Here is a 139,885-nt window from a genome sequence, read left to right on the forward strand (position 1 = left end):
GGACTCGACTGTATTACAAAATCTTCCTTGCGGTGCGCATTCTCCTTCGGGTTTGCTTTTCTGCAGTGTGCAGAATGTTGCAGTGAAGCAATCCTTAGAGGGAGTTCTCGCGCGTGGTGGTCCCACGGAGGTAGGCGAAGCGTAACAGCTGTAGCCGCGAAAATAGGTCAACAAACAAACAAGCAGCAATTGCCTTAGATAGTATACACTTTACGGACAGCTTTTCTTATATTTTATGAAATCCTGGCCGATTGTCGCTCGTACCTAAACAAAACAAAACAAAAAGCGTATATCGAATCACTCACGTACGCAAACCGTACGTGCCTTGTAAAGATCCTACCATTTTTTTTCGGCTGGACGGCCAACGCCTCTTTGGCTTCTAAAAAAAAAACAATATTACTGTAGCTTTTTGTTTGTATATTTGAGTGGCTTTAGTTCACCATCATCATTGTGATGGCGCATGATTTGTTTTGCCTTGTGTTTTGAGCTGTGGTTGGTCGGTTGAAATTAGTTTCGGTCTCTGACGGCTCGACCAACCCACCAACCCCCTGTTGGAAGGGCTAATTTGTGACTATGGCCTGCATATTTGCGCACTGCAATAGCTGACAAGCTATCTGGCCTTTATGTTGCTGGACGGCACCCAGTCACCCAGTGTCGGCAAGAGCAGTGTCGACCACAGCTTGCATCTCAGGTGTCTCGGAGAACCGTCGAAAGCCGTCCCGTCTTTGCACGTGGTTCTCGTTGTCTCTGGACGGTGAAATCAGTCTGATCGTTGCATCTGGCCCGTTGCTTTGTGTTGGTGAGTGACTTCGTGGGACAGGCTCCGACCTACGCGTGAAAAGTTATCGACGCCGATCTCCCGTGAGCTTGTGGTCGTGCAACGAGTGGTCTGTGTGTGTTGAGAGTGAGCCAGACGTGCGTTCTGTGTTCCTTTGTGTGGCCACCGCTAAAACCCAGACATCTGCTCAAAGCTGCGCTGTTCGCCTGGAACCAGCACGCACGCTTGCATTTTGATACGCGCCCAAGGCGTGCGACCGTGCTCGTGCGCGCACGACGCACTGGTGACGCGCACACGATGAGAGGGTGTGAGAAGCTCCGTGTTGCCGCGCTTGTGGTAACAGGGTGACCTGCGATTCTAATCTGTGTTGTGCTGAGAGCAGGCTGCGGGCGCTTGGCAAGTTTTTCCGGGATGCAAGGTCCCTGGAGAGTTTAATTTGGTACTGCTACCAGCCCGTTGCGTGCTGTGCAAACCCAGTTATCTGCGTGCTCTTCTGACCCGTATTGGTGATCCTTCTTTCGAATTTGTGTAGTGAAATAAGCGTGTTCAGTAATCCTACTTGAACGCCCGTCCGTTTGCTTTTTCGTGTCTGCTGCTCATTTTCGCTCCATTTTTACTGTCTTGTTGAATCAAGCTGCCTAGTTGATTTATTGAAAACGGATTTATCAAGCGGGCATATTTTTGTGCTGCCTGTTCGTTTGCCCTTTTCTGAAAGGACAGGCCAGAGGAGGCTCTAAAGGGGTAACCGCATCAAGCGATTTTGGCAAGCTACGCAAGTCTAACTCTATGGGTGCAGTGACGTAGTTGTGTGTGCAACAGTGTCAGGCGACGAATATTCCCACAGGCTGTTTGGTTTATCTTGTAGACCAGAAAGCTTTTCATGTAGTCACTTTGAAAAGTGCGCGTGCTACGTGGTGAACTGTGTGGGGGGCGCCAACTCCATTATCACCCCCTGAACGTGGCAAAACGGCCACAGTGCAAAAGTACAGCTGTGTGTTGCAGCTGCAGACGTTAAAACCCGTTACGTTTTTTTAGATTGCAAGTTTCTTCAGCGGCGATTGTCTGTCACTCATCTGATGGAAGGTAAAATGTGGTGCCTGTGTAGATCCCCGACTGCCTCAACAAACCTGACGGTGTGCTATGTCGGCCTCTATTTTAGTCATATGCTTCTTGAGGATCTGTTTCGAAGAGTTTTGTCAATCGTAGGAGACGTACCGCAAATTTCTGTATGTTTGATATGTATGTGTAGAGTCGGCCAAATCATTAAGTGGTGTTTGTGAGCGGCGACTTTTCATGCGTTGGCGCTGTATGATGGAAGCCAAGTTGCTAACAGGCCGAGATTAAATGCATGCTCTGAACTGGGCCCGTCGTGTTTTAAGGTGTTCCTTCTTAAGATCGTCATAAGACAGAAAAACTGCAGCTCGCACATGCTAGTTAAAGATTTCGCCTACTGTACATTATGTTGTATGTTTCTGTTGTGTGTGTTGTAATTGTATGTTATATTTTGTCCTGTATGATATCCATGTTCTGTATGCATGATATGTATGTTTGATATGTATTACTAGGATATCCATCAATTTTCAGGGAAGTTTTAATTAACTGACTGGTTGCAAATTTGTTGAAAGGGGTAGAGGTGCAGATGGCCTGGTTTATGATGGCTATATGTGTGTGAAGTACACTATACAACTTGACCGTAGAGCTTCTTGCAACGTGTGCCATTGCTTCCTGTATTTTGAGTGTTTGTGCTTCATTGCTTTGTGTCTGTTACCATATACTGTTCCCTTTTTAATATCACAACGTTATGCAGTACAAGGACTTTAAAGGTGAGCCACAAGGCTCTTATAGCCTTTGACAGAGATTATTTAGCCAACGACAGGCACTTTCATTGCTTTAAAAACGTTTCCCACATTATTTTTTGTTATTTGTTATTTTTGTCATTATTGTTATTTTTGTTTTGCATACTGTGTTTATTGCATTCCGGATGCAATTTCCAAAGCTTCTTGTCAGATGTTCCCACATGCACTGTTCACTCGTAATCTGTACCCAAGCACACTCAGATTGCAAGGTGCTACAAATCAATGCCGAGGAAAATAACCTTACAGAATCTCAAATGTTTTTAGGTTTTGTTGTAATCTTCTAGTTCCTCAAAGGGCCACAGCTGTTTTTCACAGTTTATTTGTGCATTTGCATGTTAATCTACGCCATCCTAATAACAGCGTTGCGAACGCTTTTCTTTCTTTTTTTTTTTTTCAGGATTACCGTTCAACCCTGAATCCGTGGGATGCTCCCAAGACATGGCAGCTGAATGACCTTTCCTTTCACTTTAAGAAGACGAAACGGCTTCTGCCTTCCTTTTTTTTCCTTTTGGTGCACTTTAAAAACCCAATCAAATCCTTTAAAAGAGCCATGGAGACAAAATACAAGTTGGGTTTATTACAAAGACTGCTTAGTTCCGATAACAATGATACCAATATCATCGCAATCTTCGAAAAAATAACGGAGATATTAAAGAAAACATGTGAAGCAGTCGTGACCCCCTAGCCAATTTCCCGCAACTTTTCTATGACGTCACAGAACCTTGTTTGTGCGATTGGCAGCCGCCTAGCTGACCTGTCGCGACGACACATGACTGGACGTCTGTAATGGGGCCTCTAGTTCCATTTGACCGCATCACTTGAATGCTGACGTGCAGTTAACGCACTGAAAATTATGTTTTATTGTTGGCCCGTATGATGTCATTCTTGCTCATAACACATCACTGTGGTGCAAAATTTGAAAGTTTTAAATACTTGCTTTTTTTTTCGTTAAAAAACATCTTTTGTGGCTGTAATGGAGCTGAGTGAGATACTGAATCCTAGCTCTTTCAAATTAAACGAAGTTGTATTTTCTCTTCATGGCTCCTTTAAATCGCCCAATAAGGACAGAATACAAGTTTCATTCATTCAGAATGTTGCCTTTTAAGAATAGCAGTCGTACCAATTCCAGCATGGTACTCAAAAAACAGTTGATCCAGTTGCACGTTATTTACTGTCGTATTTGTGTGTTGTACCGTGCTGTTGTCTAATTCTTAGTGAAGCGAGGCATGAAATGAAACACTTGCACGAGTTGTTGCTCACAATTAGTAGCATTGCTAATTGCCCAAAGAGCTGCATTTCTGTATTGCACTGTATCATCATTAATTTGGTCATCCCTGCACTGTCAAAAACAAACATTTCTTTTTCTACTGAGTTAATGAACGCCCACAATACTAGCGCCTTTTGTTAATTACTCATCAACACTGGTGTCGTGCGATCGAATTAAGCTTTTATTGAAGTGTCGGGTGATGTTAGTGGCTTATTTGGCACATGCGAACATTGTTCGTTCATTTGTTCTTTATTTTGTCCTGTCTTTCGATGCTGTCAAGGGTGATAGAATCACCAATAGACAGTAAAGCTTTTCGAAATTGGGAGTCAGGATGTAATGCAATTTTGGGAAACAGGCCCTTAGAAAAAGGCTTGCCTCCTGCAAAAACACAATAATTTCAGTAAAAGACATTGTTGGGAAAGTTGGTACATGTCTACTTGTTTTAAAAATTAGAGTGTGGAAAAAATTTAGAGGGCTTGTCCAGCCGTGCCTCTTTTTTTTGTCGTGTTTTTCGCGCTTTAATTTTTAGAACAAGCACAATTATATGCCAGTGTAAATGCATTTATTTTTTTTTATTTTATATTCTACGCAGATGCCCCAGAAACGGAAACACAGTGGCAGCTTATTCAGGCACAGGCGAAGGTTGCAGCTGCAAATATCAGAGAGAAGCAGCTGGCACCCTGGGAGGCAGATGTTGCCACAGCCTCCACATCCCTGGTGAACTCGGACATGCTCAGGGTTTGTATTCAGCTTTCTAAAAGACATCCTTCCCAGCTTAAAAGTACCATTGGAAGTCCAATTGGATCCGTCGAAAACACAACCTAATTGAAACCGACTGCACCTCCAATTGGTTCAGTTGTGTTCTGTGAGGTTCCAATTGTTTTTCTTTTTTTTTTTCCGGCTGGGTTCCCTTGGCTTGGGGCCCTGACCAGAGTTATGTCACCAGTTGCAAAACTCCTTGTAGGCTCCGTGTATCAAAAAAACAGTCCGCAGTTGGTCCCCTGCACCGGGGGAAAATTGACTAGCCCGTTGTCTGTCGAGAGAACGTTGGAGCAGTACTCAAGTGCTTGCGGATGCTGTCGTAAGCTGTGAAGGAAAATCTGTGAAAACGTAAAGAAGCAATACCTTGTTTAATGTCTGCTAATTTAAAAAGCAAGCTTAATTTTGTTGCGTTATGGTATGAAGTAACCTTTTGGCACAGTTTAGTTCTTTGTCCTCTAGGTTCAGCGGTAATACCGTATTTTCGCGCATATAACGTGCATCAAAAGTGCAAAAATTTCAAGGGTGAAGTAGAGGTGCGGATTATATGCGAGGTATTTCCTTTGGTGCAGCTTCAGCGCAATGCGCGTTGGGCCATGATGCCCGTACAGCAGTAATAGCGACTAAGCCACTGTTATCCCATTGACAGTGCTTATTTCGCTCACACAGCTCAACAATATACTAAACTGAAAAAATGTATGCGGCAAGTCATCTAGTGACGTAGTCGGCTACGTAAGTTCTTTTGCATAAGCAAATGTGTAATGTTGCTTGAATAGTAGATTTGGTTCATCCTTTTTTGTATAAAATATGTGGGCAACACGCGGGGATATATTTTTTATTCGTCGACGGAAAGTGGGGGTGCGGGTTATATGCGCGAAACTACGGTACACCCTTAGCTTCAACGAAGCAGGATTGGTCGCACAGTTTGGATTCTGAAGCGGAGTTTTGCAACTGGTGTGCGCTGCCAAACTCTGGGTCCTGACAGCCTCTCCAAATCCTGTAAACATTCTATTGAAGTTGCTGTACTGAACAATCTGGGGTCTGCAAAAACGACCCGAGGCTGGAGCGATGTACATGGAAGGCATCTGTGGCATTGCACATGTTAGGAAAAAGCAAATTTCTTAGGTATCAGTACAACTGAGGATGTATGGCAGGCATGTGGGTCGAGCAACAGCAGAGTGCATTTTGCAAGTCGAAATGTTCCTGACCCGCCGCGGGGGCTCAGTGGCTAAGGCGTTGCGCTGCTGAGTACGAGGTCGCGGGTTCGATTCCCGGCCGCGGCGGCCACTTTTCTGATGGAGGCGAAAAGCAAGAACGCCCGTTGTACAAGATTTCGGCGCACGATAAAGATCCCCAGGTGGTCAACATTAATCCGGAGCCCTCCACTATGGTGCGCCTTATCGCCTGCGTTGCGTCGGCGCGTTTAACTCTTTCGCTACCGCCGGAAAATTGACTAATTTTAGGGGAAAATTTTTTTTCCTGCTAAAAAATTGGTTAGGCACTAATTGCAGGAGCACAAAATGCAGATTATTTAACGGCATTTCCAATAATACCAGTTTTATAAAGGTTTTTATATATCGTAGTTGTAAAAAAAATATCAAAACCAAAATTTTTGTCAAGTTGTCGAAAAAAAAAGGATAAAAAAGGAGTTGTGTATATCAAACCACCGGTAGTAGAAAAAAATTAGAATATACATTTTGTAGGAAAACATTTCAAAAACACGCCCTAGAAAAAATGTCGACTTGCGTGGAACAGTTTTTCAGATATAAAAAAAAATGTTAGCATGCATGGTGCTCGTGTCATGCGGTGAAGCCCAATCTCCAATTCAAAATGTGCAATTTCGGGTGTTTTTCTGGAATAAATCTGGCGGTTTGTCATTATCAGAGGTACCAATTTGCCCCCACACAACGTAAAAGCATCTTGTCAATGGCTGACTTTGCATTTACAGCGAGCACAATATTTGGGCAAGCACGCGATGCTGAAAAAAACATGCATGAAGTTGAAAACGGAACGCTGTGGCTGATGCTTGTTGTCGTTCATGGTCAGTTATCTCTCAAAACATAAATCTGAGCTTTATTATCATCTTTTTAATCGCAATTGTAGCCTTGTTCGCAAAAATGAGGTACGATGAGCTAGAATCGTGCCCTGCGATCTTTGGCCGAGTAGCAGTTGCGCGATGAAAAAGATCAGCGCAACGAGCCTCCTCTGTTACAGCGCCACCTAACATTTTTCAAATGAAACAGTACAAAAACTTATCGGAGACTCTGTCCGAATAGACAGTTCAACTAAGCAGCAACATTAGACACCCGGATATACCCTCGCATGGAAACGAAACTGGAAGGCGAACAGCTGGCAGTGTAATGCCGGTTTGAAGCGCTGTCCACGGCGGAGCAGATATCTGGCGACTGGGTGTGACCTTTTGACTTGCATCTGAAGTTGTTATCGCAGAAATCGGGTTAGGGTGGGGGAAATCACGAGCGCCGTGCTTTGTTCGAGGATCAGTCGCGGACGCTTCAGGCGCCATGGCAGGTAGCCTTGAAGTTCGGTAGCTGCGTAGTAGCGCTAAATATGAATTTCGCGATGCAGAAACGAAACCGAAACTGTTGTAAACTGTTTGCGAATGGTCCTGGGGTAAGTAGAACTACCACAGTACTTAGAACAACGTGCGCAAAGGTAATAAAACTGCCTAAAATCATAAAGTAGCTTTGCAAGCAGGCACTGCTTGACATTTTCAGCCGATTTCTTGGATTATTACTGTCAGAGCGCAAACCTTATGATTTAAAATCATTTGCTAGTTCCCCATTCACGCCCTGATAGCAAAAAACAAGCGCTGGTGCAGAGTAATTACGAGTTGCACGCATTCTTCGTTGGTAGCCATGACACGCGAAGACCATGCCCCTTTTCCACACCCAGGTGATTCAAAAGCGTGTCAAAAATCACGTTTCCGTTGCAAAAATGAAAACAAAACTGATTTTGAAAGGCCATTTTCTGATCTAACTCCGAACAGCTTTACTTGTTTGAGAAACGCCTGGAACGCTATGAAAAGGCGCTCCCAAAAGCATCGATCAAATTGATTGATTTTGATAGGCGCGGTAGCGAAAGAGTTAAACCATACACTCAATCAATCAATCAAAATGTTCTGCTTTCACAAAATTCTGCTGTGTCTACAGTGCTGTCCAATGTAACTCCGTTACAGCTTTATTTAGCTTTGTTTTCTCACGCTGATTTGTTGTCGATGGCCCAACACAGCTTAAAGGCCAACTGCACTCAAATTTTCGAGAACGTAAAAATAATGTCACCTAACAGTTCATATAAAAAGGGTGCGAAATGCAAAATACTGCACTTCAAACATCAACGCGCGCGACGCAAACGGCTCGCGACATTCGCGTTTTCGGAACCGAAACTGAATAGAAAAGGCGGCCATAGCGGCGGCCGGACGTGACGTACGTGAGGGAACGGAAGCGACCGCGCCAGAGCCGGCGGCCGCCCGCTTAGAGCCGCCTTCAAATGCGCGTGGTAGCGCCGCGTTTCACTTTTTTTATTTCCGCAGAAGAACTTCCACTAACGTTTGCCCATAATAATGGAGTTGGGCGCAATTCCGGCATCCCGTTGCTATCAATCGAGATGAAGTAGACCGCCCGACAGTAATTTTTTCCATCATAATAACTGCCGGAATAGGAATTTTCGGCATTGCAAGTAAAAAACGGACTCTGATTTACAAAGCTATTTGCTTGCATACGATATCGAAAAGCAGCTTTTATTATAGACGACCCCTCGGCTATCACGTCGCCCTCTCTGAAGGGAACAAATCGCACGCGGGCGGAGATAAATCACTATTTCTACTATACATTGCATGCAAACAGCTTCGTGAATATCGGCCCAGTATTTTTTCCCCTGTGTGCACATCGAGAATCGAATTATAAAAGGGATCTGAAACTATAAGCCCGCCTCCAGAGCTAAATGACGCACTAAAACACGAAAACACTTCCTATCTACCGCTGTTTTCTACTTTAACCAGAGACAGGTACTGTGGAAAACGTTTTACTTTCAAATAAACTAAATCTAACGCTCAAAGTAAATACTTCACTTGGGAATCGAACAAAAATATACTCTATTGTTTAGGAGAGGAGCAGTTTAGTTTTAGCACTTCCCAAATACGACGGCCAATATTTGTGCGGGTGTATTTGTTACTACGAGAAAGGCTGGTTTTGGTTCACTTAGCTAGGGAGACAAAAGTCGCCCAAATGTTTATAGCCGCGTGTACAAGAACTCTATTTGGGTCGTAAAACTTTTTGAAATGTCTAAAGGATAGAGGTGGTGTTGGGCCAGCCCAAATGAGGCCAATATTGGACGCGGAAGTGCAAGTGGTCAATAATTTATAATATGTCTTTTTTTTCTGTGGTAAATGCAATAGGAATGACAAATGTATGATAAGTGCTCCTTTCGCGCTATTTTTTTTTTTTTTGAGTAAAAATATTATTTTCAAGTAAAAAGAGTTTTGCTAACTCCAACGCGTTCGCAAGCGCCTGAATAGGTTTAGGCTTCTAATCATTTTTTTTTGCATTGAGAAAAATGGGGGATATTACTGCCTATGCGGTTAGTTTAAACATTTGATGGCGACGCCGGTACAGCGCGCTGGTGCACAGAGAAACCCCGGGCGAACGCGTCCCTGCGCCCGGCAAGTCGCCGGAGAAGCGCGAGCTTCACGGGACAGGTTCCCCAACCTCCGTCACAGGCCGCTCGGAACTTGTTACGGCGACTCTCCGCCAGGTGCAAACGTCGTCTGCTCGGAGGTACTTCGAACGGCGGTACCTAGCGCTCTCTGTGATTACGAAGCTAAGGATTTCGCCATGGTGATTTTAAGAGCATAGACTACTTATTTGGACAAAAAAAATTTTGAGTGCAGTTGGCCTTTAACTCAGCCCACTCAAGCTAGCCCACAGAACAAAACAATTGTTAGAATGTTGACAAAGCAAAGAGTAATTTAATGAACTAAAAGAATTATTTGAATGTAAATGGTGGTGTTAGAATTGAATCTGTGTACCTTTTGTCGTAACGCCAGTATGCCACACCTATACCATTGTGCCGCCACATATACTGAATAATGTCAGGCCAGCCTTAAAAATACGAGGGATGTTGGGCAGCTTTCTAGCCACGTACTGATAGAACGCTGAGCTGGAGTAAGCTCGAGTGTTGTCAGACGCCATTCTAGATGTCGCATTTCGCATTCCGTTCCCCAAAACAAAACATTCAGCTAGTTCATCCACACTTTTTCTGTGGTACAAAGAACACATGCATAAGGAAGAAATGAAACGATACCCCATTTGTCTAGTGCAGTGGTCCAACGCATTGTGTTGCTGAGCACGAGACCACGGGTTTGATTTCCTGCTGCGGCGGTCGCTTTTCTGTTGGAGGCGAAAAGCAAATCCGCCCGTGTGTACGAGATTTCAGCGCACATTAAAGATCCCCAGGGGGTCAAAATTATCCAGAGCCCTCCTATACGGCACGCCTCATTGCCTGTGTTGTGTTGGCGCGTTAAACCCTACAATCAATCACTCAATCAATCTCTATTCTTTGCTTTTCTTTTGCAAACCTTACTAGCAGTGCAGAAAGCTGGCTTCACTGCATGTCTTGTACATTTAGTTTCTCCGCATAGCACAATTTGTAACGTTGGCTTTTTGCACAGCACAGCAGCTATGCAAGAAAGCCAGACACACAAAAGGGAGTATATCAATGTTTGGGTAACGTTTAGCTGCAAGAGCAAATCATGTGGCAGTATTAAATGCTTCGGCGTACTAAAAGTCAGACACGAAAGGCACGTATTGAATAAATATGTAGCTGACTTTAACTGCAAGGGCAGATTGGTATTATGAGACCGATAAACATAATTCATAGTGGGATCTCTCATCGCTTGTGCAATCCCGGGGAGGGTCCCTGGTGCACTCATAGTTGAAAAGCACTGTTCTAGTTCGAAATTTATGAGCGTTAAGGTAACCAGAAAGATGCTCACACTAACGTGCGAGACTTGAAGGCAGCGAAGCTGTGCGCAACTTTCATGACCATCACGAAGAGGTATTTATTTATTTATTTATTTTAATACCTCAAGGGCATCCGCAGTGGAGGCATTACATGAGGGATGGTACAAAAAATACACTTGGTACGAACGTAGAAGAGTGACGCGAGCTCCATGATAACAACAACAACAACAACAAAAAATATGCACAACGGCGGTTCGAAAAAATGTACAAGAATGTAAAATTCAGCGGACACGGAAATAGTATCAATACGAAATGCATTAGTGGTAAGGCTGAAACACAAATACGATGAAAAACAACGAATAAAAAAGAATAAGCTGGAAACAGCAATCATAAAGCGAAGGGCATCAAACAAAGAAACGGCACGCTTCCATGACTGCAGCCGGTTTACTTCTTCTTTGCTGCTGCAACAACGCTTACTCCGTCATTGTTCCTATAGGTGTGTGCTTGCTTCATTTTTTTGGGGGGGGGGGGGGGGGGAGTGATAATCAGTGGACATCACCTTGAAGGGGCGTATGCTATGACGTGTCTTTCTCGTTCCGAGCTAGTGTTGTCACGATTACGGTGAAACGCTGGAGTCTTTGTCAAACCTAGAAAGTGGTGCCACGATTACGCAAACTGGATTTTTTTTTGCCCAGTCTTGGCCATTTTCCTTAATTAAGGGGAGTTGCTTGGCTTGACAAGCGTGCGCTGTGGATGCTGGGCGGTCGCTGTGAGGCACGCACACACGAGTGCTGGGCATTTTCTTGGGTTTGTTAACGGCTGGGCAGGCGCCATGAGGCCCGCGCTCACGTGTGCATGCTCAGAAATTTCTTGGGTATTTTTAACCGCGAACACGAAAAATTACGATTTGCTAAACTGCTTCAGTGTTAAAATGTGTGTGTGCAGCAACGGGCAACGTGTCGGGGCATGAAATTTCAGAGGTGAGAGTGGGGTACAAACATCTTACCTTTTAAATTGAGTTTGTTTCTCTACCTGCACATCAATGAAAAGGTGCTCGCTTCTTTGTTCTCGCGATATCACAGAAGTGTCTACCGTATTTTCGCACATATAACCCACACCAAGAATGCGAAAATTTCAGTGGCAAAGTAGGGATGCGGATAATACGTGGGCTTTTTCTTTAGTTGCAGCTTCACGGCAATGCGCTTTGAGCCGTGAATCTCCTGCGCAGTAGCACTAAGCCTTCCAAGGCAGCAAATGCGCAAAACATACAAGATGACCTTGTGTACAACAGTGAGTAATATGGCTCAAGCAATAGCTCTGGCGAGAGCAGTGACACTGAGTGAATTGTGACTTTCGCCTTGCAGTCAGTGTATGCTACTTGCTAAATGTACGGTCTTTCTGTCTAAATAGTATGTGAGGTGTTGTTTGAGCAGTAGCTTTGGTGCAGGCTTTTCTGTATCAAATGTGCGGGAAATACGCGAGTATTTTTTTTCTTTTCCGGCGGGCTAAAGTGGGGGGGTGCGGATTATATGCAGGGGTGGGTTATACGCGCGAAAATACAGTATCTGAGGATTGCGGGTGGGAGGCCAACTGGCAGTTTGGTCAATATGGTACTCAGCAGTGCGTGACGAGAAGAGCCAGACAATATGACGACAATATGACAAGAAAAGCCAGAATTGGTGGCGTTGCCCTAGAATTTTGATGCAAAGTGGTTGTGAGTAGGTTGTAAATACATTGTGAATACTTTACTAGTACTGAGAAACTGGCCATTGGTCTGAGCTGTTACATGTGTCACTGGCAAACTTTATAGACACCCTGTAGTTACCTCATAAATACAGTCATCATAACCAGCCTGTCTACGCCCACTGCAGGGCAAAGGCCTCTCCCATGGATCTCCAATTATCCCAGTCCTGTGCTACCTGCGACCAATTTATCCCCGCAAAATTGTTGCTCTCATCTGCCCATCTAGCTCTCTGTCGCCCCCCTGCCACACTAGCCTTCTCTAGGGATCCACTCTGTTACCCTTAATGACCAATGGTTGTCTTGCCTTCGCTTTACATGCCCTGCCCACGTCCATTTCTTCTTCTTAATTTCTACTATGTCCTTAACACGCTTTTGTTCTCTGACGCATTTATTCTCTGACCCACTATGCTCTCTGTGTCCCTTAATGTAATAATTCATGTCCTTAACTTAAACTTTGCAAAAAGACTATTGTTTGCGCACTCTTGGTGGCGAACTTCTGAAGCAGACGAACTTCACTAAAACAGCTGCAAAAGGCAAAACATCATGTTACTCGTTGTGTTGAATTTTGCGGACTTGGCTATCGCTGACAGGCGACGGCAACTGCTGAAGCCGCTGTTAGAAACTGCTCACACCGTTTTTTGAAGAACACTATTTCTCATAACGTTTTCTTTCACAAAAAAAAAAAACATTTTTTAACCCTTGTAAGACGTTTTTGCTACGTTAAAAACTTCTAAAATATGAGTGCGTTTCTCTTGAAGTTGAAGTTTATTCATAAAAAGTAAACGGTTACAAAGGAAGTTTACAGACAAGGGTCCTGAAGTCAGATACTGCACTGGGACCCTCGATGATAACCCTCTTTTTGGTCATTATCACCTAACACATTTAATTCCTTTGCGTTTTTGCGTGTTGCACGGGCCACCCAAATAATGTCATTCGGTATGTTAAAAAAGCCATGAAGAGAAAATACAACTTCGTTTAATTTGACAGAACTAGGATTCAGTATCTCACTCAGCTCCATTACAGTCACAAAAGATGTTTTTTTAACGAAAAAAAGCAAGAAGTATTTAAAAACTTTCAAATTTTGCGCCACAGTGACGTGTTATGAGCAAGAATGACGTCATACGGGCCAACAATAAAATATAATTTTCAGTGCGTTAACTGCACGTTAGCATTCAAGTGATGCAGTCAAATGGAACTAGAGGCCCCATTACCGACGTCCAGTCGTGTCGTCGCGACAGGTCAGTTAGGCGGCCGCGAATCGCACAAACACGGTTCCGAGACGTCATAGAAAAGTTGCGGGAAATTGGCTAGGGAGTCGCCACTGCTTCACACGTTTTGTTCAATATCTCCGTTATTTCTTCGAAGATTGCGATGATGTTGGTATCATTGTTATCGGGACTAAGCAGCCTTTTTAATAAACCCAACTTGTATTTTGTCTTCATGGCTTCTTTAAGGCCTTAAACAACAAATGATGTTTTTCGTGTACGTGTGGCATGGGTATAACTCTGGCTTACACGTGTGAAACCTGAGCTATTTTTTTTTTGTCCTCACGCTGTGACTAGGAGCAGCAGCTGGCCACCGCGGTGGGCGACCCGCACTCCATGGTGTGCCCGTACTGCCGCCGGGCCTTCGGCACCCTGAGCCGGCTGGGGCGCCACGTGCTCACCCACACGGGCGAGCGGCCCTTCAAGTGCAACCGCTGCCCCTCGGACTTCAACCGCAAGGAGGCCCTCACCATGCACCTCCGCACCCACACGGGCGAGCGGCCCTACCCGTGCCCCGTCTGCCCCCGGCGCTTCATCCGACGGTGCAAGCTGACCAACCACTGCCGCCTGCACCACCCGGGTGTCGGGTGGAACGGCTGACCACACCCGCGCCCATCCACCGATCTGCTTTAGTGGTGTCCTATTCGCAAAGAACGGTCGTGAAGTGCTGCTGGCCCCGTCTGCACGATTAATTATATCCCCTCTTCATTAACGAAGCTGTCCTCAAGTAGGAAGGACAAGTGATCAGCGAAGATCTGCAGTGATGCGTACAAATGGTTGTGCTGTGTGTGTAAATATTTCCTTGTGGGTTGGCTGCCTTGCCCTCACCCACAAGCATGTTGCCACCGAGAAGCTACCTGTGCCTAGGCAATAAAACTCGGAGTTGTGGGAGACTGTGTGTGTGTGTGGGCTGTGGGAGACTGATGCAGCAGTGAGGAAATAAATGGATTAGTTGGACTGCTCGTGTACTCACTTTGTGAGCATGTGCGCAAGTATAAGTGTCAGGAAACTGAATCGCAGACATAACACGTAGCACACCTTCACGTAGATTTCAACTGCGTAATTGTGACAATTACTGCTCATTAAATACAGTCGGGGTCGTTCATCCGTGATGAGAACGAAAAGGGATTGGATCAGAGTCCCACTCGGTATGATTGGTAGAGGTGGATGATGAGTGTAGAATAGATTGGAGGGGCACTGTGAATTTTTTGTTTTAATTTGCAAACTCAATACTTGACAGGTACAATCGCTCTAGAAAAAGAGGCTAAAATAAGGGTGCCATCAAATGTTTGTCGCCATCGGCCTAGGAAAGGTTGGAACAGAAAAAAAAAAAAAGCATTCATGTGACAGCGGTGAAAAAATTCCGCCACTGATCTTGGCAGGAAATTTAGATGTGGTTCCACAGAAGCTGCACAATCGCACTTCGATATGACAATACAAAAATTATAACACAACAGTGCAAACTTGTCAGGTGCCCTCCAATTTTAAAAGGCAACCTTTAAAGGTCATATTAAAAGAAAAATTACAATCTGAAAACTACACATGTGCAGCTTTGCAAATAGTTATTTGTAATGATGTCAACTGGCGCTTGCATTACGCTGTTCGTTACGCACACATATTTGTTCATGTCTTCGTTCCGTGTGATGCTCGCACATAAGTTCATATTATTAAAACAATAATATTGCTTCAGAGAGCCCTCTGGTATGTTGTCAGGTCAACACCTAAGCAGAATTGTGCAGCATCTTTTCTGGTATGTAGCGAACACCAGACAGTTTGTTGTAAGCCTTTGCTCAGTGTCTCAAATATCGTGTACATAAGAGGACATATCGGTAGGTAAAACTAGAGTGAACTAGAAGTTTTAGAGTGGCCCGACCGGCCGCCCGGAGAGGTGCTCGTTTCGCGCAGAAAATAGCGGCGGCGCTGTAGTCAACGACCATTGAAAGCGAAAGCGGCGGCTGGCCGCGCGCACGGGCGCGCACCCAGCCGGGCCAGGAAACGCTTTATGCGTGGAGCGCTGGAAATTTTTTCTGCGGGTCGTACAATTGCTGAAATCTACTGTAGGTACAGTGGACTGTGGGTAACGAAATGAAAAACAAACGTTGCAGCTCATTTTGCGTTAGTTTTGCCAACAAGGAAAATTACGGATTTTCCTTCAGGGCAGCATTCGTAACGGATTCTAAATAAAGTAATTGCAGCGACATTTTCGCTATTCCAATGTCCTATAAAAACGTATTTTACGTTGAATTGACTAATATGAACCAGTTTATGATTGCTTTATGATTGTGTCCTTATTGGGCTGCTTGATGGACATGACACGAACAAATATGAGGACTGGGATGATAGCTTCTCAGAAAAATTTCTTAGTTATTGTCTTGCAATTTACGCTCGGACTGCAGTTATGTGGGTTACTATCGTAAGTTGTTGCGTTTGTTTTTTATTGCGTGAGTTGTTATTATAGCAGTATTTAAGCAGTTGCCCGCTTGGGATAATTACGGGTCCTCGTGGTGGCCGAACAGAAAATGACACGCGCAAGCGAGAGATCTTTTTAGAGCGGTTAGCTCAGTTAGCTCATTTGTCCCAATGACCGTCTTTCATAAAACTATTCCCGCAACGTTCTATTAATGGCACCACCTTTCACCCGATTCGATCAAGAAAGGAGTTGAATCAGATTAACACAAATTTAATTCGCAAGTATGCTGAGAGTGCAATTACACGCACATAAAATAAATGCAAAACATAGATCAGAAGATATATTGATCGCGACAAAAATGAAATATAACACGTCTACTATAGAGGTAAAGGTTCAAGAAGGCTAACATGGAGATTCAAATAAACGGAACTGGAACAAATACACATTTTGTTTTCATTTTCAATAGCCCAGCAAATGAAATGTAACGCGGGAAATCATGCACAAAGTCTACACATGCAAAGGTTTAGGAATAACGGTAACATGGAAATTTAAATTGACATTTTTGGTCAACGCGTTTTCATAACTCGCCCTCGATCATTAGCGACGGCTAAGTTTAAGGTGTTGCTCCCACCTCCGCATGTAATCACGGAACTTGTTTAAAATAAACGGAACTGGAACAAATACACATTTTGTTTTCATTTTCAATAGGCCAGCAAATGAAATGTAACGCGGGAAATCATGCACAAAGTCTACACATGTAAAGGTTTAGGAATAACGGTAACATGGAAATTTAAATTGACATTTTTGGTCAACGCGTTTTCATAACTCGCCCTCGATCATTAGCGACGGCTAAGTTTAAGGTGTTGCTCCCACCTCCACATGTAATCACGGAACTTGTTTAAACATTTTATGTAGAAATGAATCCGTGTCGAAATGTATACAGAACCAAACCAAATTTGCGGTCAAGGTCTCACGTGCTGGTCGCAACCAACGCCGTTAAGGTGTTTGTTGTGAATAAGGGCTGCAGCACATCCATAACGATGTCATGGTGGAGCTCCTTGTCGCTGAAGCAACCGGTAAAAACGTCCTAGAGGTGGCTAATAAACTTAAAAAATGCGCGGAAGGATTCAGAAGTCCCCCCAAATTTCAAGAGGTAGTAAACACAGCGGCATCTTCCCCTGGCATGCAGGAAGCAGTAGTTGGTCCTGCAGACTTGGCACTTCGTTTTCAGTACACACTTTCTTACCAAGTGCCTGCGACAAAGTAGGTTAATAAAATAAGCCCACTAACGACAGTACACGCATCAACGGTAGGGGTATCCCAGAAGAAGGCTTTTAGTATTTTCGTTCCAAATAGGAACGTAAAAAACAGTAAACTTTTTGCAGCATAGAATGTGCGCCCCGCCGCTTTTGCTTCATGCGCAGTCAAGAAGGGGAAGGGAAGAACATTCCTGGTGCCTGTCCGTCAAATTAATTCCTCGTTAACTCGAACTCTGTTATATCTCAAAATATCTTCTCGAAACTTTTTCTCACCGTGTTTACCTCCCATAGGCGGTACGCATTTGCCCGCTTTATCTCAAAACGTTTTTTCGGAGGACCACGGATGTCTCGAAATACTGGCAGAGAGGACACAAGGCAAAGTCCGCTGCAGGCAGCTGATAAGGTCCCCGTTCGAATGATTACTCCCACTAATCGCCGAAAGCGGTTGTGAAGTGCAAGTTTACGCGGACTACGCGTCCCCGTTACCGGAATTAATGCTGTTTGGCGCATAAGATAGCTGTTGACGACGCAGCTGATCATGCGGACGAGGAGGAGCCTCCAGAAGTGCCTACAACGGCAGAAACAACATACATGCTGCGTCTGCTTTGTAGCAAGGTAGAATGTAGCGGTGGCAACCACCAATTCATGCGATGCGTTGAGAATTCTCGGGTACGCTTTTCTGGGATGCAGATGCGAACGCGAATCAGCCGAGCGCAACACAGCTGTTTCTTTCTTCTGCAAAATTAAAAAGTTTCTTTTTCTTGCGAATTATTTTGCCTTTATTACGCAATCTCCCCTGCGCAATTGTGCTTTTGTTAGCAGCACTATATATGTAGCTGTTATTTCAGGGACCTGGCTACAAATTTTCTGCATTTGATTTAACTCGAAACTCCGTGCTTATCTGAAAATTTTCAGCTAATTTTACGACTTTGAGTTAACGAGAGATTTATATCAACAATTAACGTTTTCAGAAAACGCATACAAAATGAGAAAGTATCGTTGGGGGGGGGGAGGGAGGAGGGGATGTCGATAATTTTGTGGCGGGTCGTACTAGTTTAAAGTTTGCTCAAGCGGAGTCATAACGTTTCTGCGTCTACTTTCTAAGCCAGCTGACCAAAGGCGCAGGATCGATTCCCGGCCACGGCAGCTGCTTTTGTGATGGAGGATAAAAGCGAAAAACGCCCGTGTCTTCGAGATTTCGGCGCACGTTAAAGATCCCCAGGTGGTCAAAATGAATTCGGAGCCCTCCAGTAGCGCTTGCCTCATCGCCTGTGTACCACCGGCGCGTTAAACCTCATAATCCAAAATAAATCAGCTTCGCAAGCGCAAAACACCGCAGCGAGCAACGCAAATATTGCCGCGCGCAGGCTGGGAGCTGGTGCCGGGGAGCGCCGGCTGTTCAGTTGTTGACAACAGCAGCGCCGCCGCTATACCGGTTTTATTTTCTGCGCGAAAGTCGACCCGGCGGAGCAATGGGAGAGGCCGCCGCTCGGGCCACTCTAAAACTTCTAGTACACTCTAGTAAAACCGCATACTTTGGCAAAGTGATGCGCCATCATCATTATCAGCACTTTCTTAGAAAAATCAGACTGGATTAGAGTGTACTAGAAGTTTTAGAGTGGCCCGAGCGGCGGCCTCTCCCATTGCTCCGCCGGGTCGACTTTCGCGCAGAAAATAAAACCGGTGTAGCGGCGGCGCTGCTGTCGTCGACAACTGAACAGCCGGCGCTCCCCGCCACCAGCTCCAAGCCTGCGCGCGGCAAAATTTGCGTTACTCGCGGCGGTGTTTCGCGCTTGCGAAGCTGATTTATTTTGGATTATGAAGTTTGACGTGCCGGCGCTACACAGGCGATGAGGCAAGCGGTACTGGGGGGGCTTCGGATTAATTTTAACCACCTGGAGATCTTTAACGTGCGCCGAAATCTCGAAGACACGCGCGTTTTTCGCTTTTATCCTCCATCACAAAAGCGGCCCCGCCGCCGCCGGGAATCGAACCTGCACCTTCGGTCAGCTGATTTAGTAGACGCGGAAACGTTATGACTCCGCTTGAACGATACTTCCTCATTTTTATGCGTTTTCTGAAAACGTTAATTGTTGATATACAGTAACCTCTCGTTAACTCAAAGTCGTAAAATTAGCTGAAAATTTTGAGATAAGCGCAGAGTTTCGAGTCAAGTCAAATGCAGAAAATTTGTAGCCAGGTCCCTGAAATAACAGTTAGTGGTGCTAACAAAAGCACTATTGCACAGGGGAGATTTCGTAACGAAGGCAAAATAATTCGCAGAAAACAGAAACTTTTATTATTGCAGAAGAAAGAACTGTGTCGCGCTCGGCTGTTTTGCGTTCGCATCTGCAACCCAGAAAAGCGTACCCGAGCTTCTCAATGCATCGCGTGAATTGGTGGTCGTCACCGATACATTCTACCTTAATATTGTTACAAAGCAGACGCAGCATGTATGTTATTTCTGGCGTTGTACGCACGCCCTTCTGGAGGCTCCTCCTCGTCCGCATGATGTACGCGCGGACCAAGGTAAATATAAATGGTAGCGAAGGTTCGGGCAAAAAGCGGTTCAGAACCTATTGCCAGCGACATCAGCATGGGGGCTTATGGGAGTGGCGATTGAAGCGCGACTAGGTGAGGAGGGAACAAACACTAGTAACAAAAAACCAAGTTTTGTTCAACAACAAAACAACATTTATATTTTACGAACAATATTTTTTTCTGAATCACATTTATTTAGGCACAATGTGTAAATAATTTATGAAAATGCTGTTCATTCTCAAAAACCTTTTTTTGTAGCGCCCTCTGAAGAATGGCACATGTCATTGCTCTGTGATGCAATCCTTGTAGTGTTCGGAAAGGCGCTCCTAAAGTTCGTCTGCTAGGAAACGCCCCTCGCGTGTTTTGGTGGTGCGCACTTGCATTCGTTTTTCCATGTTAATTTGGTGTGCACTTAATTTTTTCTGTGCGTGGAGTTGCGAGGTGCGTTGTATCGTCGGTGGACACGTTTAGTACCGTGCCCGGCGGGCACGGTGAACTACGGGACGATGCTGCCAACGGTTGGAGCGGAGCGCTTTCCTCGGTACCTACGGAAACGATGTGCTGTACAAGGTTGCAACAGCAACTCCCGTACGCCTGGCGTTTTACTGCACCGTTTTCCTCTCATTTTCACAGGTAACGCGAAACTATAGTACTGTTAATACATGCACGGGGGTTGTGTAAGGGTAAGTGGTGGGGCTTCGAAAAAAAAATGGGTCTAAAGCTTTGTTATGTAACAGTTATTTCTTGATTTCACCTCAGGCTGGCTCGGAGCAAGTGGTGTCAATTACTCTAGGACTTCTCAGCGTAGTACCAATCGAATTTAAACGAGTCGCTTTAATTGTCTATCTCAGTGTTTTCTCTATTGAATTACAACGCTTGTAGTGCTCGTTGCTTCCCGCACTTGTATGCGCAAGCATTATTTCCATCGCAGTACTGTATTGTGCTGCTCCGTGCTGCGCTGCTGCCAGATCTTTCCTGCTATCTGTTTTTACATACTGCCATCGCTTTCGTTTGCATTGATCCATTTTTCTTCTTTTTACTTATCTGTTGCGACACTTGCCTAATAAGGCAACCAGGAAATTGCAGGCGTGAATGCTGAGTGAACTTCTGTAGAAACACATGTCCACTTGATAAGACGCCGGGACAGCTGCGGTGTGCTCCCTGCACTTTCGTGAATCGGCATTCCTGCGGCCCGGTTTTCTGCTTCAAGATGCAGTGCATAGTTCTTTTCTGTTGTTTCGAAGTAGTTCTGCTGCTGACGCTTTCATTGCTCATAATGCTATGTGTTACGGGTAAAGTCAATTTTTCGGCGCGTAAGGAAAGTCATAATGCATATAGTGCCCACGAACATTTTGTACTTGTTGTATACGTGCTGATTTTGTGCAGTGTGGTAAATTTGTTTTATGTTTATCCTGGAATAAAATTCAAATGTCTTGATTATAGCATGACTATGCGTTATTTCTTTTCTTAGAACAGAAGTCGACAAACTGAGCGAGCATTATATAACCTTGATCTAAGGCACGCACGCAACCTGCGTATGTGCGACGCACTTAAACCCAGCAGTGGCGTTGGTAGAAACTGGTATCGGGGTAAGGAGTGGGCACGTTTTTTATATGAAAGGGGGGGCCGGGGAAAGTGGTAAAGTGTCATTTTGTGCTCTGTATCCCAGGCAGAAAATAAAATTGTCGGGGTGGAAGGCAGTGGAAGGCAGTGGAAGGCATGGATACAGAATAAAGGTTCAGAGAAGATGCAAGGTGTTTTTATAAACACTGAGGCGAATCATACGACAGTATGCTAAAGTACGTTTCTCTAGTCACGAGTATAAGCTGGCGTTGACTTGAAACACACACGCGAAGGGCTCGCCAACTTGCGTCAGATGGCAATGACTTGAGCCCTCAGCGATCAGAAGCCTGCTAAGGCTATTTTGAAGTCAAATTTTCCCGCTAATGCCACCAAAATGACGTCACTTTCTGACCGGATCTTGCGTCACATCCTGTTTATTTTTTGTTCCGCCGGAAGTGTTCCCTCCTCACACAGATGGCGCTAAGCCCCATGAGGAGCTTAAGAGCCGCCATTTTCTGAACGTATGGGCTTCTATGGAAGCTTCGCTACCAGTTATATTTACCTTGCGCGGACAGCAATGATGTACGCGCCAGACAGCATTCCGGTAACGGGGACGCGTAGTGCGCGTAAACTTGCACTTCACGACCGCGTTCGGCGGGAGTAATCATTCGAACGGGGACCTTATCAGCTGCCTGCAGCGGACTTTGCCTTGTGTCCTCTCTGCCAGTATTTCGAGACATCCGTGGTCCTCCGAACGTTTCGAGATAAAGCGGGCTAATGCTTAGCGCCTATGGGAGGTAAACACACTGTGAGAAAAAGTTTCGAGAAGATATTTTGAGATAGCAGAGTTCGAGTTAACGAGGGATTAATTTGACGGACAGGCACCAGGAATGCTTTTCCCTTCCCCTTCTTGACTCTGCGCATGAAGCAAAAGCGGCGGGCGCACATTCTATATAGGCTGTCTTTTTTTACGTTTTTTTTTTACGTTCTCATTTGGAACAAAAATACCAAGAGCCTTTTTCTGGGCTTCCCCTGCCGTTGATGCTTGTACTGTCGTTAGTGGGCTTTCTTAATTATTTTATTAACCTGCTATGTCGCATATTTCAGGCACTTGGTAAGGAAGTGTGTAAGTGCCAAGTCCGCATGACCAATCCTGCATGCCAGGGGAAGATGTCGCTGTGTTTATAATTACTACCCCTTGTATTTTTTTTTTGCGGGGGGGGGGGGGGGGGGGGCTTCTGAATCCTTCCGTGCATTTCTGAAAGTTTATTAGCGATCTCTAGGACGTTTTTACCGGTTGCTTCAGCAACAAGGAGCTCCACCATGACAGCGTTATGGATGTGCCGCAGCCCTTATTCACAGCAAACACCTTAACGGCGTTGGTTGCGACCAGCACGTGAGACCTTGACAGCAAATTTGGTTGGGTTCTGTATACATTGTGGCACGGATTCATTTCTATATAAAAGGTTTAATCAAGTTCCGTGATTACATGCGAAGGTGGGAGCAATACCTTAAACTTAGCCGTCGCTAATGATCGAGGGCGAGTTATGAAAATGCGTTAACCCAAAAATGTCAATTTAAACCTCCATGTTAGCGTTATTCCTAAACCTTTACCTGTGTAGACTTTGTGCATGATTTCCCACGTTACATTTCATTTTCTGGGCTATCGAAAATGAAAACGATGTGTATTTTGTTCCAGTTCCGTTTGTTAGCGTTCGTGAACCTATAGAGGTTCAAGAACGCTGTTGTCATTGTTGTTGTCAAGAACGTTGTTGTCACGCGCCATCTGGGAGTTCATTGTTGTCGCGGTCAATATATTTTCTGATCTATGTTTTGCATTTGTTTTATGTGCGTGTAATTGTACCATCAGCATACTTGTGAATTAAATTTGTGTTAATTTGATTCAACTCCTTTCTTTACCTAATCAGGTGAAAGGTGGTGCGATTAATAGAACTTCGCGGGAATAGTTCTATGAAAGACGGTCATTGGGACAACTGAGCTAACCGCTGGGCTAACCCCTTTTTAGTTAAAAGGATACCTCGCTTGCGCGTGTCATTTTCTGATCGGCCACCACGGTGACCCGTAATTATCCCAAGCGGGCCACTGCTTAAATACTGCTATAATAACCACTCACGCAATAAAAAACAAACGCAACTAATGATATTAACCCACATAACTGCAGTCCGAGCGTAAATTGCAAGACAATAAATAAAAAAATCATCTGAGAAGCTAGGATATCTCGCTTGCGCGTCATTTTCTGATCGGCCACCACGGTGACCCATAATTATCCCTGGGCCACTGCTTAAATACTGCTATAATAACTCACGCAATAAAAAAACAAACGCAACTTAATATATTAACCCACATAACTGCAGTCCGAGCGTAAATTGCAACACAATAAATAAAAAATTCATCTGAGAATTCTCAGATGAATTTTTTATTAAGCTTAAGCTATCATCCCAGTCCTCATATATTTTTTCATGTCCTTTGCGTCGACCAACTATGTCCATCAAGCAGCACAATAAGGACACAATCATAAAGCAATCATAAACTGGATCATACCAGGCAATTTCACGCAAAATGCCTTTTTATGGGAAATTGAAAAAGCGAAAATATTGCTGCAATTACTTTATTTACAATCCGCTACGAATGCGGCAAAGGAAAATCCGTAATTTTCCTTGTTGTTGTCGAGCGGGAAAGGCAAAACTAACGCGAAATGAGCTGCAGCGTTTATTTTTCATTTCGTTACCCACAGTCCACTGTACCTACAGTACATTTAAACAATTGGACTGCCCGCAGAACAAATTTCCAGCGCTCCGCGCGTAAAGCAGCAGCGGTTCCTGGCCCGCGCGCGGCCGTGCGCGCGGCCAGCCGCCGCTTTCGCTTTCAGTTGTCGTTGACTACAGCGCCGCCGCTATTTTCTGCGCGAAACGAGCACCTCTCCGGGCAGCCGGTCGGGCCACTCTAAAACTTCTAGTACACTCTAACTGGATCCTCCTCACTCCGGAGGCGACACACATAGAGTACACCTAGCATGCTCGTGCCATGCTGGCCAGTGAGTTCTCAGCGACCCCGCGTTGCAATCTCCTCGACGTTGAGATAGGCGAGCATTGACCCCGCAACGAATGGCTTCTGAAATGCATTTCCCGATGGAACACCTTGCGGTAAATGGCCCGGTATCTTCATCTTTCGCTTGCAATCAATAAGACATCTTCCCATGAACCCCCATTTGCGTTCATGCATAACCCACGCTGAGCGTGAACCGTGACCTTGAACCGTGCGCGAATTGAATTTTAATTTTAGCGCCTTATGCATGGGTCGCACAGTTTCGTTTCTAGAGTTTGATACAATAAATGGAACTCTATAATACAGTCTCCAAGTAGTTCTAGTAGAGTTTTTCACATTCCTAATTTTGAAAAACTTTACAGTAGCTTCGTTTTATACGAGAGCTTCGCCGCTGCGACATTCCACAATAAAACACAATAAAAACAACGTACTCTACTCTCGCTACCAGACCACTGCTCGGTGGTGATCTCTGCGCCCTCAAGCATACTTTTTTTTCTTTTTTTTTTTGTCTTTCCCGGCATGGCGGCTTCTTGTCGCGTATGTGCGGTCGTCGCTTTTCAGCAGCGGCCGGTTAACCAACGGATCGCCAGCGATGCGACATGGTGAGTGTGGTGAGTACATACGACCAGTTTGTTACGATTCGATGCTTTTAATACCTCTACGCTTCCTTCTTTGCTGTCCCGCCCCGAGACTGTTGTCGCGAGGTTTCACACTCGATCCGCGAGGACAAATTAAACGGACGAACATTGTAAATTTACCGCAGCATCTAGTGACTGTTAGAATCCGTTGACATTAGCTGTTAATAGTGCCAGTCTTTGGTGGTTCGCGGACAAGCTGGTTGCCCAACCTGAATGCAAACGAATGAAAACGCAGCACACATTAGGTAGGGAAAGAGCCAGCGACGCGGATGCGACAACTGGCTGCCTTGGCATTTAATTACAGCAATATGTTTGCACCAAGAAAATTGATGAGCTATAGCGATCGCCATTCATCACGTTAAAACCACATTCTCGCAATCTGTGTTCCTTAACTGAAAGGTACAAACGTTGCTTTGTACATTGTTCGCGACCCTGTTTCGTCTCACTTTCTCTCGCAGCTTTTTTCAGTCTCTCGCAGGGCATATTGTCGCGGCATTAGTTTAGTATGCACTCGTACGGCTAAAGTCAAGCCTAGGGATTGTCACGCGATGAAAGACTTCGCAACCCCTTTGGCTCTTACTCGGAAATAATGTTGGGGCGTTGCTATACCCAGCACACAACAAAACAGAGTACAGTGCATGTGCCACACACTTGTCTGTAACAGCGAGCCTCTGGAAACAGCGGAAACAAGCTTTTACAAAAACTGTGAGGCCAAAAGTGGTCGGTAAGATTTAAGAACGCCATGCCATAGTAGTTTTCTTTATATTCTTTTCGGGCGAGGAAGGATGAGGCTAGAAGTACGACAGTTGTGTTATAGATAAGTGTGTTGCTCTCTGTACATACTATATCACCGGTGGTTAAGGAGCTAGGGATAAAGGAGTGACAAAGAGGGAAAGGAAAACTGTTCAAGTTGGCTATCATTTTTGACAAGTGACTTTAAGGTACCCTCAACATTTTTGAAAGTACAAGGGCAGTCTCACCAAAACTGATTTAATGTGACGGGTTAGTTGATATTCCATTGCTCGAACAGTGGAGGGCAATAAAATGGACAGAGGCTGTGAAAGGACAACACAAGTGCGCTACTACAACTGCAGTTTATTATACAGACACTCTTTCTAAAAACAAGCTAAGGACAAATAAAACTGTGCAGAAAGGAAAAGAACAAATAAAGGGGTAATCACGTGTGATTAATTCTGCACGCTCAGACACCCGTCAACCCATGCGCCATCTACAAAATTGAATTTCAATTCAATTTCTCTGCCTGATGGTGCAAGTGATACACACCGATACACCTGTCTTATGCAGTCTTGAGTATTTGCTGCTTCTACTTTTTATTTTTTAATTGTTGAAGTTTGCTAATCGGCACAAAAACTACCTCCCTACTGTGCCGATCGCTTGATCGACTGCAGCAGGTGGAGCTGAGATTGGGTAAACCATTCAGGCATCATGGGACCCACTGCAGTGGCTATGGTGTTGTGCTGCTGAGCCCAAGGACGCGAGTTCGATTCCCGGCCATGGCGGCTGCATTTCGGATGGAGGCGGAAAGCAAAAACGCCCGTACGGTCGAGATTCGGTGCACGCTAAAGATCCCCAGGTGGTCAAATTAATCCTGAGCCCTCCACTACAGTGTGCCTTTAGCAAAGGTGTAGCTTTGGCACAAACCCCACAAACAATTATTCAAGCATTGTACCAGGTGAAGAAAAAATAACGTAAAAAGGTAAATAAGTTTGCATTGTTTTCCTTTCATGCAAATAAATTAAACGTGCTGCTGGTCATAGCAGAAATTTTAGGGTTCAGTTTTTTAGTATGAAGGCCTCTGGTATCCCTTTAGTACGTGTGATCAAATGCTGTGTGCTGGCCACCAGACCCACCCGCAGCTTGGAGAACATCTTCTACAGCCTTCTGCTCAGTTATTGTTGGCTTGGCCATTTTTCCGGGTGCAGCATGATTAGGCTTCCGTTTCGTAGAAACAAATCTGAGCTTTTTTTGTTGCTTGGAGTATTCGACACCGTATGCTGCACCTAAGAGCTGCTTGAGAAGTAGTGCGCGTGTGTGTGTGTGCGAGTGTTGAGTCATGCAAATCAGTTGTAATGTAAACTCAAGGGTAGGCATGCAGGTGAAAGTGTTATTTGGTGTGTTAAACCCGAAATTAGACTGCTTATCCTTCCGGTTTATCAACCATTCTTTGGTGCTGTCTTCATGTGGCACCCAACTTGTGATTCCCATTATAGCTACTCAGGACCATAGCCAGATTTTTTTTTGGGGAGGGGGGGGGGTATGGATTTTGGGAAGGAGGTAGTTTTCCCGAAACAACAGTAAGTATTGCTTACATGCTGCCTGGAAACGATTTCGGGAGGGGTTCAAACCCCCAAACTCCCCCTCTGGGTACGGCCCTGTAGCTACTGCATGTAATTCAGAGTTCAGCTGACCATCATCTGAAGTGAAACTTTGCTTCTTTTGCAGCTGACCATGGCCACGGTGACTGCGACACACTGGGCCATCTTTGGATGTGCAGAAAAATGGAGCAATAAATTTGTACGCTTTAATAACAAAATACTTCTGTTGAATGGTTACCTGTGTTACCAGAAAACTTTTCTTTGAGATTTATGGGCCGATCAAAATTCATCACATTGAGGTAATGGCAGGGCATTATTTTCTAGTACCAGGGTCCTTTCACCTGACTGTGGTTCCCAAGAAAGACACGGGGTCCCTGGAAAACCACACCTTTACTTGAAGTCCCGTTCCCCCAAGGTCCGATCATCAGCAGGTCACGCTGTGCACACCTAGTCCAGCACTGTTGGCCATGTTCTAATCCAGGCCATGTGATGCCACATCTTCATCTTCCCCTGGGACATATCCTGTGGGATTGACCACCGCCACCGTTGTCCGGTTACCACAATTTGAAACGACGCGCAAGGAGCAGTATAACGGATGAGCAGTTGTGCACAAGCAAATTACATAGGCAAAGTTACACATGCCGTGATCCACGGCTAGTCATCATTTGTCTGGCTGAAGTGCAGAATAAATGTCTTTCCATTTCTGACCATTTTGGTGTTGCCGTGTCACTTCCTCAGCAAGTGTGACAGGTCATGCGAGGCAACAAAATGAGCCATAATGGAGTAAGGGATACAACAGGAGTTGCAAGTTATTTGTTTTCATAACGTTACTATTAGTAGACTACCTATAACAAAGCTACCTTTCAGTTCTTATGAGGTTTCACTGTAAATGCCACGAAAAAGTAAATCCCTGTTAGTCCATGAAGAAAAAATGAATGTTTGGTTCATTGGAATGACTGCCTCATTAGTATGACACTGGCACGCATTATGGGACGCAGTGCAACTGGCTGAGGCCAGCAAGCGCAAGTTGTTAGGCAGGGCTTATGAGCTTGAAAAAAGGTTTTTTTTTTTTTTTTTCATTTTATCATACTAAGAATCGGGTGAACAATGGAACTTGAAAAAATTATGTAAAATAAACAAAAGTACCAGTGTGCACTGTTGTGCTGTGCACACTATGCTTGTTAGAGCTGCTCAGCAGTATGGCGCTTTGGAGTTTTCTCAACACTGGCCGATTGGCGTAAGCGACATCGTCTTGCATGACCCTATTTCTTGAGCATACCCTATATTTCACGAAACGATTACTACATGCTGTAACAAAGACAAGCCAGAAATACAAGCCAGGTGCACATACGCTCAAAAACAAAGAGTATGGACAGTGGGCCTAAGTTAAGGTCTGAGTGGTATTCATGCGCCATCTAGAGGACCAGCGGTAAACGAAGAAATGAAATTATAAGGCATTTATTTTGCCACAGGGCATAGATGAGGGAGTAGGAGTTGATGATGACAAAAGTTAATTGAACATGAACATGTTCACTTCGCAGATGAAGTCCAAGAGTGATGATGAGGCCCATGTATCCATGTAGTGTATGCAGTTGCGTCGCCTACGCGGAGGCCTGTCACCGCACGATGTTGCATCCTTGTCGGATGCAAGGCAAGGTTTCCCCATCTGCTGCAGCCCTAGGTAACGTGCTCAACATTCATTTCAAATGCCTGCCCTGGATACATCATCGCTGACATCACAAGAGACATATTTAGCGAGAGGATTGAAACTTTGGCTTAAATTGTGTAATCTCTTAATGAATAAAGCATTATTCGCTGCTTGGCAAGCAGTAGGGGCTCTATAAGACACCCAATGTTGTGAGTGAAACTGGTATTTTGTCCTAATAGCCCCTTTAACGTGAATAAAAGGTTTGCTCTACAACAGGATTTGTAGCAACTGCGAAACTTAGCAAAGAACTGTAATGTTGTGGCACAGCAGATAAGACGAACCATGGTTGAAGGTTATGAGCGATCTATTTACATCATTTACAAAATGGCCATGAGAGAGTCAGTGCTGGCTTCGCCCCCACGCAGCTTCTCCCTCGTAATTGTCATCAATGGTCAGCCTTGGGAATTGTCCACCATGCCCCGTGACAGAATGGCACCTGGAAAAATCAAGGAATGGTCAGGGTTACTCATTAAAGGCCAACGGTACTCACATTTCAGCTCGGCCAGATTTATCAATTTGTAGTAAGTACCACCCAACGCCGCCTGTATAAACATTGCTTGACACGTCGCGTGCTTTTCAATAGGAAGGGTAGGGACGCTTAGTTCAGCCACTCATCCGCTATGTGGTGCGCGCCGGCAGACATTTCTCCTTACGTCGCTGCTCTGGAGTCGCAAACGCTGCACCCACTTTTATGACGCATGTCTGTCGGCTTGCTTGTTGGGTTTCAAGAGCCGTTTCGGTCACATCTTAGGCGCGACGGGGTGATAGTTCTGGGGCGCGCTGGGGATCTCGTTCAACATGTTGCTCGCTTTATACTTGCTGCATTTTTCCAAAGATAACTGACGGAGAAGGAACTGAAATATATGTGTAAGAACATATTAATTGTCAGGTAGATAAATAGTGAACAGAAAAACTATATTTTAGGAAGGTGCAGCCATTATTTTACTGATGTTTTTTTCTCTCTGGAGGGTTTAGGGAGGAAAAAATTGCCTGCACATTTTTCATTCAGGCGCTCGCTTCCACCATTACTTTCGAAAAACATCACGTGCTTGTAAAGTTGAGAAGATTATAGAAAAAAAAGGATAAGCAGCTGAGGGTTCCGCCACGCTGTCCGGACGCCTCTACAGTACAGCCTCTACAGTACAGTCCTCAATTTTAAAAGTGCATACCGATGCGGAGTGTGAACAGCGGGGAGAAAACAAGACCGAAATGCGGAGGGGACAGAGGGGGGTATGCCCCACTCAGAAAATTTCGGGGCCCGTGATTCAAGTAGATAAGAGCGCAAAGCTGGCACCAGCCTGCGGCAGCACAAGTGATTTTGCTCCGAGGCAAAGGCGGTTTTATCAGGGACAGACCAAGACAGACAGGCATGGTGAAAAACAAGGCGTAGGAGCGCCACCTGGGGAACCCTAAACAAACTTTATTTGCATAGTTTCCGAGAAGCGGTGCTGGCGGGCGGACATGAAAGCACAAAGGAAGGCTACGGAGCGGGGAAGGGTAGGAGAGAGCAACAGGAGAGTGGCGGTTAGGCCATTTTTTCGCTCACGTGTTAGGCAGTAATCATACAGACGGCATTGGTACCACCAAATCAGCTGGGACACTAGTGGTGGCCCCGCGAAACGCTTTGTTAATCAGTCGGAAGAAAGCTCCGCGTCAGACCACGCTACACCTGCCAGCGCATCACAAACAGCCATGACGCGCCTGTTATGCTCCAGCCGACGGGGCTTCTTTCTCCAGCCAGCCACGCAACTGGAGAACCAGTCGAGCTCTGCTGTGAACACTTCACCTATTTGCTGCCCCATGCGCACGCAGAACTTGCGCGCTGGACAGCCGCAACATCACTCCAATGGCTGCGCTCTTCTCGATTTTGGTTTCAAAATCGACGATTTTTGCTGACCGCTTGCGGCTTCCACGCAAGCATTTCAGCTGTTGTATTTTCATCTCACTTTCTTTTTCAGAAGACCATACAGGAATATCGTTTTCAAGAGGTTGAAATTTTAGTGCAGTCGGTCTTTAAGAAAAAATTATTTTGGTGAGGGTAGTTTGCAAATTTTAACACTGCATAATTAGTGTTTACTCTATTGCTAAGTTCCAAGCACATTTGCAGCATTGTTGAAAACATTTATTAAAATAAGGGGAAGGGGAAACAGAAAAAGAAGCAGTGGGTGGTTATTCCAGTCCCATAGGTGGTAGGCTGCGTGCATTCACAGCTGTACTGCCCTGGGAGATCATCAACTCACTGTCTGAGCAAGTTGCTGTGCAGCAAGCCCTTCCACTGCTTTGAGGAGGGGGAGAGAGGGAGTTCGTGGGAGAGCCATGACAGGTGGGGTGTAGTGTGAGGGGGTATTGAGGTAGTAACAGGAATTGTTGTGTTAGATGAAATCCTGTGAAGTTTGCGCAAAGGTGGTGATAGTGAGCGTGGGTTTAACGATCGTTTTAGATGCACCCATCTGCCATGGAAAAAGAGTGGGCGGGTAGGGGGAGAGAGGTGGGAGGCCCGGCAGAGGTAAACATTCTTAGCTTGGAGAAAAGGTACAGGATGGGACAGTCTTGGAGCAGGGTGTAAATGCCTTGAATGCAAGGTCACAGAGCACGTGCCACATTATTCCAATGAAGAGATGCATGGGCAGGGACAATGACAGTCTAGGGCCACTGAAAGGAAATGGTCGCTGTGAAAGTCCCAAGGAAAAGCACCCGCATGCTGCCTGCAAGTTTGTGAGTACGCTAATACAGGAGGAAGAGCCAATGCAATGGCTGCTGCTTCAGCTGGGTCTCGAAGATGGTGAGGAATCGGGGAATAGGAAGAGTTACACCACTGGCATGGATGGCTTTTCCACATTACACCAGAGCTGTGCAGAACAGCCCTGAATATGTGGGTAAGTTTAAAAAAAAAAAGCAGTAATTGTGAATTGTTTTTTTGATCACGCACGCCAGGCACAGAAGTGCCGTCTTTCTTCCGTTACCCGTCCTGGCTACCTGGCTCTGGCTCCCCCGATGCCTCGCTCTGCGGAAGTATTCGTCAACAAAGCTAGGGCCAACGCAGCTCTCACACCCCACATCACTAGAAAATGGATTTACCCAACGGGATCTCCACCTGTCCCCATTGCCGGATGACCGTATTCGCCACCCTTGACCAACACCACAACGAATGTGATGCATTGTGCGGAAGAAGCAGGACATGGAATATTATTGGGGCTCTTCGATTGAGTATGAAACCTCGCGACAACAGTCTCGGGGCGGGACAGCAAAGAAGGAAGCGTAGAGGTATTAAAAGCATTGAATCGTAACAAACTGGTCGTATGTATTCACCACACTCACCATGTCGCATCGCTGGCGATCCGTTGGTTAACCGGCCGCTGCTGAAAAACGACGACCGCACCTACGCTACAACACAGCCGCCATCACGCAGACACGCAGATTCGAGAGACAAAAAAAAAAAGAAAAAGAAAAAAAAAGTACGCTTGAGGGCGCAGAGATCACGACCGAGTAGTGGTCTGGTAGCGAGAGTAGACTACGTTGTTTTTATTGTGTTTTATTGTGGAATGTCGCAGCGGCGAAGCTCTCGTTCATTTTATAACTGAGTCGCAGGAGTTTTGATTTTGGCAACGCTGTAGACAGCGCTGCAGTAACATTATCATCATCGTCAGTCACTGAGCAGTGACTTCATTGGAAAAACCTTGGAGAAAACCACGGAAGACGCAGCTTTTCTTTCCTCATTAACATAAACCACATAAACTTCCTTGATAAACTGTTTTTTAGCCAACAACTGTGAGAAGTGCAACTACAAACAACAGGCCCGCTGATCGCCTAACTGAAACGCTGCTGTCATCTCTCCATGCGCATTTCCGTATTTTCCGCGCGCCGCAACGCCGCAAGCAGCCGCAAGGCTGCAAGGGGGCACGGGCAAGTGTGTGTTCGTTGACTGTACGCACGTGAAGGCCGCGAGTGACCCTCACCGCCAATTCGCCCTCTTCGACCTAGCCAGACACCGTCGCCAAGCGATCATGCCCTCATACTCGGATTTCCACCACAGGTGATAACCGGCCGCATCTAGAACCACGTCCCCCCTTGGCAAGATTGGTGATTAACCTAGGTAAGGTGTTTCGGCGCGGCACGCGCCGAGCATGTTTTGGCCGCAGCGAACGCCCTTTCCGGCGCCGAGCTAACGAATCGCATGTCGCGGCACTCTGATTCTCCTTCTGAATCGGACACGGCATACTCCCGCCTGTATCCAGTGACAGGACACACGTACTCAGTGTCGGCTCGCACCTCATCGACTGCGGCCCCCGCGCTCTCCCAGCTAGGTGCCGTTTTTATTGCATGTCCGCCGAGTCTAGCTTTCTGCACATTTTTTTCTTCCTTTTGTCGTTAACCTTTCTCGACTGGCAGGTAGTTAGATGTGGCTGCTTCGGATGCGGTTGTTTAAGAGCCTACGTGCCGGAGCGGTCGAAGCTATTTCTCGCTTGTGGACGGCTGTTTCCGGTGCCGCGGCCTGATGTTTCATTTACCGCCTGTCTCCTCGTAAAGGCATCGTATATCAGCGCGCTGCGGGCAGTGAACGCGCGTCAAGTGTACTTTTTGCCGAAAACTTCCTCTTATTCTTGTTTTCCAAGACCCGGCATCGCGCGGTACGTCCCCCCTTGAATCCGTTGAAAGGTGTAATTATGCGTGAACATTGCATATCAGTGTTTTTTTCTGTCTTGCTTAAACTTTAGATCTTGTTACGAATTTCTTCTTTTTGTGTTTGTTTGTGATCGCGTGTCGGTACTTCTTTTAATTGGTCTAGTAAATTAGGAACACAAATTGCTTCACTATTCCGCACCGCAGTAATCCCTGCGATTTCGCGCCGTGATTGTTCAAACTCAGAGCAGCAGGGAAAGTTAAATTTGTAGGCTGTCTAGTGTTCTGTTCAGACGGAACGGCAACTGTCATTAAAGTTCCGTCCAGAGGAAACACAACTTGCTTTGAGAGCAGTCTTCCTTTATTTTTACCCAAACGGCTTCTGCTCACTGCCTAGCCAGAATCACTGTTAATTATTAATCATAAAAAAAAATTACGGATGAACTCCGGCTCAATCCAGACTGAACTCCACGCCGTCACCCCACGACCGCTTCACAATATTTTACCCAACCGGCCAAACCACTTCCACTCACTGACTAGCTAGAGTCACTGTTATTATTAATCACTGGTCATAATTGCAGAAGATTCGGTGTAACTAGCGGTGGCTACGCCAGCCTTGGCTTCAGTGAGCGTTAGCAGTTCGGCCAGTTGAGTTAAAATCAAGACCGACTGCTCACCGCGGGCGTGAATTATAGCTATTACAAAACCCTAGCCATGGCCACATACACACAACAACAACAAAAAAAAGAAAAGAAAAGGAACCTTGGGAGAAGTGAACCCGCTACTATGACGTCCGTGGGCAGCGAGTGGCGCAACCGCTACTACCAAATCCTGGGACGAGAAGTGGCATCTAATCTGCTGGTTTTAATTGGCTTTCCGTCTGGATGGAACTTTAACAATTGCTAGCGTTCCATGTGGACAGAACGCGAGACACTTGCAAGAAAAAAAAAGCTATAGCAATACATGGACCTTGTTTGTAACATGTTAACTGTCGTCGACAGCTTTCTCTGTGCCGTGAAAAAGAAAAAAAATGTTTCGAATGGATATGTCGGGTTACGTTCTGCACTCAAAAGGACAGCATACCGGCAGGTTTTGTCAAAGTGTTCTAGATCACTCGCTTCTCATAGTTGAAATGAGTTATTCGAGAAATGTCTTGCCTTACCACGTATTACTTTCAGTCTGTGTTAGTGGCGCTTATATATTTGGAGCTTAATTGCAAGCTGTTAATTGGTAATAGGATAGGTAGAGCTTTACAGCATTTCTAAGAGCCTGGCGTGAACTTACCATTGAAAGCTAATTGGTTCCGTTTCTTGTCAAGAAAATGAGAACCGACCAGTTACAAGAAGTGTCTGACGCACGCCTTGTAAAGAAAATAAAGAAAAACGTATTTTAAGGTATTTGTTCGACAAAAAAAGCTTGCTTTAATTTTCCACATTTAAAGAGGTTTAGATAAGGTGTGTGAAAGCCAAAACGTTCTTAACAATCTGACCAGAGGCTCAGTGATATTCCACATCACATGCTGTATGCACTGAATGTTTCGTTGTATTGAGTAAACTTAAAAAATTGGTGCGTATGAAAGCTGGTCTAGGTTCACGTGTGACGCGGCAAAGAAAATGCTTCACAAACAGTTCTGTTGGGCTACTTGGTGCATTGCAATTTGGATACAAGAGTGCTTAAAAACAGAAGTGCATCTTCCTAAGTGTGTCCTGTTTTCAGCTGTCCTTTATTCAAGCTTCGGAACACGCGCACATCTTACCAAGATTTAAGGAATGAAACAGCTTAAAAAGAAAGTGAGGCTCAGGGTTTGTTTGTACGCTTTTGTACGCTTTTACTGTCGACGTGACAGCTTTTATTCTTTTTTTTTTGTGCAGTGTACTGTACAAAATGCAGTGCCTTTGGCTGCGTTTTTGCTGTAGAACTTAAGCCATAAGATTCAAAAGATTCAAATTATAATCGGTTATTGCGCCAAGAGCCTGTTCTTTGATACCCAAGAAAAATAGCAGACTGGCCGTAAATTGTTAGAGAGGTGTGTGTCAGTTCTTTCCTTGCGGGAAAATGCAAGCACCAGAGCCAGTTTTCTTAATTAAGGATAAAAAAAGTGATTTAAAGAGGAACTTACAAATGGAGGAGCTATACATGTGAAGAGGTGAAACAGGAAAAGATGCATTAAGAGATGGGGCAGAATAACACGCAGATGTGACGCAATTCAATGTAGAGACTGGTCATATCTAGAGTTGTGTGGTAATGACCACAGGGCTGTAGTCACTCTGAATTTTTTTCTTGAAAATACAATACTGCATTGGCAATGCTGCAAAAACAAATGCAATTGTGGTAGTCGTAATTTTTGAAGATACCTGTTCTGAACATTGCTGTGCAAGGTGGCTGATATTGCTGTTTTAAAATAGTTGTGTCAGAGTTTTTTGAACATCAAACATAGATGACATTGCATTTATGAAATAAAATGACTAAAACGGGTGACAGCTGGAAGAGAAAAAATGGTGGAGAAATTTAGAGAATTTTCTAGTAATGCGTCAGCAGTTTTTCCAACTGCTTTTTCTGGGAAGAAATTTTACCTGGGGAGATGTAAGCTGTCTTATATCAAAGTGTAAAGGCCCCATATGTCCCTAAGAAGCGTTATACACTGTGTTCCATTAAAGCAAGGCACAAACGCATTGCTAACGCATCATGTCAATTTTTGTTTGTTTGTTAATTCATCCTTATCGATTTCAAAGGTACCAATCATCCATGTTTACACTAACATTTACATGTTTTTAACGTGACCAAATATGCATTTATTCTGCAGATACTCTATTTTCATGCGTGTAACCTGCCCCTGCATTTAACCCGCACCCCCCGTCAACAAATTTAAAAAAATATCTCCGCATGTTGCCCACATATTTTATACATAAAAGAATGGACCAAAGCTTCCACTCAAGCGACATTGCACATTTGTTTATGCAAAAGAACTTTCCTAGCTGACTACATAACTAGGTGACCTGCTGCATACATTTTTTCAGTTTGGTATATTGTTGAGCTGTGTGTTCAAAATAAGCACTGTCAGTGGGATAACAGTGGCTTAGTCGCTAGTACTGCTGTACGGGCATCACGGCCCAACGCGAATGGCAATGAAGTTGCACCAAAGGAAATACCTTGCATATAATCCGCACCTCTACTTCACCGCTGAAGTTTTCACATTTTTGGTGCGGGTTACACGCACAAAAATACGGTGTAAGGAATCGCCCCTTTTTAGTGGGGCGCTTGCCAAACGATGTTTACGCATTAAAATTGATAGTACAGTCATGGACGAATGAAATGTGAACATGAAGATATAAACCAGAACACACAAAATATAAGAACACATTTCCTGGAGCCCTTTAAAGGCACAATTGTGGTATATTTGGGAGGTCACTTTTCTAAACTGTTACTGTTACAGAACCATACAACAATTTGAATTGCATGGAAAGAAATTTTACTACTTGTGTGTTCCAGTCCATGTTTTTGTTCATTTGTCCATGACTACGTATGTCAAGTAACATACATGTGACTAACATGTGACTTTTTGTAATCTTCATCAAAACAAGGCACAAGAATAATTAACCAAAACATATGTTTGACCATAGACGAGGTAAACAAATATATAGGGAAGTGCGACAATCTGATGGAAAATTAAATGGTGTGTCATCAGTACTGGTCGTAGACGATTCCACTCCGTTCGCCTATGCTCCATTCATCACTGCTGATGCCTACATGGCATCGTGCTCCTACGTTTCGCTGTGCAATTTTTCTGGCAGTTTCTCGTATTACTGTGACATAAGAACTACCCTGGTAGCCTTATTCCTCAATACCGGCACCACGTCTCAGTCAAGCTCTCAGTGCCACCAGTAAATTTTGCTTTCAAACCAAACCAGAAAGCAATGTTTGAAGATTTCTTGTGGTGCCGTGCTGACATTTGGGCAACGGTCTAGTCCTAACTGTTCAATAAGGTTGCCCCCCCCCCCCCCCTTATTTTCTGTTAATTTCGTTCTAAAGCCATTGCCTACTGCTGTAGAGGAAAGGCATTTCATATAAATGTTTTCTGTGTCAGGAGATAAAACCAGGGGCAACACTTTCAACTGTGTTCTGCCTTCTGTTTTAGATTGCTGATCAGTGGCAGCATTGGTTCTTGCAAGTGTGTTCCTAGCGTGTGTTCACTGATAGCCGAAACTACAATCTATGGTCTCTGGGCCTAAAGTCTGGTAAAGCAGTGTCAATCATTAGCAGCTTGTTGCCATGCTTGTTCAATGACGCCAAAGTTAGGGCAGTGGAACCACAGGGCGGTTCATATACCGCAATGACTCGTATTTCGTGCACATGCAAAGGAACAACTGTTTCTTGTTTAGCATTTGCGAACTTTTAACTGCTATAGGCAAACTTGTGTGTGATGCGGCATCAGAGTCTCTGAAACCTCTCTTCTTGCAGCCATGGCGTTGGAAGACCAAGGGCAGTGGAGTGGCCAGCTGTCGCAGGACGTGTGCGACTATGTCTTCCGCATCCCCAGCCTGGCTCCCGACACGGTGCGGGCGGAGATCCTCGAGTTCGTCGGCTCGCACGCCACACTGCTCCGGCCGTGCACAAGCGACGAGCACACGTGTGACTGTGTGCTCGTTGACTCCTTCGCGTCTCTCAACCACGTCCTCGAACCCGTCGGGCTTGAGCTGGCGCGCAACATCTCCGGAGAGGTGGCCCTTCTCCGGTTCATGAAGTACAACGGCAACTTCCGCCAGGCCACCGAGAGCAGCGCCACGCGCGAGCGCTTCCTCCTCTTCTGGCTGTTGCGGCACCACCGCTGCATCAAGATTCTGCAGCTGGACGAGAGCCTCATGGTCCTGCTTCCTTCCATCGGCGCCGCACTGGGCCCAGAGTCCGGTCTCGAGAGTATCCGCATAACGGCCTGGGAGTCGAGCGAGAGCAACGGGGCGCAGCTCGTGGCGCACTTTGCGGCGCTCAGGTCGCTTAAAAAGCTGCACCTGAACAGCGTCTTCCTCAACAAGGCGGCGGCTGCGGCGGTTGCGGAGGCCCTGTCGCAAAACCCCGGCATGCAGAAGCTGGTCCTGGACAACCCGCACCTCAGCAACGCAGGCATGCGGCTCGTCTTGCGGGCGCTCCGCTCGTGCCACCAGGTGGAGTCGCTGTCCTTCTCAGAGTGCCTCTTCAGCTGGAAGAACCAGGCACGCCTGGAACAGTTGCTGCTTGGCATAGACTGTAACGTCCGCTCACTCTCGCTCGCCTACATCCAAGCCAACCTCTTGACCACTGTTGCGCACTGCCTGCAGGTGAATGGGAAGCTCCGTGAACTGCACCTGGACAACATCCTGTCGGACTCGTCCTGGTACATCCGAGACATCGCGGTCACGCTGCGTTTCAACGTGCACCTCGAGACGCTGAGCGTTCAGAACTGCCTCTTCGACGTCAAGGCCGCCGAGGAGGTCGCCCAGATGCTGTGCTCAAACACCGTTCTCAAGAACCTGGCGCTGAGCATCTGCCAGATGTGCGACGCCAGCGCCTTCCTCATCGCCCAGGCGCTGGAGGTGAACCGGACGCTGCAGACGCTCGACGTGCACTGCAACCGGCTGAGCGAGCAGTCGGTGGTGCACATGGCGCGGTCGCTGGCGCGCAACGACACCCTGCAGATGGTCGACATGGGCTACATCTACTTCGTCAAGTGGGACGACCCGCACCTGGCGTCGGTGCTGCGGGAGACGGGCGCCTGCAGCCGCATGCGCGTCTCCTGGAACGGCACGGGCTTCCGCGAGCTGGAGCGCGTGCTCGGGGACCCAAGCGTTCGCGTCTCCAAGGTGCACCTCATGTGGGAGGACGACACGCCGCACACGGACGCGCTGCCCGCCATCTGGGACGTCCTGGACGTGCTCTGCTCCAACACGACCGTGACGGAACTGGTGCTGGACGAGCAGAACATGTGCCTGAGCGACGCCGTGGGTGCGAGCCTCGCGCGGGCGCTGCAGTCGACGCGCACCATCAAGACGGTGGTGATCCGCAGTGAGATGAGCGAGGCCATGGTTGCCAGCGTGCTCACGGCCTTGGAAGGCAACGAGAGTGTCTGTAGCTTGACGCTGTGGAACGGCCTGCACTCGGCGCGGACTGTGACCGCGCTGGCGCGGATGCTCCGGGCCAACAGCACCGTGTGCTTCCTTTCCTTCGAGGAGTGCTGCTTCCGCGGGAAGGCCTTCCTGGAGTTCGAGAAGGCCATGGCAGCGAACCGCGTGCTTGTGAACTTTGAACTGCACGGCGGGCTGCATCCGAGCCGCAAGTTTGCGAGGATCGGCGCGTACCTGCAGAGGAACCGGGCAGTTCTGCGCAAGGCAGTGTGGTACGTGACGGGAACGGCTTCGGATTCGGCTGCGCGCGAGGCGTTTGGGACGCTCTTCCGGAAGGAGTCGCTCGTCCAGATGCTTATGGCCGAGACGAAGAAGACTGAGGACGCTGTCAGAAAGGACATCTTGGCTGTTGTCGAGAGGCTACGGCTACATTAAAGGAGCACTACATTAAAGGAGCACTCACCGCTTTGTGTGGACGTCACCGGCGCCCGCTTGAGAGGGTGTTGCGCCCGCTTGCCGCTCATGGGGCCGCACGCGTGAAGTGACGTCACGAGTTTTTGACGAGCGCTGTCGCGTCACTTTTTCCTCTCCTGGAGTGATGTCACGCTGATGTCCATTTGCTGAGTCCTGCTCCGCGCGCTTCTCCGTCGGCGCGATAAATGAGATCAAATTGAACTATGTTCTTCGTGTCGCAGGCCGCTCATATTTCAGCCAGGGTATTCTGTTGAGTGAAGGAAGCGAACTGTGCAATAATATTAACGCCAAAAATTGGTGTCAGTGCTCCTTTAAGGTACTCTCTCAAGACATTAGCAAAGTGTTGATGTGTATTATAGTTTTTGCTTGTTTGTTTAGCAATTGTTGCTGTTACAGAGTTGCTGGCATCACACGTGGTGCTGAACTTTCTTCTCGTGCCACATTTGTGGTTCCAAGACATCTAGGCCGAAGCTATTTATTGTTACAAAATGAGGAACTTGTTATCTCGCATTTGTTTTTCCCTTTACTAGGGCATTTTTTGTGAATTCGTCCTGTGATACAAGTACAAGTCTTTTTTCTTCTCGCATTTTCTCTGTACGGGGCTTCAAAGTGAGTGCCTATTAATTGCAGTCCGGAGGAAGGTGCAAACAATCGTATAGATAATAAACGTACGTGCCATGGCAGCAGTCTAGAATTTTATATATAGAGGAACGTGTACGACCTTATAAGGCAGTAGTTAAGGTATCGAGCTGCTGTATGGCTTGACATCCTAGCTTGTATATATATTTTTGTGCTTAGCCATGATGGGATGTATTTTTGCTCTTCTTGGAGATGCTCTGCAGTTGGCAGCGAAGATTCTTGGTGATTCAAAATGAGGCTATTTATTTACTGAGCATTGCCAATCCCTGCACATTTTTTTTCCCGTCTGTGATGGCCTGCAATGAAATGGCGACCGTGGACGTCGCAACAGTGATTCCAAAACGCTCATCCAAGGTGGTGAGACGGAAGTTTTGAAACCAGACACCACTCTTAGTGCATCCCTGTTCCGCACATATGCGAGTATTTGAGTAATTATGTTACTTGTACCTAGGTATCAAGGCAGCTGCCGTTTCCTGCTTCAAGCTAGAAAACTTGGACTCGAGCATTAATTGCAGGATAACGGCTTTCACGGTGCCATTTCAAAAGCATATTCAGCTTAAGCCTATCATACATTGCAATGTGAATAAATCGTTCTTCTTTCTTTAAGCTAATCACTTGCCAGTCAATAGCAGTCTCAGGTCCAGTTGTCATTGAGCAAATTTCATGTGGAATTCCAGACTCCGGTTTTGCTTTGTACGTCCTCCCACTAAGGACAGTGTTTAAAAAACGTTTACTGCTGCACTCCCACCTTTATTTTATTTTCTTCTTTGTAGTGCAGTGGTGCTCTTCCTAGTCACAACAGTAGCAGATTCTAGTAAAAAGCCATTTCTTTTGTTTAGCCACTATTGCTCAAGGCTTGGTGCAATCTCAAAACTGTGAACGACGTGTTTTTCGTCTTTGTGTGTTCTACAACTGCAAAGTAAGCGTTCTCGACAAAGCTTCAGCTCTTGTTTGGGAATTTTCGAAACATTTAAGATTGTCCTGATGCATTTTATTGGGGAATTTGGAGTTGGGTCTATATAAGACCCAACCCTATCTAAGCATCTAAGTATCTGACAATGAGAGCCTTCCTATGGAAGGCTCTCATTGTCAGATGCTTAGATAGCAAAGTTTGCTAAATATTTCCAGTGGAAGTCTGGAGGGTAAAAGCATGTTAATGCAACAATTTAAATTCATGTGCAAAAGTTTGCTAACTTGGTGCAATAAACTGATGTTTCTTTGTTAACATTTACTCATCTAAAACAGTTACCGTGATACCTCTGGCTTTGCGCATTGCAGAAACCGCATTATGCAAATGTCATGAGTGGCTGCTTTAGGATCATAAAATTTTGAGCATAACCAGCCTTGTGTACACCAAAGATGTTTGTTTCTCATTTCTATATGGTCTCTTCTGCGAGAAAAACAAAAGTGTAGAAAGGCAGACCATTTGGCTGCTCCAATTTATGCTGCTTGTAAAGCGTTGTGCAATATACATATCTGGGTGTTCAACTGTACACTACACATTAAAGAGAGTGCATGGGGACATCGATGTTCTGTTCATCGTAGGTACAAGCCCAGCACTTCCAGTACAATGCAAAGCGGGTCGACGCACCATGCCCCACCTCTAAACCAGCCTAAAAGATAACAAACCACCATTATCTACAAAAAATGCATAGAATTGAGGTAGGAGAACATTTTACACGTGCTAAAAAATCTCGAGTAAAATGCATCATAGCTGGGGCTCAAACCTGGAGTGTTTGTTCAACAGCGCCGATTCTACCCGTGGGCTACGTAGGCAGAATAGCGGAGCAGTTTTAGCAGTTGTTTTAAGAATAGAAGTGTGTCACGTGAAGGAATAGGTGGTGGTGGGTGTGCACAGGAAATGCTGGGCTTGTACCCATAAGAGAGCGGAATCTCGATTGGCGGTGTTCTGTTTCCAAGTCGGTGCAGGCTGGGTCCTTCCTGTTGCACCTAGCATGGTCCGGTGGTTAGCACTGAATGCTGCAGCAGTCTTCATGCTAAATGAGCTCGCTAAAATGAGCTTGCTGTTGACCCCTTTGGCCTAAAGGGTAGCTTTGCGGCTTCTAACACTTACGTACCCTACTAAGTTTGAGTCTCGGCACGTTTGCCTTTTTATTTTGATTTTGATATCCAGGATTTTTCTTATTGAAGAAATGCATCTTTAGAACAGTGCCAAGCATTATACTTGTCAGTAAGAATGGTTTAGTAACGTTTAGGTCAGCTTAGGTGTGAAGGGGAGCCTGTTGTCATGTTTATCAAGTTCTGCATCCCACTGTCCTGTCCTGCACTCACTTGGAAACGGAATGCTGCAAATGCGCGAGCGTCACTTCTATTCGAGTTGTGTCGCCGAGTCTTTCTGTCTTTTCATTGTCATCTTTTCCTTCCTTTCTCCATTACAACTAAGAGTGTTGGCCGCCAGAGGCCCCTGTTAGGCCTACATTCAAGCTTAACCCTAACATTGATCCTAAGAACACGCCAAGGAACACCAAAATCTTTGTCAAGCAGCAAGTACCGGTTGATAACCGACTTTAGGGAGTGATGTAAGCCCTAATGCCAGGCCGTCACATATCCACAACCCCCTCTCTCTCTGCTGCACCCGTAGGGTTTCGTGCTGGTCTATACTTGGGGCTGTTCGTTTTTGGTCAAAACCTGAGTTTATCCGATTCTTACACCCCAAACACGTTTCAGAAGTATCAGGTTAAACCTGATTTCTCCCCGAATGAACCCTGTCAAAGTAGTATCTGCACAATCGTGCACTGACGTTCCGCCGTTCTCAACCAGTACTTGCTGGAAGCGAGCTCCAGAAAGAAAGCTTTTGAACTCAATTAGTGTTGACATGACTCTACCACGCTCTACCTCAGGCTTGCAAAGGCTGCGTTGACATTATTGTGCCTGTAGTTGCCAAGAGAACTCTCACAGTTGAGGTACGTTCAACGACCAGACAGGTCTCGAACGAAGAACAACGCATTGATAACGTATGCAAACAAATATGAGTGAAATATCGATGACCAGCTTTGCGTGAATAAAATGTTTCATTTCTTAGAAGTTATCGTCACTGTCATCACTACTGATTCATTTCCAAAAGCAATGCTAAATTTCGGAGAGCATTTTCTAGGAAACCTTGATAATTACCAGCGTGAAACCAACACCAGTTTTAACGCGTTAGAGTTGAGAAGAAGCTCGTGATATATTCGCAAAATGCACGTTTGTCCCGAAAAAAAAACCCGAATATCGGAATGGTTTTACAAAAAACTCAATTTCTCCCCGATTATCAATTTGAAAAATAGCACCTGATTTTTCCTCCCTGATTTAGAAAAATATAAAATCTGAAAACGAACAACCGTATCTATACTAGAAGGAAATCTACTGCCAGCACGGAGGCTGCCAGTGTCTAGGCAACTGCGCTTCAACAGGTGTGGCATCATGGAAAAACGTTCCGTCTTTATTTGGCATGGCTTGCCAAGAGGCTGGAAAGTTGTCTGTGCCTGAAAAAAACAATTGTTCTTAAAGACTGCATAGAGGCGATTGATCAATCAAAGTATAGTGCTTAAATGCTTGCTTGCGAGGAATTTGTGAGATTTAAGCAAAAAAAAATTTGCCTTTGTTGTCTGTGGTGTTGGGCCCCGAGAAAGCGTGTTGCAAGCCGAGCCAATTATGAAAGGAGAGCTTCAGCTTCTACGGTGGCTCCCACTGCAGTAATGACTGCAGCAACAGGTTTCCTTCTAAAATGTATTAGTACGAAACTCTATGGCTGCACTAGCAGTTTGACTGGTTGCATTTCAACCTTTGTGCATATGACTTATAAACCGGAAGGTGCGGTAGGTATTGGACAGACAACCATGAAATTCATGCTGGCAGGCTAGTGGTTCTTTTGCACGGAAATGTCGTCTGACATGGCAACTACGAAAGCAGTTTATACTTGGTACCTGCTCATTTGTCTCGCATCTGCTGTGTTGTTCCGTTGTCATTTTACCGAGAATAAAGTGGCAAGAACAGTATTTTTTTCACAGTTGTTCATTTATGACTGTTGCCGCTCGTTCCTGTGGTAGTGTGCAGTGAAGTACGTCCGTGCAAGCACCACTTTTCCACAAGGACTATGGGCGATATCAACCACTCGTTAAACGAAGAGAAAAAAAAAAAGTGGCTCAGGCTTAACACTTCCAAACCTAGCTACCACGAGCGAAAGCAGACTGTGCACACAGTGTTTCGTGAAAGATTGCCTTTTCATGAGGTTTCGCAGCCTGCCGTCAAGCTCTGTATCTAATGGATGGTTGGATTCAGCCTTTCGCTCATGCTGTAGGGCTTGTGCCGACAACCCAGCCACTGCGCCATCGATGGTGAGACTGAGGGACCAAGCACCAGCAAAGCAGTGCTTTTGTGTGCATGCATGTGTTTCTTTAGTCCTCGTTCAGGTAAACTCATTCAACGCAGACCTGCCGCGGGGGCTCAGTGGCTAAGGTGTGGCTGGCGCTGCTAAGCACGAGGACGCAGGTTCGATTCCTGGCCGCGGTGGCCGCTTTTCTGATGGAGGCGAAAAGCAAAAACGCCCATGTGTTTGAGATTTTGGCGCACGTTAAGGAATCCCCAGGTGGTCAAAATTAATCCGGAGCCCTACACTGTGGTGCACCTCATAACCTGTGTAGTTCCAGCGGGTTACCCCATAACCAATCAATCATTCAGCGCAGCGTTTCCATGTATCAGTCATTAAACCCTCGCCTAGCCACATGGTTTGCTTGGCTGAACCACACACACAGACTGCCCAGTCATCGCTGGGGGATAAGGCGCAGGCGAAGGAGCAGTGTCACCCTCGCCAAGTCACGTGGCACTACAGCGACGAAGCGATAAGAAAGGCGCAGCTTGTGTGCCGGCACATGAAGCACATTGCGATGCAATGAATGACCTTGAAAGATGTAGCCTAGTAGAGCTTCCGCTCTAAAAAGCATTGGTGGCTGTCACTGAACCAGTGATTCGTTTATCACAAAACATGCGGTTCTAAAGAGCTGGTTTGTGTATTAGTGCATGTTTAGTTGAATAGCTTCCTAGCTGATATAGAGAAGAAGAGGAGTAGTGCGAGAGAAAAAAAGAACGCGCAAAGAGAAAGTAACGGGGTTCGATTGGCTGCCAATATCGGAGGCTACCCTCCAAAGGGCTACAAAGGGCTGCACTACAAGTAAACAGGCGGGATACTACAGCAGTGGCTAATAATCAGAGGTGTGCGAATACCGCAAATCTCAAATACTTCGCAAATGGTGTTACCTATTTGATTTGTTTCTCAACGCAGTTTCACAGTTCGAATATTGGAAATTTACGGGGGTGAACTGCACGAAGCAATGAAGGTTGGCTCCGCTGTGCGCAGACTGCAAAGCTGCACGGCACGCCCCTTTGCGTTGGCTGTGCCACATGACGTTGAAACTCTGCAAGAAAGCCTAACACGTGCAAACCTTGCACCCTGCAAGCGTACACTCTTAAAAATCTAAGCAGGTGGGCTTCCTCACAACACTCCAGAACGACCACTCATCGTGACCAAATGTGAAAATTTGGCAAATGACGAGGCGAGGTCCACCTTACAATTAGAGGAAAATATAGTATCTGCACTGGGATAACAGCGCTGCGCTGCGGTCACAGCTCAGCTTTTTTGTTTATGGAGGGCTGGGAGTTTGTACAGGGGAATGGTCATTCGCCTCAAGAATGCCCGTCAGAGTTTAGGAGGAGCTCATCCTGCAAGTGAGTCTAATAAGAGTTTGGCTTGCCGAACTGGGATTTTGCAGTTCGGTTCGACACTCGGCAGGCAGCGGCGTCTTTTGGTCTGGAAAAGGGATTAGCAAGCAACTCTCTCCTTGTGTCAGCGCGTGCGGTGACAAAAGTGAGGACCGAGCAGGATTTCACCCGCACGAAGACGGCTCTTGACTTTACTGCTTTGTGCAGGTGTCACCCGCTGAAGGTAATGGCTTGACCGCTCAGTGCAGCCAGCGACTTAGTGAGGCAGCTATTTTTGTTTTGGCTTGTTGGTTGCAATAACTTGTGAAGGGGAAAAAGTACTATGGGTTCAAGGAGAGAGAGTGTTGGGTCACCTGACCACATGTGTGGACGTGTTCAGGATTGTTTCTTATGGCCAATCTGCGGTCAAATGTGAATCACTTTGAAAAGGGTTTTCTCTCTTTCGTGAACGCCCCCTTTGGAGGCGTGGTTTTCGGGGTCTAAACCACAGTGATGAGTTTTGTCTGGGTTAACCTCGTCTGTCAGCACCAATCAAATTAAGTGCTTATTTGGATCTGGAACACTGCCTATATAACAAGGCATGCCATTTCTGACGGGTATATGTTTTTAAGTCAGAAGGAACATGTCAGGCTGCAAGTATCCAAGTGGCCGTCTAAGAGAAGACTAAAGATAGAGTGAGAAGAGAGTACTAAAAAGCTGCCACAGTTGTCTAAATACTTGAAAAGTTTCACTGAGAACATCACCCAAGGGAGGATGAGGTAGCGCGATTGGCAGAATGTGCGAAGAGTAACTTCCAAGCGCCCTCAACTTCAAGGACTGTCGATGATGTTGGAGAGACTGTCGTGAAAGCCAGTGCCTTTGAGATGCCTTGTGCGCTTCCTCCATTGTTTGAACGTCAGCCTCAGCCGCAAGCGTTGAGCTACTATCCCAGCATCCCCTGCAGCTGAGGGGCCTTGTGCTGAAGTGTTAGACAAGCTGCATAGATGGTCTGCAAGCAACGACCCAGATGCCAGATGCTGCCCATGGAAGCCAACTTTCCCTCAAAGCATTGGTACCTCTTCAGTTACCACAGACCAGTGCCCCGGACAATCTCCACGGAGACCCAAAGTAGGATTTACCTGGTGTTGTGTGTGTGTGTGTGTGAGAGAGAGAGAGAGAGAAAGAGAGAGAGACATTTGCTTCGGCATCACCTGCCCTGGGTGGCAGGCTAGCAGACGCACTAGTGTACGGGCCTCAGCCTTTCTGTCTAGCCTTGTGTGCCACCCAGGGCCAAGTTTTCCGAAAATAAAGATTATTATTATTATTATTAGCGATCTGGCCACGTGGCCCACACATATCGCTGAGAAATTTCGCTACTGATGTGTTGAGAAGGACCCACGGTACTTTCAGAATCGTTCGGAATGTTTTCCTGCTTCAGAGAGACAATACACGGGCCAGAAACGGTACTTGCCTCCACAACTTTTTGTGAAAAAGGCCGCAAATGGGGGGTCATTTGAGCGACACTGGCTTCCGTACTCTCGGTCGAAAGGATGCGCATATTGCTTCATGTGTAAATTGGTCTCGGCATCAAGCACTCGCAGCTCTTTTGCTACCCACGGTTTTTCCGACTGGAAAAGGGCCGAAGGAAAAACAAGAGCGCGTGAAGATATCCTTGAGCACCGAAATTTCCTAGTTGCTTGGTTAGCCCAGTCTACTGCTGCGTACCCTATCGACAGAGGGCTACCGTAAAATCCCGAGAGATAGCCCACCTAACATCGAGAGCAAATCGAGGGAAAATATGACGTGGGCTAACTTTCGGTGTGCAGTAAAAAAAAGTTGAGAAATGTATCGCAGCCAAAGAACGAACAAGCGTTTATTAGCATTGTATTATTCATTCGTCGTCAAAACCGTCGAACGAACAGTCGCTCTCACTGTCAAAAAAAAAGGTTGACCACCTCCTCACGCATAGAGTTCGACGTGGTTGGCAGGGAAGCAGAAGGAGGGATCGCCGAAGCGAGCCACTCGTGAAGCTCTCCGTCTTCTGATCCATGGAGGGCTGTTGATATACCGCACCTTTTCAGGTTCCTGTGACCTGTGACCTGTTATCGCACCCTACCCACGCTAGCTAACCTTGTTTCGGCGGGCGTCATCCCCAGCTGGGATGATGCTATTGTCAGGGGTGGGTTATCTTTAGGTGCTATAGAAAAAAATGGAAAATTGTGCCAAAAACGGGTGGGTTATCTTTCGGGGGTGGGGCATCTCTCGGGATTTTACGGTAGTTGAGCGATTTGTCACTCAGAACGCTTATTGGAGAGAGGTGCTAAAGCACATCGTGGCAGTTATCAGGCTGCTTGCTCAGCAAGGGTTGGCGTTGAGAGCCAATGACGCATTATTTGGTTCCCCCAAAAACGGTAACCTCTTAGGAATCGTTGAGGTGATCGCTGAGTTTGACCCATTCCTAAGTGATCACATTGTGTGCTATGGAAACAAGGGTAAAGGTCACCCTTCCTATCGTTCGAAGTCGATCTGCAATGAGTTTGTTGACATGATACAGCAGACGGTCAGAAAACGTGTTGCGGAAGAGGCCCTTCCGGCCAAATATTAATCTTTAATTGTAGATTTGACACCCAACTTTGCCCATGTGGACCAGTTATCTCTTGTGCTTTGGTACTACTTGCAAGGAAATGTATATGAGAGATTCCTTGGATTTGTTCCGATCGAATCGCATACTGGTGAGCACCTGGCTTCGACCATGTTATCTCTTCTCGATGAAAACGGTATCTCCATTGACAACGGCAAGGGTCAGTCCTATGACAATGCAAGCAACATGTCAGGGAAATGCAATGGCTTTCAGTTCACAAAAAGGCTATAAAAGCCTGTTAACTGTTTATGTGCCATGCCCTGGTCACTCCCTAAACTTAGTTCGAGCGTGGGCTGCTGTGTTGAGGCAGTGAAGTTCTTCAGCCTAATGCAGAAGCTGTATTTTTTCTTTTCTGCATCGCCGAAGCGCTGGAGTTTCTTTCTAAATAGCGTCGACCATGGGGGACAACCGTCTGTTTTTTGAGAAGCCTGTCAAACACTGTGTGGTCACAGCATGCAGATTCTCACAAACACATTGTCGCCTATTTCCGGTGCATCAAGACTTGTCTGCATACACTGGTGTACGGGGATGCAGAGACTTGCGACACTTGCATTGAAGCCCAATCTCTTCTAAAGAAGCTTTCCACGCTGGAAATGGCATTCATGGCAACATTGTGGCTTGAGATTTTGGAGCGGTGCGACAAGCCGAATGTGCACTCCAGAAACGTGGTCTGCACCTGTCGACGGCTGTAAACTTGATGAATTCTGTAGAAGGGTTCGTGAGGTCCCTGTGATCCCAATTTCAAGTTTTTGAGGAAAGTCCAAAGGCACTGAGCAAAAATAAGAGTTATTGGTGTGAACGCACTTGATCCATTTCAACGGAAGATGGCAGGACATGTGGCAGCCAAAAGTTCGGAATAGAGATGTTCAATGTACTTGTCAACAACCTGAGCACAGCATTACAGGCTAGAAACTGTGCGCACACCATCCTCTGCAAGAGATTTCAATGCTGTACTCGACTTTTTCTGCTGAACTAGTCCAATTCTTTCACTACCTGGAGAATTGCAGCTGCTATGATAGAAGCGTGAGCAGCTTGCTGAAAATGTTAGAGGAAAAAGACATTGTATGCATTTTTCCAAATGCCTCCATTGCTCTTAGGTTATACCCTAACTCATGGTTTCTCAAAGTGGTTTCCGCAGGCCCCTCCTCAGGGTTCCGTGAGCCACTGATAAATTTTCCCTGGTTCCGCAGTCGCAAAGTCTTATATGGTGAACTTGAGGTGTGATCGATCTAAGGAACCTCCATTACTCACGCCCGAGTGTCAGTAAACACATCTCAGCGCACAACAGAAACGCGCGAGGTGGGCAATAAATCTCGCCAGCAGCCTGTAGCCAGCCAGACTCCGAAAAACGGGCCACGTGGTTAAACTATTGCACTTGAATCTCGGTCTTATATTACCCCCATGCGCATTTCTCCTGTTTGGAGATAGGTGCCGCTAGCGTACGCATTCGCGTAAAGTCGACGGGAAAAAAAACGATACCCTTGCTTGCTTTTGAATTTATTGCACGTTAATGTAGCATGAACGGAATGAAAAATGGTGGGAGGGGGGGGGGGGGGTGTTCCTTGGCACTTAACAGAACTTAGCAGGGTTCCCTGGGACCAACATGCTTGAGAACCCCTGCCCTAACTATCCCTGCAACTATAACTGTGAGACTGAGCGCTCGTTTTTAAAACTGTCTGTAATAAAAAATTGCTCGTGGTCCACCACTCTCGGGGAGAGGAAGCTGAATTCTTTAGCCATCATGTCAAAAGAAAGGGACATCCCGAGAGTTATTTCTTTCGATGAAGCCATTTATGACTTTGCGTGAGTTTGAAAAGCCGCAAGATGCCGTTTTAAATGTTACGTTTGTTCACACTTTAAATTAGCTCTAGTTTTTCTGAGTTGCTTGTTCAAGACGACGTTTCAGATATTATTTTTTTCATGGTTAAACTTTGTTCTTGTTTCTCTCGCTTGATTGTTTTTGATCAATGCACAGTGGGAGGGATGTCGTGACGAAGTGAAGAAAAAGAAAGTAACTTTCTTTCCGCAAGTAAAAGGAACCCCTAGTCCGGAGCTCACAGGATAGCCGACAGGGCCATCACTGCGCATTCAATCAGTGCCCCTTGCGCTTCCGCACTGGAGTCTGCCAGTCTGAAGGGGGTGTTGAAACTTTCATGGAAGACAAAGATGAAGGAGGCACATAGACAAAGAAGACAAAAACGACTAAGCGAGGTATCTTCCTTAAGCGTCTCGTGATTAGACGAGAATTCCATTCATTTTAACCATCCTCTGTTGATTGGCCGATCCCCTACGCCTTTAGGTATGTGCCATACCTAAAGGCGCAACAACAACAACAACAACATGACTGTCCCCTGAAGAGGTTCCCTTTACATAGTGTGAATATATTGGCTTTTCTTTTACGACGGTCTCCTCCCTCCTTGCCTCCCAGGACGTTTTCTACAGAGGGGTATACCATAGGGTATGGATGAAGTTTGGGGTTCTGCATGCACATACAGCTAGAAAGTATGAATGCTGGGGTCGTCCCCACACATCACACATTTGGGGGCCCCCGGTATTGCTGGAACTGGTGCACGAGTTGTACGGTGGCTATAGTGTGTTTGTCTGCTGTATCTGCCTTAGCACGTGCAGTGGATTCTCGGCGCGCGAGTGTTTGGCATAGTGTTGTGTGCTTCTATCTGTTCTGAAGGGTTGTCCATAGCAGGGCCTGTTTGCCTCAACGCGATAAGTGTGGGAATAAGTTCTCAACTACTACTTTAGCGCTGTCTCGGTAATAAGTCGTTGGCCCGAAACTGGTACAAACGCTGGGTTAAGATAGCGTTTCCGTCGGGTTTTCTGGCAACCGACTTATTTGCCATGGCCGACTACGACTTAGTGGCGTCTTATTCCTCAGCGGGAACTTAATCGGGAACTTATGCGTACGGGCAAACGGGCCCAGGTGTCTGGTGACAACTGCTTCTTGATTATCTGGTTGTTACTGTGTGTGCTCAGGCGCCCGGTGATCTAACGCTCGAGAGAGTGCGCGTGTGCCTTAATTTCCTGGCATGCCTTCATGCCCAGGTATACTTAGGTACCCAACCCAGGTCACCCTGTAGCATGTTTGGCATGAGGACCCTGTTGGGTATTTGAGCTGTATTTCTGTGTGTTTGATAGCAAAGAAGTTGTCGCCGTGAGGTCTGTGAGCCTGTGTAAATGTAGACTGCAACTGTGCCTGTTGCATTATTGTGGGAGTGCTCTATAGCATGCTTGATTACCCTTATTACGCTTGTCTGTATATCATCAGAGTTCGGCATGATTTATTTTCAGTTGTAATGAATGTAAACATTGGCTTAAAAGTGAAATCATTGTATTTGACTCGTATGGTTATTTCTGTGTACCCGCCGCGGTGGCTCAGTGGCTAAGGCGTTGCACTGCTGAGCACGAGGTCGCGGGTTCGATTCCCAGCCGCCGCGGCCGCTTTTCTGATGGAGGTGGAAAACAAAAACGCCCGTGTGTATGAGATTTCGGCGCACGTTAAAGATCCCCATCCCCAGGTGGTCAAAATTAATCCGGAGCCCTCCACTATGGCGTGCCTCATCTCCTGCGTTGTGTCGGCGCGTTAAACCCTACAATCAATCAATCAATCAATCAATTATTTCTGTGTGCAAAGGTTGAGGCTGTACACACGTTTTGCTAATTTCTTTGCGTTTATAACTTGAAGCTTGACTGCTTAATAAAATGTTTCTTGTTTTGAAGAAAATTCTCTTCTGTGTTTTGGCCTTCTGCATGCCGAGGCAGCAATTCAATTAATGAGGAATTTGTGATGAACTGACTATTGAAACAAACCAGCGTGTACGTCGGACAATTACCATCAAATAACAGTAGAAATCATGGGCAGGAATTAGTCTCCCGAAGCACCCGAACCAATAAAAATTATGCCCATTTTATATCGCTTACCAGCAAACGTAACATGTGGGCTTCAGAAAAAAACAGTGCAAGGACTCGGTCAGCCCCGGGCCCCGAAATTTTTTAATATGGCACTAAATACACTGTGGCATGGGTGAGGGATACAGTCACGACTTTGTGGTGTGCAGTACGGTCATACCAGCCAGAAGCATTACTAGTACCTCTTCAATGACTGGAGGAGACCAGTTGAAAATATACTGTGGTATCCACAGCATTGTAGTGTACCTACATTCATTCATTCCAGTGTAGGCCGAATTTTCATTCCACTCTGTTGCAACCTTGTTATAATCTTTCATTGATTTTTTATACAATTTATAAGCTCATACGCTAGGTCCCCACAGCCTATGTTTTCTTTTATTTTTTGCTGCTGTCTTAGAAGCGAAAGCAAAAATATTCGCATTCAAAAATATTTTGCGCAGTCAGTTCGTGCTGTTTGTATTTAAAAATGTTAAACTCAATTCATAGACAGTTATTGCTATTCATATGTGATTTGCAATTAGTCTCAAATTGGATATTTCCACTTCTCTGCTGATAATTATAATGACAGTTAATGGTATAGTAGTAACTTACCATTCATGCTGGAAGGGCCAAAGGGGGCAAAGCAAGCCAGTGCTGAATAACTGCCTGCCTTCTTATTTTTTTGCAACAGCACGTAGAATTTGGCGAGAAGGACCTGTTCAGTTCCCGTAGAGCGACATGGGAGTCAGTGATGACACGGAACTTGTTGGTGGTGATAAATGAGGTCGTACTTTGTATGGTCTGAATGGCACCGAGGATTCCAAAAAGTTCGGCTTCATCAGTGAGACCGTATGTGTTTGTTATATTGCGAGAGCCATTAAGCTGGGGGATGTCGGGGCAGGTCCAGGCCACCGCTGCTGTTGTTCTGTTCATGGATGAGTCGGTAAAAATGTCTGTTTCATCGGGAACGCAAGTACGCCCGACGACTTCTGAAGAACATGTCCAACACGTCAGAAACAACCCCCAAATTTTACAGAAAATTACGGAATTCGGTCTCAAAACAGGTCTCTATGAAGTAGTATGATGGCGGTTCGTTCACCCACTCTGTAGATGTACCCCCAAACACACCCCTTGTGGCTCCTGAACGGCTCCTTTTGGATACCCCAATCATGGTCGTAGTAGAGTGCCCTCGTCACAACTTCACCTGTGCATATCGTGCTAAGTGAACGCTCACAGTGCAGTGCAGACTTTATATGAACAATCTTCCCCTCCCCTTTTCCCCGTGCCCCACACCAGGGCCTATTGGCCTCCTCCTGTAATTAAAGTCATCCATTTCATTCCATTGCAACAGCACAACTCATATTCAGTATAAATAACTTTTCTCCACTGGGAAGCAGTGTTGCTAAGTATGTGGCATACCCGAAGCATGAAATGCTGCATTACGTTAGTCTAGGAAGGCTTTTGAGGCCAGGTGGGCATGTGTATGGCAAGCTTTGAAGTTCCAATGCTTCCGATATGTAGGACAACTGTTATCCATTCAACAAGTGCTTTTTATCTTTTAGTTTCACAAACGCTTCATGCAGCTTAATTCTTCCCATCAGGGCATGCATACAAGCCCGCGTTATAACAAAGTTGAGACGTCGAAACATTTGTGACGAGTGGCATCTCCGTATAGCGGCTAAACACTTTGTAAGAGTGCTCTCGAATGTGTTTTAAAAAGGGGGGATTATGGTTCTTAAAACAACTTCTTTAAATTTTGATGTAAACTCTGTGAAACTTGTCAGTCTTGCTGCTTTTTCCCCACTGATTTCAAATATAGCATTATTTTTTGGGCCAGTCAATTAGTTACCAAGATAATTAGAGATAATTAGCCATTTTTGGAGGAACAATAGACAAAAAAGTGTTGGTGACAAAACTGTAACCTTTATACTTTCCGATGCTATGAACCCTGGCGAGTGCAATAAGAGAATCGGTTTTTTGATGCACTCCTTGGAACTAATCTTAGGGCTCATTAAACTTTGGCGTTCGAAACGGACATGCGAAATGGTTCCTTGCCACTGGTGCCACCAAGGTTTAATGAGCTGTAAATTTAGTTCCAAGCAGTGCATCGAAAAACCAATACTCTTATTGCACTGACCAGGGTTCATAGTATTGAAAAATATAAAGGTATATATATTTGAGAGAACCAACATTCTCGACTAACGCACAAATGTGGCAACATTTGTGTCTTGATGTAAAAAAAAAAGAACGGAGGCACCCTGACAAGACCCAAGCTGCCATGCTATATCCCAATTTTTTTCTGTCAGCAGCACGTGTCCACCTTGCAATAGTCTTTTCTTAAAAGTTAAAAATACCCTTGTGATGTCACGCTTTTTGTAAAACAGCTGCCTACGCCCTCAACGACTTCTCTCTCCACATTCCAGAAGAGTCTGGTGTTTAAATCATGCGCTTCGGTTCAAACTGCATAAAATTTTGAACAGAACGACGATTTGAAGAGACCCGATTTCACTGTAACCAAGGTTCACTGAACACCATGGCTAGATTAATATAATAGGGGTACGTGCTCGCTAATAAGGGCAGTGGCTGCTTAAGCACTCATCATTTATTTTGTCAGAGTGCCCAAGCAAAGTCGCATCTTGTCTGCATTTAACCTTTCCTCCAAGGCAGAGAACATCTTCCCAGTTGAAGGATGTTACCAGTCAAGGACAGATAAAGCATGAACAAGAAAGAATACAAACCAGAAGAGGAAAAATGCAGGCCGGGTTGCACTGTCCTTGTTTTGCTTATGACTGGCACCACACAGTCATAACTAAAATCGACTACTTGCTCTGCCCATACCAATTCTTCCGATTTCTTGCTTCTGGTTTTTGGATCAGCATTGACAACGTGACACTGTTTCACCACTATTTTGGTAATGGTAGTATCCCCAAAGAGCAATCTTAACTAAATATTCCAGTTCGAAACAATGCTTGCTAGAAGTCTGGCACTCCTGTATTTGGGTCACAAACAGTGCCCTGAATGTTGCAGCCATACTATGACTACGAATAAGGCCCAGTGTGTTGTCAAGTAGTTCGGCTATTGGCAACTGTAACTGAACAGCTAATAAATGACGTTTGTCCATTGTACTTGTAACATTACCAGGGGTGATCCAGCCATTCGAACTATTGGAGCAATTTTTGGAGCTGAAAAAATGTTATTTTGGAGCACTATTGTATCAGAGCTTGATTTTGGAGCAGCTTGGGAGCAGCACAAAACTGATGTTGCAGCTTCATTTATCTGGAGATAAAGAAGGCTGGCAACCATTCAGGCAACGCTAATTACTTCCCCACAGTTGTACTCTGAAGCTGGTAACTAAAGCACCAAAATTGTGTGCCCCCACAGCCTTTAGACACTGCTGCAAGTGAAGCAGATGACAAGCGTTTCTTTAACTTAAAAAACAAACACCAAGTAATCATTACAAAAACTTACTGATACCAAAAGGGGTCCCATTTTATTTACAATAAAATTATTTCACTATCTCAAACATATTGCACTGATTTGTTGCTTCTTGCCGTTTCGTTCAGTTCATCCAGCTCTGAGGGTCCGGCTCGACAATATTTAGACAGAAAATATTGCACTTCACACACATCACACCAAACTATTGCTTCTTGCTTGCCTTCTTATTAAGTTCATTCAGCTCGGAGAGGGTGTGGCTAAAGGCAGAGTTGCGTTCTGGTAATAAAGCCTGCCCTGATGAAGTAATGTTTTCAGCCCTTTTCAGCAACACACGGCATGAGATCCCCTTTTCTTCAAAATTCCACCTGAGCCGCTTTTCATTGCCGACATCAGCACCACATTACCGGCCACTCAGGCGGTGGATAAGAGCAATATGAAAGGGCTTTATTTTCAATACCGTCACGCGGAACTAAAAAAAAGAACAAAAACAAAGAGAAAACCGCTGCGAAAATCCCAAACGGCAAGTTGTTTAAACTTACGCTGATGCAGTTTTGGCTAGCGCTACTCCACTGCAGTAGCCCTAAATATAAGGCCGCACAGTAATAAAACGATTCGCCGTGAGAAGAATAGACCGCGCAGAAAAGAATAGACTCTCGTTTGTGCATCTTGTCACGAGTGGCCGAACGTCAATCGCTAGTTTTCTACAATCGATACACATGAAGTAATGCCATTATGCTTGTTTGCAGCAGTGCGGGAAACCACTCCGTTGCGGTCCACGCCACCGGAGTGTATACATGCTGACTTGCCGAATTACCATCTCTGCTTCAAAGCGGCACTGTGGCTGCACCATGAGCAGAGCTCGGCTGGGGCAACCGAATAATCGAGTGCACCGCTTCCTCCAAGTTGCCAACCTAGGAACCATCGTGCTGGTTAGCGGTAGAATGATCGTCTCTCGCTTCAGCTGGTTTGAGGGGACAACTCTCGGCCGAAAGACCGGGTTCAAGCGGTTCGGAGCATTTGGCGCAAGTAAAACACCACTGGGCACAGCAGGGCGCAGGAGAGTACAATTGTAGCAAAATGGCGCAAATGGCGCAGCTGGATCACCCCTGCATTACTCTTCCATTACTAAAAAAATGAATGCATTAATGTCTATAAAAATGACACGCTCTTTCTCAGCTCATCAAGTCTTCTTCTAAACGCACTGCCTAAACAAAACGAACTATCTGAGTGGTTCTACATAATATCAATGGCATCGACAGGGACCCCAAGTGGTTCAGTCAGCTAGAATTCTATCGCAACATCTGGAGTGCTAAACTTAAAGGTGCAAGTTTTCGCAAGAAATTACACACACTACATGGGCCTTTTATGTTCTCCCAACCACCTGCCGAAGCAAGGTTGGAAGATGCAGGCCAGCCAAATCAAAACGCAGGCTACGTCTCGTGAAAAAAGTTTATTTACAAAGGCAGTGTCAACGTGAGATTTGTACACGACACAAACGATTTACAGAAAGGCAGCATGCAACATGAGGTGGCACTAATACTCCGATTTAAATAAAAACTACAAAAACACAGAAATTCGTGCCCCTCAAAAAAGAAATAAAAGGCAATTCCCTGTATGGCCACTTCCCCTTGAAAAGGAAAAGGAACGTTACGCATTTTACACTTCTGCACATGAACAGACCACAAGCGCAATGAATGCACTGCATGACTTTCATTTGGAAGGGTTATTTGTCCTAGCCCAACCGGTCCCTTACCCTGTACAACATCATACAAATTTTACACGAAAAAAAAAAAAAAAAAAACTTGCGCCGTGAATGTCCCTGAAAGCACACACAAGAAGCTTAAATATGGGTACTGCGAAGGACTTTTTGTGCTTCGTATAAACGTATAGAAGGAGTTGAAGACCAAACTTGCTGCAGGCATGTGATAACAAACAAGCAGCAGTGAGGAAAGGCTTTGTCGTGGTTTCCAAGAGCGTGGAGCTAGACAAAATTACTGGCTTTCCAATGTCCCCAATAGAAAAAACAAAACAATACAATACAGGCAGAAAAAAAAAACTTCAGCCACCTTTGCAACTGGCATATGAAGACTAAGGAAACGGTGAAGGTGGTGGTCTTCACCAGCTCTAACTTGGCTTTTCTTAGGTCTGCCTATTTCTTAAATTAACAGAAAGATGGTTAAAAAGCGAAGCTTTCCTCATTCGAAATGCGTTAAATCAGAGTCCACAATCCACCCTCCTAAAGTCCAAAATTCAATCTGCCAAGGTCCAAAGCCAAGGCCCGCACTAATAATCGAAAAGAAATGCTGAGCACCCCAAATGTGATGACAGTGCAAGCGGATAGACGCCGGTTTCAGAAGGCAAGGGACCTAGATTCGATTCTAACCACGGGAAGTGTTTTTTTATTGAAGTGCACACTTCCAACACCGCTCGTGGGCTCCTTGCCTCCTTGCCACTTCCCCTCACACTTCTTGGTTTAGCATTTTTCCTCCTCTCCACTTTTCTGTGCCGAGTATTGAGCAACGTCAGGCACGGATGGACCTCAAGCTTAAACAGCTCCGCCGTTAAAAGCCCCTTCCTAGCTATTGCCGTTTCGCCGCACGTCACCGCTGCATTGCAGGAAAGCCAGCGTCACCGGCAGAGGAAGCTGGTGCATGTTTGTGGCGGTCGATCGTGGCCGCCCAAAGTGCCAGCTAGATTGAAATCTTACAGGATACGTTTTTCACGTGTTTTTAGCGAGGCATTTCTCGTTTTTAGCATCTAAGTTCATCGAAACAACAGGCCCTTTTCGCTTCCAAACTTCGATAGGTAATTCGAAAATGTTAGTTTTCCAATAGTATTATCGGGTCCGCAATTCAGTTCACTATATCCGATATTTGTTATAACAGGAGCTAAAAAAATTGGTCCAAACCAATTGGTAATCTGGCTTCCGCAAAAATCCTTGATACAAAAACGCATTATTTTCACCTTTGAACCAACTATAAACAAGACAACCCTTATCTTTCTCTTTGTGGCATTTCAAGCTCAATTAAAGGGACACTGAAGTGATATGTAAACATTGCGGGATTACTAGCGCAAATTGTAGTCCGGAGTCCCCAGGCCATGTTTCGACCACTCTAGGCGCGTTTACGCGATTTTATTTAGTAGAAAAACTAATTCGAAAATGCTGTCCTCCTCTCTTTACGCTCGCCCATTTTCTGTGGCGTTTTCGTGTGACGTCAGGAGGGGATGAGCTGGCAATTGGCTGCGCCACGGCTGCGCTACTGCACGGCTCCCCGGCCGACAGAGTCAGTCGGTCCAGCGTTTCGTCCGCCGGCCGCCGGCGGGTCGTCGCAATCAAGGAGGTTAAAAAAAATTGCTTGGTCGCAATTCGTTCGCTTAGTTGAAACGAAGCCAAGACACGTTTGTGAATGGAAGAATGTGCCTTTCTTTACTTGGTTTGTTTGTACACTGTATCTAGCTCCAAGTCAAGGTCGCTTCACACAAGCGCTGCTCAAGCGCACATGCGACGCTTCGCTGACTGGTACGCCAGTAGGAAAATATAAGGCCTCTTGAAGGCGGGAGAAGAGTCAGCGAAGTCAATATAGGTACTAAGGAAATAAAGTCAACTGATATTTTTACCGTACAGCGTAAAACTAGGGCGCGGGAAGCACTTTTTTGCGCTGGGCGAACAAGCACAGCGGTCAGCAGCACGACTACGCATCTGCGAACGCTTTTCCGTCTACGAAATGCAATTGCTAGACGTGAGCTACTGTGGAAACTCGGGCGACGCTTACTGCACGATCGCAGTACAACAAATAGTCACCTAAGCTGCTTGAAATGCCAAAACTAAATAAAAATGTAAACCGGTTGTACAATATATACCCTATATTAGCAAGGCTTCCGTGTCCCGCTCCGTGGCTCAGTGGTCTGAGGCGTAGGTATGTCGCCGCGAATTTTTTGCAAGTTACGAGGTCGAATCCCCGCAGGTACGTGCTTTTTTTTTTTTGTAAGTTAACTTTTTTGTTTTCCGCCGATGTTTTCTATATTGAGTTCACCTTTTTTTGGGCCGCAACGTGCATGGCTACACGAACTAGTTCACAAAACGCGCGCAGGCTGGCACTGGCGCGCTAGCGAGTTCTCGTTGGCGTGCTGTTGCCATAAGCACCGACTGCTTGCAGGCAGTGGGCACAGGCCAGAATGAACAGACCCTTGGCCTGGTGCGAACACGCTTTTTACGATACATGCATGAGGGAGGCAAGCTCCAAATATGGGGGAAAAGCGCATGACATTTGGGCGTCTGCGGGTACGCGGAGGGCGTTCATGCACTGCGTAGGTCTCGGCTAGTGAATGCTACGACTACAAGCCGTCCTGGGAGGCTTATCTTGTGCATTTTACAGCCGACAACATGGCAGAAGCGCGGTACGATGATTACTGAGATATTGAGAATGCCCATCCAACAACGCCATTGGTTATGTTTTACAGAACCGAAACCGAAACTTGTTTGATTGCTAACCTTGGGCATCGTCCAATCACGGCGCCCCTCCTCTCAACGTCACAGCCTTAGTTGGTGCGGCCGCCGCAAACCGCGCATGGTAGTTTTTCTTCTTTCGCGCTTTGTAAAATAATTACCGATTTGTCAACCGGATAAACGATGAAAAGTGTGCTAATTTGAGCCAGTCTACGCAGTGCAAGCAAAAACGGGAGCTTGACAAATTCACTTCAGTGTCCCTTTAACTGGAACACGAAACCTGGAATTACAACAGAACAAAGTTCATTTGACAAAACAGGCCCGCGTTACTATTTTTTCGAGAAAAGACTCAATCTTTGTCTGGTGGCTATCCACAGCACTGAGCACTTTTCCGCAGTGTCCACGAACAAAGGGGCCTTCTCTACTTCCGCAGTTTCGGACGCCGGGAGTTTTTCCAAGCAGCTTCTCAGCCAAATATTTCTTCGTTATATCAAATATTTGGTCAAATATTTTTTCATTATATATCAAATATTGGTCAAACATTTCTTCGATACATCCGATAGTGCGCGTGGCTTTCACAGTTTCACTTTTGTTGTAAAAACATGACTGTCATTGAAATGAAGCGCAACCAACCAAAGTTTGTATTTAGCTTGCTCTAGCCGATGACTCGCTATATCAGTGTTTGTTATAATGAGGTTCAACTGCGGTAAAAACTGATACACCACCCATCCTAGGATTTGGAAACAAGCAGAATGCATGTAAAATGAATGCACGACATTTTGTTGCATTTTATGCGAACGACAGAACAAGAGCGCATTCAGTCATAGTCCACGGTTACAACAGAAACAAAACAAGTTCCAAACTTGCAAACAAAAATCAGTCCATGAGCGTAAAAAATGAAAATGCAAAGCTATCCAGATGTGCTTTTGAAAACGATTTGCACGCGGTGAGAGAGAGAAAAAAAGGAGTTGCTTGTGCAATGACTGGTGCTGAAATACAAGAAGATGAACTGTTGCAGTGCAAAAAAGTGAAGAAAAAAAACAAAAAACAAAGGAGCTCAGTTTTCAAAGGAGCTCAGCAACAAAATTCATCCTAACAAGCTAAGGCCACTGTGTCCTTTACTGAACCAAGGGCCAAGTGTCGGCGCTATGCGCCAAAAGAAGCTTGCTAGGCAGATTGCCGAGTGTGTGACAAATGTGGTGTATGAAATTAAGTTATCACACGAGAAATCGAACATAGGGAAAACAGGGCGCTGTATGAATGACCGTCTGAGACAGCACGCCCACAAATGGATGATGCTCTCTCCTCTGCTAGAGGACACGAACATATTGAAAAGATAATGAGAACAATGCACGCATGGAATTCATGAGGCATTTATGATCAGCAAAAAAGCCGCACCATGTGCAAGGGCCCCATCAATAGAGCTACATCAAAAAAAAAAAGGTACAATACGTCGAGTCATGATAACCACCATATCACAAGTCGTGGTCTCTCACCAACTTTTTTTGTTGAGCTAACAAGTTCTTCTTATCCATTTCTTTGGTTTCCTAATCAATTCTTCAGTTGGTACTCAATGTACCATGTCCTGTCTTTTACTTTGCACACTCAAAATAGGTGTGTTCAGCTTCAAGAGTAACCTCCAACGCAGTGTGCCTTCATCGCTTGGTTCAGCGCAAGAGAACAAGACCAGCCAAAAAACAGTTACGACGTAAACAGTGTCTTCAATAGGGCTGGTTGGTGCAACATAGAGAAACAAAACAGCACTGCAGTGCCACAGCCTTTCATAACAGCTGTCCATCCCAACTCTAGCACATTTTTTCACTTGAGAACACGTTTGAGATGGCTAAGGGAGTGAGTTCAGCACGTAGACGCAAGCAAGCCATCAACTCAAAGGACCGGCTGACTCACCGCACCTCTTGCATACCCTGCATGACTCGGTGAAAGTGGTGAACCAGGGAAACAAAGCCCCACACTTCAAACAGGTCTCGAGACACCTCTAGATGAACGACCTAGGTCACAGGCAGTCGAACGGTGGGGCCAGGATGCGTTCAAGGAACCACCAAGGCACGTCTGTGCAGCGCACCTGATACACAGTGCACACCTGCCCAGAGCAGGTGAAAAATGCACTTACTCTGTGCAGCGCACCCACTCTAAGTAGTGCACTTACTCTGAGCAGTGCAACTGCTATGAGCAATGCACCTGCTTGGTGGAGCGTGCACCTACTCTGACCAGAACACCCGCTCGGTGCAGCGTGCTGCACCTGCTCTGAGCAGTGCACCTGCACGGTGCAGTTCCCCCCCCACTAACCGCCGTGCAGTGTTCAGGCGCGGTACTTGCGGGTGTGGATGAGCATGTGCTTGCGCATGTTGGAGCGGTCGGCGAAGGCGCGCGAGCAGTGGGAGCAGCGGAAGGGCCGCTCGCCCGTGTGGGTGTGCAGGTGCATGTTGAGGTTCCAGCGGCGCTTGAAGCGCATCGGGCACAGCGGGCACGGCAGCCGGTGCAGGGGCCGCACCACCAGGGGGTCGCCGCACTCGTAGCCCTCCGTGCCGGTCACGGGCAGCCACGCCTCCATCACTGCACAACAGCGGGGCCCGCCAATCGACCAGTCAATCAGTCAATCAATGAGCTCGTCAATCCGTCGGTGCTCTTTACCCCAAACAAGTTGGGGAAAGGGAAAGTGGGGAGCCTAAGCCATGGCAGCAAACATGCCATGTACGCGCCTTGTGGGAGGGTCATGCAACCTGGCCATGTGGCACTGTTAATCCACTTCCCGACACTGAAACAGCAATTCATCTCGAGAAGTGGGACTGCTTGACACTAACGTGCCAGACGAGATGCATGCAGTCATCTGGCGCCTCTGTTATAGTTCACACTGTCGTATGCGTACATCTCGCATCTCACTTGTGGGTAAGGAAGCGTGGTTTCTCAGGTTTTGGAGCCAAATTCGGCTTTCCAGGCAGATGTCTGGGGATGCAGTCAATGCAGTACAAAAAGGTAAGCGAGCTTAAAATGTGCATTTGTGCAGGGAAAAGTGAACAGGAGCAGAAAACTAGGTAAGAGGCAGGCTGCTTTTGTTGTGCACTCTTTACAGTGACTCACTACAACCTCAAAAATGTAAACAGCAAGCACAAGAAATCAGACCGAGGTAGGAAGAACAACACAAGCACTTGTGGTCTCATGAAAATGGTTTCAAATGTTTGTACGGGCTGAAAAAAAAAAAGAAAAGATGACGAAGCAACCAGTTACCGATTGATCATAAGCTATGAGTGCTTGTCCAGCCTTGTCTCTAGCCTTCATCTGAATTTCATGCTGGTTAAGCTATCGAAACTCAAACCTAACAGCCAAACAAGCTATTTTGCAGATGCCAAAGCATATTCAGCCTACTTTGAAAGTCCGTTAATAAAATCCATTCCCAGCCAATTGTGTTCAACCTCAACAGAATCAATTGAACATCTAAAGAACCACTGAAACCACAATTCCGGCCGCAATTTTTTTCGTTAGCTCGGAAACAGTTCAGCTTCGGGTATACTAATGCAGCCAATCATGAAAATATTGTTGCCTTTATATCTCAATTGATTAGCAATCTATTGTAGTTACACAAGACCCTCAGTGCTTCTCTTTCAGGATGAGCAGCAATACAAACACTGCAGCCATTAGTTTCTCAAGTTAACACATTTAGCATTATACTTAAGAAGGTGGGTTCAGGAAAGTGACAACCTAAGCTAAAAAATTTTTGTTTATTTCAAACATGCAGCAATGTCTATGCTCTTCATTACTTTTTTTTTTTTCATTTTGGTTGTTAAGCACAGTTACAAAGTCAGACAAGTTGAGTTAGTCATAAAGGCCCAACTGTCACGCAGGCAGACCTAATTTCTGCACTGTGCTTAATAATCTACAGTGAAACTCGGCAGTTTGAAATCACTTCCTTTCAGGTCAAAAGCCAATGGCTCTACCAGCAAATGGCTCATGTCTTAACTAGCTTTTATCTTCAGGGGCTCCCAGGAATGGTTTGAGGATGCTACACTGAATTTTTTATTCCTTGCCAAACCATTTAAGCTAACAATGTCAAGTTCTTGCACAGCAAGTTTTTTTTATTAAAACACAAGAGCAGCTTAGAATTTCAAAGCTCTGAAAACAAACACAGATACACTTGGTGGCTTGACTGCCCTAAATGACTAACCTCCTCATTCAGTTTATCGCCTTCACTACACAGGGTGCTGCAATGCTATTATGAACGCTTTGGAAGTTTATCGTGTTTAAACCACCAGCTCGTTCTGCTTCAAATTTTACTTAAGGGTAGACTTTGTTTGACACTGGGACTGGCCACCTCATTAACCTGAGTATTTAAAGGTACAACAAAAATATTTTTATCTTGCATTACACGTCCAAAAATACCCCTTTTATCTCTTACAGCAGCAGTGCCGGCTGTCACACTAAGGCCCCCACTCGCTCTTGTGAAATAGAGTCAAGCAGACTGCCCCTAGAAGTTATAAAAACAACTGCTTTGGAAGTCCCCCACCATGGGCAAAAGCTGCTTTATTCTATTTCCGAGTACCTAGGTAATAAGTGCAATCGCTCGCCAAACGAGGCGTTGAAACTATTATACGTGAGCTACACGTAGGTGGAAACTAGCAAGTGGTTTGAACACAATTTTTTTTATGTCCAATTTTTTTATGTTGCAAAGTCCTACATATTCGCAGTGTAGTTACGATGAAAACGACTTTAAACACTTGTCGCATTTCAACTCCCCACCCCACAACATCCCTTTTCTCACTGACACCCTCTCTTTGGTTGGAATCCTAACCATGGCTGCAATCTTGCAGCCCACAGGGCACCGAGCTTCAAAATATGCCACAAACACAAAGAACACGGCAAACAGAACTGAACATAGCAACGCATTACAGTGTGATGTAGCCAGAAATATATTTTGGGGGGTGCTATACACCGCTGACAAAAAAAAAAAAGAGAAAGATAGCTTGTGGACAAACATCATTTCATTTTATCTAATTTTCTTATTTTTGTTTTTGCATTTTAATACATCGATGCAGTGTGTGAACCGTGTGGATGAAAAAAAAAAAAAAAGAGGCCGAAATGAGGAGGGGAGAGAGGGGGGGGAAGGCACCACTCAGAAAATTTCTGGGGGTGTCTGACAAAGAACACCCCCCCCCCTCCCCGGCTACACCTCTGACATGACCCCTTGAGTGTCCAACACCACACACACACATACCTAAGTTGCACAATTCAACACCGAATTGCCCAGCAGTTACTCAATGCACTCATCAACGACTACTAAACACATCAACCTATGCTGTAGCAACCATTTATTCTGTGACTTCAGGCATTTGAACTCCCAGTTACAATTCACCCAGTGCATCAATTCGCCCCACATTAAACTGCCACTGCTTGACTGCCCACAGGAAAAGATCATGTACAGGACAATGCATGCGACGACAGACTGTATGAGTACAACCAGCAACAATCAACATGTTCACCGAGAACCTCACAGAGCCCATGCTGTGCTTGACAATTTTACCAAACATCTTTGAACACACATTAATACCGCGCTGAATAGAGACGTGGCAAAACGTACCCCAGTGAAATGTCAAACACGCGAATGCAATACCATGGCCTCGTAAAACTTCCTTTTCACTGGATGCCGACACAGCACTGTTAAAAGCAATGTAATTAATGGCTGTATTCCTTCTGCTGGTGGATACATTTGCATTTGAGATGCCTTCTACCACAGCCTAGTGACCTAGGTCACTCAGAAAAAATGCCAATCTTGCTTTGCTTGTTAATTTTCCAAACAATTAGGAAACATAATTTTACTTAACGAGTGAACCGCAAGTTAATTTCAAAAGAAGAAGACAACTAATTTTCTTCACAAAAGTAAGCAAGTCATTTCATTTTGTTACAGTTAAATGCATCAAGTGACAGCGTGACTGGCTGCAGTGTTTTTTGGAATACAAATTAACGCACAAGCTATGACATTTGACAGCAGTGCACATACATGACACGCTGAAAAACAAGAAAGCAATTTTCAACTTTTCAATTTTTATCTGCTGCCCCTGGCACCAGACTGTACAAAAACTTTTCAGGATTTTACTTTTTGATTGCAACCAAAACTTAAAAAGTAAGCCCCAGCCCAAAACTAAGGAAAAGTAAAAAATAAATAGATAAATAAAAGAAAAGCAGTAATTGTACAAGTATACCTATTCTGACATACATAACTATTACGTGAGTTTGTGGGTTGTCGTGCACTTTTATACCAAGGTAAGCAAACTTCATAGTAGGCTTTGTGTGCCATTAACAAGGAAAAGGCTGCACGAAGCTTGGAACACAGCCGTACCAGCCAAGCAGGTTGAATTCGGCAGTGCGAATGATTCAACCACACTTTAACCACACTGACTAAAAACATGTCCTTGCAAACAAGCAAAGAAAATAAATAAAACATCTGAGATAATAACAATAAACACTCTTGCAGTATGAAGGAGGTGAGTTTGTAAAGATGCTACAAACAGTTTAAACTTTTAAACTTTTTTTTTGTAACACCAAACCTAGAGCTTAACTAGAACAAAATCACGAGTGGGCAAACCCGAAGCGAAGGTTACACTTTAGTTCGCTTTGACGTCCCGGTTAGAGCCACGTGAAAGAAGACATACGACATCCGCACGTTACTTTAACACATTACGCACATCAGGTGACGACCCCATTTAGTGTTTTACTGGCCCCAGCCAGCTTTCATAAATAACAACATTTGGAACACAAACAACAACAAAAAAAGAAAAACTTTGACGTCAGTTTGTAATGACAAAGAATTTCTTTGAGGGTGAAGTCGCATGCCGACGAAAGCTACAGCAACAAAGTTTCGTGCGATCAGTGCCGTGCACAAAGCATTTCAACAAACCGAAACATTGCCGGACATCAACCAAGTGCAAGACCCGTCAACACTTGTGCGTACTAACACGGCGGCAACAGGTGATGTAAGAAGAAAGAAGTGTCACCCCAATCAGTATTTCAAAACTACAACAATTAGAAGAATGTGACAGAAAAAGGTCAGCAAATAGCCTCCACACAGCACAAAAAGGCTTAAAAGCCGAGTGATGCCAAGTGATGGCTGCTTGCTCCTTTCGCAATTTTCATGTAAGCCCCCTTACTCAATGCCCCTGGGCCTGTAAGGTATTTTAAATAAATAAATAAAAAAAAGCTGCCTCCATTGATGCTTTTCTGCAACACAACACCAGCAAGCTGAAAAAAAAAAACAATGAGTGCAAACAAATCAGGGTGGGATGTCCACTCTACATTGTGCTGCTAAGCACGAGGGCGCGGGTTCGATTTCCAGTTGCGGCTGCCGGGAGGCAAAAAGCAAAAACGCCTGTGTGCACGAGATTTTGGTGAACGTTAAAGATTCCCAGGTGGTCCAAATTAATCCGGAGCCCTCCACTAAGGCACGCCTCATCGCCTGCATTGCGTCGGCGTGTTCAAGTCAGTCAGTCAGTCAACCAATCAATCAGTCAATCAATCAATCAATCAATAAATCAATGTCCATTCTACACACATGCACGCAGGACCAGAGTGCATCTCCAGTGGCATGCAATGGTGAAGGTAGACTCGTATCATTGTGCCGAGATAAAGCTTCACAAGCAGCTTGACAGAACTAGAACATGCAGTGTCACCATTACAATCCCAAGCCCAATGAGTGTTCTGTGCCAACAGACTTGGCTTGCTTTGTTTCTGTGAAAACGGGCAAAAGAAAATCAAATGCGCGTTGACAGAGCCCAAGACTGGCAGAAATACTGTCAGGTTAATAAGCTCATGCTCACTCTAATCAAAATGATGTGGGGTGGATCAAATTGGTACATACTATGCAGCATGAAGCTCAAGACCTTTCTTTCTACAGCATACACGTCACACACCTAAATCTTGCCTCAAAGCTAAAATCAGGATGCATCAACAGCACGGGAACCAAAAGTTGTTGCTGTTTTTTCAGTGCAGTTCTGTGAAACAGAACTTCGGCAATTAATCAAAACAACGCTTCAAACATTATTCGCAAGATTCCCTTCAACATCACCATCACCAGCCTTGGCATGTGAAAAGAAAAAGTTAGCCTAATTAACCAGTTAACGATCTGGCAAGAAGCAGCGCTGTACTACAATGACTGGAGAGAAAATTGTGTTGCAGCTACAAGTTCATCGGGCCGCAAACTTCCACAATTAAAATTGCAGGAATGAGTGGCTTGTGTAGCAGATCAAGTTATGCTTCTCCTAATGAGATTTCACAGACCTTTCACAAAGCTTTTATGGAAATCTTGAGAAATAGATGAACGAAGGCACTTGTCCCAAATAAGGAATAGTCAAAACTATCTGAAATTTTTTCTCTTCTACAAAAGTTCAATTAGTTTGACATTTGTAGCAGGCCTGATCTGTTTCCATGGATACAAAATGTCAACGCTTTGATCTTTGAGAACTGCTGTCTCCTTTCTCTCGATACAGTGTTGCTATAGAAAACATGGCAGAAATAACACAAAAACCTAGCTAAGAGGGACAAATGTGCCAAACAACAACGGTGCGTTTATGGGCGCATTGCACAGAAGTGAAAAAAAAAAAAAAGACATGTTTTCAGTGCTAGAAATACGCTCCAAAAGGAAAAAAAGAGAGAGAGAAAAAAAAGAGAACGAACCCGCAACAGATCAGACAACGTTACTCCTGTATGTTTTCTGTTGTGGTTTTTTTTTTCGTTCACACTACTGAGCACACCTATTACATGCCTGAAATGCTAGACCATAGGCCACCAAGTTAAGCAGGTGTGAAGGACTATGGACATTGCCAAAACAGACCTACACTTCTTTTTCCTAAGCATTTCCCAAAATGCTCTTTTCTGCTCAGCTCTGAGAGTTAAATGAGCGAGGGAAGGTTCGCTCAGAGCAGCACGACGGAGTGCGCACTTTGACAGAAAAAAACATTCTGCATGCAACACTGAATCCCACGCATGCCAGGCGAGTCCATCACGAGTCTGCCGCCGCCATGTGGATGCGGGTGTGTCGCGTGAGCACGGACTTCTGTGCGAATCCGACGGAGCAGATGTGGCAGACGAAGGGGCGCTCGCCCGTGTGCGTGCGCACGTGGTCCCGGAGGTGGGCCTTCTGCGTGAGCACCTTGTGGCAGAAGACGCATGAGAAGGAGGGCAGGCGCAGGTGCAGGCGGCGGTGCGCCAACATGGCCGACCGGCAGGGCGACGGGTAGCCGCACAGGTCGCAGCGGACACACCGCCCGCCCCCGGCGGGAGGCGATGGGAGACGGCCTGTGAGGGAGGAACAAGGCGAGACGGAAACGGTTACAACTTGGGGACAACTACTGCAGGACTGGTGCCCCTGTCACACGAGCAAAGCTAAATGTCGTTTGAAAGGAAATTTTTGCTACACCTGGGCCACGAGGCTCACCGTAGTGGAGGAGGCCTCCGGATTAACTTTGACCACCTGAGGATCTTTAACCTGCACCGAAATCTTGACACTTCAGCATTTTTGCTTTTCGCCTCTTCCTGGAAAGCAGCCAAAGAAGCTGGAATCTAACTTGCATCATTGGGTGCAGCAGCATAACGCCTTAGCCACTCAGAGTGGTCATTTGAAATGAATCATTATCATCATCAGCAGCAGCAGCCCATCTACGCCCACTACAGGGCAAAGGCCTCTCCCACAGATCTCCAACAATTTACCCCCACAAACTTCTTGATCTCATCTGCCCACAAACACCACTGGGTACACAAACCTATCAGATGCATGAACGAACTACCGCAGCAAGGTCAACTTTCATGTGTATTGAACAGTGAAGTAAATATTCCACCAAACTGCGCAAAATGAATGACTACAAAGCAGTCTCTCGAAGGAAGCAGGCTGAGAGCCCCTAGGGATGTGAGAATTGCACGGGCCTGCACTCACAGCGCTGAACATATCAAAGTATTCCGCATCAGGAAGAACCTACGGTTACACACCACAAGTTTTAACTGAAAAACACTGCCCAGTAAATAAATGTGTACTGATTCATCATTTCACGGCAAGGCCTGTGCAACAGCATAATGTTAAAAACTACTCGTGGCTTTCGAAATTGCCTCTTTCTGGCAAAACTGGTTACAAAAATCAAAACAATTATAACAATGACATCTTGTTAGCATTTCAATATAAGTGGGCTGGACTGTGACCACTATTTAAAAAAAAAAATAAAGGAAGGAAGAACTGAATTTAGAGAACTGCAGTGGAAGGATCCACACTCAAACATACAACCTGGAGTTCCACATAAAGAAACCTGACGCATGCAATAAGGGTATTTTCCCCCCTTTATGACTATACCCCTGCATGCCACGAGAAGCATCCGCCCAACTTTATATGCGGGCAGTCAGGTACCTCTGCCAGGACATCACAGCAAGAATCAACTTCAGGGTAACTTGGAGGCATTCTACATCACTGCGCTATTTCAATCTGAAATTGAGTTTTTTAACTTTCTGTTAAACTACAATGACATCTAGCTCTGCCACGTGACAGGGGCACTATCGCGAAATTCATGAGGCAACAAACATGCACAGTGGCTTTTGAAACTACACACTTTGGCAACACTAAAATGGTGCAGCCTTGGGTCAACTGAACTCCCTTCAATGCTGTCATCAGTTCTCAAACAAGCTATACCCGGAAATCTAGGCCTTCGCGACAGTTTTTTCCAGCAGGTTAGTCTTGCATAAGCTGGTGCTTAAAAATACTCGACACCTGAAAAGTGCAAGTCCCCCCCCCCCCTCCCCAAAGTTTACCATATTTACACAATTCAAATGCACCCCTGATTGTGACATGCAGGAAAGTTTACTTTAAACATTTTGAAAAACAAAAAAATGTTTGTTTTATTGAACTGAACGTTCTTTTGGAGGCATTCATGTACATGAAAACACTGCTCGCTGCTTCAAAGCCACTTTTGGCTTTGAGCCAGATTGTATTGTGCGCACAAATTTTAAAGTTATACTTTTAGCAAAAACGTAAGTAAAAAATGTGTGCATCAGAATCCTGCGAATACGGTAATCATGCCACTCTTCACTAACATCCTCGCTGGGCTCTATACTTGACTGCTGTTGCACATAAACTGTGGTAATAAATTTAAGACAACCAATGAATTCACCCTCAGATAGGAAATCACATCTTCGAGAGAGGACGTTGCGCTTTCTTGTTAGACACGTTTAGTAACAAGATGATCACTCCGCTAGCAAACAGTCGGACAATACCGTACTGATTCAATTACAAGGCGGTCACGATTATAAGGCGAGGGTGCAGGTTTGAGTAAAAAAAGAAAAAAAAAAATATTTCTGAGCTTCGAATATAAGGTGGGGTATGACTTTGAGACTACGGATTTTGAAAAAAAAAAAAAAAAACTCGCTTTATATTCGAATAAATATGGTAATGCACTCACTGCAGTGCATTTAACAAGCAAACATGAAACCAGCTCCAGCTAAATGGGGACCACTGAGTTACACACCTAGTAGCTGCTTTCAAAATTTCCGATCACTATCACTAGGGTTATTGAAAGCACAGAGTGCTTTCAATAACCTCTTGTTACATTCATGACTTTGACTCTTCACCTATCTGCAGAATGGCTTAAAGGGGACATGAAGAGAAAATACGGCCTTGTTTATTTTGAAAGAACTCACCCAGCTCCATGCTAGCCACAAAAGAAGTCTTTTTAACCGAACAATGGTAATAAGGAATGAAAAACTTTGAATAAATTCAAGTGAAGGAAACAATGAAAAATCTGTTACCGGTATGTTAAATGCCTATTACAATTCAAATGGTACGACCAAACTAAACTCCCGGCACCACTGCAACCACTCAATCATGTTTCCTAGTGGTGGTTTTGGTCAGCAACTGCCAATCGTACAAAGAAGATCCTCTGACGGAAAAAAACTGCTGGAGAGTCGCATGCTTCATATATTTTCCCTAACATCTAGGTTATCTTACGTTTGTGACTAACGTGGTATCATCGTCATTGGGACAAAGCTGTCCATCTGAATGAACCAAACTTGTATTTTGTCTTCATGGCTCCTTTGAGAACAAGCTAGTTCATCCTTGACATCACAACAGCACAAAGATGGAGGTGGGTGCAGGCTTTTTAAGACCTCACTCAACAAACGCAGCATTACAACCATTGCAACTTGTACAAACACCTGCTCTCAGAGCCAGGGCCCAGAGAAATGTACAGGGTTACACATCTGAATGTGTAGCCTCACAGGTAACAGCCCAAACTTCAGGAACAGCAATACAAGAAAATCCGCAAAACACAGACCCACACAGTCGTTCAAACAAATTAAAATAACGTCTGGACGCGAGGTACCTATCATTTCTTCGGGTGTAAAAGAGTGGGAAAACGAGCATCGATTTCAAATAAAATGGTGTACATTATTCTTTAGGCGAAGAATAAAATGCAGCACACAGCTTTCGCTGCAGCTTTTTGCTACAGTGCTGAATAAATTCAGAGCACGGCTACTGTGCAGCAACATGCAAAAGAATTCACGCAAGTGTCTGCAATGGTGTGAGGTTCTCACCGACTTAAAACATCTGCCGATCTTTTCACACGAACACACTGGCAAAGGTGTTCAAACCAGAACATTACAATCCAAAAATGGCACAGCGAGCGTAACACTGCGCCTTTTTTTTTCAAAGTTTGATGCCCAGTTTTCTCAATTTCTCTGAGGGAGGCAATGCTGGGTGTCTAGCTTTTGAAGATAATTGAATACACCCCTCTAGCAAGCAAACTGAAACATAACGTCTGTACCAAATTCCTAATCTTCAGCTTAAAAAAAAAAAGAACAGCATTGTAGCAAAAACAATGCCAGAAAACCTGCCTATGACAGATAAATTAACTGGAGCTATGTCATAGTGCGTGGAAACCCGGCACACTATTAAGGAAGGCAGGCTTTCTACAAGCATTATTTCCCAGCGGGAAGCACAGGCCAGTTCTTCAAAACAAAGCTTCAAAAGTCGCCGACAAGCACGTGACACAACAAGACACTTATTTTTGGATGCCGCACTTGATTACACAAAACTTCCTCTTAGTGTCAACATTGGATTCGAAACACAGTGGCATCTATCTTCTTTGATGACCCCGCTCCACAGGGATACAGAAATACGTTCAGTGCCTGTCTGTCTTGCATGGCTGCCTTCGTGGAGGATTCGCCACTTTCGACTGTGGCCAGCTCCATGGTGGCAGATAATACCCTGTAGACACCAGAACTCTGAAATGCAACCATACGATTGAGGACAAGAAAGAGAAACACAGAGGGGTAAACTTTTGCTGTATACTCATGCCATTTCAAAGAATTTAAACTTTGTGGGTTTAACGCGCTGAAGCTACACCCAGCCAATGAGGCACACAGTAATGGAAGGTGCTCCAGATTAATTTAGACCTCCTGCGGGGATCTTTAACGCGCACCAAAATCTCAACACATCGGCGTTATTGCTTTCCGCCTTCACCTATAAAGTGGCCGATGCGGCCAAGAATCGAACTTCACTTGTTTCACAACACTGCGGTGTGTTGACGAAGCGCACCTTGTGTTCATCCTTCAAATTTTGTCCTGTTTGCTGCATTGTTCAGACAGAGTCAGGCTAGGGTCAGACGTCCCAAAGTGACCAAAGGTGGCCCTATCAATCCTACCACACTTACAATTAAAATTAACTCACTTTGGTAGCCCTTACTGCATAATTATATGACTTGCACTGTAGGTAAAGGTGACCACTATTTAAAAACACGTATACTGCGAAGGCAGTACTACAATTTTAACCTCCCGATCTCATTTGAAGTTCGAACAAAAGGCTCAACTACAGTGCACAGACTGACTTCCCACCGGCCACATGCAGTAGAATTCCGAGCGCCGGACTTTGTTTCGTGGCAATAAGACACAAACACATGTGGCTCGACGTTGTTCCTGCACAATCGAAACTGTCAGCAACTCTAATTTTTTTTCCTCCTGCAGCGCTCCACTGCACTCGAGCTTCTTGCGAAGTGAGCAAGGGTCTTTTCACACTTGAAAAGTTTTGAGCACTTCTGGAGTTTTCATGCATCTGGCACATTCTTGTCCTCATCTTCATTGCCACACACAAGGCTGATGTTCCCGAGACTCGGAGGCCAACGCATGTTCAACCTGAGCCCTGGCTGTGGTCTCTCCCGTTGCGGCTGACCAAGTCGCTGCTTGCTTTACCACAATCCATCTGGGGGACCAATCATCAAACTTGAAAAATGCAACCCCAAAATGTGACCTTCTTCTTCTTCTTCTTCTTCAAAAAAAGTCCTCATGTCTGCACTGTGCACCATTGTGGCATCAGTTTGATTCTCTGAATAACATCATTTGCTAGGCATCATGGTTGGCCTACTTTTGCCACCTTTGATTGTAGCGAGTAATCCCTGACGTTGTGTGCTGTGGCACAGCAGACCGACAGGAATTAAAAATAGAGGACATTAAGGTGCTGTGTGCTCAGAGCTCAATCAGCATCGAATAATCATGTTTCCTCCTCGAAGACAGCACAGAAGTCAGCCACAACAGTAGGACAGGAAGACTATACCGACTTTCTTTCAGTAGCGACCCGTTCCATAGGTGCCCCTGTAAAACTTAGACTTTTATACTGTGTTCCGGATAATTCACTGCCAAGCGCACATACTCCGATAGACACTATTGCAAACGAAATGGTAATCACAATCAATTGTGTATTTTCCCTCACAGTTGTCTCTTCGAATTTAAGCTGCAAACACAGTGTTATAAAAGAAAATAAAAAGAGAGTTTGTCAGGGTGAAGACAACCAGTACAGGTAAAAGCTGCTTCCCCACACAAGGTGAATTTTTAACTGCACATCGAAGAGAGCAGTTTAAGTTGGACAGCAGAATGGCAGCTGATTAGGCTGAGTGGTTTTGGTGTTCATCCAGAGTTGGACGTTTGGAGTGCAGTACGGGAGGTGAAGTCCTATGTCATGCAAGAAAACAAAACTTATTCTGTGAAGCAGTGCCACTACCAGGTACACATAGAGGGAGCCATCTAATTGGCTTCATACCGTGCTGTAATTAAACACAGTACTTCTGATCTTAAGCAAAAAAAAAAAAAAATACAACAGAACAGAGGAAACTGAGCTACAATGAGAAATTCAATTTCAGCAATGCCAGTTCAGCACAACTAAGCTCAGCTGCAACCGCTTGTAGACGGTGAAAGCTTTACAAAACCACACAGATTGGTTAAGTGATTATGTTGCCTCTGTGCAACACTTTTACAATTTTCAACGACTCTCGCTTACCACTTTGCCCAATATTTGTTTTGTTTCAAAACGGAGTGAACAGACCTTTTCCCAGTAGTGATCCCTGCGCTACCAATTCGCCATTTTCCATGGGCAATGGAACAAACGAGTGCCTTCCCAGCTTGCCACGTGGATAGCTGCTACTACTTTGCAGTACCACTACACCTTTTTTCTAATCCCTACTTGTTCAGCAACTCACAGCCCATTTTATGCGCACACACCCACACACACAAATAACTTTCAAATGAAGGGATAACAATGTTAGACGCTGATCACGCAGTGGGCCAACGGGTTGGGTGTCAAAAAGTAACAAAAAAAAAAGAAGAAAGTAAAGGAAAAGGAGTTTTTTTCCCCCTCTACTGATTGGTCTTGGCAATATGGACATAATCCCGCGACTTTCATAGGGAAGATAGGGGGAACGGTTTGGTACGGGGTCGGATATATCACACACGGCTTCCTTCCCTGCTCGGCCCTCAGCGGGCGTGCTGAGTTTTTGGTTCGTCGCGGTGGCTGCTAGGAATACTAGTATTGGACGTGTGCTTATTCACACGAGCTTCAGCCACGTAAGTGTAGGAGACAGATTTTTATCTGCCCTTAGGCGTGCGTGCGCATTGAGATCACTGACCAACCCACGTCGAGGGTTGCGAAGTCATCAGCCTACAGCACGCTAAGGTCGTCGAAGTAGTGTAGGAACGTTTCAGCTTAAAAAAAAAAAAAGACATTTCGGATAAAAGGAGAAATTCAACGTAAGCACCACTAATTCGGCGCCACTCATTTCAGGTGCGACTACATGCGCCTGCATTGAAAGCCACGTAAAAACACTTCAACGCCGGGGATTTGAACTGCGCGCCGTTTCAATGGCAACTCTGACACGCGCTTCAAGCCCGCCAAGGCGATTAACAGCGGAAACAATCCCTACGCAATGTATGTCTCTCGAAGACGGAAATCAAACAGCGGTAAACACGCAATAGCATAAGGCCGCGCGAAAAATCTGACAAACAGAACAGCGAGAGACATCAGTCAAGGCAGCACGCTTGCTCCAAACAGGATTCGGAGAACGCTAAACAAAAACATCTTGACGGCCGCCACAGCTGCGCGCCGCACGACAGGAAGGCGGATCCCGGGAGACATTTTTCTCGAGCTTGCAAGACAGCCCTGAGCTGCGTACAAGAGGCGGCGTGAATCTAGAATGTTGGAGAAAGCACAGAACTGCACAAGTTCTTGTTTTCTTATCGAAAGATCACGTTGTTATGTTTGAGCAGCGAACAGGAGTGACGCTATTACCTTAGCAAGGCACTCGTGTAAGTTTCGGAGTCGCCGCACTTACCTGCGATTTCTGCGCCGGGCCTGAGACTTACCGTTCACAGAGGCGATGTTTCGCACGAGAACAGTAGGACGACGCATCGTTTTAAAGTAGATCGCGCCAGAACGGTTTTGAAAATAGATGCCGTACGACTTCAGCCTCAATCGGAGCACAATGCAGGCGTTGAAGAAGCGCCGGTATCACGGTCTGGGATACGCCTGGAGCTTTTGGAACGGTCTGAGGTCGCCAACCCGCTTCGCGATCGCTTGCGATATTTACCTGTACCACCGATCAAGAAACAGATCAACTACAATCCACCACCACAGAGAAAAGCTACCTGATGCCGCGAGCAAGTGAGCAAGCGAGCGAACATGATTGGATTGGATTGTCGAATTCATTCTTCGGCTATGCGTTGGATTTTCAGCTCTAATAATGCCTGCTCAAAAACTTGTTTTCTGTGCAAAAGCGCTGTTTCTTCTAGTTGACAAAATTACTACTAGGGGCGCTGTACTCCTACACATTGAGTGAGCCCGGACGGAATACCTAGCGTCACTAAATAAGCTACTTTATTTAATTAAGTAACTTTAATAAGCTAACAAAACATTATTAAGCTAAATAAAGCATTTATTTAGAGACGCTAGGAATACCAATGCAGCTGACAAACCTGCTTGAACCAGAAAGATCGTTTATGAGGGCAATAGATAAGCTGATACAAACCAAGCAAATACAGGAGGGTTCGCTAGAAAGTAGGAAGAATTTAATATAGAAAGTTAGATTCAATAAAGCCGGTATTGATTCATACAGACCGCTCACAGTAATGTCAGTGGTGTATTGAAATTCAGGCATGAATTGAAGAAAATGAAATCCTTAGGGCATATAGTTTTTCAGTGAGAAACTTTATGCCTCAGGAAACTGCAGAATGAATTTAAACAAGGCATGCCCTTGGATGATAATTTGTTCGTGATAACACAGTGCAATGAAATTGCGAATGCTCAAAACAGACCATTATGAATTACGTGTTCTTGGACATTAAATGACAACGTAAACGAAGAACAGCTGTGGAGGGTGCTGAAACTCCAGGGCTTAGATGACGAGTTAATGCAGTTCCTTATAGCTATCTATAAAGATAATAGAGTGCACCTGACATGGGAAGGGCAGAAATATGCATAGCAGGTCAACACCCATCGATGTCTAAAACAAGGATGCCTTTTGAGCCCAATATTGTTTCTGCTTTACATGGCAGAGTTAGAAAAGAAACTAGAAATGAAGCTTGGCAACGTGAAAATTTGGGCGAGTTGGTGATGCAGAAGAAACTAAAAGAAAGTCAATTAGGGTTCAATCTAACGCATATATGTGGCAAGGCGAAGTGGTACAACAGCGTATTCCGGGAATATGTTATACGCAGACGACATTGTTCTTTTATCTGATAACCAGAGTGATATGCAACGGCTCCTAAATATTAGTGGCCAGGAAGTAACAGATCTCGGGTCAAATTTTCGCACTGAAAAATAATAATGGGAATAATGGTTTCTAATGACACTAGCACCGACTACCACTAACACTAGCACTAGTCAATACAGCATGAAGGATTCCCCAGAGTCGCATAGACGCCGCATAGAGCTCTCTGGGGGTGTAACAATTGAGAGGAGTGTTGGAAGTATTAATGGTTCCAGGCCTCACATATATGCGAATGCAGAACGTGTGATTAAAATCAGACGCTCTATCATGCCCTGAAGTGAACCAGGAACGGTAGGTCGTTTGTCTTTAGGAGTGCATAGAAAACAACTAACAAAATGCATGGAGATATGGGCTGGGCATCGTTTGAAGCTCGAGAAGCTCAGAGTAAAATATGTTTTCAGGGGAGGTTGAGAGGAATGGATTAACGTAGGAAGACCCCTAAAGTTTTTTGTACCTACACATGAAAAGCGCGGACACACCGTGACGAAGGAAGACTAGAAGGCTAACGATGAAATAGAGAAAAAACAGCGGGGAATCAAAGGCAGCTAAGGCAGCAAAAAAAAAAAAAGAAGCAAGGAAGATAGGAACAAGGAGAAAAAAACGGAAGCTAAATCGTCGTTAGAGATGTACAGGGCTGAGAAATGGAACATCAGAAAGGAAAACGCTTACGGCGGTGCTTTGCTTTTTGAGGCTAGAGCAGTTTGCTTGAGAACTGAGAGCTTTGTGGGGAAGTATACACAAAATGATGGGGTATGCGTGGTCTGCGGAAAAGAAACAGAAACTATGCGGTACACAGTGTTGGAATGTGAGTGTATCCATCCAAATCTACATGAGGGAAATATTCAACTTCCAGAAGCCCTGTGATTTGAGGTTAGCACAGAGGGAGTTAACTTCAAGGCTGTCGATGCGACGAAAAGAAGATTAGAATGCTGGTGGGCGAAAAACAGAGAGGGGAATATTGTCTAGGACAGCTACACCAGTAACAGGAAAAAAAAAGTATTTTGTGCCTGCCATAAGAGCAGCGCTACTATTAAACAGGGTATGAAACATAGAGGAGAAGGAGGAATAACTTTATTGTTTGCCCAAAATGGGGTCAGGGGTGGGGTAGGCTAGAAGTCCCTTCTCCCCCTCTTCAGCCATCGGCCAGGAGCCCCTAGCTGCTCCTTGGCGGTGGCCTCGGCCATCCGGACAGCCCAAGATTGCGACTCGGCGTCCGAGCTGAGCAGTATCGTCTCCCACTGCTCCGGTGTACATATCATTCTTCTTGCTTTATCTGTGGTGGTGATGGCAGGGCAGGCCAGTGCAGTTTTTACATCTGTCGCTGTGCAGATCTGGGTAATAGTGCTTGTACAGTACGGGGTTGGGGTACATCCCCGTCTGCAGTAATCTCCACGCAACTGATTGCTTTTTATCTAGTGTTTTGTGCGCCTCTGGGTATTTTAGCCTCCCCAATCGGTAATGATAGATAATTTCTCTATATGTGACCATGCGTTCACTGCCGTTTCTGGGCGAGGGCTGCTCCGTGGTGCTTCTTGCGCTAGCTCGGCCGGTTAGTCCTCGAGCCAGGTTGTGAGCATCCTCGTTGCCGGGTAGGGCTAATCCCCAAGGTGGAGTAAGTTTCTGTGAAGGAAAGTTTGACAATGTGAATGAAAGTTTTACAAGTGTCCTTCACTTCGAGTTGTTGATCAATTCGCTTTCGCGCTACTAACGACTAGCCTCCTGGTTAGCTCAGTTGGTAGAGCGACTGCTCCGGTTAAGCAGTGGTCCCGGGTTCGAATCCTGGACCAGGACGAATTTTTCTTCAACTGCGAAGTTTTTGAGAAAGCTGTATAGCTTTCCTTTGTAGCCGTATGGCTGCATTTAGGTGGATGTCAAACTTTCCTTCACGGGTAGGGCTGTGTGACCTGGTGCCCATATTAGTTGTACTCTTCTGAGCCTTTCTCCGCTATATCCATTCATAATTTTCAGCGCTTCAGCGGATATGCGTCCTCTCGAGAAGTTTCTGATTGCCGTCTTGGAGTCACTGATTATATATCTTGCTCGGGTGCACATGCTAGCGTCAAGGCAATGGCAGCTTCTTCCCCAGTCTCAGGTGGGCTTGCGCGGACTGAACCTGAGGTTATCAAATGGCCGTGCTGGTTAACCGCCGTTATTGCCATGGCAGTGCGGTCCGAGTATTCAGCAGCATCGACGTATATCGCCTCCCTGATTTTTTCAAAGCGCTTGTGGATAGCTTTGGCCTTTTCTTGCCTGCGTGCTTGGTTATGCACTGGGTGCATATTCCTGGGTAAAGGAGGAATGTGCAAATGTGCTCGTGCTTCGGGGGAAATGTCAAATTTATTTCCATGTTGCGAATCATAACCAATGCTTAGGGATCGCAGCACATGTCTTCCAGTCTGACTTTGTGAGCCGCTCCAACTGGGAGATTTGTTGGGCTTCGATTAGCTCGTCGAGCGAATTGTGCAGCCCTAATGCATCGAATTTGTTGGTCGGCGTAGTTATGGGTATGCCTAAGGCTTGTTTGTATACTTTTCTAATCATATTGTTGATATTTGTTCTTTCGTATGTCTTGAGTGAGAGGAATGGTGCTACGTAGACAACCCTACTGAGGACGAAGGCCTGAACCAGTCGGATTAAATTGGCTTCTTTGATTCCTTGGTGTCTATTGGCGACTCTGGAAATCAATCTGGTCGTTTGGAGTACGCTTTTTTCTAGCATCCTGATCGCTTCGGTGTTGTGGCCATTCGCTTGTATTCGCAGTCCCAGGACTTTGATCATAGGCACTATTGGTATGAGCCCACCTTTTGCTTGTAGTTCGATCGTAGATTTATATGAGCCTTTTTTTCTCCCCCTGTTTGTCTGATATAGTAGTATTTCTGATTTTTCTGGCGAACATACGAGACCCCTTGGTTCGATGTACGTCTCTAATTGATTGCTTCCTGTAAGGTGTCTTGTATTGCTCCATCACTGCCGCCGGTTACCCAGAGCGTGAGGTCATCTGCGTAGATGCTGTGGTGTAGGCCTTCTATTTTCTTCAATTCCGCGGGCAGTCCGATCATGGCTATGTTGAACAAGAAGGGGGAGAGTACAGACCCCTGCGCTGTTCCCCTCGCCTCCAGTTCGAGTTCGTTCGATTCAATGCTGCCGATTTTTATTTTTGCCGTTCTGTCAGAGAGGAAATCCCTCACGTAATTGTACGTCCTAGACCCGATTCCTAGCATCCCGAGGTTTTCCAGGATGGCACTGTGGCGCACGTTATCGAATGCCTTCGTCAGGTCTAGGCCTAGGATGGCTTTTGTGTCTCTCGATGATGTGCCATTTCCGTCTACGATCTGATGTTTGAGCTGTAATAGGACGTCTTGAGTTGATAACTTTGGCCTAAAGCCGATCATAGTGTGCGGGTATAAATCCTTGTCTTCCACGTATTTATTGAGTCTTCTGAGTACGACGTGCTCCATAAGCTTTCCCAAGCACGAAGTCAGGGAAATGGGTCTTCGGTTCTCTAGCCCTAATTTCTTTCCTGGCTTGGGAATCATGATGATGGTGGCCGTTTTCCATTGCTTCGGGATGCTTCCCATTTGCCATCTTAGATTCAAATACTGTGCTAGTGCTTCTACGGAATCGTCATCGAGATTTCTTATAATTTTGTTTGTAATCCCATCCTGGTCCGGTGCAGATTTTGTACGAAGGTCCTGGATGGCTTCCCAGACTTCCGCTGTTGTAAAGAGGCGGTCGAGTTCGGGGTTTGGAGTTCCCTCGTACGGTTTGAGGTTCTCCTTCGGGTTTGATCCTATGTATCTGTTTTTGATTTCTTCTAAGAGGTCCTTGTCCGATCTTGGATAATCATGTATGATCTTGCTCAGGTTGTGTCTCTGGGTGGTCTTGCATTCCTGGGAATCTATCAGGTAGTGAAGTATATTCCAGGTTTTCCCAAGTCCCATTTCCGAGTCCATTCTATTGCATGTGCTGTACCAATAATAGCGGGTCAGTTCGTTTGCATAGTCTTCTATTTCCCTATTTAAATACGCTATTCGCCTTCGTAGGTTGCGGTTTAGCTTCTGTTTGCTTAACCGTCTCTGAAGGCTTTGTTTCGCCTCCCACATGTGCAAGAGTTTGGTGTCGGCTTGCTAGAGCTCAGCTTCTTCGGGTATCGTTTTCGTCGCCTTTCTTGCATGTGTGTGCAGCTGCTCTACAAATTCCTCAATGTCTGTTATACATCCTGCCTCTTCCGATATCTCCCGTTCGGCTGCCCTGATTCTTCTGAATTCATCCCAACTTGTAATCTTGATTAGGTTTCCTCTTTTGTGATGGGGTGGGCCCGCTGTGAGCCGTGTGGCCACTATGAAGTGGTCACTGCCCAAGTTTTCCAACAGGTTGATCCACTGTGGGTCGTTGACCAAATTTTTTGTGAAGGTCAAGTCCGGTGTCGTGTCCATGCTGACGCTGTTGCCTAGTCTAGTGGGGTACGTTGGGTCGGTGGCTAGAGAGAGGCCAGCTATTTGGGCGTCTTGCCATAGGTTCCTTCCCTTGGTCGTCTCCCGTTTGTAGCCCCAGGCGGAGTGGTGCGCATTAAAGTCCCTCGTTATGATCAGGGCATTTCTCTTGGTTATGTTTATCACCTTGCGGAATAGCTTTGCAAATTTGTGGTTATTACGGGGGCTGCTGTACACGTTGAGTATAAACATACTTCCTTTCCCTCTTTTTTCGGTTGAAATGATTTCAGTGAGGACATGGTCGATTGCTTCTATGCCTGTGTCGTGTTGCATTACTGGTAGATTGCGCTTGATGAGGGTGGCGACCACCGGTTTCTTACCGCTATCGCTACAGGAGTGTTCCTTTTCTGGACCGAAGGTTTTATAATTTGGTAGTTTGGCTGGGCATCCCGTTTCTTGCAAGCAGATTACATCGGGTCTTTCCTCTATGTAGCTATTAAGTATATATTGATTTAGATTTCCTCTCTTCCTCCGGAAGCCCCTGCAATTCCATTGCCATATAACGTATCTGTTGTAGTGATTATTGGACATAAGTGGTGGACATTAGTGAGGTGGGAGTAAGGGTTAATGGCGAATACCTTCAGTAGCCTCAGATTTGCTGATGACGTTGCCTTGCTAAGTAACTCGGGGGACGAATTGCAAAGCATGCTTTCCGCACTGGGCGAACAGAGTAGAACCGTGGGCCTGAAAATTAATATGCAGAAAACTAAAGTAATGATCAATAACCTCGGGACAGCACAGCAGTTTGAGATAGGGGGCGAGGCAGTGGAAATGGTAAGCGAATATATCTACTTGTGACCCCAGATCCCAACCATGAGGCAGAGATAATTAGAAGGATCAGAATGGGGTGGGGTGCATATGGCAGACATTCTCAGATAATGAATAGCAGCCTACCATTGTCGCTGAAGAAGAAAGTGTATGACAGCTGCATATTACGGGTTCTCACCTACGGGGCAGAAACTTGGAGGCTCACTAAGAGGGTTCAACTTAAATTGAGAACGACTCAGCGGGCAATGGAGCGGAAAATGATAGGTGTAACATCAAGGGACAAGAAGAGAGCGGAGTGGGTCAGGGAGCAAACTGGTGTTAAAGACATATTAGTAGAAATTAAGAAGAAGAAATGGACGTGGGCAGGGCATGTAATGCGAAGGCAAGATAACCGCTGGTCATTAAGGGTAACAGACTGGATCCCTAGAGAAGGCAAGCGCTGCAGGGGACGGCAGAAAGTTAGATGGGCAGATGAGATCAAGAAGTTTGCTGGGATAAATTAGTCACAGTTGGCACAGGACCGAGGTAATTGGAGAATAATGGGAGAGGCCTTTGCCCTGCAGTGGGCGTAGATAGGCTGGTGATGGTGATGATGATGATGATGATGGGTTGAGCGGCTTCAAGGTTGATTATGGTACTTTCTGTCACGGGTGGCCTGGCGTAGCGCTTGGTCGTTTTGATGGGACCGATTTATCCGCTGCCTCCTTCATTGAAGCGGGCATTTTCTAGTGCGAAAATTCTCGCTGTTATGCTTCCCTCAAATTTTGTAAGCATGTCCTCAAACTTTTCCTCAAACTGTCGTAGTCTACTGTTTAACAGTTCCTCGTCAACAGTCTTTGCTTGAAGGGTAATGTATGTTTCTTCTGCTTGCTTGCTAAGGGTTGTGGCCCTCCTCTTCGGAGGGGGAGATTCCGTACCTGGGTTCCCTTCTGTCGTATTTATCGGCATGTGTCTGTCAGGTTGCGTTGCAACTTCCATCTTTGTTCCCTCCTCGACAGACTCAGTTGATGAATGATTCTTGTTGGCTTGTTTAAGGCTTAATATCTCTGCCTTGAGTGCCCTGTTTTCTGCCATCACTATCTCGAACATTTGTCGAATTTTAGTGATTTCCGACTGGTTATCTGACTGGCTTTGATTATTGATGTGTGTGTGCTGTGTGGAGCCGTGGGAGATGACACCAGCCCAGCTCACCTTATTTTGTTGGGGCTCTTCTTTTTGTTGACATCCCTTCCGCGCCTCGCTGGTCCCGAGCCTAGTCTTGGATTTCGACCTTGACCTCGACCTTGATCTCGAATCGCTCCTCTGCCGGGTCCGGTCGTCATCTCTCCGCTGTCGGGACGTCGACCTCGAGCTGCGCCGATCAGGAGCCGCGTCGTTGTGTGTGCCGCCTGCGCTGCTTCTCTTCTCCGTGTTCCCGTGGCCTCCATTGCCGCTTGCGTTTTCTCGGGAGGGTAGACGTGGGAAAGAGCCAGACCGGTCTCTTCCGCGGTCTTCTGTAATTCCCTTCCAGGCACCGCGTCTGAGAATTCCCGAAGCGCTGTCGCCTGCGCTGGGCTGGTTGTGCGGGTTTACTTGCTCTTCCAAGGGTTTGCTCCTCTCCCACTGTCGCTTCTTGAGTAAAAACGGCATTTGGTAGCGTTGGCGACACTTGTTGTCGCCAGTTCGGTGGTCTCTGCCGCAAAGCGCGCACTTGGAGTCACACTTGTGCTTTTCTTGCGGGTTCTTGGCTCCACAGTCCCTGCAGATCTTGTTTTCCGGAGCGGGGCACACGTCAGTCCTGTGGCCGAGTCTTCCGCACGTCTCGCATACCTCGTGCTTCTTCTTATGCAGATAACACCGATATTCTGCGCCTCTGACGTAGTATGGCACAGCCTCTCCCTCCAACACGATGACTGCAGAATTCGTTCAGCCCATTCTTCTAGCCTGAAGAATCTTCGGGTTTCGTTTATTAACTAAGCTTCGAGTAATGTCGTCGTCACTGTCGCTCTCCGGTGTATTGTGGATTACGCCCTTGGAGGTGTCTTCAGGCGGAGCTGCGTATGCCATAACTTCGTGAAGGTGTTCGCCGATCGGGATTGCCTTGATTGCGTTGTATTTCACAGCCCTCTCCATGCTTGGGGTGCTTGTGACGATTATGTTTTTTAGCGCGTTGATTCGAAGAGTATCTTCCTCCGCTCCTTCCGCCGTTAGTTTAGTGGCGCGCAGTATTCCGTCGCGGAGCATTGCTTGGCTGATCTTGGAAACATCTAGGCCTTCCCTTGGTCGAAGCACGATCTTGATGTCTTCACGCGGTGCTGACTGCGGCTGCCGCGCAGGGCGAGGCGGCTTGCGTTGTCGTTGTCGAGAACGCGAAGCCCCGCTGGAGGATTCGGGTTCGGCGCCCTCCTGTCCCTTCACTCTAAACTTTTTTTCCTCCCATATACTCCCTAGAGGTTCTTTTTCGCCTGTCCTCTAGTGGTCCTCCTTGTAGGAGTTTTTTTGCTACATGGAACAGGGAGGTTTTGTTTACCTCCTCAAAACATGGCGTTTTTAGGTTATAGAAAGGAGGTATTTAGGGAGTGTTAAGAAATTTACAAATATATAGCGCAGAAGACGAGAGACACAGACAAGTAGACACACACGGCGCTAACTATCAACAGCCATACCCACAGAATTTTGAAAGGCCACGCAACCAAACAGGTCAATGCAATCTTCTACAGATTTTAGTAAAATGTCATGTGGCAAAGAATAATAAAGATCTTTTATATCTACAGAGAAAGCCAGAAGGTTATCACTGTTGCCAGATTGTACAAACTCGAGCATCTTGTTAGAGTTTTTAACCAAGTATGGGTCCTCAAATTTAAGAAGACTAAGCTTACTCTGCAGAAACTGAGAAAGCAGTCGTTGCCAGGTGCCACGTTCAGACACAATAGGTCTGAAAGGTTTATCCGGTTTATGTGTTTTCGCATTGAAAAAAAACCTGAAGAAAGTCTTTTTTAGCAACAGAAATGTCCTTCGAAAGATTGCTGAGATTGTTCTGTTTACATAACTTCAGCGCATGCCTCTTAGCTTTTGCTATGTTTGCATCATCATGGCATGCAAACACGGAAGACACCGCTTGATCCGATTTACATTTATAGAGCTTGGATGATAAAATAGCAAAACCACCTTCTTTATGAAATGTTCTGGAGAATTTAAGGAGGTCAAAATGGAGTATTCTTTACTTCCTGAACGGCGTTTTTAAGTGATGTTTATGGAATTTTTAGGCGGTTGAATAGGAGCCTATTATGGCTCCCTTTGGAAGTACTTATGTTAGTTTAGGGGCGTTTTTAGGAGGTTCAAGGGAAGCATTTACTTCTTTTGCATGGAGTTTTACGAAAGCTTGGGGAGTTTTGTAGGCCTTCCGAAAGGAGGTTTTCAAGGACACGAGGGAGAATTTCTAGTTCCCTGCGGGAGTACTGATTTCACACGGTTTTTCTCGGTTTCAGGTTTATTTCAAATGAACTTTCGCAGACAAGTTTACATGGTATATGGTGTACACAAGGAGGTTCCGAAATAAAAACTTAGGGCTACCTCCTATAAGAAAGCACAAATGGTACATTGCTAAATAACACGCCAGTTAGGAATTGAAGACAGCAATACGATGCTAGTTGAACAAACCGTAGAAACAATATTACTACAAGAACTGGAAATACGCGAAAAACAAAGATAGGCACAAACACAACCGCATGGTAAGTGAAATCATTATATAATACTAGCGGATCGAGAACGCGTCAGTACTTATCAGAACTTATCAGTACGCATCAGCGCTCAGTACACAAAGTGAAAAAAAATGGTTGCAGTGGTTTACAACAACAACAAAAAATCCCCGCACCTCCCCGAGGGGGATTGTGAGGATGCAGAAATGCATTGGGTGCACCGATGAGTGTGATGCGATTAATGGCGAAGAGAGAGGCGAGAGTGTGAGCGTGATCATTTATTTTTTTCTTTTCCCACACCCGTCATTTCCGCTTCGTTATAGAGAAGCGTCTTCGAGACCGCGTTGAACGCAACCGCCAACTGCAGAGGATCGTTCACGTCAAAGTCGTCGGGAATCGTTTCGAACTCACCGTCAGCATCATCGACGTCGTCTTCCTGCAGTTCCTCTCGTTCGCCGCCGTCATCGATATGATCGAGCCGACTCCAATCGACCCGAACGTTGATGGCGCGATACAGCGGGGTGTGTCCCAGGTGCTTGAGCCAAGCCAGGATGTTGCCGCGCTTCACCAACCCGCGCTTGTACGTTGCCGGACTCATCAGCCTCCGCTTGATGTGAACGTCGAACGCAAAATCCTCGGGTACCATGCGAGGAAGGCACCGCACAACCTTCGATACGTCGATGGGCACGTTCACCGCCTGTCCCTTGATTCCAAACTGCCCGTTGCCTCGAGTCAGCCGCCTGATGCTCATGAAGGGGAGTCGAGGCGCGATGAGCCGCTCTTCGACCGGGTTCAGATCGGGAAGATACGCCGGCCGAGGAGGATAACGGTGGTGGTGGTGGTGGTGGCCCGAAAAATGGCGCATACCCACTTAGGGGGATTGGCCAAGAAGAGTTATGTTTTCATGACAATCAATCAAGCAAGGCAAAATAATGGAGCAGAAGAAAGAATTTGATCTAGGTTAATGAGAGAGAGAGAGAGAAAACTCGAAAAAAAAAACAGAGAGAAGAATAGGAAAACTATAGTAAAAGTCAGCCTAATCGGAATGTTTTTAACACTGCAGACGAGCTGTCTCCGAAATGAAGGAGTGGATGGCGTTGCACACGTCCCTATGGCATCGGCCCAGCCTAGTCCCCCCAAACGACAAAAGCACCGGTACAGTTAAAGGCAGTCCAAGACGCAGCAGGGGAATCTCCAGCAGCCTTCTCCGATGGTTAGCAAATCGGCGGCAAAGAAGAAAGAAATGCTCTTCGGATTCAATTTCTTGGCAAAAGTGGCACAAAGGGGTGGTTATCAGATTTGCCCTGTATAAATACCGATTAAGTGGTGGCACACCACAACGAAAAGAAGTTATCAATACTTCGCACAAGCGAGTTTGGCATAAACTTCTCTCCCAGCGGTACCTGAGGTGTTCAAGTTCAGAAAAAGTGTTTAGACCATGGTCGGAGGCATCTTGATTGAACAGGTATTGGCGATAGCGTGCCAACAACACGCAAGAAAACGGGGGAAGAACCTCGACGATCGGTAAAGCCAAAGCTGCTTTAGCTAATATGTCAGCGGTTTCATTGAGGGTTAACCCACAGTGGCCGGGCAGCCAAACGAGCCGAATCTCCCGCACATGAGTGAGGATGCAGGAATAAAAAGTTTTGGCAATAGGATGTAAAGTTTCTGAGGAGAGAGCCATGCACACGGACAATTAGTCGGTGAGTAGCATCACGGAAGAATTCGCCGGATCAAGTTTCAGGATTGCAAGTAGTAGAGCAAGAAATTCTGCATGAAAAATGGGGATAAAATCTGGTAATCGCAATGAAAAAGACCAGTTCAACGTCGGAGAGAAAATGCCCACCCCAACCTTTTCGTCTTTTTTCGAAGCGTCAGTTGCAATGACCACGTGGGATGGGTATTCGGACTGGTGAGCCAGGAGAATGTTATTGAGTATGTTAGGCGGGAGAAGCTTAGCGTTTTTAGGGAAAATATTATCAAATGAAATCCTTACTACTGTGGATGGTGTCTGCAAGGCGGGAACTGAAAGGAGGGTGGTGTTTAATGGAGTAAGCAACGAATTGGCAAAAATGACCTGTGGGCGCCGGAGACGAGACCAATATATACCAAAAAAGGACCTTGCATGCTGGAGGAAAACAGCCTGTGGTCTGGCCAGCGGGGACTCAAAGAACTTTGCGAATGCATTAACGGTTAGGTATTTGAACCTGGAGTTCAGCGTTAGGACTCCGGCTTCTAAGTACAGCACTCTAATCGGGACGTAAGCGGGCAGGCCTAAGCAGCAGCGCAATGCTTGACGCTCAAGCTTCACCAAAGACAGGAGCTTATAGGCCGCAGAGCCAGAGAACAAAACGCACCCAAATTCTAAGACTGGGCGAACATACATGCGGTAGATCATCAAGGGTGTATCTGCTCTCAGACCTGATCGCTTGTGGCTAAGGCCCCTCAAAAGAGCGACAGCGCGGGAGCCTTTCACTGCAATGTGCTCAATGTGGAGACGCCAATTCAATTTACTGTCATATATAACTCCAAGGTATTTTAGTGAATCGACCTGCCGAATGGATTGGTGACGATAGGATAACGAAATAGATATTGGGTCCGTAAGGGGGAACACGAGAATGGCACACTTATTAATATTTAACGAAAATTCCAGAGTGTCCAGCCATAATTCTAGAGCATTCAGATACGACTGAAGAGAATGAAACAGGGAATGAATATTCTGCGAAGAAGAGAAAAAGGCAATGTCATCTGCATAAACGTATGTTTGTACATCAGGCTGACTAGGTATGGAGCTCAAGAGCACATTAAATAGCACTGGGGAGATGACAGACCCCTGGGGGACTCCACGCGTCTGCTTATAACGAGAAGAGGCGTAGCCATGTTGGTAACAAAAGAACTCTCTGCTTTCTAGAAAAGCCGCTATCCACGCAGTGATGTACTCCGGGAATGAATAATAAGCCAGGAGATCTAGGAGGATGCCATATTCCACGCTGTCGTAAGCTTTTGAAATATCCAGAGTGACCAATGCAGCAACCTGCTTATTCCGTCGTGCCCACTGAATGCGACTTTCTAAGTCTATGTGTGCCCACCAAATGGAGCATCCTTCTCTAAAGCCAATTTGTCTGCAGTTTAGGATATTCTTATCAGTCAAAAACTTGTTAATCCGGGGAAGCAAAGCGCGCTCAATCACTTTAACTAGAGTAGATGTTAGAGCTATCGGACTAATGTTATCAATTGAATAACCGAGCTCCGGCTTTTTGGGGAAAGGCAGAAATTTGGCCAAACGCCATTCAGGTAATATCCATGCGTTTCTAAGTGAAACGTTAACTACATTTAGCAAATCTGCCGGAGCTTCATCATACAACAATTTTACCATTGCGGTGGTAATACCATCCGGCCCTGGCGCAGACGCTGGGAGGGAAGAAATCACTTTACCCAGTTCGCCTATAGTGACCTCTTCAAAATCAGCTGAGCCTAGAGTACGACGGCTTGTAGGAGGAATCCTCGACGCAAATCGCAGCTGTAGGTCACCAGCAATATTCTCTAGGAAGTCTACGATTTCTTCCGGCGTACGAACCAGTGAGGGTGCGTTCAGAGAGGGGGCACATGATTTCCTAGACCTCATAAACTTGAATAATGCTTTTTTACGATGTGGTTCTGATAGGGCTGAAAATCGGCCAAAGTTAAAGGATTCCTTTGCACGTATTACAGTTCGCTTGAAAGTTGCGCGGTAAAATTTAAAATTAACCCAGTTAGCCGGACTCTGATTGTGAAGAAACTGCTTCCAAGCGGCTTTCCTACGTCGGAAATCTCTGGTACATTCTTCATTCCACCAAGGACTACACGAGTTGTTGTGGACTGACGCAACAGTAAATTTTGCTTTACGTATGGAATCATTAATAGCTGTGATCCCGCTTTCAGCCCTGCACGTTTGTTCCATAGGTGGAAAAGTAGCGAGTGCATTGCCCAACGCCGAGGAAAATTTAGTTATATTGATGAATGAATGTACTCTGTGGCTGGGTATTTTCACGGTGCAAACTATTTCGAAAAGAATAGGGATATGGTCACTGTTCGTCTCGCAATCAACTGTTCACCACGAGGATACCAGCCCTGATGTTGCAAAAGTGAGGTCAAGGACAGACCGCGACTGACCACTAATAAAAGTGGCATTGCCCATATTTCTACAGTGAAGGTCATTATCGCCTACCCATTCCCACAGACGTTTCCCTGAGGTGTCTGTCCTAAATCCCCAAGATACATGATGCGAGTTAAGGTCTCCCGCCACTACCACAGCTTTCTGGCACACCGCGATAGCCGAATCTAAAGGTCTGACTTCGAAAACTCCGTGGGGCAGTGAAAAAGGCTTGCAACCCGGCAGAAGCAAATCAATACCGAGAATCTCACATTGAGAGGACAAGAAGTCAAAAGTCTTAAAGGCATTACGGCAGAAATTATTAGATATTAATATTAGTAAACCCCCACCGCGACCTTGACGGTCCAGTCGGAAAGTTTTATAGTTATGAAACGTAAAACATGTGCCGGAGTCCAACCAAGTTTCTTGTAGAAAGATAATTTCAGGGGAAAATTTAGCAGTTAAAGAGTAAAGGTCGGAAGAAGAGGATCGAATCGAGCGGCAATTCCATTGTAACACTTTAAGAGACGCCATGGTTAGTTATATGTTAGCCTCAGTCACCGCTTTGGTTAGGATATCCTCTGGCATGGTGTTGCGTAACTGGGCGTTCCTATTTTTTGATTTTGCAGAGGGACCGGGTGGAGGGGACGTGCCTCTCTTGTTACAAAAGGTAACAATCATGTCTTCAGACGATGTTTCGTCACACGAATCTAGAGGTAGCGGGACTGTGGAGCAATCAATAGGTGGGTGACAAGTGGACTGGGAAGCTGTAGACGAAGGTCGCGTCTCATGACATGGATTGTTCAGTGTGATTTGGCTGGTAGAGGAAGGAAAAACAGCAGGTGCAGATGCAGCGCTTTGAGACTGCGCTGGTGCAAGCACTGTTGCATTACTTGCCAAGGTGTTGGTGCAGAGTGGGTTTACCACGGAAGCTGTCATTAGTGGGGCTACTGGAGAGCTCTGAGGAGGAGCAGTGACGGCCTCAGGAAGACTGAACGGTGGATTAGTAGAGTTGGAGTTGAGCTGCTGCATGAAAGCGAGTATGCCCTGGAATGCTTGGAGCAGTTGAGAGAACTGCGATGACATCATCTGCATTTGCGCTTGCATTTGCTGGAAGCCTTCTGAAAATATACCTGACATACGGTCAACCGCTGCAGGCATGGCTTTTGCGATAGCAGCATCTACAAGCGAAGGCAAGGAAGGGTCCGTTGTAGCCACCTGACGAGAGGCAACACCCGCGTATCCGAAAGCCCGCTCTCTGACAATGGCTGCGGCTTCCGCCCGCGAACAGCGACGTTTTTCTAGAACTTCGAGCACACTGACTTCCTGAGCTCGTGCAGGACAGTTGGAGTAGTCCGCTGGGTGTCCTTGCTGACAGAGGCAGCACTTTACCTCATCTGCGTTGCATTCGGAAGCTGAGTGCGCGCTCCCACACGAGCAGCAACGAATGGACGATTTACAACCCCCCAAAGAGTGCCCAAATCGCCAGCATCGTTTGCACTGCAGAGGACGTGGATTTAAACGATCAACTCTGAAAACAAGTGGCCAGACCTTAATTTCAGAGGGGCAAGTGAGACCTGCAAATGTGGCGATGACTGATTCAGTGGGGACCCTGGTGTTATTGGCCTCTCGGCTACAGCGATACACTGCAATCACCCCAGCATCTGCAAATTTGTGGAGCACGTCCGTGGCGCTCAACTCTGCGCTAACACCCCGTATGATGCCCTTTGAGCACGCAAGATGATGAGGGATGAACGCACTCACCGGAATGGAGCCGAACATGCGACAGTTTAGCAGGTCAGAAATGCAGGACAGATCTGAGGACCTACACACTAGGCCACCCTTGCCGAATTGTCGGACCTCGGTCACCGACTGGTAGTGCTGCGTGGCACCCTGCAGGGCCGACTGGACTGCCTCGGGATGGTTGAGACGAATGGACGCCCCATTAGCCGGAACCAGAGCCACAGGAACCCTGTTCACGCCACCACTGGGGAATAAATTCAGAGGCAGCTCCTGCGCAGAAAGGTAAGCCGACCAGGGCGAAGGCCCCTGGCCGGGAGAGCTGAACGACATCAGCTCGCCTGCTTCCCGAACCTACAATTTAGGAAATGCTCCAGCGTTAGAAAGGGCTCTCTAAACGAAATGAAAAAGCAATCTGAAATCTAAAAAACTTGGCCAAAACCCGCAAGGGGAAGCAGAGAACAGGGGCGAGTAGCCAAAGACACGTCAGCCGGCGATGGATAACGGTAGCCAAAACTCACGCAGCCCTCCTCTTCGCAGCTTTGTCTTCTTCTCCTTCTTCTTCTTCAGCGGTTCCCCCACGGGAAGATGACGATGGTGGCTGAACGCGAAGCTATCTCGTGATGGATTCTTTGGTTGGCTAATCCCTAGGAGCATCATGCCACAATCATCATCAGACGCGCTGCGCACTACGGCCAAGGGACGCACGACAACCCCCGACTATAATGCATTTCTGCATAAAAATTTTAGTAGGTGGTGAAATGAGCGAGAGCTGTGTGCTAGTTGAACAAATTGTAGAAACAATAATAATACAAGAACTGGAAATACTTGAAAAACAGATAGGCCCAAACACAACCGCATGGTAAGTGAAATCATTATATAATACTAGAGGATCGAGAACGCGTCAGTATTTATCAGAACTTATCAGTACACATCAGTACTAAGTACACAAAGTGAAGAAAAAATGGTTGCAGTGGTTTACAACAACAAAACATTTTTTCAATTTGTGGTGAAATGAGCGAGAGCTGTGCAACGATTTGATATTGAAAGGTAACGAGCATTTTGTAGGTGGTAAAGGTACAAGAGATAAATGATGTAGGAGACAGACAGCAGTGAGACGGCTATGGATAAATGAGTAATATAAAGAACGAAAAATATGCTGCTGAAAATACCAGTGCGTTTTGATAAAGACACAAATGCGCCAAGAAAAGTGACCGAGTCTGACGGGTTAATTGCAATGATATAGAACAGAATGAATGGTATCATGACAGCTTCTTTAGAGTGAGAACAAAAAACCATGAAATTCGTGTTTTTCGGATAATTTTTAGTTGATTCATTTCGCACCAGTTGCCAATATTATTTAGATAATTGTTTCAAGTTAAATTAGTTTGTTAATATTATTGCTTCACTTAAATATAGCTGTATTATCAGCATGCAGAACGGCCCATTAATTATCCCCTTTTCAGTAAAAAAAGAAAAAAAGAGAAAGTCAGAAATATAATACGGAATTCTTTTTGACTACTATCCAAGGAGAACAGGATTGAAAACAAATATTAGTGAGCGATATTGATGCGATAAAAGTTAATTAGTTCTAAATCCTTCACACGTGGTTTGGTGCTGGCAAGGTCCAAAAAGGCATGTTCCACAAACGTTAGAGCTCTGTGCCTTCTTGGGATATTGAATGTTGAAAACCCAAAACGATGCAAACAGACTACACAGTCCTCCCAGTAAAGATGATGCAGTCAAGACACGCTGGCCATCGATGTGGAGGCTAACTTCCCCGTTCACGGAATGCAGGCAGGGAGTCAGAGGAACATCTGCCTGAAAAAGCAAAAAAGAAAAAAAAAATGCCCCACACGTAAAATTCAAAACAGACACTGTGGTTAAATGAACTTAATAAAAGTGTGTCAGGCGGGTGGCAGGGTTCGGGACGTGGAGGCGAGCTCCTTCGCTATCGCGCCGAGGTGCACGGGAAGCGCACGCTTACCGCTGGATCGGGGGCTCGAGCTCTCGAGTCGGGGAACGGCTCCGCTGGGCTGTGGAGGTGATCTCGGAGTGCAGCTGCGGGCCCGCCGGTCCGTGTTGGTAGAAGGTGGAGAGCGGCGTTCTACCCAGTCTCGTTCTCAGGCAGGAATGCAGGAGCGCGCTATCGGATTTCTCCTACGGCGGCTTTTTCCGGCGGAATCACTTGGTGTCGGGTGGAGAAGGCGACCCCGGGGGCTTGTTTCGACGCCTTCTTATGCCTTCCGCGGGTTGCGTAGAGGGAAGGGATGGCGCTTTGGGGAACAAAGGAGGTCTCGCTCCCCGCGCATACGTGACGCCTCTACCAGCGTTGCGGGTGTTTCAAGGTCGGCTTGGGCTCGTCCGCGCAAAGTACGCACGTGCAATTGTACGGGTGGTGGCGCCGGTGGCAACGACCGGACGCCACACTGCTGTTACGACTCAGCAAGCCGATACCCTGCTCGCGCGTTCAACAAGTTGATGCAGTGTGGCGAAGAACATGTGCTTGACGGCAGAGCCCGCCTTCCTCGTCAACCAGCGGGCCATGCGTCTGCCGCGCAAGGCCTGCTGGCGATTACTCATGCCGCGGCAGCTGCAAAAATACAAAACAAGCTGTTCTAGCGGAGGCATGATGAGACTTGAAAGTGCCAGCGGACGCCGATCGCCGAGGTCTCCTCTCCCCCCTATCTCAGGCTCAGCGTGCGCTCTGCTCTCAGGAAACCGGGAAGGAGTGTTTGTGTGTGCTTGTGCTCTTTTCGTTCCTCGTGCTAAAGCACTAGGAGAGCTGTTCGACCGTTACCACACGTAAAGTATTCGATCAGCCGCATCGGATCTTGCTGTCCCTCTGTTTGGGCCCTGCTGTAAGCTCGCCCAGAAGAGTTATATTCCTGTATCATCGCTGATCATCTCTCGCCATGCAGTAAATGAGTTAAATTCTCCCTTCGGCTTTTTGTCGTTACCACCAAGGCAGCAACTATTGCTGGCCGCTGGTTCACCGCGATACCACTACATGACGGAGGCGACCGAGTCCGTTTCAGGAATGCCTTCGCCAATCTAACACGGTATAGGCGCACGACACAGCGTATCCGTTAGTTTGCTGCTTGTTTCTTTCATGTATTCCACTTCTTAGCGATGCTGGTGTCGATGAGCGGCCCAGCAAGCGAAACGACGAACACGGTTCTTTAACAACACAAACATGACAGTGCTTGGGGGTATTGCAATATATGATGGCGATGACGGTTGAATTTTAGTGACGCAAGGCCAACTGGGGTGACTAGCGCCAAAAAGAGTAGTTAGCTGACAGAAATAAAGGGGTAAATGCTAAAATTGGCGTGCAAGAGCAAAAGTAAAATCAAAGACACTCAGAATGGCTGGTGTTCTGGTAAAATCTGCGCCATCCGGGTACACATAGAACGTGTTGGGAACTAACATCATGGCTAACCAGTTTGCGTCTATAATACCATGTCGTAGACTTTCAATGGGTACGCAGCCATAGCGTCTTGAAAGGAAATGAGAGAGCAGACCGACTCGCACAACAGGAGCACGACCAAGGGGACGGACTCGCCGTTCCGCTCATCGCCGGTGATTTAAGGAGCATCATACGGAAGCTGAGAAAGCAAAGGTCCAAAGAGGCGCAATTTGACGAGGCCGCGAAGCGGTCCTTGCTGTACGCAATAGACCCAGCCTTACAGTTCCGACTGAACGTGGAGCTGGCGCGAAATGTGTAGTCTGTTTCATCGTATGCGACTCGGCGTTGCGTATACAAATTCGTCTTTGTTCAAAATTAACTGTGCAAGCTCACCATCCTGCGCACGCGGAGAGCCTGAGGCAGATGTTCCTCATGTGTTAGTAGATTGCCCATCTTACTCCCGACGAACACGCTAACTGTACCACAAACTACCAGTAGCGAACAATCCTATGGTGTGCCTAGAAACTCTATCAGGTCCATGGTCTGACACTGACCGTCACAATATGGTGTTACGTGCCTTAAATGCATTCTTTAGTGGACAGCTATTACGCCAAAATATTAACTGACATTATAAGCCTTTCACCATGAATCCGTGATAACGAACCCAGTATGACATCCTGCGGACACCATCTAGACCTCACGATCTTTGTCGTGAACTTGTGGTTTTTTCAACCGGGTGTATGACTCTCTATTTGAAGAAATGGAGTGGCCGGGGCTTGGCTTCCAACGTCTCCCCTGAACAAACCCGTTAACCTACCTACCATGGCTAAAGACTCTCTTTTCTTTACAGGACAGTTTTATTCTGCAGCTCAGAGAGTAAGGCCGGAGAATGCGAGAAGGGGCAGTTTGTCACGATGCTCTTGCACAAAAAAATGCCCCTACACTATATCCAGTAGCGTCGGTTTGAACAGAGATGCGATTGAGACCTCGTGACCCCAGGCGTGTGGTGGCTATTGACTAAGCCTGAAGCGCATTCTCCTCTGAAACCGCCAGGGGCAACTGGCAACTCGCCTTTACAGCTGATGAAGGGCCCTTGCCAGGTCAGCACAGTTTGGAATCAACTGCTCGTATGATACCCCATGGAGAAGAGGGACCACTTTCACTTTTACGAAATGCCTCAAGGCTCGCAGTGGCAAAGTTTGCTTTCACCACAGTGTTCTTCTGGAGCTGCTTCACCTCATTTTCAGCTTTGACACTTCCTTGTGCAAAACAGCTACGCCAGCTTCAGGCGGTGCCACAATCCATGTGTTTCGGGCAGACCTTCGAGGTAATCTTCGATGAGCCATGATTGTCGCTCTGTCATTAGCAGATACGAACACCGAGCCTAGAAGATCACTCAACACTTCAAAGGTCGACGTCATCTGTGTTCGCAGGGCTCAACCAAGTTTGGAGCTCTCGACAAAAGCCCCTCACTGGTTGTAGGACAAGAAGGAAAGTTGTTCACCGAACCTATCTTTTGCTGAGATGCTGCGGAACTGTGATTATGTCACGGCTGCGCTGGTCTCCGATGTCGGGTGAGTTCAGAAAATTTCTTTGGCGTGATGCGTTTGTGGACACAGAAATGGCTTCGCGGACTTCCTGGAGTCCGCGGACCTCCATTTGAAAAACCACTGCATAGACGATGCCATATACTAAGTTAGTTTACCAGCCAGATTTAGGCTAGAAAGATAAGCTGTTAGCTTTCGTTTGTGGCCGTTCAGCTGCATTTCAGGTCGATGTTCATTTTTTCTTCGCTCTAACCTAGTTTCCTCAAACCCCCACTAAACCATAAGTGCCCAGTTTGTCCCGCTTGTAAGGTCGCCTTCACAAAGATGCACTTTTCGTCTTAAAACTGTAGAATAGCTGCCAAATGTAATTCAGGCTACAAAACAAAGCAAAAACACGTAATAAGCATTGGTAGCTTTTCCGAATGCAGCCCATTTGTCAACTGTAGATCACGCAACTTCGAGGCGAATCTGTTTAACTTTTGTTCAAAATCTGTCTGTTTAAGGTCGATCGCTTTAGTTGGTCCCAAGCTTGCGTCCATATGCCACGGAGGAAACGCCCAAGCCAGCAGATCGCCCAGCTACCAGACGACGTGTGCACGCAAGGTGGCAGCGTCCTTGATGGAAGGGTGTATAGGTCCGCCAGGTCGCCAAGGCTGCACAGGTCGCTGATCAGTTCATTTCTGACACTCCCTACACAACTTAACCAGCAGCATCGGTTTCAATGTGTATTGCGAATAATTGCTTGAAATGAATGCATTGCTGTCTCCATCCTCTGGGCGCTTCGAACGCTTGCCGGGACCGAAATAAAACCTCCTGCACCCAGTCTTGTGAGGGGCAGGATGAAGCAACAATGTGCCGCTTCCCACAGGGCTCTCCCGTTTTACAGCGAAGCTGTTAGCCTTTGGTTGGACAAAAAATTCCGTATCGTGGTAAGCAAAAAAAATTACACCATCTTCCCATAGGGGGACCATGAGTAGGATGCGAAGCAGCATGGGGGTTCGCTCAATTTCCAATTTGTGGGTGCCGTTAGTTCGGGTCTGTTGGTTCCATCCGAACTCATCCTACACCACAAGGAGCAGAACCTGCGCAGGCGGTGCCTCGGAGAAGACTGAACCAGGGGAGTGAAACTTCCTATACTGTGCATGGGACGCGATATTCGCTCGCAGCGCCGGACAAACCACTGGTTTTTGGGGGCGGTACTAAAAACATGGTGGTGCGTTGCAGACATGCACTGGGAGGCGCCATCTAGATGAGAACTCAAAAGCTGAACGTGGGAGGGTGCACATTTAGCGCCAAGTTCAATTGGGACGCACATGCAAGGTTAATTGAGCGAGTGGAAGATATTCCGATGGCCTGTGCTTGACCTTGTTCCTGTTGTGCACCTACCACATTATCAAAAGGGCAATCGTTTCGTTCTGATTGATGAAGTTTTGCCCGTCCACTTCTTTTTGCACCACTTGTTTCAAGTACAACGTTGTTTTGGTTTACTAGTACACACGATCTAGCAAGAATAAAGAGCACATTTTTATTTTTTTTTGCCTAGTACCATTCATACAGTAAAAACACAACTTGGATATTTTACGCTTTTAGTCGTGTGCGAAAGCGTATGGCACATGGCCACATGCTAATAACTAGGTATCTAGCCGGTGCATATCTATCCAGTGCCTTGTCTGTCCAAGGTCCACGTAGTCTCTTCTGCTGCTGAAATGGGCAGGTCACAGCCGGTAGCTGAGGTAGATCTGAAGAGGTGGTAAATGAGCATGGTCCTGCCTTCTCGCACACTGCAGCCAAACGCGAGATCTGGAACATCAACAAGCACGCGTGTATATTTGGGTTAGAATGAATACTAGCTTTATTGCTGCTTTGAGGCGCACATACGATAGTTTTGAGTAAAAACTGACATCTGTATTCGAAATAAACGTTATCTGATATATTAGGAATCTTTCTTAATCTGATTTTGGCTACAAAGACGGCTTGTGACAACACGAATGATAAAGGCAAATTTTTAATTAAAATCAGCCTTTGTTATTAAGAGACGCGGATACGTTTTTTCTGTTTGTGCGATCATAATGTTCGGTGGCAACGACCCACCATTCCTCCTAATCCAAAATACATTTCTGCAAAAAAAGCAGCCATCCCACACCAGGATCTCTAAACGATTATTCATGCATATATACTTTCGCGCACTATGTATTCCTCTGGTATTTCTCCGGTCCAGCAGTAAGCCGTTTTTAAAAACCTTATTAAGAAACCTGTAATAAATTACTAGCACAGGTTAAGCCTGCATTGTATAATTCCTTATCGGCTTATAGCTGTAACTGCCTTCTCGTGAATAGGTCGTTCTTGTACTTAAAGCTGAAACTCGAAGCACCGAACTGAAGCGTAAACTAAATATTATAAGTGGCGGAATTATAGTTATGATTGTATTATAAACATATACAGTACTTGCTTAGTGCTTGCTCGCACTATTTTTGTTACATTTTGATTGCCTGCGTTGTAGTTGTTGTCGTTGTTGTTAATAATATTATTGCGAATATTCTAATTATTATGAGTATTACAGCTATCGTTATTATCAGCCTATCTTTGTTCACAGCTAGAGAAAGGCATCTACCATACACTTTTGGCTCAAAGGGTGGGTCCATATATTCATATCGTGTGTTAGCATTATGTTGACTAAGTAGGGACTACATAATCTATTTTATTACGTTTCAATTGGGTTCTGCATTTTGTCTTCCCGCGAATCCATGACATATAGCAGAATCAATTTGTAGCAATAAATATACAAACTAAGCAAGTACTGTATATGTTTATAATACAATCATAACTATAATTCCGCCACTTATAATATTTAGTTTACGCTTCAGTTTACGCTTTGTTACGCTTTACGCTTTACTTTACGCTTAGTTTACGCTTTGCTGCATTTTGCTGCATACCGTGCAAAGCCATAATGCGAAACACACGATCGAAATGCATTAAATAAAAAAAAACTCCCACCTCCCCTCACGGGAACCCCTGTGTAGATGCGACGCATAGGGGGTTCACGTTGCAGCGTTGGACAGCGGAGGAACGGCGCTGGAACGATAGAGCGGAGCGGCGCAGGCACTGCGTTTTATAGCGCGCATAGCGGTGAGGGGACGCGCCGGCGCCAGTGCGTCTGCCGCGGCTATGACGCAACACAATCCAACACAACCCACTTTAATCCAATCCAATCCAAGCCAATTCAATCGAATCCAATCCAATCCAATCCAATGCCCCTCGCGAGAGAGTGTTCGCTATCGGAGAGGAGAGGGGGTGAGCGGCGGAGAGCGCAGCTGGCGCGGCGAGGAGAATGGGGGAGGGGCGGACGCCGACAACGACAACGCCGACGACGCCGGGTGCAGGGACAAGGCGAGTGAATGAGATGCAGTCGCATCTAATACCACACGTATAAACAAACATGTGTAGCCAATGTCGTCATTGGATTAATTGCCAGATGCTCTGCCATGCATTTCATGCGTAAGTCAAGAGGCAAAGAAGACAATCAGAATGTAATAAATAAATATAGCACGTGCGTGCGCACTTATATTATATAGCTTCTGCTGAAACCAAACCGCATCCTGCTATGTCGTGCAAGCGTAGAAAAGAGAAACGAGCGGCATGCAGATCGTACCTTTAATTCGTCCGCCGGGATCCAAAAGAATTTTATGCCGGTCTGGGGTCAGGAATTTTGACACCACTCAGTTCAGCACGATCTGTGATGACGGCGCGAATCCATTCAAGCGCCTGTTTCGATGAAACAAAGTTTACGGTGGTAAAAACGGCCTTAGGAACACCATGGATCATAGCATACCTGTGGGCGCGACAAGAAATGCCCCTTTTCAGCGGTGCGAAGTAGAAAGGCGCAGTTCCCGTTTTCCACTCCGGGTGGCGCTCGTATTTTTGCAGTCTCGAACTGCAACTTTTAAGCTCACTTGCGTATTACAAACTCCGTAATAAATATGTAACCTGGTAATAAATATAAAATGCAACAACACCGTTTATTTATGCTCGTATGTAGTACAGCCCCCAAACGTTACGACCGCTGCAGTCACGGGACAGAAAAACGGCGGAGTTGTAACCCCCTGACTGAACGCCGCGCAGCGCGCGCATCTGCTTTTACACAGCTGGAGAGAGGAGAATGGATGAGAGGCGCGCATGCGCAGTGTTATGCAGCTGGAGGAGAGGAGAATGGAGAAGAGACGCGCATGCGCAGCGGAGTGTGGAAGGCGCACGCGGGACATAGCCCCAACCATGAGATGCTTCGCATCTAAAAACCAGGCAGGACCCAGAAGTTCTCGCCCAAGACGATGCGTCAGGCTAATAAGACATACATTATAGAGCTCAGTATTTGTGCAAAAAAACCACAAAACAAGCATGATGGATGATAAGGCACTTGTGAACAGTGGCGGCCCGCCCACTATGTCTTCCTGGTAAATATTAGGTTTGAAGCTGCTTTCGAAAAGGGGGTTGACGGCATCCTATGTCGAGCGCACGCATCAAGCTAGGCAGGACGCAGCATTTCTCGTCGAAGAAGCAGAGCGCATGCGTCAGCAAGACCCTCCATTTGCTGTCAGAGAAGCCGAGCGCAAGCAACAGGCCCGCCGAGAAGACGAGGAAAACTTCATACCCTTTCCCATCAGCATGTGTAGTCTTTTACAACAGCTCCGCTGGACATCCATTTTCTCAGGGCGGGATGGCGGGCACTTTATAGTTGGGGAAAGGGATGGAAGGCCTGGCAGCTTTTATTCGGTTGTGACGGGCCCAAGTGGGCGCTGTAGAAGGCGTAAACTAGCTACATAGACACGCCGTACCATGCTTATGGGTCTTCCAACCGCGGTATCGCGGCCCTTCTGTTAATTCTCTTAAGCGCTCGTCCTGCGTTCCCTTTGTTCGTGTCGCGCTTTCGGAAGGTTTCAAAATGCTTCTGTGAATTGCCATGTCGCCTAAGAAGAATGAACGTGCCGCGCAGCGCTCGCAATAATTTTCGGCGCCTTGGTGTTGCGTGCAGGCAACACGTCAAAGTACGAAATGACATTAAGACAATACGGCATAATAAGTTTTTCTTCTGTCCCCAACGCCTTCGTCTGTCCCCAACGCCTTCCGAGAACGGGAAATTGGGCCAGGCGGGAAATACAAAACCAGACGCGTGTAGCTTGCGGTTCGAGCGCCAGCAGTAAAGTAAACGTTGCGTGGAGGCGCCTAACGTACATCCTGTGCGGCTTTGTTCTTTTTGCGGCGAGGGAAAGCGCCATCCGGCATTCGTGTACAACGGCGCTGTGCGGAGCAGCTTCGCTTGTGTGTTTCGATCAGTGCACTCTACCCTAGACTTGCTGCCGCGGAGCCCTTCCTTCAAAAAGGAGGCTTGCAAGTGGGTTGTTTAGTGACTCGGTGGGCGTGTTGCTGGCGGACCGTTTGTTTTCCGTCTCGGACGAGTTATCGTCTCTCATTCGCCTCCTGTTTTCGACGGAGTCGCAGTATTTAAGTGGCCTACAGTTCAGTGGGCGTAGCGGTCGTGTTAGCTGAGAGGCTACTCTAAATTGATAATACTTGGATACGTGACGGTCTGATACGCGACGGTGATCACTATTAAAATGAGGCGGCTTCAGTTAAAAGTGTTAAGTAGAACTATATTCAACATGGTTTTCTGCATCTGCTGCTTCACGCTTGCTGTCTTGGGTGCCCTGATGCTGCAGCTGCGAACGGGGAGTGACAATACGACGGCCTGGAGGAGGGAACGTGAGTGCCTAATTATGTAATTTCGAGCATCACAACACTCTGTAAGCTTTACTTGATATAAATATGGAGCACAGTGCATGAATGCGTTTAAAATCACTTGTTCGAGTGATAGTAAGGTTTAACGCGGCGACGCTACTCAGTTGATGAGGCGCGCCGTAGTGGAAAGCTCCAGATTAATTTTAACCACCGGGGGTCTCGTTTAAAGTTAGTCCTGTTCGAATAAGTGCTATTGGTTGTCATTATGTGTATAAATATTTGTACGAATATAATTATTACGCCGCGTTTCTTTCATGTGTCATATTTGGTTAGCTTACAGAGTAATGGTAAGGATTACAGATCCGTATCTGCTGTCCATTTATGGTCTTCTATGGGAGGGAAACACGGAGCCCTACGTTTTTCTGATAGAATAACATTTTGTCCTTACCAGCTTTGGGCCTCAAATAACTAAGGCGTATGCTCAAACAGACATTACAAACAAACGCGGTTTATGTCGTGCATTCGTTCGGTTCCACTGTCCAACCATGTTCACATGATGGATTGGGGAAAATTTGGGGTCATAACTATAGCTTCGCTGGTACCCAACCTTCACTGTACCAAAACGCACCATTTTTTGGAATAGTTTTCATAAATGAAGAGTAAAGCCGTTGTGTTGCAGAACATTTGAGATAAAGTTGGCCTTGCCGCAAGGCGCTCTCGTCACCAATACGGACGGAAGGCTCCAACGGTACACTGCTAGGAAGCCGTGCGGGGTAGGAGTAAGGGACCTAGAGGTAGCTCGCTTCGCTGTAGACGCAGATCCAGTGGCACAAACGTAAGAAAATCTCCAGGCAATCAAGGAGCGTCGCTGAAAACTAAGTTACTTATGGGGTCCAGGACTTCGGTTCAAGCAGGCACAAGAAAGCTGGCAAGATGAGCACGCTATAAGGTTTAAGGCGAGCACATTTAAAGCGATAAGGTTCCCTTTTTTTCAGAAAAACTGCCGTTGTAGTTGTGGCTGCCGCTTCAAGGAGTAATTAACACGCAATATAGCTTGCAAGGAATTTGAACCTGGATGTGCAGAGAAGGATCCGAGTGCGTTTCCACCGCGCTACCTCCGCGCTTTGGAAGTCGTGAAACAAAAGTTTTGTTGTTCCCTTGTTTGTGCCGTATATTCATTTGGAGGATTGTCCGGGGGAGCTGTGAGGGACTAGTGTGGCCGTTTTGCCCAGCTATGAATACGAAATGCAAAAGTGATTTGGCACTTCAATAGGACAGGTGCACACCCGCCTCCTAGAACTACAGAGACGCTGTGGCGTGCGCCAGAACTGTTGAAGGAATTTTCGCACCAAGACACGAAGAAGCAAAAGTCAAGAAAGATACACAAATAGAGTTGAGCAGTGTAAAAGTAATTGGCATAAGTATCGCGCCACGCCTTCGCATTGGAAGCACGTAAGGGTACGTTGGTTCCCCGCAGAATTTCTCGCTCCGAAGTTTCCACAACCGGCGTGTCGGAGCGGCCCAACCTTGTACCAGGGACCAGACTGAACTTCCAGTCTAGTTTGCTTGCCTTCTTTTTGTGGGATGTGGTGAAGGTCGCGCGTTGGGCCACATATGCACAGGGGCTTTGTACTCGCTAGTGACGTGTGCACGTTCTGCTTTGCATTAAAAAAGCAAAAAGAGACAAAATGAAAAACTACAATTAGAAAAAGAAAAGTTACTCAGCAGCTGGATCATCGACAGCGTGCATATATGAATAATGTATGTTTCGTAAACAGCGCGAATAAAACATTATTCATAAATATTATACATGGAAGGCTGGGATGTGTTAGTCCGAGCACATTATCTTACAAAGGCGGGTTCGGGGACCTTGCTGCTGACTAACCTTTCTTGGTTATATTTGTATTTCTGGTTGTTTTTTATTCCGCCATGTATCTTGTTTTCCTTTTTTCTTTTTGCTGCTCGCGTGGGAAGTGGACGTCGCTAGCGAGTACAAAACTAACGCGCACGTCTGGCCATGCGGGTAACCTCCGCATATTCCGGCGAAGGCAACCAAATTAACCTTGAAGTTCACCTCAGCCCCTGTTGGGCAGCCTCTCTACCGACTGCTCGGATGGGCCATAATTGAAAAGAGCTACAAATGACGTACGTAGTTGGTGGTTTAAAAAGAACCATCAAATAGAGGCCGAAATCGTCTTCCCAAAAACATTTATTTAAAGGAAACCTCTTTTTGAGGCTTACGTTTGATATCTGTGAAGCTTGCCCTGATGGCACGAGCATGTGATTTGAATGTTTTAGATACCCGAATTTTTCTTTCTTCCCGGCAGACCATTGTTCCGACAAGCGATTCGGCTTGTGTGCATATTTCTTTCATGCCGGACTTGGGCTGCTTTAATAAAATGTGCGAGGCACCAGCTTGCACTGGCGGCGCCCCTCATGACGTACTACATCAGCAAAGCTTCTGTCAGGCGCACATAAATTTTTTTAGACGTTGTAGAGTCTTATTATCAGTTTAACATTAAGACGGGTGGATTTTATTTTGCAGTTCCCGAGCATACGACAACATGGAAACGGCTGTTCATTGCATATACAACGCAATGGTGGGGCATTTTCTGTCTCCGCTGGGCGACCTAGAAAGCTTAATGTGGCCTTGGGGAGACATCACGGACATGACAATCTTTCAACACTTGGAAGATCAGCGCGGTTGAGGCGACTATGCTATACAAGGATTGAAAATTAAGGTTTTATCTGGTTAGAGAATAAACCTGGAGGTCCCGTGTAGGCAGAAAACTCGACCTGCACAACCTCACGCGCATGTGCGGAAAATAAAACAGGTAGGCGAAGAGTTAGAAGTCAGGGAAAAACGATTTGATGGGTTTAAAGATGGCGCTACCACAATTCCGCATTCATCGGCACTGGTAAGAGAGAACGAGGCACCGGAGGGAGTGAAAGGGAGTCTATAGACCGTTTAGAGCGAGAAGCTGGGCCAACCTTCAATAAGTGACGCTAGCGCCGCACTCGCCATGACTGGCCTTCTCACACGGGGCACTTTCTGTTTCCGGTGTGGGCTGCCATGGTGCTCAGCACAGTAAGCAAATGTGGAAGTCATGAAGGAAAACTTGCACCGTAAGCGGATGTAGCAACTGTGACGGGGAAGTCAAGGTGTGGGACGAATCGCCATGCGAATCTTACTGGACGTAACTTCCCAAAGTCTGTCCGCGCGTGCTGCCTTTCGCAATGCACCGCCTTCCGCACAGTGAGCGCGACACGGAGACCAGGCGTCGCTGGATCGCCATTGTCCAACGAAGGGATTTCGTTCCAAGAACATCGGCACGGTTTACTTTTTCAGACCGTAAGGGAAGGTTGCTGGCAAGCGTTGTGTAGTCCACACCAATCTGCCTCGGGACACTTGTTCTAAAGCATGCATCCTGTTGTGTACGCGTTGCGTATTTCCCGTCACGATGAAACTAGTGAGCCTGGCTGTTTAAGCTAGCTGATCGGAGTGGTGACACCTAGATTCTTTTCTAGTTTTTGCTAACGCATATCAGCTTTGCCATGGCATAGAATATTTGGTCTTGCGTTGCTTAAAGTGCACCAAACGCCCTTCATTGCACTACTTGCGTCCCCGGAGACCCGCCGTTCGGCGCTGCCGCTAACCTATCCTTCCTACTCGTCAGACCGATCCTCGGGAAGCTCCTTGTACTACGCTAAAAATATAAGATAGTTATGAAATATACGATATTTTAACAAGGAAAACATTTTTTCTGGCCACACAACTGACGCAAAAACGTTTTTTGGCTAATCAACCGTTAGTTTTATCTATCGAATTACAGGCCTATCATCATAGTAAAATGGTGGTCTCTTTAGAATCTCTAATGTTACACAAACAATTCAAGAAAATCACGAAATAAGCATAATATGTTTGTTAAAGTTTCTGCAGCCACAATTTGGTCTTTGTCTTTTACTTCTCAGTGATATTTTTGTGCAGTTGTCGGGTGACACTTAGATCGCCGGAAACCGTTATACGATTCTTCCGTGGTTTACAAGCTGAAAATAATGTAACAATATTTATTTTCAGAGGTCATCAGCGACGGCAAGAACCAGATATGGTTCCTGGAAACCTCTTACCGGAATACCTTAACTGCTAGGGAGGCCTGCAGCATCGAGTCAGCCTGCAAGCACAACCCCAACCACACTATCCATCTCCTCTCGACTGGGAACATCCAGAACGCTGGCTGTCCGTACCACAACATCCTCTCATCAATTGGGAATTTCAAGTCGCTCTCAATTGAAGTGAATGCCGTGCTGGAGGAGACACCTTTGGGGAAGCTGTACAAAAGCGGGGCCCTGAAAAGCCACCCCTATGCAGTGTCGCACCTAAGCGACTTTCTTCGTTACGCCGTGCTGTGGTACAAGGGCGGCATCTACCTGGACACCGACGTGATCGTGATGAGGTCTCTTGGCGGATTAAGGAACAGCGCCGTGTATGAGGAAGATGGTGACGTGGTTGCTAGCAGCGTACTGTTTTTTGACGCGGGACACGACCTCATGTGGGCGGCCATGGACAAATGCGCGCGAGGGTACAAAGCAACCACGTGGACCACCTGTGGACCTGATGTAATGTCTTTTATTCACGAAAACGACACCCTTGGCCGAACCATAACCTTCCTCAAATCGACAACATTCGTAGCTGTGAAGTATGGGTTGTGGCAACGTCTGTTTCTGCCGGAACAAATGGCGTGGGTTTTGGAGACGACAAATGGCAGCTATGGTGTTCACTTCTGGAACAAGCTCAGTAAGGACCAGCACGTTGTGCCCGGGTCTCAGTGTGCGATGGACGTACTTGCCAAGGAGCACTGTCCCCAAGTGTACAAGCTGGCCTCTTCATATCAGTATTTTTAAATGGTACTTGAGAACACATTTGCCTTCGCCGTGCGTCTGAAAAATATGAATATCTTGATGAAGGTAGCACCTGAAGTAATTCAGCGACAGGGAGCACCGCACGACGCCGGAATAATGAGGGGATTTGTTCACAAAATAAAACATTTTGTTGCCCAAGTGTTTAAGAATTAGGAAGCTTTATGTCTCCTTAACCTAATTTAGGACAAGCCTCGTCACCGCAACATTTAGACCACTGCCACTGTGTCCTTGGAATGCAGGTAATTTCTTTCTGTGCAGGGCCGCCAGACCGCTGTCAGTGTTGTTAGAAAATTACATTTCAGGGAAGAATGGGGAAAACGGTTCGCAAACAATGCAATCATTTGCAGGATCAACAAAAACAATATTGTTTTTTTTAAGGTGAAAGCCCAAAGTTTGCACTTTTGCGAAAAACCGCCGTTGTAGTTGTCCTGCACTGAACATGGCCGCTGAATTAAATATCATGCCCCCTTCGTATAACGACGACAATGGTTGATCGCGAAGATTTTTCGTGAAGGATTCCTTGGTTGCGTACTGAGTTTGGGCTTTTACTCAGATGCAGTTTGGACTTTTACTGCTTGAGCTTTGGCTGTGACCCGCACGCAGATTGGACTTTTGATCGCAGCGGCTTTGACTTTGACCCTTCGCCATTTGATTTCGCACTAAGCAGCCTAGCGTACAACCATTGTCGTCGTTAGACGGTGGGGTGCATGATTTTTCTGCTTAAATTTGCGCCTCCATGCACCCCTCTCCAAATACAAACTGCTTCGACTATCCCGGGATGGCACAATCGTATAGACGTCGACTTCATGTTTTCTTGATTGCATCCAGAACACTGATTTGCCACCTCCACCCTCTCCCCATTCCCCCGAGCTGTAAGAGACGCTGCTGTCCAGCTTCCTCTTTTGCGATCAGCTCTTGCTGGTTGAGAGAGCGGTAGCATCAAGGACGGCACATGGCTACCTGTAAGAAGGCTCCACTCCCACAAGGCCCTCCCAAATAAAGAAGTTTTTTTTTCTCTCTCTCTCTCTCGGCTTCATAACGCGAGGGACTCAGGGTGGGTTCTGGCCACGGGGAGCGTTTTTTTCTTCATTTCACCCATGATCATTGATCATCATCGTCCGAGAAGGTTCTCTTTCCTGCAGTGCGCTTTGGGTAAACTACAGACGACATGAGTGACAGGCTGAAAGCTTCGCTTTAAAAAGTAAGTAAAACATACATTTCAATTCGAATGGGATAGGAACCCGAATCTCCAGAGAAAGACCACCGCACTACTCCCCCCACCTCCCCCCCACATTAGAAGTGGGGGAACAAAAGCTGTTCTCGTTTCCGTTTTTCGTGGCACATATTTGTTTGGGGAATTGGCCAGCGATAAGGAGGTTTGACGGGATACTCTGCCCGCTTCATAAAAACGTAGTTCGGAACCGTAAAAGTTGTTGGATTGTACACCCCGTGTGACGGGTGAACGTGAAGGCACTTGAATAGAACAGGCGCACACAAGGCTTCGAAAACTCTGATTCAGGGGAAACTGTGGCGCATGCCAGGGCGGTTGTTAAAGTAAATGGCGCCGAAAGTCGACGAAACGAAAGCGATAAAAGAGACCGAAACACGACGTTGCGCTATGGGAGCCTTTCGATATAATTCCCACCGAAAGATGAAGAAATAGGGCCGGAGACAGAGACGTAAACAAAACATAGCAGTTTTAATGTCATCGGAAAATACTACCAGACGTTCACCTTCAAAATACTAAGCGTGCGTGATTGGCAGGCTTAGCGCAAAAAATGACGAGGACGGTGGCAAACATGACATGCATCTTTCATGTTTGCCACCGTCCTCGTCTTTTTTTTTTGCGCTAAGCCTGCCAATCGGTATGCACCAACTAGCCCAACAGCACGTTCTGTTAAAGCGTGCGTACGTACCCGGAGTATTTTTTCGCTCTTTCCACTACTGGCACGTCGGAGCAGCGGAGGGGAGTTCCTCGTCCTTGCAACACAGAGCGAAGTGCAATTCGAGTTTAATTTGCTTGCCTTCTCTACGATGTCGCGGATGTCGCGTGTCGGGCAGGAGGGGCACTGGGGCTTCGTACCCGCCAGTGGCATGCGCCTCCTGGCCCAGTTTCAAGTAATAAAAAACACGAGACAAAAAGCGAACATACCACTACAAAAAAGTTATTCAGCAGATCGGTGCTCGAGGGGGCGTATATATGAATAATTCCTGGCAGTCGAGCAGCATGTGTAATACATTATTCATAAATATAGTACATTGAAAGCTGGGATGAATGCTAGCACGGGAACACTGTTTTCCACAGGCGTTTCAGAAAACCGAGCTCCTGAATAACTTCTCTCGGTTTTATTTATAATTTTGATTGTTTTCTTTTAATGGTCCTGGCTCTCATTTATTTTTTTTCCACGCTTTGCTACTGCCGTAAAAAGTTCAGGTCACTAGCGAGTACCGAATTTCCGCACACGTCTGGGATTGTACCCGAGACCTTTCGGGCTTCGGGGAAATGATAATCAAATTAACCTTGAGGATTGTCCCGCGGCCTGTGGAGACAAGGCCATAGTTTGTGCTTCAGAAGGGATCAAACACACAGAACTAAGTCCCACTCGCAACAAACATTTATTTGACAGATACGTCTTGTCGAGGCTGACTGGTTTATGTTTGTAACGCTTGTGCTGATGGCACGCGCATTTGAGTTACATGTTTCAGTCTCCTGACCTGAAGTTTTCTTTCTTCCAGGTAAATAATTGTTGTGAGTAGCCATTCTTCTTGCGTGTGCGCAAACATGGTTTGCCATTTTCCTCCACCGTCGTAGTTACACAAGCATGTTACTGTCTGTGTAACATGCCAACCCATAGCAGTCAGATGCATCGAGCCGTGAAACGCCCGCGCTTACACGGAGAGAGAGAGAGAGAGAGAGAGAGAGAGAGAGAGAGAGAGAGAGAGAGAGAGAGAGAGAGAGAGAGAGAGAGAGAGAGAGAGAGAGAGAGAACTTTATTTGCCCAGAAGTAGAGAGCTTGGACTCTCTTTGCCGCGTTAGTCAGCCAGAAGATCTTGGTCCCTGGCGGCTTCTTCGGGCATCTGGACAAGGCGTAGCTGCGTTAGAGGATCAGAGCTGTGCAGCAGGGTTTCCCATTGCTCTAGGTGGTTGATATCTCTGCGGGGTAGAGGGGTCTTGCTGCGTGTTTTTTTTTTGGCATTTCCACATTATGTGCGTGAGGTCTGCGCGGTGGCCGCAGTGCTTGCACTTATCCGAGAAGATCTCTGGATGGAAGTGACTATAGGCCAGCGGGTTCGGGTTCGGGTTTGAAGTTGCCTCCATGCTGTGGCCTGCGCAGCGTTGAGTGTGCGGTGGGCGGCTGGAAATTCGCACCTGCTGTGTTTGTAGTAATTTGTTATCTCTTTGTACGAGTTGACGCTGTCGAATTTCTCTGAGTGGTCTGTTGCCACTGCAGGGGGGTTAACTGCTGCTCGGGTGACGATCTCGCAAGCAGCTGTGTGGGCCCGTTCGTTGCCCTGTAACCCTTCGTGTGCAGGAGTCCATATAAGTTTCGTTGAGCGGTAATTTGGTGCTCGCAGCTGTTGAAGCATTCTTGCGGTGACTTGGGATATCCGCCCTTTGCTGTAGCTACGTATGGCTGCCTTCGAGTCGCTGATTATGTATCTGGCTCGAGTTGCGGTGATCGCAAGAGCGATAGGTGCTTGTTCTGAAGATGTAGTATTTTTTGTGAGAACTTCCGCCGAGGTGAGCGTTTGTCCTTTGTGGTCCCCTACCACCACAGCCATGGCGTTGTTGTCGGGATAGTCCGCTGCGTCTACAAATACTGTTTCGGGGTTGTTGCCGTATTGTTTTGTGAGAGGAGAGAGAGAGAGAAGCTCTTTGTTAAAAAAGGAAATGTAGAGAGGTTTGCCAGCATGCGTACGTCGGAATTGCAATTACACCGCCATCGCAGTAAATAGGCTAATAGGTAATATCATCGCCCCGTTAAACTGCTGGTCTTAGAGGTTTGAACTTCCGGTAGAACATCCCTATCACGTCATATGAGCTTAGTCGGACTGATTATGCAGAAAATAACGGCACTATGAGTGTGAAAAATTTTTGAAACGCTTTTTTAGGAATTCCTCATTATTACACAGGCCCGTTAACACATGAAACATGTTTTTGCTGATACATGTAACATAAAAATACCTAGAACGCTTTAAAGTTTTAGGCCTGGTTAATGCTCGTAGGGAGATTTTGATTTTGCATTCAGGGGAAAAATCGGTGCTTTTACAGGTGTTGCAATACATGTTCACCCAGTTGAAGTATAAGGTTGCTTGAGCTTACAAATGAGTCGCGTACAAATGTCCAAACCAAATTAAGGATTCTGTCTTATCAAGCCTGTAACCGGATCAACATGATTTTTAATATTGCAGCCATAACAGAGTGCAGATGGCTAAACAGTCATATCAATGGCCAGCCCAGAGGGCTCGACCTATAGATTAGGATTTATTGTTTCTATAACAGCTTAAAAGAGCTACGTTTTGCTTACAGTTACATAAGTAAGGGAACGACAAAGGCCAAAATATTTTCGCAGAAGTTTTTCATCGCGTAGGATCGTTCAGATAATGAAGAGCTTTTGCTCAGATAAGTAGCCTTTACGAATTTGATGAAACTCTTCCACTTTCTGTAATCAGCATGTCAATTCAATTCAATTCAGTGTATTTTCTAGAAGACGTAGACATATTTTTGGGCAGAAGGCTGTTAAAGACAGCTTTACTGAGGCCGAGAAAGAAATACAAGGCTTGGCTTACATTGCATGAACAGACAGTATCTAAATACTTAGAAAAAGATAAGCAAAACAATGTTACCAAAAATATGTAGCATGTAGAAGTGTTACAATTCCCATTTAAAAGATAGGAGAACACAAGTTATGAGAAAGAACACAGTCAAATTTAACGTGATAGCAAAGAGCAATGCCAGCGAAAAAAAAACATCAAGCAAATGGAAGGAACACTGCAGAATGTAGTAGCTAAAACATGAACTAGTGACTATTTGTCGGAATATACAGGAGTGTAATTGCGAAGGGTACTAAAGAGAGAAAAGAAACTTTATTTAAGAGGTGTTCATTGCGACCTCAGCACTGGACGGAGGTGGCTCCCTCTTCATGGGAATCCATATGCTGCTCTCGCCGCCGGGCCCTTAGTGACCAGCCGTAGCTGATCCTCGAGAGCGGGGCTGGTCAGCAAGATCTTCCATCTCTCGTTAAAGGGTAGAGTGGGATTGGTGGGGCGAGGCTCAGGTAAGAGGGGCGGGTGCTTCGGGCTAAACCTGCACTCTCCTATCATGTGCTGGAGAGTGCCTAGTTTTTTACAGATAGGGCAAGCTTCTTCAAATTGGTTTGGAACATGTGGTTGAGTAGAAGAGGGTGCGGAAAGGACTCTGTCTGGATTTGCCGGTATATAGTTTGCTGTTCCTTCGTGAGTGCTGCGTGTGGTGCTGGGAGCTTCCTTCTGTCGTGCCTGTAATAGTGGTTATTTCCCTGTAGGTAAGCAATGATTCGTTTTTTGCCTCTACTGCGGAGAAAGAGGTATTTGGCTGCAACTAACATAAGTGACCTTAAAGGGACAGACAACCGATTTTTGTGGAGTATATCCTGTCTATCCCAAACAAAAGGGCATTGCTTAAAACGCGTTTGTCATGTGTCAGGGCACCCCCTGAGAGGGGGATGCATCAAAACTCCCGAAAAAACGAGGAAAAAGATCAAAGGAACGGCCATTTGAAGTGCGCGACAGCAACGCGCCAATCAGCAAGCGCCAGCGCCGGCGCAGCGAGGAATCATGGGCAAAGGAGGCAGCGCACTGCTCGGCCAATAAGGGAAGGCCGCGCATGGGACAAGTTGCGTATTGACCATATAAGGACAGGGAACAAGCAAGTAGCCAATGGGAGTGCGCCACGAGAGATCCCGGAGGGTATAAAAGCGGGGCGCACAAAGAGAAGGGTGGAGGCAAGACAAGGGGAGGCAAGACAGCGGGAGGCGGCCGGAGCACATGAGCTTCACGGAACGAGCCAGGGGGACGCGGCCAGGCCATCGACCACGCCATCCGAGCCTGGGCGCGAGCGGGCCGACTTCGCATCGGCACCGTCATCCTAGGTGCACCACGAACCTGTGTCTTCGTGGCTCCAGCGGCATCGGTCGGGCACCAGCGGCCAACGTCCACGCTCCGTCGACGTTCGTCTCGACGGCCCCGACGTTCGGGCCGAGCCTACCTGGAACTTCTCGCGGCACTGGCGGCTACCAGGGGGTAGCCACCGAGGAAGCACGCCGCCGAAGGGATGACCGCGCGCGTCGAACGCCAGCATCAAGGATCTCCAGCGAGAGCGGCTATCAGGGGGTAGCCGCAGAGGACAGAAGTGAGGACGCGCGGAGCCCACGCCGTCCAAGGATTGACCGCGCGCATCGAACGCCGGCACCGAAGAAGCGAGACGAGAACGGCTACCACCGAGTCGCGGCCAAGCAAGGGTGCGACACGTCAGCGCCGACGACCTGGGTTGGCCAGTCCAATACGGACGCAATCATAGGACACAAATAGGGAGTTGTGGTTTCGAGAGATCCCCTAGAGGGTGATAGAATAAGTTGATTCGGGCGAATTATGTAAAACTTTATGGTAGAGACTTTTGGGTTTTGAGTTGAATTGTATATTGAGCTGTTAAGTTAGGGGTTTGTATTTGAGTTGTGTTTTGGTATTGTTAGAGGATTGAGTGTGTATCATTTGCATGTAGTTTAATTATTGAGTGTTTTGCGTTAGGGTTTTTGAGTGTGTAATAAATGTATATGTTGTTAAACCCGTCAACGGCTTCCTTGTGTCCATTGATCCGAGCTGGTAAAGACGACCCAACCATCCGTTCACGTGACAGCGTTGAACCGAAATGGTTTTTCTGACAGGGCGCAAAAACGTTTGAAAGCGAAATTTGTGCATCTACCAGCTTTTCGTATGCTGCTAAGACAAATGCTGACAACATTGACAGAAAGCCATGCGGAAACATACATTTGACTGTATGTGAGATGAAAAGAGGTATCTAAAACTTGCCCCCTGCTAAAACGATAAGAAAATGCAGTCTTTCCTATTTCTTTACGCGGTTTATAAATCACAAATCGAAACCGACGGGGCTGTTTGTATACCTGTGGTAGCGTAACCTTTATACACTGTATTGCGCCACATTCCAGAACTCAGAAAGTTTAGTGCCAAATTAAAATCATTTCCACCCATTGATTTAGAAAATCCTTAAAGTTACCCTAGTACATACAATTCTGGCATTAATTAAGCTAGAGGACAGTGATTCAATCAGTAGTATGTTCCTTTGAGTGTAATAGCTTATAATCTAAGCAACACAAACGTAGAAACTACAAAAAAAATCAAACGGAAACACCACAGGTCATTAAAGTTTTATTAGCTATTACCAATTCGATGAAATGTTGCTGGGTTTCCTTAATGGAAAAATTTTGCGGTGGTATATATCTACTTAGAATGCCTGGAAGGCTAGATTGTTTATTGTTGTGAGTAGGAGCGAGGTGTGTGCTAGGTGTCCGTATTGTGCGTGTTTGCTACGTGGATTGAGTGTGTAAGCAGTGCTGTTTATTTTAAATTTCTTTTGAAGTGCCGAATGAAAAATAAAACTAACTTAAGATGTGAATATTGTGCATATGCTCAAATGCTATAACCTCATTGCAGTTAAATTCCATTCTGCACATTGAGCATCAGTCTTACCGTAAAGTTTCCGCCATGATAATCCTAACTGAATCCCTATCGCCATAACTTTCTCCATATCTACATATCTATACCTCTCGTTGGAGGTGAATAATACATACCTGATATGAGGCTCACAATTTTTTGCTGTGACATCTGAATGTTGATTATATTAGTGGCTGTTGTTGTTGTGGTTTAGGAAAAGCTGCAATATTAGCGGTGGGATTTACATATTGCATAATATTGTTTCGTTTTACTTTTACTGGAGCAACCAGCAGCAGGCCAATGCTGCAGTTGCTAAGGATAGCTTTTCAGAATTGTTATCGGTACTATCTCAGCTGAGGTAGTTGGAAAGGTCGCACCAGAAATTTTAATTGCATTTAGTATATTAATTGTATTATTAGAAGATGTATTATTATAGTTTATTTTTACTGGCTAGTGTGTTGCTATAAAAATAACTACTTTTAAGTTTTGCTGGGTTTATGTTGATTCTCTTGTGCCCGGAAAACTGCGAACTCTCATGCAGTTACCTTTGACTGCTACATCATCTTCACACTCAGATCGCTTTTAGCTGTGTAGATTTTCACGTTATTATTAATGAGTACATAGAAAAAAGGGGTCCCAGTACACGGGCTTGCGGTACAGCAGTCGTGCGTAAAAAGGATGAAGTGGGATCAATGACACATACGTATTGCTGCCTATGTGGTAAATAATACTGAGGTAATGACATAGGCGTTATGAAAGCGCGAAGGAAGATATTAGGTGTCGACTGCTGCCTTTCCCTTTTTTCTTATTCTGCTGCTTCTCTAAATGGGTCTTTTCAGCTGCCCCCTCAGCACGCCATTCTGCACATTGAGCATCAAGTCTTACCGTAAAGTTTCCGCCATGATAATCCTAACTGAATCCCGATCGCCATAACTTTCTCCATATCTACATGGTCAGACTGATGTCACAAATACATACACAGCGTTCAACCATTGTCTGTAGATTTTAAGGATTTTTCAATGGGACCGCTTGCGTCATTTCGGTTAAATTACCGCGGGCCACCTTTTTTGCCGTGTAGGAGCGGACAGTCGTTCGTCCCGCTGTGCCGTAAGCCTCCGGACATTAAATTACTTTGGCGAATGCATCTCCTGTGCCATTTATGTTTCGTTGCCACTGCTTGAGTAAATCCCCTGCTTTCTCTTTCAAAGTTTTGTGCGGTAGTTTTTTGACAAAGGCTGTTTCCCGAACCCCCCTCGGTAGGCAGGACGACCTGCAAGATGTAATGAGCAGATCCAGGGAAGATCGCATTCTCTGTCATGCTGACCTCATTCAGAAGAGGAGATCAGAATGCTGAATGGGCGCACGAGACGAAGTGCATTGACAACAAACTACTTAGGCCAGAAGAGGATACAATAATCTCAGGCCTTCTCCACGAACGTGAAACCTGGTGAGGGGCGAAGCATGCAGCATATAAGTGTATTCTTGGCGCCTGGGCGTTTTTGCCAATGAAGATAAAACCTTTTGGAGGCAGAGATATCCTGCTTTGCTGTAAAAGTATCTTTTCTTTGAAGCACGAAGCTCTCAGCGCGAGGCGTAAACGAGTGTCCTGGTGTTTTCTTAGTATGCGTTACGAAGCGCTCAGGCGCAAAGCGTAAAGGAGTGTCCCGGAATTTTTTTAGTACGCGTTACGTTCTAGCGCGAGGCGTAAACGAGATCACCGGTGTTTTAGTACCATGACTACATCAGACGACGACGACAGGAAACGCCAACAGCACCAGCCCTTAGGGGGCTTCGCCCCTAATGGTAATCGATGAGAAAACGTCCGCAAAATAGAACTCGCTACTTTGTTCCGCGGCAATGACTGCCTCTACCCTAACGGAGCAGTCTTGTTGCAGCACGGCTCACATGCGCGCTGCTGTCCGCCCACGACGGTTCTCTGTGACGAGGGCTAGAAGGTCTTTTTAGGGCATTCACTGCAGGATGGGGTTCCCCAAGAGCACGCGCACAACGCGCGGTAATACTGCAGGACCGGTTAGGCCACCATGAAAGCCGTCTGAGACCAAGCGAGGGAGCGCGGAAGAAACACAAACTTAATCTTCATTGTATGAGGAATGCCGACTCGATCTGGAGCTGGGCGACACTGCAGCGCATTGAAGCCAAAAGATACTGTCCGGGAGACCAGGCACAGTCGTCAGATGACCTTGGCGAGAAAAGGTGATGACATTGGAATGCAGATTATCGTCAGACAACGCTGGACGTAAAAAATTGGGCCCATCTCCCCGCGAGGGAAACTCGAGTAAATGCGTCGCATAGGGGGTGGGGGTATTGCGTTAACGTTTAGTATTTAGGGAGTTGGTGGTAGTGAATGCGTTGTATCAGCAGCTTCTTGACGTAGTTTAAATGAGTCAAGGATATAAGGCGCGTTCGTAACCTCCCATTCTGTGTCGGCTTTGTGGCGCAGTGGGTAGAGCACCATGTACGTTGCGTTCCGCCCGCAGGGTCGAGGGATCGAAACCAGGCGCCGGATAGTATTTTTTTTTATATAGTGTAGGGGGAGGGGTGCGGACTACGACTACGGACGTCAACGCGGGTGACATCGTGAGTTACTGAAATGCTCTGCATTTAAAATGCGAACCTCCAGAATGCGGAGTCGTGGTTGCGCTTGAACGGCCGGTACCGAAACTCCAAGGTTTTTCATCACATTTTTGTTTCCTCGCGGGATTGCTTACAGTAACTTAGAATACAAGTGAAGTAAGGATATCGCAGCAGGAGAAAAACGGCAACCAGACAGCCCCGTACACATGAGTGATAATTTCAATATTACTTATCCATAAACGCTGAATCTGTATGAATAAAGTTATCAATGGCCTTAAATTCGCGAACAAGGGTTCGGTGAAGACTGAAGGCGATTGAATGCACTACAGATGAGCACAGCATTGTCTTTCACAGTTTCCTCTCTTGTAGTTCACTGGGCAGTTTTGTTCGCGTTTTCCAAAGCCGGTGAGGCTATCTTGGTATTTTAACAGCGTAGCTGTTGTAGCTGGCCGTAATGAGGGGCGCGCAGGCCGTAACGCGTTAAAAATACTAAGAAAATTCCGAGCGCTCGCGCGCGTGTTCCTCGCAACAGTAGCGGAGCGTCCCCGGCACACGCAGTGGCTTTAGTAAAAAAAGACTGGAAGAAACCCCGTGGAGGGCGAAAATGTCCAGCGCTTGTGAGCGCGTGCCTCGCGGCGACCGCCAAGCGTCCCCGCAAAAAAAAAAAAGAAACTGGCGAAAGTTTTGAGGAGACCTCGCGTTGCCTAGCAACCAACAGCACCACAGCTGGCGCAAAACCCGCTTCACGAAACCTCGACGCGACTCCAGGAACGACGACGCATGCGTCGTGCACGTACCCGCCGCCGTTGCGCCCCAGCTGTCGTCAAACGCTACTGCGCCTGTAATGCTTAGCATGAGAAACATGACGATATCGATGCATATGACGATGCCTACTACTAGCACAGTGCAAAGCGACGACGAAACAAGTAAATAAGCAATTTCAAACTTGTACAAATGCGTGCTGATCTGTCCACCAGTGTTCGCGTAGAAAGAAATACAGCAGCTTCGCTATGATTCAAGCCCTGCGCGACCCAGTGCCAGCTTCTCCTGTTTTTTTTACACTGGCAACCATTTTCCCTACACAAAGCATGGTCCATGTGGATGTCCTGCGACTTATTTCGGTACAATACAATTTCAGCAGCCGATGGGAATACAGACAAAACCACGATGCAGGAAATCTAAAATTACCTCGGAAGGTTGTCTACATTTCTGTGTATTTCCGCCGTCTCGGTAGAGCGCTCCAAAACAACGTAAGGACAGTGCAGAGCTAATAAGTGCTCATTCAGTAACATAGATAAAATTCTTTGGTCTTCATTTAGAAAGATTGAATAGCCTAGCCATTCGTTTACCCTGAGAGATGCACCAAAAACGTAACGGAGCATTCCAAGTGAGACCTCAATAGAAACACCAATGTTGCCAGTCCTAGGCAGAGCATAATCATTTTTGTAATGTCTAGGAACTACAAAGCGTGTCCAGTCAGGTTAGCAGTTGTAACGGAATAAAATGGTGCGGAGTAATCTCACACCAGACTTGTTTTGTGGTGGGAGAATTGGAGCCTCAAATAAAATAAAAAGCAGGACCGCATACGTTCTTAGATGGCGATAGTTTTGTCGCACAGGCGTCTTCCATGTCGCGACGGCGCTCCCCTGATGCCACGACCTCTACATGCGTCACGAATTTAATTTGGTAGGTTGGCAGCCTGTTGGAAATGAATACTCGGCATATCATTTTGGACGAACTTCAAGCAAATCACCGGAATTCAGGCATAAAATGGGATACGAAGTTTCCCTCTCAAAGGTGGCCTAGAAGACTACCATAAAATGTCTCGGGAAAAGCCGTGGCCTGCGCCATAAGGGCTTCGAATAGGTTAAGAGAAAGGCACGAGGCATTTTTGCGATAAATGAGCGAGTTGTTTAATCAGCCATTGCTCGAAACTTGGCCTGGATTTTTTAACTTAAACGACGTCAGCTCACTGCGCAAGAAGCTGGGCAGAGGCACAATGTCTAGAGGCCAGAAACTGTAAACCAAATATTTTGCATGAATTTTATGCTTTGTTGCTAGAAGTAGAGAACCGGTTGAGTACGGAGAAGCTGCCAGAATCGTGATGGTCTCTAAAACCATCCTCAATAAGATTTCTCCTGTTTTATGGTAGTTTAGAACGACAACAGCGAGAACGCAGCAGGAAACAAGAATTATTCCTGTAAGGAGTAGCAGTTGTTTTGATTCACGGAATATAAAATTAAGAGAGGCGCAGGCTACGGCTGACCTCGATGTATGTAGAATTTTTCGCAAGTGTACGCAACTCCTTTTGGAATGAAGTTCCTCGCGACATCCTAGCTTATGAAAGGCAAGTGTACTCTGATATCACCATCACCTTGCGTGACGAGCCTATGAATTGACAGAAAACGTTTTCCAAGCATAATTGATAATGTTGAGTTGCACAGTCGAGGGGAATCGAGTATTTTATCTAGCAAAGCAATGCCGCACGGTGATTGCTTACTTAGTAATGACGAGGTCCGGAGGCACTCCAAGTGTTCTGCATAGTAATTGCACTGGGCTTTCCGAGGTTTTCTCAGTAAAAAGGCTGCAGCGGTTTGCAATAACAATTGGCGGGGCTACGAATGACTTATGGCAATAACTTCGGGGAAAATCCGCTGTGCACAAGCCGTAATAGACCCCATACAAAGATTCCTTATACCCTTGCGCATGGAAACGAAGTTTATGAGGTTTGATTGATTGAAAAAACAACTCACGCCAAATCTGCCATGGGGAAAACTGAAATTGAAGGCAAGACACCTTTGGATCGTTGGCGTGATGTGGCGGAGCCACAGCGACTGTGTTTACACCGCTATGAACATTGCGTTCTAGCATCTCCCTTAAACATCTTTGTGTGGGTCTCCAGCGCGATGTGTGACATGGCAGCGTGCGTACAAAAGTATCATGGAAAGTGTCCCAATGGGTCGCGCAGCTTGCGACATCTGGAAGTGTGGGCCAACTAAATGGTCAATTTGTGCTTCATGATGTAAAATAATTTGAGTAATCACCCTTAGTAAGCGGCACTAAAACATAACAGAAGACTATCTCTCAGGAGATTGTATCTTACGAACAAATATTTTTACTCGCCCGCTGTTGCAACTGGCCCCCTTGCATGGCTCATTTCCTCTTCTTCATAAAGGAGATACGTGCTTGCCAGAGTAAAGAAGAGCGTTCGCAGGGTGATATAACTAGTGCAAGCCTGTGTCACCCAAACCTAAAGCTGGTAAATACTCTATCTTTGCTTCAAACACATTCCAACGGAATTATTGCACCGTTTGAGAGCAAAGTTTGTGCTGGCATCGTTAAGAAGTTCGCTTGATGGTTGTTGGAAGTGTAGCGATCGGACAGATGGAGTTTAGAAAGAAGAAATGCTAATAGTGATATCTAGATTCCGCTCCTGTAGTTCCTTCAAATTGTACTGAGCAGCGTTCACACTCTAGCCAGCCCAACCTTTTGTTACTCATGCCAGTTATGATGTTTAATTGGAGTATTAGGTTCGTTGGAGGGGGTTATGCTGAGGTAGAGCTCATAAACTCTCCGGAGCCGTGAACACGCGTAAGCACAGAAGAATGCTTTTCTATCCATCCCATCTTTTCGACAGAAGAAATGTGTTGATATGGCGAAATATTGTTTCGATTACCTAAATTAATATTTTGATGCGTTGCAAGGGAAACCGTTCATGCATAATGCATTCAAAACAGAGCTCCGTTCATTAGGACCTGCCTTCAAACCAGAACTTCGGCTTCGCGCCGTGTTCACACGACCCTAGATTTAGGATACTCATAACGACGTACTACGGGATACTCCTGAATCAGTATAATACATGAGCAGTGTGTTAGCTCCCGGGCCAATTCGGTGCGAGAACGACAACAACGAGTTTTGCGGGAATCTGTCTCTGGTTATTATCATCGTAGCGGTATATTTTTAGGCAATCCAGAACGACGCAGTGTTATTGAAATGTTTTCTGCGGAGAAAAAGGCAGAAGAAAAGCATAGGTGTCTTAAAAGCCAAGGTAAATGTAACTGGTAGCGAAGCTTCCGTAGAAGCCCATGAGTTCAGAAAATGGCGGCTCTTAACCTGCTCATGGGGCTTATCACCATCTTCGTGAGGAGGGAACACTTCCGCCGGAACAAACAATAAACCGGATGTGAAGCAAGATCCGGTCAAAAAGTGACGTCATCTTGGTGGCAATAGCGGGAAAATTCGACTTCAAAATAGCTTCAGCAAGCCTCTGATCGCTGATGGATCATGTCACTGCCATCCGACGCTAGTTGGCGAATCCTTGGCGAGTGTGCTTCAAGTCAACGCCAGCTTAACTAGTGCAGACTCGTGACTAGAGAAACGTACTTAAGCATACTGTCGTATGATTCGCCTCGGTGTTGCTAAAAACATCTTGCATTTTCTGTGAAACTTTATTCTGTACTCATGTCTCCCACTGCTGTATAAAAGCAAGCAGTTGTTTACCTTGATTGCAGTGGGTGGCAAACCGGGAACCGGGCACGTACTCCCCACGCCAGGAATTTTTTTTCTGCCATGGGATACAGAGCACATAATGATACTCGACCACACTTGCGTGCTGCCCCCCCCTTCCCCACCCCTTCATTTCAAAAATGTGCCACCTCCTCCCCGCGATACAAATTTCTACCAACGCCACTGCTTGGTTATTTAATTGCGTCGCACATACGCAGGTTGCTTGCGTGCCTCAAGGTTATATAATGCTTGCGCGGGTTCTGTGCTCCAGTTCTAAGACAAGAAATAACGCATAGACATACCATAATCAAGCCATTTCAATATGATTCCACGATAAAAATAAAACAACTTTATTGCACTGTACAAAATCAGCACGTACAGAAAATCAGTACAAAATGTTCGTGGGCACTACATGAATCATGATTTTCTTAACGCGCCAAAAAATTGACCTCACCCGTAACCAATAGCATTATTAACAATGAAAGCATCAACAGCATAAATACTTCGAAACAAGAGAGAAGAACTAGGCACTGCATCTTGACTCAGAAAACCGGGCCGCAGGAATGCCCATTCACGAAAGTGCAGCGAGCACACCCCTCTGAACCGCAGCTGTCCCGGCGTCTTATCAAGTAGACATGGGTTTCTGCAGAACTTCACCCAGGATTCACGCCTGCAATTTCATGGTTGCATTGTTTAGGCAAGTGTCGCAACGGATAAGTGAGAAGAGAAAAAATGGATCAATGCAAAGGAAACCGACAGCAGTAAGTAAAAACACATAGCAGGAAAGACGTGGTAGCAGCGCAGCACGGAATAGCACAACACAATACTGTAATGGAAAGGTTGCTTGCGCATGCAAGCGCGGGAAGCAACGATCACTACAAGCGTTGTAATGCAGTAGAGAAGGCACTCAGACAATTAAAGCGAATCGTTTGAATACGAGTGGCACACCATACTTGCACTATTGGAATACGCTGAGAAGTCATAGAGTAATTAGAGAGTTATAGCAGAGCGGAGGGCCGGTCCCGGTACGGTACCCGGTACACCTGCGCATGCGCACAGCCAGTTTGGACGCCACTGCGTATGCGCAGTAGCGCCGGTCGCTTACCGGGTACCGTACCGGGACCGGTTCTCCACTCTGCTATAACTCTCTACTGACACCACTTGCTCTGAGCCAAACCTGAAGTGAAATCAAGCAATAACTGTAACGTAACAAAGCTATAGACCCCTTTTTTTTCAAAGCAAACGAAAAGAAAAAAGCGGTGCAGTAAAACGCCCGGCGTACGAGAGTTGGTGTTGCAACCTTGTACAGCACATCGTTTCCGTAGGCACCGAGGAAAGCGCTCCACGCCAACTGTTGGCAGCATCTTCACAGTGTTCACCATGGACACCGTATTCACCCGTGACAAAACGCACCTCGGAACTCCACGCGCAGAAAAAAGTAAGTTCCCACCAAATAAATAAGTGAAAGGGAGTGCAAATGCGCAGCACCCAAACACGTGAGGGGCGTTTCCTAGCAGACGAACGGTTCGCGCGCCTTTCGGTACACTACAAGGAGTGCATCACACAGCAATGGCATGTGCTATTCTTCGGAGGGCGCTACGAAAAAGGTTTTTGAGAATGAATGAGATTTTCATAAATTATTTCCAGACTGTGCGTAAATACATGCGATTCAGAAATAAATATCGATTGTAAAAAAATATTGTTTTATTGTTGAATAAAACTTGGTTTTTTGTTATGACTGTTTGTTCCCTCCAAACCAAGCCGTGCTTCAATCACCACTCCCATAACTCACCATGTTGATATCGCTAGCAATAGGTTCTGAACCGCTTTTCGCCGGAAGCTTCGATACCAGTTATATTTACCTTGGAAAATCCGTCAACAAATGGACGTACGCAGTCGGGCGCCGACGAAGTGAATGATGCCCCGTTTTTCTGCATGCATTCATCTGGGAGCGGAGCGCTTTGTAGATACAGGCAACCTGACTGAAAACACAGCCGATCAAACCAAAACAGTCTAGGTGAGTGAGGAACGTGTAACACGTTTCTGCCAAGCAATATAGCCAGTCGCGGCCTAACGCCATAAGGAACAAGCGGGTGTCTCACTTTGACTATTGATTAGAAAACGCTTTCGTGCCAGGCGCTGGTCACAGGTTATAAACAAACTCATTCAGTAAGCATGCCTTTCGCCAACGCCACCGAATTTAAAGGGTCCATGAAGAGAAAATACAATTTTGGTTAACTTTAAAGAGTTAGGCTTCAGTACCTCACTCAGCTCCATTCCGGCCACGAAAGACGTTTTTTAAACGATAAAAACGCAAGAAATACTCAAGAACTTTCAAATTTCGCGCCACAGTGACGTGTTATCGGCGCGAGTGACGTCATATGGGCCAGCACTAAAAACATAATTTTCAGTGGGTTAACTGCACGTTAGCATTCGAGTGATTCGATCAAACGGAACTAGCGGCCCCACTACAATCGTCCAGTCATGTGTCCTGGCGATTGATTAGTTCGGCCGCCGTCAATCGCCCAAAAAAGATTCTGTGACGTCATAGAAAAGTTGCTGGAAACTGGCTAGCGAGTCGCCACAGCTCCACACGTTTTCTTTAATATCTCCTCACGGCCTCAAAGAACAAGACACCTGCCGCCTGGTCCAAGCACTGCTGGTCAGCCGTATATCCTACGGAACTCCCTTTGTCAACCTAAAACCACAGGAAATCAACAAGCTGGATGCTCTAATACGGAAAACGTAAAAAGCTGCCCTTGGACTCCCAACTTATACTTCCAATGCGCGTCTGCGTCACCTCGGCCTGCACAACACGCTCAGCGAACTACTAGAAGCACAGCGGACGTCCCACCTCCATGGCCTCGCCCTCACTCCCTCAGGTAGACGCGTTCTTCAAAACATTGGCCGGCCCTCCCCTTCGCCTCAACGCGAACTCCAACGCATTCCCCTGTCCATTCCTCAACGCCTGAAGGTTAGCCCGGTACCCAAACACATGCACTCATCTTTCAATCGAGGGCGTCGCGAAGCCAGGGGGAAGATGCTTGATAAACGGTACGGCGCTGACTCTCAAACCCGATATACGGATATTGCTACAACTCCCGACCGCACGCGCACCACCCTAGTTACTGTGGACTCGAACGGACATCTGGCCACAGCCGTCACCTATGGAAATCTGCCGGTCACCTCAGCCGAAGCGCTTGCCATCGCCCATGCAACTACCACACACCAGCATAAACCATACTTGACCATCATTACGGACTCCCAACAAGCCTGTCGGCTGTATCAAGCTGGCCTTGCACCACCCCAGGCCCTCCCTGTGCTCCAACACCTTCCCGAGGACATTGAAATTTCTATTGTCTGGACCCCAGGCCATGCTGGCCTTGCCGGGAATGAGGCGGCTCATGCCGCAGCCCGCGATCTCCTTACCCGGGCACTCCCAAGCGCAAGGACCGACACCGCCGGGCGCCTCATCTCTGACCATGAAATCCTAACTCCGCTGGACTCTACCTACAGCTCCCCGCTCGCGCACTACACACACATCAGAAGAACATACCCTCCTCCACACAACAGTCTCTCCAACCACCAGGCTCACATATATCGGCGTCTACAAACAGAAACCTTCTACAACCACACTATCCTCTCCCACATATCTCCGCCCATTTTCCCCCACAACTGCCCACAATGTGACATCCCTCTCACAACCTACCACCTTGTGTATTCATGTCCCCACCACCCGCACCCCATTCACTCCCCCTCCCTTGAGCAGTGGGAGTCTGCGCTGACCAGCTCGGCGCCGGAGCATCAAATCGCCCTGGTGCAACGAGCCCTGGATTCGGCGCAGGCTCGCGGCCTCCTGGACGTAGGAGGCTGACCACGTCCCTTTCCAGCTCCCTTGGCTGCTCAATAAAAAATGTTTTTTACCACCACCATCCGTTATTTTTCGAAAGTTTGCGATGAAATCGATATCATTTTTATCAGAACAAAGCAGCCTTTCTAATAAACCAAACTTGTATTTTGTCTTCATGGCTCCTTTAAAAGTGCCGCGAGCTCGTTTTCTTGGGGTGTTTCCTGGTCCGGCTCGACGCGTATAATCTTGTCGAATTTTCTCCATTAGTAATAGTGGTCATGGCGTTTTTATTTTCTGGTATAGTAACAGTTGAAGCATAGTGCTTAGGCTGTTTTGCCAACTATGTTTCTCCTTAAATACTTATCGTGCGGTGCAAAGAAGCCCAACGAATACTTCGACAAAAAAGTTTGCACCCGATAGCGCGTTCGAACTTTTCTGCGGTACCGACGATCCAAAGCTTACCCGGAACAAAATGATCTTTTTAGACATCCTGGATGCTTTCACAAAGCAGTAAAGAAGCGCATTCAATACTCATAATGGGAAAAAAATTTCCTCACCTGAATGTAACACTTATAAAACCATTACACAGCTTGGAAGCTTGCTGAGTATAATTCTTTTCATCGCGGGGTGACCAGTATTTTTTTGTTTTCATCACGATACCTTACGCTTCCCTCACCGCCTGGCATATGCGGTGTGCCTTTTCTGCCGCGGACAACTTATACTACTGTGACTGCTGCAAGGGAAGGGCCAACTTTATTCCGTTTGCAGGAGAATTTCAGCACCCTGCTTGTTAGAGACGAGCCACGGAAGATTGTGTGGATTTTTAAATCATGCGACGGTCTTTAGTGTGGGCATCTTTTATATTTCTTCGGCGTACTATAAATCATGTAGAGGAGGGTGTAGTTGGTAGATAAAAATTTTATTTGAGCTTGACCCGAAAGGCGAAGGGCCGTGGTCAGCCTCCCATGTTCGCGAGTCCGTGAGCTTGCACTGATTCCAGTGCTCCTTTCACCAGAGAGAGATGTCGCTCCGGTGCCGAGGTGGTCAGAGTTGACTCCCACTGTTAAAGGGTGGCGGAGTGAGGTGATGCGAGCAAGATAAGACTAGGCGGTAGGTGGTAAGGGGAAGGTCACACGCTGGGCAGTTGAGGGAAGAGAGATGTGAAGATGTGTGAGATGTGTGAGTGCTCGCCGTATCCCGACAATACTTGCTCAAAACAAGAAAGACATGTCATAGGGTGCTATTCTCGTTCGTTCGTCCTCGTGTCATCGTGGGCATGCGCGCTGTACCGTAGAAGAGGCGTGACTTGAATTTCGAAGCTGCTGTAGGTGATCATTGACTCCACAAGGCGCAGCCACGGATAGTTCGCACGGCCGAGGAAGAGGACTCTCAGCTTCAAGAGGCTCGGCGTGCAAAGCATCCGCTAGAGACGATAAGTCGTGCTTGCAGAGTGGCGTACGAAAACGTCGAGCAAAACGACGAGCTCACTGTGGCCTTGCTCAGCATAAAGTAATTGAAATGCCAATCCGCCGAAGCCCACCAAGACACCACGACGATACTAAAACTCAACTTTTTTGTCCGTCAATGGTCTCCTACAATAGCTTCACCTTTCAAGTCTTGCGCGTGAGTACAATGTTCCTTGAATTTTTTGTCGCCTCTGTAGGACTAGTACTTGAGCACTTTATGCCATTGAAGGAGCGTCACATTTATTGGCAAGATTCCTTTCATTTGCAGCAATACATGCTTCATATATTCATTTTTTCAGGGGCCATGATTAACAGTCCTCATGAATTGACCGATATTCCACGTCGTGGGACAGGTCCCACTACAGTTTCCTGCCGGCATAAAAGAAGGTGACGGCAGGAGAGCTTTAGCTTGCGGCAATATTTCCGGAGCAATTTTTGTTGTTCCTTCCTTGCAGCAAGGCGTACGCGATACGCAAAACTTTGTAGAAATGGGCAGGAGGTTTGCTCGACATCGCACTGATCATGTACCGACGGCTACTTGTAATCCAGGTACTCCTTGTTGTATGGACACACAGTCAGTCCATGGTCTTCGATCTATTAACGACAACTGAAGACAGCCTTGCTGGGGAGCGATGGTACGACACAAGTTTCGTCGGTGACAGCGAATTCCAGCACTTCGGCTGATTGGCGGTGCCAAATCTCGACGAAGTCGTGGAGTTCGGCTGGCAACAGAGAAAGTAATCTGTGCGAGTACATACAGAGCCTTTGACGGACTGGCCTGTGGTGCTCGAAATGCATTAAGCATGTACTTAGGGCAGCTTGTAACACAATTTATTTTCCTGAAGAAAAATGTCTGTGCTTTCGAAGCTCACATTGCTGCCTTGTAGTGGTGTTCCGCCCGACTAACGCTTACTTTCTTTTCAGAAATGGTGTTTCCTCGTATTTGCTTTTAGATGCGAAGCATCTCATGGTCGGGGCAATGTCCCTCCCTTATTGTGGCACCGTACACACCCCCACTGCGCATGCTCGGCTTGCTGAACGCCCGGTGGTGTCTTACCCTTTAATTCCTCCGAGCGACAGTGTTGCCGGTGTCTTCCTGGGCCGGAACGAGACGAGCACGCTTCCCCTTTAAGGGCTCCTGGAGCGACACTGTTGCCGGTGTCTTTCTGGGCCGGCACGAGAGAGAGAGAGATAACACTTTATTTAACAAAGGGTTAGCGCAGCTTGGTGGCCAAAGACCGTAGAGCTTCGGCGACTGTGGCTGCCCAACCCGTTAGTAACTTCTGGAGATCCAGGCTTGAGCATCCCAGTGCTGCTTCCCACTGGTCGAGGGAGGTTATGAGAGGGAAGGGATCGTACTTGCAGGCCCACATATGGTGATGTAATGTGGCCCATTCTCCGCAGTGCTGGCAGAGTGTTGTGGGGTACAGCGAGGGGTGAATGTGAGGAAGTACGGCTAAACAGGGGAGGGATTCAGTTTGAAGCTGAAGCCAAAGGCGTTCCTCTTCCACTGATAGGGATAGGTGGGCAGGAGGATATTTGCGGCGGGAGAGGCGGTGATGTTCCGTGATTTCTCTGTACGTGAGTAAGCTATCGCGGGTTGATCTGGCTCCATGAGAGGCAGTGTTGGCATCACAGGCCCGGGAGACGAGAGCTCGGGCTGCGGTGTGTACCACTTCATTTCCTCCAATACCCATGTGGGCAGGGAACCAGATCAATTCTACAGGATCAGTAGGTGGTTTTTGATTAAGAATTTGGTGGGCCTGAGGCGAGATCTGGCCTCTGGCGTAGTTTAGAACGGCCGTTTTCGAATCTGAGAATATGAATCGGGGTGTTGGCCTATGTGTGAGTGCAAGTGCTATCGCCGCCTCTTCCGCCACTTGAGGGTGACGGGTTCGGATGGTGAGGGTCGTGAGGGGGGAGAATCGGGTGAGTTGATGACTGCCAGGGCAAAAGCGTCCACATGACGATACTCCGCTGCATCAACATACAGTGTGCCTGGGTACGAGACGAGCACGCTTCACGCGCCTTCGACGTTTCGTCGTCGTCGGCAGCAGCGTGCGTCGGCGAGTTTCGGCGGGCTGTGATTACGAGCAGCCAACAACCATCCGGGGAACGCGCATCGACCTCATCTTCAGCAACTTTAGGGTTCATCCACTACAACAGCCCTTGACTTTACATTTCACAGACCATAAGGCGCTCATAATCAAAGCGGAACGTCAACCACAGCTCCACGTCACCTACGTTGAACGTGATGATGATAATGCTTAAATAAAGACAAACTCATACCTCGTACAACGTCTCTCTCTCTCTCCCTCTCCCTCTTTCTCTTTAATGCCTCTCCACTCTAACAACCCCTACCCCCCTTAAATCAAATTACACCATCCTCCCGTAGGGGAACACTGAGTAGTATGCGAAAGAGCCATGGGGTCAACGCAATTTCCTATTTCGTAGTTCCGGTAAGTGAAAAGTGTGGTAGTTACCATGGAAACCAAACGGTAATGATTACGGTACGTGCCTCAACCTAACGGAAACGACGAACTGAAAACTAATGGGCACTTGAATCGACCCCATGGCTGCTTCGCATACTACTCAAGGTTCCCCTACGGGAAGATAGTGTAATTTGTTTGTTTGCTGGGTCGCTACCACAATCATGCTTCTGGTAATGTCTGCACATATCGAGACTAACCAGGGGCCTGATGGTGTCACTGAATTCATGGCGCTAACAAAGCCTGCTGAATAATAACTACCCTAAGACGCAATCAACCGCATTGAGCGAGGACAGTTGCAGCTGCGGAGGTACTTTCGCGATTTGGTTAAGAGCATCCTGGCTAAGGTGGAGAACATCGATCAAAAGGAATCACCTTCAACAGGAAGACTAAGCAGAGACTATCACGTGTTCTTTGGGGCACCCGAAAACGAATCCCCGACATGGGCCACTCTGAGGACGGCGTTGTTGCACTGTACAGCCAGTCCTCGAACGTAATGGTTTACAAACGTCAAGGAGAAAGGGTGCACAGAATGGGAGGTATTCAGCGAAATAAAAAAAAAGTGACCGATTGTAGAAAATTTCGGCTGCTTAAACATAGACATTTATTTCCAGCTTGATGCGATAAATGACACAGATTGTTATGTTCGCGAAGACTTCTTCGCCTCAGTACTGCATACGCGACAGAACCTGTTTGAGTTTGCCAGGCAAGCTCTAGCGGGGGGAGGGGAACGCGAAAGAGGCAATGGTTTTTTAAAAACACAAGACTTTAAACACGTGGTTTTAAAACAGGAAACAACAAATACAACACAATCCCCATAGTGCCTGGTGTGCTTCTTTTCGCAAGCCGCACTGTTTTTAGTATCTTGAGATATGCGTGGTGTTACGGTTCGGCGCTCATCAACCATGCTCGCGCTTCCTGCAAAGTTTTGCGCGTGCAAGCCTGCCTCGGAAAGATCACAAAATGCCGTAGAACCGCCGGCACAAGGGCGCGCCTGGCTGTAGGTGATTCAAACTTCGCCGCTGCATGCAGCGACTTGCCCGAAGGACGCGGACGTCGCAGTGGAGGTTTCCTCTCTCCCCTCTCTCAGAATCAGCATGCACCGTTACTACCGACCCCTCACTAAGTCTGGAAAGAGCGTTGTGTGTGTGTCTGCACTATGTTCGCACGGTGTGCAAAAGCGGGGGGAACGTTGTTTCACCGTTGGTTCTTTGGGCCTAACTACGGGGCCTTGAGCGCATAAGTTCATTCGTTTTGAAGCAGCCAAATAATGCTCTCACTCTGCTCGAGTCCTGCACTGTAACCTCGCCCGGAAGGGTATTGCTCTTGTATTTCTTTGGCTCATCTCTTGCCGTGCAACAAACCAGTTAAGTTTGCCTTCGGCTTCTTGTCGTCATCATCAAGGCAGCCATTTTTGCTGGCCGCTCTACGCTGCCTCACATGACGGAGGCGACGGAGCCCAGTGCTGGGACGCCTACCCGTTTGTAACAACTGGTTGGCAGCGGTCGGATGGCAACTTCGTAACAGCGCACACAACTTCGACAGCTTCTACGGCGCTGATAAAACGATAGGCGCATTGTGCTTGCTCGCCTCCTTCTTGAGGTTCTGTGTCACCTTGTGGATGTACGATATCACCTCGGGCCTCGTGGTTCTATTTTGCCTTTCTGCCTCCCTCAAGCTGCCATTTACCTTCTGCAGCAAGGACTCAGCAGTCGCCACCAGAATGGTATTCAGAGAACCTGACGACCGCACCCTTTGTATTTCGTATTTGTTGATAAAAACTGGGGGGGGGGGGGGGCATGTTCGCAAGACTTTTTGAGGGCAGGTTCTAACCATATCGAGACAATTTCTCGCTCTACCTCTTTGAATGGGTCGAATGAAACGGCCCATTTATAGCGTTTGCGGGAGAGGTAGTTTCGCCTATAATGCCGCAATCAGTAGCAGCGCATGCGGCTTGTTTTTCGGGTGTTGTGCGCGCAAGCGCGACTGTGATGTACCGACGTTTATATGCTAAGAAGTGTTTCAAATAAACTAGTTGGCAGTAAACGCTCTCCAGTCTATTGTATGTGCCTTGTATGTGCCTTGTCTATTGTATGTGTCTTCTCGCCCTTTGCGCTGTATTTAATGTTTTTGGGACAGGATGGGCTGAGCGATAACGGTGGATGTAGAGACGTGTTGAAGTGATGAGGGTGTTCAGCTGGGTTGACCCAGGGTAGGCACGTGCGCAGTGGATAGGTAAATGTGAGGTGCGGAAGAGTCTGCAGCTGCGAGTGACGGAGGTGATGGTAGTGTTGTTTGAGGGTCTTGTAGAAATATGCGTTCTCCTCCCTGGGCGGGGAAGGCGAGGGGAGCACCGGTCTAGGGAGCCAGCTGGTGCGCCAGCTGATTGCTGATGATCTATGAGTGGCCCTGCAGCCGCACCAGAGTGACTGAGGAAGAGGAGAGAAGCAAGAGTTTCAGAGAGGTCGTCATGAAGATCTTCTGGAAGTCGGTGTCGCAAAGAGCTTGAATCGCCGCCATGGAGTCGGGGCAGATGCGATAGCGTGGAGAAAGGGGTAGTACAGTCAGTTTCTTAGTTGCGTGAATAATCGCCGCCATTTCGAGGGCTAAGCGTGAAGTAGGGATGTCAGTAAGGACCTCCTGTGGAGGCGATCGGGGGTTCAAAGGGGCTGGTCACAATTGCACATGCAGTGGAGCCACAAGTAGGGTAATATGCCGCGCCAACATAGCATGTGGCGGTGTTTGGAGAGAACGGGTCGTGGTAGTGGGGTGAGTTTGCCGTCTGCCCTCGTGAAGGTGTGGGGTCACGTTGGAGGGAACGGGGGTATAGCAGATGTTACCGGAAAAGGGGCAGAGGGGTGGGGAGATGAAAGTCAATGGCCCGGTTGCCCGCCCGCTGGAGCAGCCATAGCCACGCACAGAGCCAGGCAGATGGCGCAGCTGCGAATACCTGTGTACGCGCAAAATATCAAAATGATCCGTGACGTATAATTTCTCGGTTGAGGCGTGTACTGGGAGATGCAGGACAGATTTGTAAAGTGCGTTAAGGGCAGATATGCGTCTCTGAGTCGAATATGTCTGAGTCGAATAAGTACAAAATGTTCAAGGCAGTACAAGACAGTACAAGATGTTCAAGGTGACGGTGGTTACCAGGTGACCTTCTCTGCGTTCAGCGAGGCCATCCCGCCGCTTGACCACCTGGCAGTCCAAGTGAATAACATGGTGGCAAGTGGTATCGTTATGATGTACCGATATGATGTACCAACAAGCCCTTCAGTTCACCCCTTTGGCAAGTGGTAAGCGTGGACGCTATAAGGGTGAAAGAATGGTCGTGGAGGGGAAAGCTTAGAACTCGATAGGATGAAGTACGGGGTACGGGGGTGCAATTGAGGGTAAGAGACAAGAGCGGATTGACATGTTTTTGATATTTAGTGGAGAAAGCAGGAGCAGATCTTATTTTTCTGAAGCTGCTTGCTGGCCTGAGAAGGCAAAGGATCGAGAAATGAGGTCAATGCAAGACTGAAAAGTTAGTTCCACCCCCCAACAGACCCATAAGTGCACCAGAGGGTTATGTCATCGGCGTAGAACAGCGACTGAACGTTGGGTATCTTGGACAAGGCTCTGAAAATAGGGGCGATACCGAGCTTGAAGAGGGTAGGCGATAGTACGGTTCTTATATGGTTACCGCGGGTTAATAGGAAGGGATAGTCCAGTCCCATTTTGGAATACAGCCTGTCGGGAGCGAAGGAATGAACGAACATTAGAATGGAGACGAGAGCCGCAATAAGTGTTTTGGAGGGTGAAAAGATAGCGTTGGGAAGGAGGTAGCGAAGGCCTTTTGTATATCCACTGTCACGAGAGCATGAATTTGATGCCATGAGGGCCGCAAGAAAAGTTGTTGAAGAAGGATAAAGAGTTGTTGAGTGGACGTATGGGGGCGGAAACTGATATGATTGCGGGGAAGGAATTTGGTACGGTGGTGACGGTTTGTGAGGCGCGCGAGAAAAATGGGTTCGGTCGTCTTGCCGACGCAAGAATTCAGAGAAGTGGGGCAAAGGTATGGGAGGATGGTGGAATCCCCAGAATTGGGCATGTGGGAGAAGATGGAAGAGGTTCATTCCTTAGGCAGCATACGCGTGCTCTAGTATACATTGATTTGAAAGAGAAGTAATTCTTTGTCTCAGTCAGGGAGGTTCTTTAGCATGGTATAGGAGATCTCGTGCGTGCAAAGAGGGGTACCAGCTTTATTGTGTACCAGGGAACGTTCCAGCTTAGATAATGTGCACGACGTTCGAGATCACTGTTGGGGGCCCTGTGTACTTAGGATAGAGAGAAGGGAGGGATGCGGAATGTATAAATCGATCTCTTTTCTTAGCAACGTTTAGGAAAGGTGCTTTTGGAGGGCGAGAAGGGAGCCCGTTGGAGCCAAGAAGGGAGTGGAGGAGAAGGCAGGGTATTTAGTGTTGAGTGATCTGTTGATGAAATCGCATATGCGAATACATTTCGTTGAATGAAGGGTAGTGGAGCAGAGATTTAGTACGTCAGTGCTCAAGGCATCTAGGCTATGCCTTAGCCATGTGTTGTTAGGTTGGTGACGAATGAGGCTAGAAGGGCGTATGCGGCGTCTCCCTATACAGGTAAGGTGTGGATCCGGGTGGTCCGACGGCGGGTCGGCCACGATGGTGGTGATGGTTTCAGACTGCGTTCCCTTCAGTGAGCGTCTCCACAAGCCATAGTTAGTAGTTGATTCTTGATCTCGCAGGTGGCGAAAGCTGTCCCAGTTAGTATGGGTGTTTACACGTTTCTTGGGTTTGTGTGTGAGCATCAGTGTAACCTCAGTCATGTGCTGGTAGGAGAGAAGGGTATTCGGAAGGACTTAACATGCCGCCGGCGGATTAGGTCCCTCGTGAAAGGTGAGGTCAGGTGTTGTGGGACGTTGTGTCGCGTATCCGTCTCGTGTGGCTGTGTCTGCAGTATTATTGCATATGAGCCATGCATTGTGTGTGCATCAAGAAGTAAGCCCGAACGAAGGTGTTGCAGCATCCCCAGATGGTGTTTGGGGCATTGATGTCTCCCCGAAGGATGATGTTACGCTGTTTGTAAAAGGATTGACGAACATAAGAGAGAGGAGAGAGCAGAACTCTGGAATTGGCGGACTGTACACATTGGCTAGAGTAAGGAGTGGATGCGGGGGGTCTGGGTAATAGGAGAGGGCCGTAACGTATGGAAGTAATGTGGAGGGGGCGTCTTTCTGGTCCTACGCCATGTACCTACGAATGTAAATAGACGACGGCGGCGCAATAGGGTTGGCGTGCAGAGCTCAATAGCCGGGAATCACTTGTGCATGCTGTGGCTCTTGTAAAAAGAAGGAAGTGTAGGAGTTTGGCTTGTATAAGAGGCCATTGCTGGAGAGGCGTGGGGTTCGTAGATAGGCTACGGAAGTTCCACTGCATTAGTTTTTGGATGTAGTGAGAGGGGTGACGGAATTAATTTTTGGGGCCAATCTAATTGACGAAGCGGAAACAGGGTGGGCGTGTTTGAGTGAGTGGTTTGTGCCTTCCATGGGTGCTGTTGCGTCACCAAAGTGTGTGCTTATAATGGCGTTTGGGTTCTCATGCGACTTTGTAAGCTTCGTAACAGCGTCTCATGGCCCAAAGTGCGTTGGTCATGTGCTTCGAGACAGGTTTGTTGGACCTTGATTTGCGATGTAAGGGCAACAACACGCGAGGTAAGCTCGACATGTCGCTGCTCGAGCTGGTCGATGCGACAAGGAGTGGGTGAACTTTGGGAGGCCAGTGCGTGTGTAACAGCCGCGATAACTGCAGTGCGTCATGCGATGGCGTGAGAAGGTCTTGATTCCCTACCCTGGACCTTAATTGTGAAGTCACTGCGCGTTGGGGTACAGGGGGTCGAGTCCATCGCTTACCAGCGCAGGATACCGGTGTCAGCAGTGCCACTGACGAAGTGGGCGGCTTGATGACGCAGGAGGTGAGGGCTTTGCTGGTAGCGACGTGGCGTGAAGGCCCTTCTCCTGCTGTCTATACCGTAGGAGCTGCTTCATGGCCGCGTTGGCACATCCTCATTCCGGGTCTTGCAAATATTTCACACTTCAGCGAAGGGGGCGTGGTGGCCTTCACAATGAAGACAACGTGGTGTGTAGGAATGCGGTACGTCGGGTTGCGTGATGACGGAGGAGCGAATGCGGCACCGCTGATGGTTGGCGGAACATACAAGCATGGGATGTCCGTCTTTCAAACCAGTTTCTGTAGTCGTAGGCACGTGGAATGTGTGGGCGGCACAGAAATTTGATTCGTTGGTAGTGCACGAAAAATAGGACGTGCGTGCCACAGATTTTGATGATAGCAGAGTTTGTATTACCCACTCAGGGGGCAGAAAGAATTTTGGTGTGGTAGCATTCTAATACACGTATAAGGTCGTTGGGCGTCGCATCAAGGGCGATTCTGTGTATTGCGCTACGGCCATGAGATAAGGAACTACTAGATGAGTGCGTCCGGCCGTCGAGATGCTTTGGACATGAAGAAGGCTGTTGAAGACTTCGATGTGGTGTGTCTTGAGAACAGCGAGGCAGTCGCGATGGCGTATAGAAGAACAATATCACTGCAGGCATGCGCTGGTAGCTTCGGCGCACGGAGGACAGCTGGAAAAATTTTGAGCCGCTCCGTGAAGCGTCAAATTGTATGGCTGGTAGATGAAGTCCGACTGCATGTAGGTCGAAGCTTGGGCGAGCGGTGAGTCTGGGTTTGCTGGCTTTTCCATGGGTTATCCACTTTCTTCCTTGGCCTTCTAGCTGGATACTGGCATCCAGTTCGTGGGTAGAGGTGGTAGCAGAATCCAGTGTTCAGAGTTAAAGCGTGTGTAGTCTGGGGGCATAGTGGTACTGCCTTGCGAGACCGTCTGCTTCTGCGGTACCGACGGGGCAGACGCTCCAAAAATACGCGTGGCCGGAGCGGTATCCCTGCCAGCGGCGCCCGGTGATGTCATGCCGCGTGCAGGGAAGTCGTCGGTGGCTCGATCAAACCCAACGCCGGCGCCTGGCCGGCTCGAGACCGACGGTAGGCCTACCTTGTCACGTTGTGCGATACAACTTTTATACGCCTCCCTTTGCGTCCCCCCACCTCTGAAGGCCGGCATGTGAAGTTTAAGGGAGTCCCGGTAGATGTGCTTACCTGGCGTGAGGTAGAGATGGTGGCTGGAAACCCAAATTCGGGGAAGTGCAGGGAATGTACTGGAGCTTATGCAGCCGTGTTCGATGCTCTCGGCGCTTGTCGCGCCCTCGGGGCCGGCGTAAGATCGATTTCTGCCGACGAGTCGCCAGTCGGAGGCAACTTCGGCGCATGGGAATGGTTTGGAGGAGCAAAGAAGGTGGAAGCATTGGCGGCCGGGGTGGGGGGCATTATTACAGCGAAGCTGTATAGTCTAATCCCCCGAGTTCTAGCGGTGGTTAGGACGCTTTACTTGGGACCTCAGTATCTCCCATAAGGCTTCCGTACATATGGTGACATAAACAGATGTGGAGGTCCTAGGGACTCCATGTTTGAATATAAGACGGATATACAGCACTTGAAAAAATGTATTTTTAGCAACGCATTAACATAACACGGCCTATATAGCCTCGGAGCGAGCGAGCGAAGCAACTTTATTAAAAATGCCTG

General features: G+C 46.6%; 3 protein-coding genes and 2 long non-coding RNA genes across 7 annotated transcripts; 4 read left to right on the forward strand and 1 right to left on the reverse strand.

Annotated features, from left to right (window-relative positions):
• Positions 1-606: 606 nt before the first annotated feature.
• LOC144158421 (uncharacterized) lies at positions 607-14,617 on the forward strand (the record flags this gene model as incomplete). The annotated part of the gene is made up of 3 exons (XM_077689303.1): positions 607-799; positions 4,494-4,639; positions 13,944-14,617. Coding segments are annotated over 3 exons (642 nt in total), but the record flags the coding sequence as incomplete, so codon positions are not given.
• A 10,381-nt stretch (positions 14,618-24,998) lies between these two features.
• LOC144158423 (uncharacterized) lies at positions 24,999-28,166 on the forward strand. Its single transcript, XR_013320058.1, has 2 exons — positions 24,999-25,096; positions 27,587-28,166. It is a non-coding gene; the product is annotated as an uncharacterized LOC144158423 (long non-coding RNA).
• Positions 27,129-32,580, reverse strand: LOC144158422 (uncharacterized). 2 transcript variants are annotated; one of them, XR_013320057.1, is made up of 3 exons: positions 32,486-32,580; positions 29,480-29,603; positions 27,129-27,981 (listed from the first exon to the last, which is right to left on the reverse strand). It is a non-coding gene; the product is annotated as an uncharacterized LOC144158422 (long non-coding RNA). The 2 variants fall into 2 exon arrangements; XR_013320056.1 differs by lacking the exon at positions 27,129-27,981 and having other exon boundaries at positions 29,454-29,603.
• Positions 32,581-32,829: 249 nt separating this feature from the next.
• LOC144158424 (uncharacterized) lies at positions 32,830-44,529 on the forward strand. 2 transcript variants are annotated; one of them, XM_077689304.1, is made up of 2 exons: positions 32,830-33,260; positions 38,246-44,529. In XM_077689304.1, exon 2 carries the CDS (start codon positions 38,248-38,250, stop codon positions 40,315-40,317), a length of 2,070 nt encoding a protein of 689 aa, XP_077545430.1. In that variant the 5' UTR covers positions 32,830-33,260; positions 38,246-38,247; the 3' UTR covers positions 40,318-44,529. The 2 variants fall into 2 exon arrangements, with proteins under 2 accessions (XP_077545430.1, XP_077545431.1); XM_077689305.1 differs by lacking the exon at positions 32,830-33,260 and adding an exon at positions 33,574-33,795.
• Positions 44,530-104,288: 59,759 nt separating this feature from the next.
• LOC144157715 (lactosylceramide 4-alpha-galactosyltransferase-like) lies at positions 104,289-109,690 on the forward strand. The gene is made up of 2 exons (XM_077688495.1): positions 104,289-104,700; positions 108,755-109,690. The coding sequence occupies exons 1-2, from the start codon at positions 104,556-104,558 to the stop codon at positions 109,576-109,578; spliced, it is 969 nt and encodes a 322-aa protein (XP_077544621.1). The 5' UTR covers positions 104,289-104,555; the 3' UTR covers positions 109,579-109,690.
• The last annotated feature ends 30,195 nt before the right edge of the window (positions 109,691-139,885 follow it).

The sequence above is a fragment of the Haemaphysalis longicornis genome, unplaced genomic scaffold (assembly GCF_048455015.1).
Source record: "Haemaphysalis longicornis isolate Haplotype H1 unplaced genomic scaffold, Haemaphysalis longicornis Haplotype H1 scaffold_10, whole genome shotgun sequence".
Lineage (NCBI taxonomy): Eukaryota > Metazoa > Arthropoda > Arachnida > Ixodida > Ixodidae > Haemaphysalis > Haemaphysalis longicornis.

Coding starts and splice junctions, on each gene's coding strand:
- LOC144158424 (XM_077689304.1), top strand. CDS start 38,248: ATGGCGTTGGAAGACCAAGGGCAGTGGAGTGGCCAGCTGTCGCAGGAC.
- LOC144157715 (XM_077688495.1), top strand. CDS start 104,556: ATGAGGCGGCTTCAGTTAAAAGTGTTAAGTAGAACTATATTCAACATG. Junction 104,701..108,754: donor GACGGCCTGGAGGAGGGAAC/GTGAGTGCCTAA, acceptor ATTTATTTTCAG/AGGTCATCAGCGACGGCAAG.